Below are 124280 nucleotides of genomic sequence, written 5' to 3' on the forward strand. Positions count from 1 at the left end.
AAAACGGGTTCACAAATTCCTGACTTTGTTAAAAATTTTATGTTGGAATTGGATGGGCTGAAAGCGTCAGTACCTGTTGAACGTCTCTGTGTGGGTGGTTGGGTTGCTCCGATCGGAATGAGGCTGAAAATTAATTTTGACGCTGCTTTCAACAAACATAAGAAGGAATCGTGCTCTGGTTTAGTTATCCGGAATAATAAAGCGCAGATTATTGTTTCTAAAATAGTTATGAACTCGAACATACCATCAGCCTTTGCTGCTAAAGCAGTGGCGCGTCTTCAGGCGCTGCAACTTTGTTTATATCTTGGCTTGAGGGAGGTGGATGTGTTTTCCTTTTTACAAACAGGGATGTTAACAAAGTTGCGCATTTCATTGCATCAGAAGGAATAAGAAGGAGAGAGTCAACTTATCTGGTAAATCAGGTATTTTCTGTCGCGGCGGAAATGGTGGCTGAGGATCAACGGAAGACAGAGAGCATGAGAGAACTGAGGAGTCGGAGGGTAGGAGATGAAGAAGAAAATGTTTGTTTGAATCTATCTGTGGAAGATCTTTCAGGAAGGAGGGTGTAATCAATGAAGTTGTTGGTTTTTGAAACGGTCAGTGGGTAATTAATTATTGGCATTTAATTTCTGACCCTGCTTCTCACGCGTTTTGATGTTTTTTCAAGAGGGGTTTCTTTTGGTTGGTTTCCAGCTGGAGTAGAAGGCTTTAAAGCTCCATTTTGTCGGTTTTACTGGTTATATGTTTTGGGCTAATTTTTCTTTTATTTTTGAACCTGCTGCTTTGTTCTTTCGTGGGTTTTTCTTTCTTATTTTGTTATCATGTTTTTGCTTGGTGTTGAGCTGGGTTTGGAGTCTCTTGGGCTTTTCCTGATTTTGGTATGAGTGGTTTTTTTGGTTGTTTGGTCTTGTTCTGTTTTGTTTTTTTTTATGTATTAGCCTTTGTTCAATATAACCAGTGAGTATTTATTTAAAAAAATAATCTTAAGATTTTGAGTTTTGTTTGTGGAAATTATGTGTAACTAAATTAATTTAAATTGAATTAATTATTCAATTAAGTATTTATAAGATTGAGCATTTAACTCGATTTAATACCTATAATAATTTATTCCAATGTTACATTCTAATATGATTGTAATTTATAACTTAAAAAATATTTTACTAAAATTAGACGCACATGTAACTGAAGTTGCAATGATGTCCAAACAACCCATCTCAAAATCAAATGTTCTTATCCAATCCGCGACAGCCACCACTATTACTTAACAGTAACACCATCAGGCCTCCAAGTCTTCGTGTCTTGTCCGAGTTACTTCACATCGCACTCTCTTTGGACTTAATATATACTAGAGCGAAGCGCGGCAGTGTCACCTGCGGTTGCACCAACCCAAAAGATGATACCAGTCGACGAAGCTCTTCAGATTGTGCTCAGCGTTGCCCAGAAACTGCCACCTGCCACCGTCCCACTTCACCAAGCTCTTGGAAAAGTTTTGGCTCAAGATATCGTTGCTCCGGACCCTTTGCCTCCTTATCCAGCCTCAATCAAGGTTCGCTCCAAATCCCAGTTTTCTTTTTCTACAAAATGAACCAGTTTTGAGATGTTGAGATGGGTACTTTTATCATGCTATAATTGACTTTTTTTTCCAGTAGTATAGATTGAATAGGCCCTTGGGTATTGGTTAGTTTTTGGTTTTTAACTTTGAAGTTCAAAAGGTCGCCTTTTTCAATCTCATTCTAATATGCGATTGGGATCTTTGATTTTATTTTATTTTTATGTAGAAGTTGATCATATTCAATTTCTTTGTTTCATATATAAATGGCTTTTCAATTTGTTTTTTCATTTTGCTTCAGCATGAAAATTCCCTTTTTCAGGGAATTAGGAATAGTGGATGAGGCTATATTTCTATTATAAACTATCTTCCCCGGTGTTCAAGATTGACATTTATATCATAGTTGGGTAAATTTGTGGTGTGTATTATCTGAATATACTGAGACTTCTTCCAGGATGGTTATGCTGTGATTGCTTCGGATGGTCCTGGTGAGTATCCTGTAATAGTTGAATCAAGAGCTGGAAATGATGGCCTTGGTGTTACAGTGACTCCTGGAACTGTTGCATATGTCACAACTGGAGGTTAGTCTATTCTTTCTGTTATCATGTGGACAGTAACAGGTCCTGTTATCTTCTGCATTTTTGCTGACTTTTGCCATCTTTGAATAACTTAGCTGCATAATTGCTTTGCTTTGGACGTGTGTTTATCCAAAGTGGTGGAATTTGTGAATGTTCTGGAAGTAACTTTCTTTGAAATTGAAACCAATTACTGGTCTGCTAAAGGGTGCCAAAGTAGGCTAATGAAAAGAAGCTTGCCCATGAGTTGCTTGTTGATAACTTATTTTTGTCCATTCATCTTTAATTATTATTCGTAAAAATAGATAATCTTTCTAAACATAACATTGCTTCTTGAGTGGCCAATTGAGTATTGTTGCCTTTTGCTAAATGATCAAGATCTTTAAAAAATTATCTCAAGTGTGATCATACTTTTCCAAAAAATGGGATTGATAATAATTTAAGTTAAAACAGGGCTTCTTCTTCTAATTTTAGGGCATAATATGGTGACATTTGAGCTTCTAATATGTCTAAATCTTAATCTTTAAGACTTTAACTAGTTTCACCTTATTGTTTTGCACTTAACTTTTTCTCAAGATTTTGTCCATTTTGCACCTTTGTTTTGCCCGTCAGGACCAATACCCGATGGTGCTGATGCAGTTGTCCAAGTTGAGGACACTGAACAGGTTAAAGCTTCTTCTGAAGCAAAGCATGTAAAGATATTGGTGCAAACTAGTAAAGGTGTTGATATTCGTCAAGTGGTATGGCATCATTAACTCTTCTCACTTCACCTACTTCAGTCTTCTCTTCACTGTCTCATCCTTCCTTGTCCTTTTTCTGCTACAAACCATCCTTGTCTCTATGATAAATTTTTTTTGCCTTGCTACTTCCTCAAAGCCTTTGTTAGTTGTTATAACAACTGAATCAATGATTCAGAAGATTGAAGTAATATGTTCACGGTCAATAATTAGTTATTTATGCCCTTCTGGAAGTATTAATAGGTACATTGGAAATTTGGTTCTATTGCCAAACAGCTGACGGTCTCAATTGGAAAAGTGTACGTTACTCGAGCACCCTGAATGTGTGCATACAGGTCTATCGCTTGTTGGAGAATAGGAATGAAGTTAAACTTCCATGGCTTCTCACCTTCTGTATAAGTTGACCTGACTTTGTTTATCTATGGTGAAAAAGAAAAATAGAGAAGAAGCAGAACACAATGAACTTACTGTGTTGTCCAATTGTGTGTAGCTTCTAATATTTTTCTTTTGGAATGAATGTACTTTATATGAAACAATTTCACATTTCCATACTTTCTGTCATGTCAAAAGCTCAAACAAGCATCTGTTTGCAGGGATGCGACATTCAGAAAGAAGCAGTAGTTCTAAACTCTGGAGAAAGAATAGGTGCTTCAGAAGTGGGACTGCTTGCTACAGTTGGTGTTACTATGGTGAAGGTACTACATTGCCTACTGTTTTCATTTTAATGACTTCGCATAATCTGATGATATGGCTGATTTTCAGGTGCAGCCTACACCAACGATTGCTGTACTTTCTACTGGAGATGAACTTGTAGAGCCCACAGTAGGGTCCCTAAGTCGTGGCAAGGTATTGTTGGAGTATCTGAGTTAAATGTTCCAAAATGTAGATTGTTCAGCTTCCTAAAACAAAATTTGTGTAAGGTTAAATTCTCTAATTAGGCTTGAAGGTTCTTCCTGAAGCACCTCCCTTCCGAAAAGGGGAAAGAAAAAGAAAACTGAATCTGAAAGAAGGCTGGTATTATTGATTTATTATATACAATTTATTCTTGGTGCAATTGGAAAGTTTGAGGATCATGAAATATTGCAACCATGGTGATAGTGAGATCACAGGTAATTGCACATGGGATGCTAGCAAGGGAAGTTAGAAATAAGTTTTTGAAGCCTGATATGCTAGTTGTCACACCTAATCTGCAGCTATGTTATCGCTGGTCTTTATTCAATAAAAATGACATATATTTACAGAATCTAGGAGAATAATGAGCATTCTCTTTCTTTGTTACTCTCTAATTTCTTCCTGTTCCACCTTTTCTTTTTGGATTTCCCCCAGCGCATATTTTGATGGATGAGCTCCTTTGTTTTGTGAATTTCCATCAAGACATCATTTAGGCTGGTTGATGAATTATGCAGATTAGGGATTCCAACCGTGCAATGTTATTGGCAGCTGCAGCACAGGAACAATGCACAGTGCGTGACCTTGGTCTTGTTGGAGATGACAAAGAAGAACTTGAGAGGGTCTTGGACGGTGCTTTTTCTTCAGGGATTAATATTCTTCTGACTTCTGGGGGCGTTTCCATGGGAGATAAGGATTTTGTGAAGCCACTGCTTGAAAAGAAGGGGAAAGTGCACTTCAACAAGGTCATTTTCCGTGTATATTTCTTCATGAGAAAATTACTTTTGTATAATCGGGCAAAAACTGTTCTATTCTTTGTTCCTAATTGCCTTGGAGCTTTAGATTTTTATATGGTATCCAGAACATCATTGATTAGACATCTATTGTAACTTTGTTTGGATTGATTTCCTTGACAGGTTTGCATGAAACCAGGGAAACCATTGACATTTGCAGAGATATGTTTAAACCGGGCGGAGAATGCATCAGTGAACAAAGTTCTTGCATTTGGTTTACCAGGGAATCCAGTTAGCTGTCTAGTTTGTTTCCAACTCTTTGTGGTCCCTACTGTACGTCTCCTAGCAGGATGGGAAAATCCACATCTTTTGAGGTTGCTGAAACTTCCCATAAATTGTTCTATTTCTGTTCCTGTTAGTCTATTTGTTAAAATTAAACATAGCATAAAACAGATATGATTTCTGACACTGTCCTGTTTTCCTTCTGTTTGTTATATAGAGTGGAAGCTCGACTTCAACAACCATTAAAGGCAGATCCAGTTCGGCCAGAATTTTATCGTGCTACTATCAGATGGGAGGCTAATGATGGATCGGGGAGTGCCGGGTAAATTTAGAGTTATAGTTTCCTTGATCATAGGTCTCCTCACTTTTTCGATTTGTTTGTTCAGTTAGATCCTTCTTGGACCTAATTTATCTGTAAGTGTCATGGTTTTTGCTATTTTATTCTACTTTGTAATGCTATTATAATTGTGTTAAGAGGCAATTTGTTTCTTTCGGACTTTAGATTTGTCGCTGAGAGCACTGGCCACCAAATGAGTAGTCGGCTTCTGAGTATGAAGTCAGCTAATGCTTTGCTCGAGTTGCCAGCTTCAGGGAGAGTTATTCCTGCTGGAAGTTCTGTCTCAACCATTGTTATTTCTGATTTAAGTGGTACCCCATTGAGCAAGGCTGCATCATCATATGATTCAAGTTCAAGTAGTACGCCACATAAAAGTGTTCCAAATGAAATAATGGGAGATAGATCTCAGGATGTGCAGTTCAAAGTAGCTGTTCTTACAGTGAGTGATACTGTTGCATCAGGTGCTGGCCCTGATCGAAGGTATGTTTTTGCTTATGGCTTCTTCAAATATTGAATCATTTCCTAGGTTAAGGTTCTGGGTTTTCTATGAAGTGTAATGTCTCAAGAGAGTCTTATTATTTTCCAATTAAAAACCAGATTCCAAAGGCTAGAACCATTGATATAGAAAGCTTGAGCTACGATAATTTTCACTTGCTTTTCTTTGGGATATTTGATTATGGATCTATTGCTAGTTGGAATTTGTTGTTCACTTAAATCCCATCTATTTCAAATCTAAATGTGCAAGGGCTATGACTGCTTGCATTTCAGATTTGCGAATATGATTCTATATTATATATTATGAGGGTCATGTGACTCATGTCACTTCTAACTACGATTCATCCAAGGATTTCTTCAACACCTAATCATTCTAACCCTGCAACCCAAATGCTGAAAAGTGAGATTACAAAGATTTATTGTTCAACCAAAAGCATCCCGATACACCACTTTGTTCCAGTTTGTCAAAATGGTCACTTTATGGATGCTAAAGTGATAAAGCAGAGTTGATGTTCCACTTTATTCTAGTTAGATATGAAATGGGTGAAAGCTCTGCTACAATATTGAGCCAAAATGTTTGTCTGGTGTCAGATCATTTATGTCACTGGCTAAGTTTATCTTTTCTTACAATGGCCTTTAAAAAGGACTGACTGCATTCATTGAGCTCCCAGTTTCCATGCATCTAGATACACCTTTAAATAATTTTTTCATAAAGGTCACATATTCGATGCTAAAGCAAACAAGCAAAGTTGATATTGTCCCATGACGAAGTCAGACATGGGATTACTGAATACTTTGCTACAACATACGGAAACAGCAATAGTACATTTTGCATGAAGACTTTTTGCCTTCCGGCTCTTAGTATTTTAGGTACCGTCTGTTTTTCTTTTTTATTTCTTTTTATCATTTCTTGGGTGCATTCACAAATTTGACTTTATGGTAACCATCTAAACGTTGGCACTTTTCACGCTTCCCATTAATGTTTTATCTATTAATCTCAGACCCGAAACCACCTTCAAGATGCACCAATGGCAAGTTGTTTACATTTGGCAACATGACCTATGTATAATTAATTGATACTCAACAACTATGCGAGTTACTTAGTTGAAGTGAATAGGTAGTAGCTCCCACTGTTGACTTTCATCTTTTTATGCTCTATCATAAAGCCAGATTTCTAAACCATGCATATGTTTTCTGAAATGTTCTAGAAGGCTTTTCTTCCTTAACCCATAACCTTTATTGTGATGGTAATCTTGCATAATTATGTCATGATTCTATCACTACAATCATGTCAGATTACTATCACAACAACCTTCATATTTGCTTATACCTAAAATTGTATGATTATGAAATTGCAGTGGGCCAAGGGCAGTATCTGTTGTGAATTCCTCATCGGAAAAGTTAGGAGGTGCAAAGGTAGTTGCTACAGGTGTGGTTTCAGATGATGTGGGAAAGATCAAGGAAGTTTTGCAGAGATGGAGTGATATTGATAAGCTGGATCTTATCCTTACACTTGGTAAGATTCTTGTTCTCAGCAGCCTCTCCTTTTTCATTGTTGGATATAGAGATTTCCCTTTCGGTTCTATTTATGATTTCCCTTTTGATTCTATTTATTCTCACTCCTTTTCTTAAAATTGTATTATCATTATTAAGGTGGCACCGGATTCACTCCAAGAGATGTGACCCCTGAAGCAACTAAAGAGGTGATTGAAAAAGAAACACCTGGTCTTTTGTATGTCATGATGCAAGAGAGTTTAAAGGTAATAAACTGAATTATGCCGTAAATTAACTTAAGAACCCTTTTTTATCTGTTTCTTCCTAGGCCTAGCTTAGCTTAAAAGTGATGTTATCAATTCAGTCAAGCTAAACCTGCTCATATAGACCTATCAGCAAATCTTCATGAGATTATGTGATAGATCTTGCTGAAAGATTGAAATTGCCATACCCATTTCAGTCCAGAAAATGCATACACATCGGACCAAGCCAATCTAAATCTAATTAAACAAAATAAAAAATTCCAAACATTCGTGGTAAGAGATGAAGGCTAAGTGGAATAAGAACTTCCCTGGTATGTGTCTAAGCCAGCGCAACCAAGCTTTGCATGCATAAGCAGATATGCCAGGCCTGCACTTCCCTTGTATGACTGTTTTCTGCGCAATTGATTTTCAATTCCATATGTGATTTGTTGTTTGTTAAGCATCCTAATGAGTTGGCTCCAGTTTATGTCTTAGAGGCTCCATGAAAGGCATAATATGCAAGACATGTTTATTTTTTCTATGTGTCATGTAATGACATACTGCAGATTGTCCTTGCAATTATCTGCTTCTTGTCAAATCTTCGGTATCTAGGGAATGTTTTAAGAGATTAACCATAAAAATCCATTATGTGTGCTGAGATGCAATTTCTTTTTCCAAACTTATGCAGAAAATGGTCGATTTAATATCATATTGAAGAAGCACATAATTGCAAATATCTAAGATTTTTTTCCCTTCATACATACGTTGCATATGATGTCATGCCACATTTGTGTATTCTTCAGATAATATCACCTATGAACTGACCTCTTTTATCGGTAATGGAAATAGGTAACACCATTTGCTATGCTCTCACGCTCAGCAGCAGGCATAAGAGGGTCAACATTGGTAAGATTGAGTTGTTATTTATACTTTTGGTTGATTATATATGAGTTAATTCACTTATGATATGGTTAGTTCTCTACTGGAATTTTGCTCTTCTATTGCGGTGTGCTTAGGGATTAATCAAAAAATCAAACCATATCATGTGAAACTAGGAATTGCTGTTCATACTGTTCTTTTACAGAACATGTTTCTCATGCTATCAGAACATGTTTCTCATGCTATCAGTATATCAAGATCATGAACATGTGCTTTTAAAAGTACATGTTTCTAATTCTAATCATGTATCCAGATCATCAACATGCCCGGGAATCCAAATGCAGTCGCAGAATGCATGGAGGCATTGTTGCCTGCCCTTAAGCATGCACTAAAGCAGGTAAAGGGTGACAAAAGAGAGAAACATCCCCGGCACATCCCTCATGAACATGCTACACCAGTGGATACCTGGGAGCGCAGCCATAAGTTGGCCTCTGCTGGTAGTGTCAAACCCAGTTGTCCTTGTTCCCATTAATATGCTCTTTTTGTTTAGAGGATAAGAAAGCAAGATACAATCTTTAGCGATCTTTTGAGAGCCATAACTTTTTTGTTATTATCTGACATCAAAATGTGAATAAAGATGTCAAAACTTGAGAACTTGAACAAGCATTGGGGTCGTGCAGATGATGATCAATTCATTATCAATAATTGGATAGAAATGAGAAAGAAATTATAGGTTTTACCAGTAAGGAAATCTATGAATTAAACAAAGTTTATAGATGATAATGCAGAATTTGTGTTCTAACGTGCATCATTGGTATAGTGTCATATACCTGAATTATTTGATTAAAATTTTTAGAAAATCACTCATCTAGTCATCTTCAGCTCTTGTCTGCAACACTGGTGCAAGAGTGCTGAATGATAATGGGTTGAGCCTTCGGCACGAAATGGTTGATAGCTTGAAACTGAATATCTCGCGTCTCACTGTTATTGATGTCAGACCTTCATATTCAACCACGTGTACCTCAACTTGTTTCCATCAAGATGTATTATAAGACAAAGGCAGTGAGAAAAACTGTAAATTCTTCTCTTGTAAATGAAAGCCCAAATTGCTAATATTTCTTATTTTACCTCATCGTTGTTGGACCATGGACATCGAGCAGACTTGATGGGGAGCTTGAGGTTGTAAACTTCCATTCCTGGTTGAGGTAACTGGGACAACTGCAATATATTAACATAAAAAAATAAAGTCAAAAATAATAAGTTTTGTAATTTTAGATACTTCATATTCTTACTCAGACTGAATAAGATGAAGTTAGGCCGACCAGGATATCCAAAAATTGAATATGAGTGTTGGACAAAGCTGCATTTGACACTTAAACCCAAGTTTTGAGTAAACATAGGACGATCTAGCATTTGGCGAAAGAAATCTACACCCTTGACTAAATTAGTAGTGCTCGATCTCAATATGGTACTTGTTCCCTGGAAGATTTCAGCATTCTAAAAGAGTTTTGCAGTGTAGCATTAACTTAAAAGATATACCATTTTCACATAAATGCACAATATTGGCAAACAACAAAAGGAATTAAACCGTCAATGGAAAGAAATCATAAAACATTTTATCAAAAGTAATCTACTAAACTGCTCGGAACAGTGACCTTTTCCTTGCTTTTTGCTCTTTGTGACCAATGTAAACCAAGGTATTTTACCGATCATTCCATTCATCGACGAAATCCCATCACAAAACGTTGGATACCAGCAAAATCAGATACTATGTTCATATCACGAAAGCTGCCTGGCTTCTCATTCTCAATGTATTCCACAAGAAACTTGCACTGCTGTTCTCCATTTGTCTGTTACAAGAGAATCACAAAGAAGTCAAGTCAGTTACAACCTGGTCCCGCAAGAACAAAACTTATTAAAGCACAACTAAAACAAAGACTCATAAGAAGACACGGTTACTTTGAATGACCAAGATTCGATTGTATGCTATAAGATAAGCAAATGAACGAATTATTAAATCTGTCTTTGTTACAATTTGTCTTACCGGATCAAGTTAGAAAATGTCCTAAGAAATCTGGAGCAGAAACATGGTTAATGTGGTAAAAGGTAGTGGCCAGATCTATCCAGACATAAGATTTCGATTAAAATTCCTTATCCTTATTCATGGATATACATAACATGAGATAATAATCATATAAATAAAATGTATTTCTCTACCAATCCCTTATCAACGACAATTTTACAGAAACCAAATTTTCAACCTGAAATGGTGAATAAGTGCATAAACTAATTGCTAAAAGAATCTAAGAAAATAACAAAATTATATACCTCGAAAGCGAAAAAACCTCCAGGTTTCAACATGGAGGCAACTCCATCAATGAGATGAAGAAGATCATTGGTTCCACTAATACCACCATCTAATGCAAGTATTGGTTCATGTTGACCAACTTCAGCTTGTAGGCCAGATATGTCACCACTTGGTATGTACGGTGGGTTACTCAAAACACCAGCAAGTTTACCTTGAACATCTTTCAATGGTTCAAACCAAGATCCTTTCCTCACCTCAACCACATCCTAATTCATAAACCAAAAGCACGTTTCTCAATATGATTTGAGATACGAAAGGCACAAACACAAGATGATGGCAGTATAATTTGTTTATTTGGGCATACAACAAAATTATGTTTTCTTCGATAAGTTGTTGTTTTTAAGTCATATAGTCTTGCATAAATCATTCAAATCTATCTTGACCAATCACTACAAGTGCTCATCCTATATCTTGTTCTGCAACAAAGAATTAGAGACTTCTATGCACAAAGTCTTTTATCCAAACTGCCATGGCGATTGATCAGGCACCATAATAGGCATTGATTCTTTCATTTTAACCTTCTTTCCTTATATCAACCTATTGATCTTGCTTTATGCATAATACAAATTTTGGAAGTATTTGAATTTTCACTAGGCAGTCCATACTAAAACAATGAAATGAGTTACCTGTAGACCATATCTTTGCACATTAGAAGTGGCCACAGCAACTGCCACCGGACTTAAATCAGTAGCAATGACTCTGCCACAAGCATCGCCGCGAGCATGAGTTGCTAAGGCCCTTGCAGTTGCAATAGCAATAGCACCACTGCCCGTCCCCAAATCGGCCCAAAAACTTTGTGCCAATTCTGGGGCATTGTTCAAAGCCACACCTTCAACCAAATCAATTATCACTTCAGTTTCAGGCCGAGGAATAAGAACCCCTTCTTGCACACTCAACACCAAATCCCTCCAATGCTCACACCCTACCACATACTGAAAAGGTCTCCTCTTTTCAATCCTCTGCCTCCAAACACAATACATCTCCTCCAATGGCGCTCTTAACGCAACGCTTACATCTGGATTCTCATTGTTACCCGATTCCAATCGAGACAATATTACTAAACGGTGTTGGAGTTCAATCAAGTCTTGTAGAAGCCAGTTGAGCTCTCTGCGGAGGAGAGTGGAATCGGGGCCATTGTCTAAGTTAATAAAAGAGGAGCCAACTGAGGAAGCCAGATTTTTAGCCCATTTATGCCATTTGGTCAGCTCTGAAAGAGAGGCAGAGAAGGAAGGTGGCCTTAGATAGAGTGGAACCTTGGGTTTTACATCAATGGAGGATGTTGTTTTTGAATTCATGTAACAACGTGGAATGGTTATTCGGAAATTCGCACAAACTCCACAACTCAGACCAGACGACCTTAGCTTCAACATATCTATAAACAAATCTTCCTAAGATGTTGAAACCTCTTAGATAATACAACCTTTGAAAAGAATAAGATTTAAGAGACAAACCTAGAAAAGGGTTTCCGAAGTGATTAATAGCTTTTTAACTAAAATTAGACGGGTGACTTCCACTTAATTGCTTGCTCACACCATCCGTCTAAGATATATCGAGAAAATAAAAATGGGGAGGAGAATCTATTATGAACAGATGATTTTTTTTATATGTATTTATAATCGACTCACATATGCAGACCTTTAGATTTTGAGCTGAACACTCACCGCTGTTTTGGATTTTCATTTGTTTTTTACAGCTTGATTCATTTTAATGAAAAAAATGAAATTAAAAATCTGAAGATTTATAAATTCGCAAGAAAAATATATTTTTTAAAAATTTAATTATAAAATTATATAAATATTAATACAATCTTTAATTTTCTTCTACTATTTTAGTAATGAAACGATTATAGAGTTTATTCGAGTCTGATCTTACCTGAGCCTAAAAAAAATAAATAAAAATTCAAATGCAACTTGATTCGCATTTACACCAAACCTAGAAATCTCATTAGGAAATCAAAGAACCCAGCGAAGATCCCTACAGGTGTTTGTTCAGAAATAATGTCTTACATGTGATTGTACATGCAATAAATATGAGATATAATTTTCTTAATATATATGAAAATTTCAAAAAAAAAAAATATTTGCAAGTCCAACTTAAATTTATATTCTTGAATTAATTTTTTTTTTCCAATTTCCAGTAACCCTTCGGAATGGTATGAGATTTTATTTAATTAAACAAACAGCTGCTCCCACACAAAATAACACAAATTTAAATAAGAAAAATAAGAAAAAGAAAAATAGACACAATATAACACATTTTATGAAAATCATGGGGTGGAAGGAGGGAGAGTCCCTTGAAGGAAAGAAGAGATGAAGGTTAGTGCACGTTGCGGCTGGTTGCTGGGGACCAAATGGCCAGCCCCTCTCACTGTAACCAATGCCAATCCTCCTTCACCACATATCCTCCTACCTCTTTCTCACTATACCATGCATGCCAACCCTTCTTCACGCCAAGCTTTAACACGTTCAACGAATACCTGGTCGCAGCAACCGGCACGCGCCCATCCTTGTCCCCACTGTAATTATTTGGATATCACCATATCAATTATCAGGTGTCGTTGAACTGCTACTTTATATATTTTCAGTTACTTATATGCCAAAATTTTCACTTAAAAAATAATTCAATTAAAAACTTGCCTGTATATCCAGACACTCACTCCACTTTGAATGATATTTTTTAGAATAGGTAGAATAGTAGGTGGCCGCTCTGTCCATGCATAATCTCTGCAATGTCACTACATTTATGGTTTTAGTTTAGGTACGTAAGATAATTTAACTTCAACAACAATTTCAACGTAATATGATTACACGAATAAAAAATATATTTAAAATTCAATAAAACAGAAAAAAATGAATACATATATCAGAATTTATATTAATTAATTTTCAAAATTTCTATAAATATATAACATTTTCATTAGTACCTGCAATGGGTCCATTCAGTCTGATTTGCGTGGAGGGCGTTTTGTACCTCTGGAATATTTAGATAATTTGTTGGGAAGAAACCGAACAACCGAAACAAAGCGAAAGCACAACCGTGTTCTTTCTCTCCTTATAACTCCTGTCAAAAATTATGGCAAGCACAATAACACAAGATATGTTCTCTAGCAACCTTAATCAACCACAAATCAACTAATGCAACCACAACAAAAATAAATAGAGACACCGATATTTTTACGTGGAAAACCCTCTAAATCAAGGGTAAAACCACGGGACTTTAGAGTCCGATCAAGAGTTCCACTACCATCAAATGTTCAACTACAAGATCACAATATCAAGCCTACAACAAACATTCAACTCCAACAAGGCTAACAATATATAATCTTTAGCAAAAGAGAGAAAATGAGAGAATATCACCAAAACCGCAATTTCTTTGAAAAATGGGTATTTTGATGCTACAAGACTCGGATGTAAAATCCGACCGCATAAAGTCAAGAACACCTTATCGCCTATCTGCTGTCCAAAAACCAGCTCAATCGAACCACGGATGTACCTTCGATCAAGAGTTGATCACTTCTGCACCAAGCTTGAAAACTGAAATTTTCTTCTCTTTTCTCTCTGCTTTTACTTTGAGATTTTTTTTTGTTTTAGCTCTACAAAAATTCTGCCCACATCACCCGTTAAAGCCCCCAAAATGGCTTTTGACAAAACCAAAAGAGACAATAAAATATGGCGAATTATGGGTTTCCCACATAGTGGGACCCACACCTAACAAATCTCCCCCTCCAACTATGTGGGGAATGCCTCCATGCCGGAGGTCAAACAACATGCTTCAAACTTTCCTCTTGGTAAGGCCTTCACAACATATCGCACCATTATCATTAGTGTGTATCTTCTCAAGCTCTAACACTTAGCTTCAAGAACATCTCAGATCCAATGGTACCTCACATCAATATGCTTAGATCTAGTATGAAAAGTTGAGTTCTTACCAAGATGAATAGCACTCTGGCTATCACAAGACAGACATACTTCTCCGAGTAAAACCAAGCTCATGCACAAACTTCTTCATCCAAAGCATCTCCTTACACGCCTTGCTTCTTTGCAATGAACTCGATTCGGTGGTGGACAATGCAACACACTTTTGCGCCTCGATTGCCATGCCACAGCTCCCCGCATAAGTGATTAAGTAACTCAAGTAAATTTCCTCGAGTCAATGTCTCCGGCCATGTCTGAATCTGTATACCCAACAAGAACAGGTTTCTCATTGCCAAAACAAAGTTTCATGTTGGAAGTGCCACGAAGATATCTCATAATCCACTTCACTGCATTCCAATGCTCTCTGCCTGGATTAGAAAGAAACCGACTAACTGTACCAACGGCATAAGCCAAGTCTGGTCTCGTGCAAACCATTGCGTACATCAAACTACCCACGACTGAAGAGTAAGGAATTTTCTGCATCTCTTCCTTCTCCTTTTCTATGGAAGGACTATGCTTAACACTCAATCTAAAGTGCATAGCAAAGGGAGTATTCACCGCTTTAGCTTTGTCCATACTAAACCTTTGAAGTACTTTCTTAATGTACCTCTCTTGTGATAACCATAATTTCTTGGCCTTTTTATCACGTGTCAGTCTTATGCCAAGAATTTGCTTTGCTGGCCCCAAATCTTTCATTGCAAAGGATTTACTCAACTCTTGTTTCAACTTCTCAATTCTAGAAGCATTCTGACCAACAATAAGCATATCATCAACATAGAGCAAAAGAATAATAAAATCATCACCAGAGAATCTCTTAACAAACACACAATGATCGAAGTAGTCTTCTTGTAGCCTTGCTCCCCATAATGACTCAAACTTCTTGTACCATTGCCTTGGAGCTTGCTTCAAACCATACAAGCTCTTCTTCAATCTACACACATAGTCCTCTTTCCCTTGTGCAACAAAACCCTCTGGTCTGCTCCATGTAAAGCTCTTCTTCCAAGTCACCATGAAGAAAAGCGGTTTCACATCCATTTGTTCAACCTCTAGGTCATAACAAGTCGCCAAACTCAAGATAGTTCGATAGAGGACATCTTCACAACCGGAGAAAATATTTCTTCAAAATCAACCCCCTTTTTCTGAGTATAACCCTTGACGACCAATCTAGCTTTGTATCGTGGAGATGAAGACTTCTCTTCTTGCTTCAACCTGTAAACCCACCGATTATTCAAATCTCTTTTGCCCTTAGGCAGTTTCACCAATTCAAAAGTATGGTTCTCATGCAAGGATTGAAGTTCGTCTTTCATCGCTTCAACCCATCGATCTTTGCATTCACTCTCCATAGCCTCTTCATAACATTCGTGTTCTCCCCGTCACAAAGAACATATTCATCGGAGAATACCGATGAAGATCGTCGATCTTTGGAAGACCTTCGAAGTGGAACTGCTGGTGGAGCTATAGGTGCTTGTTGTTGATCATTCACAACATCATTCATGGGAGTATCAAAGTCACCTGTAGTCTGATGGTCACCACTAACATCACCATGCACATCATCCCGGATAGGATCCGGTGAAGAGTCTAGGGAACCGGATTCACATCGATCAAGTCACCACTACCTTGTGAATCCACTTTCTCCGCCTTATCAATGTCATCAATGGTCGATCCTCAATGAAGACAACATCTCTGCTTCTCACGAGTTTCTTCTGAACTGGATCATAGAGTCTATAACCAAACTCACCATCTAGACCATAACCAATAAAAATGCATTGTCGAGCTTTGGCATCCAACTTGGATCTTTCATCCTTTGGAACATGAACAAATGCTTTACAACCGAACACACGTAGGTGATCATATGACACGTCTTTACCAAACCAAACTCTATCTGGCACATCACCTTTCAAAGGAACACTAGGAGACAGATTTATCACATGTGTCACTGTATTCAAAGCTTCAGCCCAAAACGATCTTGGTAACTTTGCATCTGACAACAAACATCTGACTCTCTCAATCAATGTTCGGTTTATTCTTTCAGCTAACCCATTTAACTGTGGAGTCTTTGGTGGTGTTCTCTGATGTCTGATTCCCTGTCGCAGACAATACTCATGAAACGACCCTATGTACTCGCCACCATTATCAGTACGAATGCACTTCAACTTCTTCCCAGTTTCCCTTTCAACTGATGCTTGAAACTGTTTAAACACCTAAAGACTTGATTTTTAGACTTCAAAGTGTAAACCCATAGCTTTCTTGAACAATCATCAATGAAAGTCACAAAGTAAAGTGCACCACCATGTGATCTTACTTTTATCGGACCACAAACATCTGAATGGACCAACTCTAGCAACTCTGATTTCCTATGAGGAGGATGGCTTCTAAATGAAACTCTTCTCTCGCTTTCTCGCTAGACAATGAGTACAATTCTTCATGTAGCATTCTTTAAACCCGAAAGTTGATTCTTCTTCGCTAAACAAATGAGCCCTTCTCACTCATGTGGTCGAGCCGTTTATGCCACAACTCGCTTGAGTCATCATTCGGTGTCACATTCACCATCTCTCGAAAAGTCAAAGCTTGCATCAAGTACAAATTTGAGCTCTTCTTTCCTCGAGCCACAACCAAGGAGCCTTTAGTCACTTCCACCGCCTTCTTCATCAAGGTGTTACAGAATCCTCATCATCAAGCTTTCTGCGAAATCAAATTCAAACGGACATCCGGTGCATGTCTGACATCCTTGAGAGTTAACTTTGTTCCATTGTTACTCACCAAGCTAACATCTCCCATACCAATAACCGAAACCAAACCATCATTACCCATCTTCAATACCCCAAAATCACCAGGAGTATAAGATGTGAAGAATTCCTTCCTCGACGTGACATGAAGTGATACACCAGTATCAATCACCCAACTAGTCTCGTCGCATGCTAGGTTGACCAAATTCTCATCACAAATAACTAACAGATCTTCACGAGTAACAGTAGCAACACGCTCGGATTTTTCATCGTCATTCCGATCGTGTTTATCACCACCACATTTGTTCTCTTTCTTCCACTTGAAGCAATATTTCTTGATATGACCTTTCTTACCACAATGATGACACTCAAGATTCTTGTATCTCGATCTTGACTTGCTTCGGCTTTTATCTCTACCCTTTCCATCTTTGTCTCTGTTTCTCCCCCTGTTCTCGATAACCAACACCTCGGACTGTGATGTAGAACCCTGAGATCTTCTTCTAACCTCTTCATTCAACACACCACTCTTAGCCAAATCCAAAGTAATAATACCCTGTGGGGCAGAATTAATGAGTGAGACTCGAAAGGTCTCCCAAGAGTCTGGTAGAGTAGCAAGCAACCAAAGTCCTAAAATCTCGTCATCAAATTTGACACCCATACCAAGCAACTGATTCATCACACTCTGAAATTCACTAACATGGTCAGCTATAGACATTCCTTCTTTATATTTCAGTGCCATCATTTTCTTCAGCAAAAACAACTTGTTATTGCCCGACCTCAAAGCATACAAGCTTTCAAGCTTCTCCCACAATGTTCGAGCATGTGTCTCCTGATCAATGTGGTTGTAAACATTTTCTTCAACAAATTGCCGAATAAAGCCACACACTTGTTGATGCTCAAATTCCCATTCTTCATCACTTTTCGAATCGGGTTTTTGAGTAGTAAAGACCGGAAGATACAAAGCCTTCACAAACAACAAGTCCTTCATTTTATTCCGCCAAAGTTGATAATTTGTGCCATTCAACATAATCATCTTGCTCGTATTAATTTCCATAATTATCTGACACAATAACCAAGCTCGTACCGTTTGTTGGGAAGAAACCGAACAATCAAACAAAGCGAAAGCACAACCGTGTTCTTTCTCTCCTTATAACTCCTGTCAAAAATTATGGCAAGCACAATAACACAAGATATGTTCTCTAGCAACCTTAATCAACCACAAATCAACTAATGCAACCACAACAAAAATAAATAGAGACACCGATATTTTTACGTGGAAAACCCCTCTAAATCAAGGGTAAAAACCACGGGACTTTAGAGTCCGATCAAGAGTTCCACTATCATCAAATGTTCAACTACAAGATCACAATATCAAGCCTACAACAAACATTCAACTCCAACAAGGCTAACAATATATAATCTTTAGCAAAAGAGAGAAAAATGAGAGAATATCACCAAAACCGCAATTTTGAAAAATGGGTATTTTCGATGCTACAAGACTCGGATGAAAAATCCGACCGTACAAAGTCAAGAACACCTTATCGCCTAGCTGCTGTCCAAAAAACCAACTCAATCGAACCACGGATGTACCTTCGATCGAAGAGTTGATCACTGCTGCACCAAGTTTGAAAAACTGAAATTTTCTTCTCTCTTTCTCTCTGTTTTAATTTGAGATTTTTTTTTTGTTTTAGCTCTACAAAAATTTCTGCCCACATTACCCGTTAAAAGCCCCCCAAAAATGGCTTTTGACAAAACCAAAAAGAGACAATAAAATGTGGCAGAAATTATGGGTTTCCCACATAGTGGGACCCACACCTAACATAATTCTCTATAAAATAATCCGTGCAAGGATCAAAGTCGTGCACCTAATTAATAAAATTACACATCTTACCATTTTTATTTTTATTTTAACAATAAAAAACAGAATTATTACTACAAAATTCTCTTATATACTTTGATTAAAAAAAATTTTCTTGAGTTCTCTCAGTTTGTAGATAAAAAACAAAAAATATATCGCAAATATTGAGATTAGAAAATAAAACTTATCTTCTTATAGTTGCATGAATCAACTGCTTAATTAATTAATTCTAAATCTAAAGACTTACACTACCGTGGGAGCCATTTTTCAGAGAAGAGTCGAGGCAAATGGGAGCATAAATGTTATAAATGTCGATGTCTCCTATCTCATCATCGGCCTGACCAGTGAAATCAAAGCATTTTTCTGAAACAGTATCATTGGCAAAGTCACAGTATTTGTGGATTCCTTTGTAGGTTTCGTCTGAGTTCAAAGCATGTGTCCAGAATTTATCATATATCCCCCGTAAAGTTATGGCCTCATCCAGCAACCCATTTCCCACCTGAAAACCAAGGCATTAACATGAACTACTAATATTTTCAAACTGAAATCAGCATATGTTTATTGAACTTACAGCAATGCCTTTGAGGTTGATAACAGTTTGATTTGTGTTTTCATTGTTGTAGAGAATAGTGGAAGCTAGCTGAGGGACGTAGTGACCGGCATAGCTCTCACCCGCGATGAAAAAAGCCCTGCTTTTATACTGAGTGAACCTCTCCAACCAGTTGACCAGAAAAGTGTAGGTGTCGATTGCGGTGGTGGTATCCCCGGCATTGTCGTAGTCGGAGGATGTATTAGAATAAGAAAAGCCCACACCAGCAGGGGATTCAAGGAAGAATACGTTTGCCACTGCATATTATATGCCATCATTTGTTTGAGATTAATTATATAGTAGTTTCAAGGTGATTAGGTTAGGCCAACTCACCATTGTTCCATGCAAAGTCATTCCTGAAGAGCGTTTGGCCATCACTGTTTACTCTAAATGGTCCTAACTCACTCATAGCCCCATACCCCAGTGACGAACATCCTGGCCCTGTGATGTGATCCCAACATTTAAAAACTTGTCAAAATTAGGCCGAGCTTGGTTCGGCAAAGATTTTTGTAATTCAACTCACTCCATTAATTCATCCAACCAACTTAATAATACATATTAAAATACCTCCATTGAGCGACAAAATCAAGGGATTATTAGACGAAGAATTGGGAGGCGACTCGACCAAGTAATAGAACAAAGCTCGACCAGCCTTTTGATCAACAGTCACATATCCTGCGTATTGATCAAAATCAACGCCGTCTGGTTGTCCCGGCAATGCATCAATCTCGTCGGCTTAGAAATTTTCCCATCTTGCGGCTCAATGCAAACAGGCGAGTACGTCGACGGATTGGAGCCATGCAAGCCAGCTGCCCATGAACGTGAAGAAGATATACGAGATTTTTCAGACCTCCCCGACGTCAGCAACTTGTGAAGGATTTCACCTTGTCGATCGGCAGCTTCACAGAAGCTTAGAAAACTGAGTAGCCAAAATGAAAAGAGTAGACATGAATACAGAACTGGCTTCATTATTGTTGCTGTCAACTCCATCTCGGCTTTGACAAGCCAAGCTGGTTTACAAAAGGGTATATAATTAGCAAAAATGAACGGGAAGATTAAGGTGGTCCGTCTGGATTTTAGACTTTGGAGGGATCGAAGATGATCTAATTTATGGTAGTTAAAAACAAGAAATGAAAATCCAAAACTGCGACCATTAACTGAATTTCTCTGAGAATTGTTTCATTTTATCTAATTAGAACTGTTTTTCTAAATCATCCCTGGTCACATATGTATAATTTTTATACTATTTAATTTGAGTTAATAAAATAACTTTAAATTTCAAAATTATTTATAAATGTCACTATCCGAATTACTAAATGAAAATGGATTTAGATACAAAACTCTAAAATTATTATTAAAAATAAAACGATATCTCAACTTGTTATCTAAAAAATAAAAACAATTTCTAATTAATAAAATAAAATTTTGATGATTAATATCGCATTTACTCTGAATTTACTGAATATAAGAATTAGAAAATAGAAAATTAGAATCTATAAAAATCAATTTTAATTTTAATTCTGATTTGTTATTTTGACCTAGAGGTATTAAATTATAGTGGTGTACTTCAGGGTTCTTTTTTTTTCATTTAAAAGAAAATTCACGAATTGTTTCTTAAAATAAAAACAAACGACAAGAAAAGAAATAACAAAGCCAAGCGCAATTAAATATAGTGATGTGTTTTTAACTTTAATTTCGCCCAATAAAATGACAATAAATGTCTTGGTTTTGTCAAAATATTCAATCATTAAATATATATAAAAATTTCAATAAATATAATAAAATATTGATTCCATTTAAAACTTTACATTTTACAATAAGTGCAATTATATATATAACCACCACTTTGTTAAATAACCAATCTATGTATAAAAAAAAACAAAACAAAACAATCGTAAACGAAATTGAAAAAAATGTAAAATAAACAATTTTACACAGTACAAAATGCTCTCCTTCATGATGATAAATATATAATTTAAAAAAAGAAGAAGAAGAAGAACTAAAATTCCCTTGTTTTTTTTTTTTTTTGTTCAAAAACCAAAATCAATAAAACAAGATTTTGATTTTAAACAAGGGAGGGAAAGAAAAAGAAAAAGAAAACAGATACAGATTTGGGGAAAAAAAAGAATGAAAGGGTTACAACATAATATTAGAGAATATTATGTTGAATTATTAATGATGAAGATCAAGGTTATTTGATTTTGGATGGGTAAAAAATGAGGAAAAAAAAAAGGAAAAAGAAAACATATTTAGAGGAAAACGCAGTCACGAACCCTGTCTCTCTTTCGACGCTTTGCTTTGCGTTTCTTTTTCTCCAACTTTGGACTGCTGGGCTTGTGACTATGCAACTCTCTCCATCTGTCAAATTATTTGCGAATTAGTTATTTTGTATGATCTCTTAGTAGTTTTAGATAATAATAATAGTAGTAATAATAACAACAATATTAATAATTTATTTTTAATCGTAAAAATAAACAATCAACTCTGTTAATCCAGAACAATTTAAAAATAAAATGATAAAAAAATTTATATAATCAATACCATATCAATATTACCATACGGTAAACCACCTATTTTTATTTTGAATTGACACAATCAATCACAAAGTACTATTTTGATGTGGAGATCGATTTGTATTATATCAGTACAAGATTTATTTTAAGTTTCACGGTTCTTTTGATATTATCACTTTCTGTTTCAAATACTTCCTTTAATTATTTGCATTTTTTTTCTTTTAATAATTTCATCTAAAAGAAACTGCATTTCCATGTGCAAAATATTGGAGTTTGAAATTTTGAATATAAAAACTTATAATATTTGAAATTTACATTTTAATATAAAAAAACATGAATGTTTGTGATGGGAGCAAATAGATAAAATTTTTAATAAATATTGATAAAACCTCACCAACTTAATAATAACGACTTTGGCTTATACCCTCTCGTATCACTAATGCCAACTTGGCAACCAGGGTATGATTACCTTTTCCGATTTATTTGGCGAGAAATATTGGGTACTATGGCGAATCAAATGCCACCTGAACATTAAAGGTGGAAGCATTGGATGAAAGTAGGATGGCTTAGAAAAGAGGTCATTATTAGTTGAGATTCGAAACTACCCCCTCAATAGGCAATAGCCAATACCCGATGGCCTTTTATCAAGGATGAAAAAAATGAGAAAGAAGAAAAATAAATTACTCCAATTATTAACTTTTATAACCATTTTCTAATTTTGGAACAATTTTTTCATTTCCTTAACAAGTGAAACCCTAAGACTAATTACTCTTCATATTAACAACTTTCTAACTAAAAATCTATTTTGGCCCCTCTTGATAGTTTTCTATCCCCCCCTCCCCCAAACATAAAAGTTTTCACTATTGCTTTTTAATTTTTATCCTATCAAAAAAGAAAATTTGGAACCAACACTGGTTAAAACAAACAGCCTTACCACCCAAGTCTCAAGCATTGGAGATGAATCCAAACTTAGATTAGATTCAAAAAAATTAACAATGTTCACAATCACGTTAGAACCCTATTAGGCAATTAGGCGGAAACAGAATAAAAGAATTGTGAGCTCAACCCTCTTTTTATGACATGATAAACATCACCAAAGCCCGTATGTGCAAATCAACAAACATTGAAAATAACATACTGAGATTTTGACATGGTAAAAATTACTCAACAATAAGCAAAACATAGAATCTTTCCAAATTGTTTTAGGTTTCATGGCAGCAAGAATAGAAAGAAAACACCAAATTGAGAAAGATAAATAAGACACTAACAACCCAGACTAATGAACAAAAAACAGAGCAAACAGGTAGATATTAGGGTCTAGTCCACGAAATAATGCATACAAAGAAACAGTCAACAATCCAACAAAAGGTAGTAACATAAAAACATAGATGCCCTATTGATATAAATAGAGATCTTAGCAAACTTATCTGCCCTGTTCCCCTTTTTACCCATTTTTTATCCTTACTTGGCCATCATGACTTTGACGAACTCCTCATAGTTGATCTGCCCATCACCATCAACATCAGCTTCACGGATCATCTCATCAACTTCCTCATCTGTAAGCTTCTCACCGAGATTTGTCATGACATGGCGAAGCTCAGCAGCAGATATGAAACCATTCTGGTCCTTGTCAAACACCCTGAAAGCCTCTTTAAGTTCTTCCTCGGAATCAGTATCCTTCATCTTCCTTGCCATTAGGTTAAGGAATTCAGGAAAATCAATGGTCCCATTTCCATCAGCATCAACTTCATTGATCATATCTTGGAGTTCTGCCTCAGTAGGGTTCTGACCAAGTGACCGCATCACAGTCCCCAGCTCCTTGGTAGTAATGCAACCTGCAGCAAGGAATTGAATAAATGCAACAAATAAGAGTACTATTGGTTTCAAAAACAATCAGCGCTGACAAGTAAATTTGGCCAGAAAAACAGGAAAACAGTAACTGTAATATCTAAGGAAAAAAGAATACAAGATTATAATTTAAGATAAAAGATAGCTGATGATTTTTGAACTTTTGTAATGCCAAAATGCCTGCCAAAATATTTCAAAAAGCCAAATACATGGTCAAACAAGAACTGATTAGGATAATGAGATCTTTTCAAATGTGCAAAAACAAAGACACAAATAGCCGGGCAGCAATGCATTAGTCAAACTTGTTGAGAGACAACAAGCTACAGGCTGATGCATTTCAGAATGCACAGACATCTAGGATCAGAAGTTTGATAAATCATGGATCATGTGATAATAGCAAACATGTACTTGCACACAAAAAGTACAAAACTCTACACCTATTCAGTATTCTTCAAGCAATAAGCACCAGACATAATATTTCATGTTTACAGATCACAAAATTAACCAACTGAATCAGCCACAGCAAGTGTGGAATTCTCGTGACAAATCAATGACATGAACATTTCAATTCTAGATTCATAACTTTCAGGCATACATAATACAAACATAAAAGCTTATTTCCACTTGAAACAATTAGCCAATGATTTTATGACCAATAGGCATATCCAAATACTACTAATGGGCCTATATCTCAAGATGGGTAGGAAATGCAGGTTCAATCAAAGGGAATTACATCTTAAAAAAAAAAAAAAAAGATGAAGCTTCGCTAGTCATAATTTCAGACAAAGAAAACGCAAAAACTAAATCTAATCGGCTAAACACGATCTTAATCTTAGACATAAACTATGCAACAAATCGCCGAAAACATTGAAGAGCTAGGCAGGTCATGTTTGCATCTAAAAATATCCAACTCTAAGAGCTCAAATAATTGAAATCAATGAGCCGACCAAGAAAGGTCAACGAATAAAGAAGATGAGGAAAAAAACGAAAGAAACATTTAAAGCGATAAAAATCATGAGCCAAAACAATCAATGAAATGACATGAATTTAAAAAAAAAAGATAAAGCAGTTTCGTAAATTCATAAACCGGAACCCTAGATCCGTCACATCATTCAAAATCACAAGAGAAAACGATCGCAAAACTAAAAACAGAACACACACACAAAAATAGTATCGTAAACTAAACCGAAGCTTAGATTTGCGAATTAGAGTTGAAACGAGCAAAGTCATTAAAGCAAAGCGAAAACTGAAAAGCATGAAAGAATAAACTTCAGAGAGAGATGAGAGAAAGGACCATCGCCATCCTTGTCAAAGAGGCTGAAAGCCTCCTTGAACTCAGAGATCTGATCGTCCGTAAGTTGATCGGCCATGGTCTTCTCTCTTGAGCTTTTTTTTTTCTCGGAAAGAAGGTGTTTGGGAAGACTGACGGTCCCGGAGGAAAATGATGAGAGCGTGCGAGCTGCGAGGTTGAAATCTTTTTAAATGTAGAAAATAAAAAAGGGGGATGGAAGGGCAATATAAAGGGCCCAACACAAATTAAGGCATCTGATTCTCTCTCATCCGCACGCATTTTCTCGCTTTCCTCTCATTAAAATAAAAGAATTCTTTTTTCCATTTTTGAATTACTATATTTATTAAACACAGTAAGATATTAGATATTTTTCCTTTCAAAACAACGGACATTTTATAAGAGCGGAGAGGTGTCTAGAAATTTTTGAAGTTCCTTTGTCATGTTCGATATTGATTGGATTTGGATAGGTTCTTGATAAACCTAAATTATCATTTTAAAATTACTTTATATATGTATTTTCATAAATAAATTTAAATAAATATATATTTATTATCAATTACTAATTTATTAGTTTAAATTATAAATTATTTTGCCTAAGATTTGGCCTGGAGTTGTCTAAAGATAAAATTACAAAGATGTTGGACCGTGGACAAAGTTTGTAGTAATTCGAGCATAAAAATATTTTTATTTAAAATAATTATAATATGAATTTTGTGGTCTGGTTGAGATTAATTAAAAACTTTTTGTGATAAGGTTGGAAATTGTGTGTTAAAATTGTTTAAATTGATGGGTGGACCCAACTGTATAATTTCTTTTCATTTAACTAGGGAATAAAAGATATCAAATTAAAATATTAATTTTAACAAGGGTTAAGAAAGATGTTATAGTATTTAACTAAACGGATAAGGCATTGCATGCTTGGTGGTGTATATCTCTCATTATATATAAATCTTAATATAAAAATAATATAACATCCCATACCCGATCTAGCTACCGAGTCAATATATCAAAATGTCACATTCGTTGCCAAAGTAACTATTGAAAATTTCAAATCAATGTATCATATTATTTAATTAATAAAGATCATTAACTCATTTAAATAATAATTGAATTTACAATAGAACTAATTATGAGTTAAAGGAGCTCATTAAAATATCCACAATTGATCAAAGGCTAAATTGTATAGTTCAAAAAAAGTTTTGAACTGCCATCGCGACGTTGGGGTTTCCACGTCATGACATGACAACTTATCATTGTGACGTCATCTCCATTTTCCTACAAGCTTCACGCTTTATTTTTATTTATTTATTTTTTTATATCATTACTTGAACCATATTCAGATATCATAACCGCCACTTCATTTTACATATCTTCCACTTACATTTATTTCTAATCTCAAGTCCTCGTAAAAACATAATATTCAATCAAAGATAACAAAGTTTATAAAATTAATACAATTATTAAAGTTTTACAAATAAGACCATTGGAGGATTTGCACTTTCAAAGTAGTTTACCCACTTTATGTATATTTCATATTTATTTCTAATTTATGCCATCAATTTAATTCTTCATGAAATTTTAAAATAATTCAATATTACATCCATTAATAATTATTTACTTATTTTATCAATTCGTTTAAACATATTCACATGTATTAATCATTTCATCACTTACAACCATTTCAAAACATTTGATTCATCTACTATATATATATATATATATATATATATATATATATATATATTTTCTTTCTTCTTCTCTCCATTTCACATCCTTTATGTATATATTTATTAGAATCTTTAGCTTTTTGTATATAACATGCTTATATGTAACATTGTCTATAATTCCACTATTTACTTATATGTTCATATCAAAGTTGTTCACTTGAGTCATAGTCACTAAATAATTTATATATTGACAAACAGAATTCAAAATTAAGATCCGCTTGATGTTTTTGAAACTGGACTTAAATATATTTTTACCGTCAAAATTTTAGAATTTAGAATTTAGCTAATCAGTACAATAAATTATTCAAATTTGTCTCTGTTCTGTTGTTTGACAACTTTAACATTTCTTTACTAAAAATTAATTATCTCTTAGTGCGGAATTTGGATGATTTTTTTTTATTTCTATTGAAAATAGACTCATTAATAATTTAAACATATAAATTTAAACTCATGAACAATTTTTTTCAATTTTTTATGATTTTCCAAATTCAAAATAGGGAACCTGAATCCACTCCGACCTTGTTTCATGAAAATTAATATATCTCAAACTATAAAATCCCGTTTCTTTCACTATTTTTTCCATATGAAACTAGACCCAATGAGCTTTAATTCTATATTTAATTCATTCTCTAACTAAATTTCTATAATTTTAGGTGAATTTTCAAATTAAGTCACTGCTGCTGTCCAAACTGTTTTAATGAAAATATTTTCTTTTTCAAGTTTCTTTACACTATCTTTTATTCAATCACACATAATTGTCATACTTTTGATTACTATACAATTTAGTCACTTATGTTTATGTGTAGATTTTTTAATTTTAGTATTTTTCACCATACAAATCACATTCTCTCTTACCAATTTAGTGTTTTAAGTATCTATTCTTCATCAAATACTTTCTATTTCTAGTATTTAGATTAAATACATGTTTCATACATCTCACTGAAAACATATTTAACTCAATCTATTGAAATACAAGTAGGTTTAGTATGAAACTTATCTCATCTGTCAAGAATTTCTTCATTTCTTCTTCATTTCCATACATTTCTCATCTTCACCACTTTCCTTCATTTTTCTTCTCATTTTCTTCACTTTCATCTACTATTTTCTTGCTTCTAAATTGATAAATATATTCTCTAGAATCTCTACTTTATCTTCTATCTTTAATATTTAAAAAAATTTCAAAAATTTTAGGTTAAAATGTAGGTTTTCATGGCAAAGAACTAAGTTGTAAAGAAAATAAAACTTCCTTTCTCACCCTTTCACTCACGTTGGAAAGGTGATAAACTTCCTTCATCATTTCTTTCTTTTATACTACCATCTTTAAATAAAATAATAATAAATATCTAAGTAAAATATTAATAAAATAATATTTAACTAATTAATTAAAAAAATCACCGAAATATCATCAACATTATCATTTCATTTTAGAAATCTCATTCTAACTAATTGACCATTTTACCCTTCATGATCTTTCAAAATTCCATCATTGAACCATCACTTAATTTGGTAAAATTGTTATCTAATCCCTCACAATTATTCACCTGTTCAATTTGGTCACTTTATGCCAATTCCATATCTTAGTAAATTAGATTATTTTCAGTTTTGGTCCTTTAACTTTCTTATTTTTACACTTTGATCCCTTAAAATTTGAATATTTACATTTGAGCTAAAAAATTTTCACATATTTACGATTTAGTCTCTCCCTTAATACATCATGTCATGCTTCTTGATTTAACTCTCTTTTGATATATTGCAACTTTTATTTTCTTTGATCTTATACCTTATTTCGATAAGATTTTATCTTATATTATTTAAGATTAAGGGAGTTTTGAGGATGTTACAAATAATTTATTTAAATAATACATATTTATCTAAATTATTTTAAATTACAATAAAAGAACTCTAAATACAGTTCGTGTTTAATTAACCCGTAGGCCATAATCACTTTTAACTTAATTTGAATGACTTGAATAAATCTCTTCGATGAAAAATCTCTAATGATTCGAAATTTAAGTTTGCAAATTGAGAATATATATGTGTTTGTGGAATAAAAGAGAATTCCGAATTCTCCTTTTTGAATTTCATACGTGGAACTTGGAAGTAGTATTTTTACTTGAATTGAATTTGGTTGTGTTTTTTGTGATGTATTGAGGTCAATTAATACAATTGGGGAGTAATAGTCAAAACGGAACGGTGGCTAGACTATTTCTAAGCAGAGAAGTTGTACTGGAAGCTCTAAACGGGGCCTGACAATGACAGTCTGAAAAGATTTGGCATTAGAAATAACGTTATTCAAAGAGTTATAATGAAAGGATTTTATCAAACAAAAATATTATTTATTTTAATAGTTTAATATAATATCGGTAATTTTATTTTAAATTTTAAAATTTGAATTTGAATTTAAATTTTAAAAGATAAAAATATTTAAACTTAGGATAAAAAATTGATGGTATTAATCTATCGAAAAAGAGAAATAGATAATGTGATGTTACTATTTCATACATTTCAATATTGAGCCAATTGTTGATGATTTGGTAAAACTTTAAATTACGGGGTATACTAATGAAAAGTAATTCTAATGTTTTTCTAAAATATTCACTTATTTCAAAATATTACAAAATAAAAAATTATTTTAGTTATTTATTTAATGTTTTACTTTTTTAGCGTTTGAATTTATATTATTTATTAAATCATTGAAAATGAATGAAAAAGATTAATGTTTACTAACATAACGGCACATATGTGAATTATTGTGTATATAGTAATTAATTATTTTAAAAAATTTAAAATATTTTTTCATAACTTTTATACTTCTCAAATAATTTTAATTTTCTCTAAATCTCGAAAACTAACTAGAATCAAATTACCAAATCTTCAACATGGTGGTACAAGAAGACCGTCTTTATCCAGGATGAATATCAAAGGAGGATAGAGGTCTACTGACCCAATTAAGAAAGCTCATCCACTTCTTAAACTGTATTGCTACCCAATCTACAGCTCTGTTTGCCTCCCTGTAGTCATCTTTGCAGATTTCATAAAAAGCCGAATTTGGAATCAATTTCAAGTATCATTTTTCCAAAATTATTTCGAATTGTACACTCCAATCCTGAAGATGAAAAGGCCTCTAGCCCTAAACAATTTCTATAAAGGATAAAAACAATTGCTAAATGTCAAAGTGAACAAAATGCGTAGTAATCGAATCAGCTCTAGGCTTGTATGCAAAGTGTTACTTTAGATTGTTTGATTTGAAATTAGAATAATTATATTTTTAAATTTTGATTTGAAACAAAATTTGAATTGCTAAAATTTCAATCAATTAGATGGATTTAGTTTGATTCAAAATGTCTAAAATCAGCTCACTTGATAGCAAAAGTTTAATTAAAAAACAAATTCAAACAACTTACTAGCATCTTTATTGTACTGGAAGTTGGAACAATGTTTAGCATTATTGTTCTTTTGCTTTTGGCATATTAAAGGAATGACAAATTCAAAGGGTGAAACCAATCGAGAAATTACATTCTGTATTAGCGTCCCGCAAAGCTTACTTCTAGTAGTTCCCAAGAGACATGATCGCATTTCTAAGATAAACTGCAAGCACCACGACCAATAAAACAGCCAAAACCATGTTCATAACTTTTCTTGGATCCTTCACCCCCTTGGCCAAACCCTCAACAACTTGTTTATAAACGATCCCTCTTTGAGCAGCACGTAGGGCAGAATCAACAGGCTTTTCACTGGCTGAGCTACTCTTCTCCATAAGTCTGTGATCAGCTCCATTAGATGCATGCCTTTGATCTTCCATTTCTTCTTGTTTGTCTGGTGTTTTCTCTGAAACTTTGCCAGCCTCCTTGGCTACCCCATCTGTATTTGAATCATCACCTGTTTGTTTTTCCAGGGTGGTCTTGGGATGACCTTCTTGAACTGCATTGTTTTGTTTCTCCGGCACATCTGCAGGCTTATGATCAGGCTTCGGGTTCGGAACTTCGGCCACCGCTTTTACTTTTTCCGGCTTCTCATCGGCTGGAACAATCTGTTTCGGGAACTTAACCTGAAGCATACTACCCCTGTAATTTGCTCTGATATTGTTCAGGTCACAATTTGATGGGATGGAGAATTCCTTGGAGAAACGGCTGAATATGTTGTCACCAATTGGTTTTTCTCCAGATATCCTCAAGTTTCCTCCACTGGTCAGTTGAACTTTAAGCTGCTCCTTCCTAAACCCTGTTCCATGAATCATACATATATATACACATATTCGAATCCATTAATGCATGGATAAACTGAACCCATGGCTATAATCTAAAATATCAAAATCATGAGTTTCTGGATCAAGAACAAACCATGAAGATATGCAATTAAAGTGTCCTCTGCAGTTTCATGAACCCATTCAGTGTAAACCTCCAAATTTTCATAAGCAGGCTGGGGATTCAAAGCCATGACTTTTGATTAATTCTTTTGATGAATATTATTGGACTTCAGGTTGAACTGTGAGAATTGCTGCTAAATTTGTTGGTTTTATATATACAAAACAGAAGCATTCCAGAAGCAAAAACTCATAACATTTATTTTCTTCTTTTTCGGTGTTTTCTTTGAATCGAAATATTCTTTGTTCTCTTGATTTTGTTTTCTGGTTAAGGGTTTTAATATGCTTTGGCATCGAATAGTTGGTCTCCTCATGCAAAAGGCAAAGTCCCAGGTTCTTTGGTGCTTCACAAAGCTGAAAGCTCTGTCTTTTCCCTTCTTTTTTTTTTTTTTGAAAACAAAAAATATATATATATATTTGTATGAAATATAATTTTGTATTTAGAGATGTGAGTTGTAGGTCATTTTGAGGGATTAAACAATAGAAAGGAAGATAAGAGGAATATTTGATAGACTAATAGCTTTATTAGCCATATGTTTCTTCAATGGCAAGGAAAGAAGATACATTAACAAAGAAAGCACAAAGAAAGAAACAGAAGACTTTTTGAATAGGTTGCTTTGGACAACATTCAAGCTATGGCGGTACTGGTACCCGAACTTATTTCACCAACATGACAGGGCCAAGTAATGATAAATTTATTGAACCTATTGAATTTGTTGATTGAAACCCTTACAAATTCAATCTCTATTTTGGTTTCAGAACATTGCAAAGCATTTTAACAGTTAATAAAAAGCTCATGTAATTTTATTTGAAATTCAGGAGGATTATGAGTATTTTTGGAATTAGTTTATAAGGTATCTATCTATTATATATTTATTGGACAGCAATTTTTTTACTAACATTACTTAAAACCCAAAGTGTAAAGTGAAAAGTATATACTTGTAATTTTTTCAGTGTTTAACTATTTTTAATTAAAAATTAAAAATACTCATATTTGTTAACCAGCCATGTTTTGTTTTATTTTTTTTAAAAAGGCTAAGCCTCAAAACATAAAAACCTTGGGCAAAACAAAATCTGCCTTTAATCATCAATAACTTCTTACCTTTAGATTGCTTTTAATATATTTTTAATCATCAATAACTTCTTATTTTTATATTGCTTTTGATTAATATATTTTAAAAACAGTTTCGCAGGTGTGCTGATTCTAGTTATTATAAAATTTAAAATGTTCTCTACATCAACTTAACTTTGAAAAATTTATTATTACATTATTGATGAAATTTTCAAATTTTATAAATAGAGTCGAGTGATGATAAGTGTCCTATAAATTTAATAAAATATATTAAAAATATATATAAATAAATTGAGACACATGACAATTTTAACGCTATTTACAGAGTTAAAAGAATATATTGTTGGTGAACCAAATACTAAACATTTACTTTTATTTTTTTTCAAAAAATTAATTTATGTAAAATTTGAGATTTTTTATGAATTAAAATTTCAATATGAACTTTAAAAAAAATCACATATATGACGGGCCTAAATGCAAATTGGAGTGGACAAATGGGCTCCCGTTTAGATCCAAATCAAAACGATAATAGCCCTAAATATTAGGCTTAGTTTTTCAGCCCAGGCCGAGTAACAGGGAATTTGTAGTTTTCATGCAAAGCGTATATTACGTGGCTTCCATTTATTGGTTGAACCTGGAAAAGCAGCAACTACGGTGCCGTATTTCCTAAATTTCGGGGTTTTGCCTTGCGAAATGTATATCCCGCGACCTGGACTGCAAAGTAAATTCAGTCTTCAAAAAAAAAAAAAAAAAAGAAAGAAGGAAAGTAGAGGGAATTGGCCGTTGGGGAAGTAGCTCTAACTCAGTGAGTCAGTGCTCAACAGATGATTTAGAAATTGAGCAATGGCGGTGGAGGCGAATTTCGCATCGTTGTTTGAGAAGCTGAAAGTGGAAGATCCATGGCTCCCTCCTCGAACCTGGGAATCCATTCCTTCTCAAAGCGGCCCCCTTCCTCCTCTTCCAAACTCTCAACCTCCCATTTCCTCCTCTTCATCAGTCTCCGTAAGTATTATCATCTCTCTCTCTAGTCGATCGATAATTTTTATGTACCAATTTTAAGATGTACCTTTGATTGTATATTTCAACAGCCTACGAACTACGACATTGCCTGGGTAAGCTCTGATGTTTGGTTTTTATTCTAGAATTCTTTTAGTTTTAGTGAAATTTAGTTTTTAAATTCTGCTTCTTTTTAAAAAAAAATTAAATTAAACGTGTTTGTTAACTGATCTGATGGTGTTATTAAGAAATTAAAAATTAAAATATTAGTAACATTTAAAATTTGCATGAATTTTGTTTTAAATGAAGAAAATGTTTGACTGCATTCCCATTTTTAATTGTTATAATATAGTTTTGATTTTTACTCACTATCAGGAAGCAAAAAAAACTACTGGCTAAAGGCCAGTAGCAAAAGAATGACCAACTGCTTCTTTGTTTTGGATTAAGATTCTACTTTACTGATCTCTTTTATGATTTGAGTAAGCGGCTGCTTGGAAGCTGGATCTCTAATTAAGCATACTGCATCAAATTGCTTTGCTGAAATAATTATTTGTGTGAGATATAGAGAAATAAGAAAATAGAAATTTAACTGAATTGAACTCTGTTGCAACTTGAGGTAATCTATGAAGCGGACACTTCTAGTAAGGGAGTGTCCAAGAGTTAGACACGGCAGACTACACGCTGGGCATGTGAGTTCATGTCAAAAAAAAAAAAAAAATATCTTGACACAGTCAAAACATAGTCAAGACACAGCTTAGCACGTCTGAGCACAGCTGAACACACCATTATGGTTCCCCCAAAAAAAAAAAATGAAATCAACAAGGAGCAATGTGGTTCTAATGTATTTTTAAAGGTTCATGTTTCTAAAATCAATAGCAAATTTTTAAAATTGAAAAGCTATTTGCATGTTAAATATTTATTTGAAAAGTATTGCTTTTACATTTTATTGTATGCTATAATATAAAATGTCTTAATTTTTTAAAATTTATTATGTCGCGTGCCGATGTCATGCGATACCTGTATTACATGTCAATGTACATGCTTCCTAGGTGGTTATGAATTGTGTGAAGCTATGAATTTTTATCAGCAAATTCAAGTTTTAGAAGGTCCATTTTGAGTAACCTGAAGAATGTGTACTCTTTGGGACTATAATGATAGATGCTGGTTTGTGGTGATTCTACTTAAAAATATGATCAAACCATAAACATTATTTTTAAGCTGCAGTCATCTATTTTATTTCTTTATAACAATCGAGATGACATTGTCATACAGGAGGCAACTTTGGTGAGGTTGGCACTAAATGCACTGCAAGGCGTAGAATCATCTCTTTGTAGCATAGAAAAACTTTCTGCTGCCTTTTTTTCCGATCCTGCGGATAGGACTTTCCACCAAACACCTAGTCTTTGGTACCGGTCTTCAAGCACTCATGCTTTGGGGAAGATTCTCAAATCAATAGGCCGTTCAGGTTTCTTAGTTTTCCTTCTCCATAAGTTTGTAGAATATTTTACAAATTTGAATCTCAATGGAAATTCATTTTCACTACGGAAGGGCTGGGAAAATTCTCAAGCAACAGACAATCAAAATCATGGTGGCCACAAAGTGCAAGAGGAAGAGGGCCCTAAATATAGCCTTGTTAATCAAGCATTCTCTGTAGCTGTAGGAAAGGTTTTGGAAGGGTACATTTGTGCGTTGGACACATTATATGCATCAGTAAATGTAAGGCATTCAAAGAGTACTGAAGTCTCTACAGGTGTATCTTCAGGCTGTCTCACAAGTGTGGTTTACTCTGGAATTACGCTATTGGAGGTATACCTGCACACAAAGGAATTGAGGACCCAGATTGAAGCTCTTGGGAATATATGCAATCTTCATGATTTAGCTCTTTGCTTCTTGGAATCTTCTTTTGAAGAACTAAGTTATAAGGCAACCATGGGATTTCATAAATTCTTTAGGGGAGGTGACCTGCTTAGTTACTTGTATACACAGCTAAAGGTTAGTTTAATTGATTGTTGTATTGTTGATATCTTTCCTTAAATTTTCATTTCAGTCAAATTTAACTCTCTAGTCTTTATGTTGGCCAAGCTTCATATTACTGTTGGATGCACTGGAAATTTTCAGCTATGACCTCTAGAGTCATTATATATGGTGCTTGATTGATTGAACAACCGGGCGTTAGAAGTTCTTTGCTTCAACTTATTTCCCCTAAAAGATAGGAAGTTTATTAAGAACCAAACATCCTATTGCTGAGAAATGTTTTTTAACCCCTATGGTTTTGCTAGTTAACATTCTTTTACCCATTTCTTCTTGTAGGTTGCGGACCCTGCTCACCATGCTTTATTCAAGTTTCTTTTTCTTCGGTCATGTGAACCTTATTGTGAGTTTATAAGGTCCTGGATTTTTAAAGCTGAGATTAATGATCCTTATAAGGAGTTTGTTGTAGAGTACATTGATACATTACAACATCGTTCTGCTGGTAAAGATGGAATCCCTATTGACTTTCCGGTTGCAAATATTACGGTAATAAGTTTTGAGTGGTTTAATTATGTTTAAATATTTCACTTATTTTAGTTCTCTGTCAATTGTGATCCTCTTAAAAGTGACAATTTGTATCAGGAGCGGGATGGAGTTGTTGTTCCATGTTTCCTGAAGGATCTTTTGACTCCACTTATTAGGGCTGGTCAGCAGCTTCAAGTTCTAATGAAATTGCTTGAATTGCGTGAACATGTTGATACTGGAGACCATACTTATTTAGATTTTCTTCCCTGCTGGAGTGGTTTTGCTGGCAGTAATCCGTTTTATGCTTCTTCAATCACTTTTGGCAAAGAAAATATAGAAGCCTTGGTTCTCATGCGTAATAGTTACTATGAGAGGATGGAGGAGAAACTTGAAAATTTACTGACAGGGTTGGAATTCAATTGTCAACAGGTATCACAATTTTTCTTGTAGATATGTTGCCTTCTTATCGTGTGCTATGTAAAGGATGATATGAAAAATCTGCAACTATTACTTGGTTTCAATTAGTGTGCTCTTGTGTTTCTCTGTTGGTTTTACCATGGTTCATCTACTTTTATTTCCAGTTGTAACCGTCTATACTACCTTGCTGGCTGTCTGGGCCTTTGTGTATTATGTGACATACTGAAATTTGATTAATAACCTGTTGTATCACTAAATACCAGCAGACATACTATCTTGATAATTCATATTTCAGGTTGACTTAACCGATATGTTATCCCAACTAGAAATAAACAAATAGTAATTTGTACTGTGCTTTCTCATTTAGCAACTTCTTAGGCTGTAATAACATGCACCAATTATTACTTAGGACATGGTTCTATGTTCAGCACAATACATCACTAATCTATTTATTTGAAACAAATTAGTCTTTTTGCTGTTGTTCCTTGCAAAACTTTTTTCTTTTTTACTCCTGTTAGATGCTTTGTATGCTAAGAACTTAAAACGATTCTGCTTATTCAGCATGGAGATTCCCAAGTTTTATTTTGTTCTTCCGGCCCCCATTCTGGACCTAGGAGTCTGTAAATTTTTTTTAGAATTGGTAGATTATGATAGGGTAGACAATGTAAATAATCATTTGTATCTAGGAATTTTTTTTCTTTTTTCCTGTACCTGGCTTTACACTCAATGGTATGCCCAAGTTGTGACATGTTGGAGGTTTCATTCACTGACCACGGGCAATTGTTATGCATCTTAATGCTGTTTTACCCAGTTCTGTGCCTTACCCAAATATTCACTGTCTTCCAGGTATTTTCGCATAGGGCTGAACCTCATTTATTTGGTACTAGTGGAGACACTCCAAATATTGTAGCTTCACTCACAGTGGACGACAAATTGGTTATTAATTCAACAATGAAACGAAGTTTCTCTAATGTGTAATCTTTCTCTCGCTGCCTCTCTCTGTGCATGTGTAAAATTGTCCTTTTAAAATTTTTTTTACTTTAGTTTGTTTCTGATTTCTGGGTTAAATAATTGAAGGAACTCTCTTCCAATGAAACTCTTTCCTAAAGACTTGATAAGACCAATGGTGCAAGAAAGCATGTAGGCAAAGGGTTCAATAACTCCTATATAATTTATTATCTAGGTGGAAAACTTTTTCTTATTCTAAAGGACTGATTAGGTGAGAGAGCATTTAGTCATTGATTGCATAAAATTAATTTCAATTTGCCAAAATAAAATTTATAATTTTGGATTGAAAAGGTTTGATCTTTATGATGATCGAGTGGCTCAAATTCAAAGGTTTCCTCTCTTGATTTTCAGGAATTGAGTGTTTGGAACCTACTATTTCTGGCAAGTTTGGACTATAAGGTCTGAAAACAATAAGAAAAGTTAGGGCCCAAAAAATGGCTTAATGGTATAGCTATGACCTTAAGTTGGAAAACTTGGTTTGGAAGTTTTATTGTCCTGGTATTATGGGTATTGCAAAAGCTATCCGTATTGTCTACTTGATTTTAGGTCAAAGTTTGCAACTGGCTTGTTTGTATGTTCTTAAGGGAAAAATTGTAAGACCAGTTGCAGGTTTCAAGTGCATTTGAAAGCATTTGGAAGAAATGATTAAAGACCTTGGTTCTATCTAGGGCCTAGAGATGCTTCTCCTCGGTGCAAATTCAAAAGAGCACCACTAGAACAAGAAAACTTTCATTAGTCTCTTTCTATGAAAAAATTGACGTCCAATTAGGGAAACTGCCTAAAGTTTGTTTCAAGCATCTCCAAGTTGAAAACATAGGCCCAATAACATGAAGCCGGTATACGACTCACTGTCAAATATGACAGCCTAATAATGCCTATCTTGCAGCCAAAAAATATTCTAAAAGTGGCTATAACTCCTAAAGTCCAAGAGCACCTGAATTAAATAACATTTTTGATTGGAAACAAATGAAGGAAAAAATAATAATTTTCTGCACCTAATAAGGTATGTAAACAACTTCCTATGGGAGTAACATTTCTGTTAGTCCATGATAATTCCTCACTTTTGATCCTTATTTTTGTTCGTAATTTAAGTGAACTTGTTGAATATCCAACCTAAAACTAATTGGTAATAGATGAAGGGGATCCACTTTTAATATAAGTCCATGATAAACCAGTACTTAATAAGATGTCAGTCAGCACCACTTAATATTCCCCTCCCATGTAGCTCACAGGATCTTGTTACAACATACAACTATTTAATAACTATGCAAGCAAGCTATATATGATTTGAATAGTCTCAAAGAAGTAGGCAATATATTCAGATATGTTAAGATTAGGGGAGAGTGAGGTTAACTCCTGGCATTGTTCACTATGATTGTTATATACCCTCTTACATGCCTTGTCTCCGAATCTTTTCTCATTATCAACATTTGACTTGCATATTCTTTTGTTGTCTGATCGATACCTGATTTCTTTGAATTTCAGGTCGCTTGACAATAATGATTTTGATGACTCTAGTACAAAAGATGGATCCTCTCATGAAGCTGACATCTTTGAACCATTTGAGTCTTCATCTATGAGTAGTTTTGAAGAACATACTGAGTCTGAGCAGTTGATTGAACACTCTAATAATTTAGTTTGGCCTAAACAAAATTATTTCTCTGCCCTAAGCTTTTCTGTTAGTACCCCATTTGGAAACTCATTGCAGCTAGCTTTGCAGAATGGACAGTCTGACCGTATGGAAAGCAGTTTGCAGGCTGGAACTGGTGGGCATGGCAATTTTATAGGTTGTGAACCTAATGGGATAAATGATCACTTGTCTCCGCACCTTGAGTCAAACTGGTTGTGTGCAGAGGTTGAATCTGCAAATATTCTCACTTCCAAAGGTTGGCCAGTTAACAGTGCAAGGAATAATGCCTTCTGTATTGATGGTGATGACAGAGATGACAAAAGATCACATCTATGTGATTCTGACATAAAGATGAGAAAATGTAACACGCAATTCTTTGATAAATTTGTGCAACATTTTAATGAATCAATTGCTATCAACAATACTTCAGCAGTGGACACCTCAAATGAGGTTCAACATGAAAAGGACTCTACTTCAGGGTTATTCCAATTGCAACAGTTCAAGCTTACTTACAATGGTAGCCTTCTGAGCAAAAATCCAATGTTGACAAACAATAGTTTTTTCCGTATGATGAGCAAAACTGGTGTTGCAAGCCGGATAGACCACCAACAAACTTTACCTTATTTTGATTTTTCTTCAGTTGATGACCCTTGTATGGTTTATGTCGAAAGGCTATCATCTGGGTTTACACATGAATTTCCTGAGAATACCAGTTCTGTGACAAATGGTAGGGGTAATCAGGATGACAAACAAGGTTATGGAGATGTTCTCTTGGTTGACAATTCAAAAAGTTCTTATGCTGTTCCACCTTTGGAGTTAAGGAATCAAACCCAGGATGTCATTTCAACGACTGTTTCTGGCAGCAGCTATTGGGAGAGTTTGCTTGGTAGTTTTAGCAACCCTAATAGCAGTGGGACTATAGATATGAAGCTGAATACATCTTCCACATTTGAGATACCCCTTGACTTCGTAATTGACAAATGCCTGCTGCAGGAAATCTTGCTTCAGTATCCTTACTCATGTCCTACTAGATGGGGAGGAAAGATAACCATATTGTCCAATTATTCATTCTTTATGTTGGTTTATTAGTGCTTGGCATCAGGCCCAAACCTTAATTTCATTTATATAGAATGATTTATTTGCTGCATTTATGATTTTCTTTGCTATTGGATTTGAGATGATTATGGATTTTCTTGCTGTGATATGTGCTAGCATAAGTTGGCTGTCTGTTTAATATCCAAAGAACAGACAGATGATGATACACTTTAGTGGTTATTGCAAATATATGCAATTTAAGATTTTGGGTATATGCATTTATCATGGAAAAAAAAGCCTTTCTTCCTTCTCCAACCCTCCTCTTCCACCCAACCAATAAAAGGAAAAATAAATAATCGAGCTTTACCTTGTGTCAAAGCCCTATATTTAGCTGCCAAGTTTAGATCATTCTAATTATCCTATTCATATTTCTATCTGTTCAAAAAGTTTATGTCGGACTGTGCTTTTTCTTAATTATTTAAGATATAACTATGTCAGCAAATTAACCATCAAGATACTTGAAGAAGGTTTTGATTTGCAAGAACATTTGTTAGCACTGCGGCGATATCATTTTATGGAATTGGCAGACTGGGCAGATTTGTTCATCATGTCCCTTTCGCATCATGTATGACTGTCTGTCTAATAAGTCACTTAATGCTTTATTATTTAAATATTGTGTGCTTTTTCAGCAAGGAAAAAAATGAATATTTATTACTTACAATCATTTCCTTTTTACATGGAATGAACAGAAATGGTGTGTTACAGAGGTGGACCGGAGACACTCTGAAATTCAAGGACTTCTTGAGTTGTCCGTGCAGAGGTCATCTTGTGAAAGAGACCCTCATAAAGATAGGTTATTTATTTATGCAAAAGGGCATGGGTTGTTGCCTCTTTCAACTTCTACAATTGGTACAATTATCATTAATTCATTATTCCAATTTAACCTCCTGTTTCTCAAACATATACATGCTCGGATCCTATTTCTTTCATCTGCTCCCATTTCAACCTCCATGTTAGAGGAACCCATTCGGTTTATTTATCATCTTAAAAGTTTATGGCTGTTAACATGGCAGGTGTTCATTCCTTCGACTTTTTAGGTCTGGGCTATCGAGTGGATTGGCCTATCAGCATTATTTTGACTCCTGCTGCATTGAAAATATATGCTGATATATTCAACTTTCTGATACAACTGAAGCTTGCTGTTTTTTCACTGACTGATGTATGGTGCTCATTAAAGGTGCAAGAGACATGAATTACAGAGATAACAGCTGTTTACACTTGCATATGCATGCATGGTCACAATTTCTTTACCATTGAAAGTCAAACCAAGCGGGTGCATAATTTTTAAGCTAAAACTAGTTTTCTTCATCCTTCATGGGTTAAATATGTATTTTGCTAATTGTTAGTACCCTGTTGAAACTTCTCTTGATTCAAGTGTTGGTAAATTACCAATGTTCATCTATCTGCATATAGTTCAATCAAAATTATGGTATACTCGATATTTTCTCATCTAATCCACACTGTTCTCAGAACATTGTATTTGCTTTCACAATCTTTGTGTTGCACTTTCTAAGAATTAGCATTTGCAACATGAAATACTTGGATTTTGGCACTCATGGAAATTTCAAATGAATTCACCTCTTGATAATATTTAAATATTTGTTACAGGATATAGTGCACTTGATCTGTCAAAAACGCCATCCTACACTACATGAACGTGAAGTGGGCCATTTTAACAAGTTAATGAAGTTGAGGTATGGTTAATACTTTTGCAATTTATGAATAATAATTATCATTATCAACTCAAAGCGAGAAAAACACTAAACACTTCACACTTATGGCCTCTCCGCTTGTGCAATTGTTTGGAACACCATTCGATGCAAAATTTTGGTAACATTGCTGGTTTGGAAGTTTACAAATATGTAAAGCATCCTAAAGTTCTGAGTTTCAAAGATTTCATTTGGTGTTGACAGTTATTTGGCTAATTTTAGAAGCAATTAGCATCTTTCGCTCAGAATTTAGCATTCACCGACTGTGCAGCTACAATTTTATTCCATCTTCTAACCTTGACTACAGACAAGCACAAGTGGGTGGGGAGGATTGTCTGGTAGCTTTTATTTAAGAAAATGTGAATTTCTAAATGGTAATCCGATCTTCAGATACTTGTTAAAAAGAAATATGTGAAGGTTCTTTAGGTGCAAATGACCTTTTCGTTTTTCCCTTTTTTCCTTAAAATTTTGGTGCTAAAGTCAAAATCTACATTCTAGTATTTTAAGAAATTCAGACCCTTTCTTCATGTGTCGATTACCAGGATGGACGGTAAGATATCTAATGATTCTGTAGGAAATAGAGAATTTGCTAAAAGAGGGAGAATGAATTAAAATTTCTGCTTTTTGATGGTTATATCTGATAGTGTACTTTGTGGTATCTTACTGTCAAACTCGTCATGTGTGACATTGGGGCGAAAAATCCTAATGTAATAAAGGTATCTAGCTTTGATGTTTCCTTTTTTAGATAGTTTTAGCATTTAGGTTTACTAAGAATTAACTTTTTTTCTTTTCTTTCTATGCCAGGCATCAGGTTAATCATTTTGTATCTACACTACAGCAATATGTACAGTCACAACTATCACATGTATCATGGTGCAAGTTTCTTCACTCATTTAAGCACAAGGTTTTTAGAAAATTCTTACACATCGTGTGTTTATCTCTTATGCCGATTGTGGTTCAGTTTACCTGAACTGGTTTTTGTGCATTGCCGGTCTGAAGCCAAGTCATTCTTTTCTTTTTTTGAGTTGCAATTTTTCCGAGGACGTTTTCTTTTCTGATTTTGCTGAGATTATGGTTTTAAATACAGCATAGAAAAAAAAAATGCAATCATTATAGCTGTACCCTTGCAATGGGAAAAAGCATGGGTTGTTTTTATTGTTTGGTAAGCAACTAATTTTATTCCAACCCTGCGGAAGAATAAATGTTTGCGCTAACTGTTTAACATCTTTCTCAATTGAAGAAATATTTAGTAAAAGGAGAAACAGAACACCATGCTAGATTGATGTGTATCCATGTACCAACAAAGCTATGTTTTGATTTCCTAACATTTGCCTTATCATCTAAAGCTTATTATTTTGTTTTAAAATATCATAATAATTACAATATTTGAATCTATTATACAGCATGTATTTATGCTCTTTATTTGGTTTTACTTTTTATGCCTCTTATTAGTCTATTTTCAAATTGACTTCTACTTATTCAAATGCAAAGGGAGAAATTCTCTAGGTTGTTATGTTATTGACGCTGGTTCATGGTTCTACAGGTCAAAGATATGATGGATCTTGAGTCGGTGCATATGTCATATCTAACTGATTCACTACATATGTAAGTCCTGCTTTGCTTTCGTTTAAAGTTTGAGTTAGCCAACTTTTTTTCCTCTTTTTTTTTTTTTGGGGGAGACTTGTTATATTAATAATTGGGTTCTTACTGCCTTAATTCCCTTTGGACCAAGTTTTAACCTCGAAACATATATGGAACTTGGAACATATCTATTGTGGCTACTCCAGCTACCTGCCCCTCAACATCCTTGATATGCTTGTTTCTATATTGATAATGCAATTGATTAAGCATCCGATCTAAAATCAATTGGTAATAGGTAAAAGGGTTCAACTTGAATATAAGATCACCAAAAACTCTAGGACTTCATAGATGTAGGATAACCCCGCTTAACTCTGCCTTACATGTAACTTGACAAGGGCCTACATATGGACAATCTCAGATCCGGTGGGCAACCAACCTCACAGGGGGTGCAACAGAACAAAAATTTGGCTCTAATACCATATCAAGCTTCCAATCTAAAAGCAATTGAGAATAAGTGGAAGGGACCAACTTGAATATAAGACCACAAGAAAGACATAATAGATATGAGATACCACCACTTTAACGCTCTCAAATGTGGATACCTTTTCCTCATATTACTCCAGCCCTTCACTTTTCTTGAAGTATCGAGGTCCAGCACATCCGAGCATTGGTACGGGGATATGACCATCTAAGAACCCTTCAGAAAACGTGAGAAAATTGAACATGCTTGTTTCACACATATCCGTATTTGACACTCACACCCAAGTCCAAGTAACATGGCCTTTTCCTTTATGATCAATGCCAAAGCCAAAGAAATCTTTTACTTGCATTGACTCCGATATTCAAACTGCATCTGTTTTGTTGCCACAGAATAATTCTTGTAGCATGTTCAGTTTCACACTAATGATGATTCTTCATTAACAATACATGTATACTTTTCAGATGTTTTCTTTCTGATGAAACAAAACCAATAGCCAGTACCATAGAGAATATTTTGCAGTGTGCCCTAGACTTCCGGTCTTGTCTTACTGGGGATATATGGAATGTGGGACTTGCTGAAGGTGATTTACAGGATAAACTTTCTAAGATCAACATATCTCAGGTAATCATCAAATTATGATCCATACTCCCTTCTGCAATAGATTTGCGTGATGTTTAAGTAAGCTTCAAAATCCTGACTTTTAGTTTCTTATTGCAAGCAAGTATTGCACTATGGTGAAATTCAGTATTCTGGCGATGAACTCCATCAGGCATAAATGCATAACTGTTTTCTATAAGAAGTAGTTATTTAATCATTCTTTGTTTCTGAACTTTTAATTATAGCAACTGTATTTTGAGGAAGATACATACATTTTAAATTGCAAACAGATGTTACATAACTGAATTCATCATGCATCTTTATTCCGTTAAGTTGTGCTCAGTGATGGTTAATATGAATCGTTTTGCATTATATGGAATTTACTGCCATTTCTGTGCTTGAAATAGGTTGATACATTTTCTGTCTCTAGCTTGTTTGCAATGCATTGGTAACTAGGAGCTGAACACAAAACAAAGTCTTTTCTTGTTTTAAAATGTTAGAGCAGACACATGTGACTAGATTTTTTTAGAAAATATGTCAGTGCTCGAGTTGAGATGGATGAAGTCAAACTTAACGTGTAATAGTAATGGTGATTCCAAGGAGATAGAAAGACTGATAAATGCTATAGAGATTATTATCATCGGAAGGTATTACAAGCCAAAAAGATCCAACTAGAACAAATAGCAATTCATTGAACGATTAGAGAAGTCTTTGCAGCAAGTAGAATTATTTCAATTTCTTAGACTTCTAAGTTAACATTTTAGATGAGAGACAGAGAGAAAACCTAATTAATAAACTAATTATATATATTTCCTGCAGGTTCTTGGCATAAAAGAAACGTTCGACAAAAATCTTAAAGAACTGCATCTACTCTACCTCAAATCACCTAAACATGGAGAATCTGGGCTTTCGTGTTTCTGGGGATATCTCAACTATAATGACTATTACGTTAATGAAAATGAAATGAGCTATTATGCTTTCTCAATCTGAAGTCCTTTCCATGAAGATCGAAAGTAGGTAGCGATATGCATTCTTGTGTGCCACTAAGTTCATCGAAACAAGCTCAAAGTAGAAGTCCTAAACTGCATCGTGGTTTGGACTCAATACTCTTAGCAGCAGCCAACCTGCACCATATCATCTTTGCACTCCTGCTGTCGATTTTCATGCAAGGTAAGGCATCAATCCTTTATTTAGCTGGCTATGGTGAAGAAGTAACATGCTAATTGAGATTTGTTGTGTTTGTTGTCTCTTAATTTAGGGTATAGTCTTTAACATTTTCCCCCCTTCTTAATGAATTTTGTTTCCAAAGGGTAAAGTTTGAATGTGCTTTTGAGTTCCACTATTTTTCAAACAAGGGCCTGTAAATGTTTAATATTGAAATGTTCTTATTTATTTCTATTTCTTACTATTTCATTGGAGTAAAAAGTAGGCAATGGTAAATGGCACGTTTCGTTGGGTTTGGTTTTGAAAAAAGAAAATGTTGTTGTGCAATATTTGTCTTTTGAAAAGTTGATTTTTTTTTTTATATAATGTTTAGAATTATTTATAACCCCTTTTAATCTTAAATAGAAAGATAAATGTACTTTAGAATGTTCAAACTTATATCTTCCTACACTGGTAATTGTACCGATGCTATTCAAACTAAAACTCAAACGGATCATAACTAAAATTCCATCAGTTTGGCTAATTGCTTTCTTCTTAATTAAAAAGATTGTGCACTTGAAGCCATTTAATCTAAGTTACTCTACCAACTCTTACCCTAAAAAATTATTATAACAACAAGAATGTTAACTAAACTCGTAGGGGTGATTCTCGTCAACTAAATTAGTAGGGGTGAGTTTAGTTTAATTTGATTGGATCTTTTTAGATTTTTTTCATAATTTGGTGAGATCTATGGTTTAGTTTTAGATGTGTAGATTTTATTTTGGTAAAATGAGATTTGTTTTATAATTTTGAATATTATTTGATAAATTCATATATAAAAATAATTAATAATTCTTATGTAATACTTTTAAAAATAATCTATGTATTATCTTAATGTTATTTTATCATTTTAAATAAAAGTATTTTTTACATCTTGAAATAAATTTAATTATAAATTGATTTGGATAATTGCAAACTCCTAAACAAAACTGTACTTACAAACATAAACTCAGTTAGCAGCTATACGTGCACCATTTTTTAAACGTACACTTACATCCTTGATTACATGGTAAAAAGCAAAATAGAAAACGCATTTACTACTGAGATATGCATATGCTACATATCTATGACAATGACAGCTGAACTCAACAGTAGTAACTAAGATAACAATAATTAATAAAACAAAGAGAGTAAAGGAAATGTACCTTTTTGATATAGAAAATTAAATAGATACGTTAATTATGTTGAACAGATTACCCACGCTAATCAATAATTGTAAATCGGAAAATATATTTAACTCGTTTTTCTAATGGTCAATTAAATTATAATTTAATTGTTAAATATTATAATTTTATTCTATACCCGTTTCTTATTCTTTAAAGGATAAATATTTCATGGATGAACAATTTGGGTCCTCATACAATTTAATTATTTATAAAACAAATTTCAAAATCCTAAAACTTCTTGAAATTATTAATTGTTTTTATAATAAATTCCCACGAATAATTGATAGTGTAAAAGAAATTATGAAATGAGAGGTTAAGAATAGGAGTAGTTGTTTTCAAGAAATTGAGCAACGATCCAAACAGCTGAAAATTAATGTACATTTTGACTTTTTGTATTTGGTTTGTTTTGTATGTTTTATTTTATTTTGATCTGTTAGTTAATAGTTAGTAAAAGATTTAAGTAAAGCCTTTAAATTATATAATTCTTTTTAAATTAAATATGATTGAATTAAATACCTAAATTATAAATTCATAATTATTATGAATTTAATTATTAAAATATATGTAAATATATCGAATTAAGAATATTAAATATACATTAATTATTTATTATATTACAAGTGTAGATATAAAATTTTGAGTATTATCAATTCATTATCAATAAATGATTCCACAATATATTTTGCATGTACAATTCAACTCAACACTTAATTATTGTTGAAGCATCCTAAAAGTAAATATCATAAATAAGTTTGGATTTATATGGACAAAATATTACAAAATATAATGTTAGAGTTAAAAAAAAAAAGCTTACTTCAATATATCACAAAATATTATAGAATATAATACACTGATTATCTCTATAATAATTTTATATCTAAAATTTTATGTTTATAAAAAGTAATATACTTATAACATGTTGTTATAAATATATAATTGTAGTAAACTTATAATATAATTTTGAATTTTCACCAAACGAAGAAAGTGAAAATTAAATCAACAAAATTAAAAAAAAGTGTAAAACATATGCATGCATTATTGTTTATGTATATTTTATTTTATATGCTTTTATATGGTTAATTATAAATTTTATAAATGTAACAAATTTAATTAATCAGTATGAGTTACCAAAATAAATTAATTAGTGAATAATATTTTAATTAATATCATTTTATTTAATCAACTATAATCAATCGATTTGCTTATATGAAATAATTATATCTTTACTTAAAATTTTAGATAATATATTGTTATAAAAATATAATTTAACAAAGAAAGTACTTCACAAATCACAACTATGACTGTTGTTATTATAAGTAAAAACTATTATGAATAATTAAAATAAAACATAAAAATTTGACAATTAATCTAAAATGTTATTATAATAAGTGGTTCTTATAAAGAAGACAAATTATATTACAATCAAAAGAGCTTAGTAAATTTAAGCATATTACAAAATATAAATTGTAAATGATAAATGGTGGATGACTGCAATTAAAATGTACTGGTCTTTGAGTGCCATGCATGCCTTTTAGTTCAAGTAGTTAATTCATAGTTAGATTGTTCTAATTCGTAATTTTTAAGATAATAGTTTGATTCTTATTATAATTTTTAATCTATTTATATTGTGATAACTTAAAGTTTCATTAAGTAATTATTTAGACATGTATTTATAATTTATATAAATAATAAATTGTTAATGCTTTATTTTTCATAAATAAATAAAATAATTCTTTTTGGATGATGGGCTCTAACTCTTAACACGAAGAAACGACAAATTCCAACATTTCACGATGAAGTGACAACGACTGCCAACGAAAGCGCCTCCGACTTTACCTTTTAAAGGAGTGGATATATATTCAGTTGATTTTGATTATGACATCATTTTTTCTTGGGCAAGTTTTATTTATTTGACCTTTTTTTTTTTTTTTAAATCTGGGCAAATCCCACCGCTGGTTATCAGTCAGTAGTAGTTTCAGCAGTGGCTCTCAGAAAATGGGTCAGCAAACCCAAACTACACCAACAAAAAAACCACACCAAACGTTAGTTTTTGCTGTTAATGGAGAGCTATTTGAGCTCTCTGAACTTGACCCTTCCACTACTTTGCTTGAGTTCTTGCGTTCTCAGACTTCTTTCAAGAGTGTCAAGCTTGGTTGTGGTGAAGGTCTCTCTTTCTCCTTTGATTCCTTTATGGAAGTAATCTTTTTTCCTATCCTTTTTTTGTGGAATGTTTATAGATTCTGGAATGTAGGATTGATTTTGATTAATTCTCTCAAGTATCAAGTGAATTTACTTTATTATGGATGGATGGATGGATCTGAAGTTCTCAAACATGTTATTGCCTATAGACTCGTGTGTATTTCAATACGATAGTTGTACTTCGGTGACTTTTTCTTTGATGGGTACTAGGATTTTCTTCTTCCGAATGTAAAAGTTTGTTTCTTTTGCAGGTATTCGGATTCTATGCATAAATTGTGTATGTGAAGTTTGATTTTTTATTTTATTTTTGCATTCAGTATATGTTGTTTGACAGTTCTATTAAATTCGAAATATCTGCCGAACAGTAGTTCCTATGTAAATTCAATAATTATTGTAAGTACTAAATTTTCTGCTTTATCAAGCAAAGCCTATTGTCAACAGAAGCAAGTTACACGTCTTTTTTTGTATTGGTTGTCTGTTCATTTAGTCTAATCATATATGTGTTTGTATTTGAACCACACACAATAGCTTATTAGAAAAATCTTAAAAGTATTTCAGATAATTAAACTTTTTAATAGGTGGCATAATGTATTTCACTTGTCAATGTATAGATTGTACACCAAAAGTGAATCAAATATGAATCCATGTTTTAGTTAATTAATTTATTTCTATTTTACAAGGCAGAGGAACTACAAGTAATTGCTGTTTTGAATCATACATTGCTGTTTTAATTAATTAATTAATTTTTCTGTGTGTGTGGGAATTGAATTTGCTTATGAATCAAAATAGTATGGTTTATGTATTTTTAAAGTTTTTGGTATGACAGGAGGCTGTGGCGCCTGTCTTGTCCTTCTCTCCAAGTATGACCCTGTGCAGGACAAGGTTGATGATTTTACTGTGAGTTCATGCCTTACACTACTTTGCAGTGTAAATGGGTGTTCGATTACAACAGCAGAGGGAGTCGGAAATAGCAAGGATGGGTTCCACCCTATTCAGGAAAGGTTTTCCGGTTTCCATGCTTCTCAATGTGGTTATTGTACTCCTGGAATGTGTGTGTCTCTATATTCAGCACTCATTAATGCTGATAAAACCGATAGAACAGGATTACGTCCTGGATTCTCCAAGCTAACAGTTCCAGAAGCAGAAAAGTCTATTGCTGGAAATCTTTGTCGCTGTACTGGTTACCGACCCCTTGTAGATGCCTGTAAAAGTTTTGCTGCTGATGTGGATATGGAGGATTTGGGATTTAACTCCTTTTGGAAAAAAGGAGAAAGTGAAGACATAAAGCTGAGTAGATTACCTCCATACAATTGTAACAACGCAACTCGTGTGTTTCCGGAGTTTCTGAAGACGGTGATTAAGGCAGGTTTCAATCTGGAATCTGAAGGGTGTTGTTGGTATAGTCCTGGAAGTCTTGTGCAGCTCCAAAGCTTGTTGCAAACTGATGAGGTGAATGATGGAACCTCAATGAAGATCGTTGTTGGTAACACAGGAATGGGTTATTATAAGGAACTAGGACATCATAACAAGTACATTGATTTGAGATATATTCCAGAGCTTTCAATCATTAGTAAAGACCAGACAGGAATTAAAATTGGAGCATCTGTGACAATTTCCAAAGCTATTGAAGCTTTGAAGGATGAAAATGACAGTGGAATTAATCATGAAGGTAAGCTGGTTTTCGAAAAGCTTGCTGACCATATGGAACGAGTTGCAACAGGGTTCGTAAGGAATTCAGCTAGTATGGGAGGAAACCTGATAATGGCTCAGAGGAAACATTTTCCATCAGATATTTCTACAATACTGCTTTCTGTGGATACAATGGTTGATATATTGACTGGTCACAGACATGAAACTATAACACTGGAGGAGTTCCTTGGGAGGCCTCCATTAGTTTCCAACAGTGTTCTTTTAGGCATTAAAATTCCATGCTGGAAGTCAAGGAGGGATATTTCTTCTAAAACATACACCAAATTGCTATATGAGACATATCGAGCTGCACCACGCCCTATTGGAAATGCACTTCCCTATTTAAATGCTGCTTTCTTGGCTGAGGTTTCTCTTTGTAAAAAGTCTGCTGGGATTGTGCTAAATAACTGCCGGTTGGCTTTTGGTGCTTATGGAACAAAACATTCAATTAGAGCAAGGAATGTCGAGGAATTTCTATCTGCTAAGTTGCTAAATTTTGGCGTTATATACGAGGCTATTAAACTACTTGAAAGTACCATAATACCTGAAGAAGGCACCAGCAGTCCAGCTTACAGGACCAGCTTGGCTGTTGGCTTTCTCTTTGAGTTCCTAAGCCCCTTAATGAACAGCTACACAGATATTTCTAAATTGTGGTTTGATGAATATAATAGTGATTTGCTGTCCAATGGTTCCAAAATAAAACAGAACTGTGACCAGTTCAATCAAATAAAATCCCCAGCTTTGTTATCATCTGCAAAGCAGGTGATTCAGTTAAATAAAGATTATCATCCGGTTGGAGAGCCACTTACAAAAGTTGGAGCTGTCATCCAAGCTTCTGGTTTGTCATTACTCATTTCTTATTATTTGATCCAGCTGCCATAAGTTCACTATTACCTACATTTTAGGCTCCCTTTGTTTTTTTTTTTTTTCTTTTACTTGCTCCATTGCTTTATTTTTATTCAACATGGTTATAAAACAAAATAAAATAGCCAAATAAAAATATATATGATAAAAACTGGTTAAAAAAATTGCTCAAATGGCTAATTCTGCATAGAAGCAAAATCATGCATTTTACTGCCACTGAAGTTAAATTTTTACTTTTTAATTCTTGAAAGATATTTTCACTTTGCTTCCAAAAGTAAGAATCAAGTTACAAAAATAATAACCAGCCTCTACTAATATGATTGATGCTTTCCTGCTATTCCCTAGTAGCTTGACTCCTGGAGGTAATTAATTAGTTGGAAAATTCTAGTGCTAGTGCGTATACACTTTTGCTTCTACTATTGCCAGCTGAAACTTCAAATTTGTAGAGCTTAATTGTGGTAATGCCTTATAAATTAAAAATGTTAAACATAAATGCTTATTTGGATAAAGTTGACTTCTCATTTTCTTGGATCAAAAGTACTGTTGATTAGATGTCTTTGACGTTTTCCCTGTGAAAGGCACTAATGTATTAGCTTTCATATACAAAGTTTCATTTACCTTCTGAATGCATTTTGCAACTTTTCTATGTTGCTTTATCTACTGTATTTTGTAGGTGAGGCTGTTTATGTGGATGACATTCCATCTCCGAGAAACTGCCTGCATGGATCATTTATTTATAGCACAGAGCCTTTGGCACGGGTGCAGGGCATAAAATTTAAGCCTGGATCATCACCCCATGGAGTCTCCACGGTTATCTCTTTCAAAGATATTCCTGGGGAGAATATAGGGGCTCAGACCATATTTGGTTCTGAATCTTTATATGCAGATGAGCTTACTCAATGTGCTGGTCAGCGCATTGCATTGGTGGTAATTCCATGGTTTCCTTTTTGTTGGTTGGCCACTTATGGCCTCTGTTTTTGTTTTTTGTCTAATATTCACTAATATCGAGCACAATGGAATGGTAATAACATTCCCTACAAGGCTTTTTGTGTCTAATATCTTAAACAAAATGACATTCTTAAAATTGAACATATAAATGACTACTATTTCAGGTTGCAGATACACAGAAAAATGCAGACATGGCAGCCAACCTTGCAGTGGTTGATTATGACAAGAAGAATTTGGAACCAATATTATCTGTAGAAGAGGCTTTTGAGAAATGTAGCTTTTACGAGGTCCCTCATTTACTTAACCCCGAACCAGTTGGTGCTTTTTCAAAAGGAATGGCCGAATCTGACCATCAAATTCTATCTGCTGAGGTGATTATCATACTTCACTGTTGCTTATCTCTTACGTTAACTGGATTCAGGTGTGAGTTTCAGATATGGGTATGTGTCTGATACGGGTATTGCTAGATTTTTCCAAGTTTTTCTATATATTTGAAGGATCTTTGGAGGTCATATTCCCATATCCATGTGTCAGACACTCATACTTCAATAAAAATAAAGGGTCAGTGTAACATAGCTTCTTTCTGTCTCTCTTTCTCTCCAATTCATTCTTCAGTTCCTCGACCTCCCTGTTCTTTCTCTGTGTCTGAATATTTTACTGTATGACCCATTTTTCACTTTTTTCCCCTTTGAAACATAACCATGACAATTCGTTTAGGGTCATTTCTTTTAGTCCCTGTTGTTAACTTGGATCAAGAGAAGTTGCCAAACTACTTATTTTATTTTATTTTTTATGTCTAGCTCAAACTTGGGTCACAATACTATTTCTATATGGAGACGCAAGCCGCTCTTGCTGTGCCAGATGAGGACAACTGCATTGTAGTATACAGTTCTTGTCAATGCCCTGAGTTTGTGCATGATACGATAGCTAAATGCCTGGGTGTACCTAGTCACAATGTTCGTGTGATTACAAGAAGAGTTGGAGGAGGATTTGGTGGAAAGGCTATAAAAGCAATCCCTGTGAGTTTCGTTCTTCCTCAAAATGATTATTTTAAAAATGTGGACAAGAATAACAGTCTCAAATGAATATTACTATTTACTAATATCATATTATTTTTGGCCTAGAGATTTGTTTAGTATAACCAAATGATTATAATCCATGTGGTTGATTTTGCTTCCATCTTTATCTTATACTTGTTTAGTGTAGTAGTACAAAATTATATAAATTGAAGGAAACAACATTGCGTAGGATGTGAAAGGTAGAATAAGCATATAGTTGAGGTTTATCAACTTTTTAGACTATCTTTGCGATGCATATTGAAGTGATTCTTGATCCTCTCCCATGCCTAACATTCCTCTTAGTCAAAAACTTAAAAAGTAATCTGCTCTTGCTTGTGCTTTTTTATTGCTTAAATTAATTATAGACCTTTTACATTGCTACCGACTGCTTACAATGTGATGTTATAGGTTGCTACGGCATGTGCACTTGCTGCTTACAAACTAAACTGTCCAGTCAGGATGTATGTAAACCGCAAGACTGATATGATAATGGCAGGAGGAAGGCATCCAATGAAAATAACTTACAGTGTAGGATTCAAATCTAATGGGAAGATTACGGCCCTAAAACTCGATATATTAGTTGATGCAGGGATGTCAGCCGACATAAGTCCAGTTATGCCACATAACATAATTGGTTCACTTAAAAAATACGACTGGGGTGCCTTAGCTTTTGATATAAAGGTATGCAAAACAAACCTTCCAAGTAGATCAGCAATGAGGGCCCCTGGGGAGGTACAAGCATCATTTATTGCTGAAGCTATAATAGAACATGTGGCATCCTCCCTTGCCCTGGAAGTTGATTCTGTCCGAAATATTAATCTCCACAAGTTTGAAACGCTTAAATTATTTTTCAAGACCTGTGCTGGTGAACCATTGGAATATACTTTACCTTCTATATGGGATAAGTTAGCCATTTCTTCAAACTTTTACCATAGGACTGAAATGTTAAAAGAGTTTAATAGGTGTAATAAATGGCGGAAAAGGGGAATTTCTCGAATACCTATTGTGCATCCAGTAATCTTAAGAGCAACCCCAGGGAAAGTAAGCATTCTACGTGATGGATCTATTGTTGTTGAAGTTGGAGGAATTGAGCTCGGTCAGGGTCTTTGGACAAAGGTAAAACAGATGACTGCATATGCTCTCAGCTTGATCCAATGTGCTGGAAATGAAGAACTTTTAGAGAAGGTGAGGGTCATACAAGCTGATACCTTGAGTTTAATTCAAGGCGGTTTTACTTCTGGCAGCACGACATCTGAATCAAGCTGTGAAGCTGTTAGACTTTGCTGCAATATCTTGGTTGAGAGACTTACTGCTCTAAAGGAGAAGTTGGAGGAGCAAATGGGACCTGTAAAATGGGAGACACTGATTCTTCAGGTAGCGATCTTCTTTTGCATGTACTAGATCACCTCATAATAATGGGATTGACATTTATATGGCCCATCTTTTTTGTTCTACCTTTTAAGTACCTGATCTTACATAATTATCTGTTTATGACAGTAGATTGCTCAATATAAAATTATATTCTTGATGAGATATAGATGAGCAATGCAGTTTCACACTTTTAATCTACCACATGCAGGCATATATGATTTCCGTGAACTTGTCTGCAAATTCATTATATGTACCGGACTTTTCTTCCATGCAATACCTAAACTATGGTGCTGCAGTGAGTGAGGCAAGTAAATCAGTGGGCTCTATTCAGCTCAGCTGTCTTGCATTGCGGTCTTTGTTGAAGTGAATCTTCAATTAAATACAATAGCTGTTTTCGAAAACTAACATTATAGTTGCTAATACTGTGGCATTACAGGTAGAGATAAACCTTTTAACTGGTCAAACCACAATATTGCAGACAGATATCATATATGATTGTGGCCAAAGCTTAAACCCCGCCGTGGATTTAGGACAGGTTGGCCCAAATCTAATCCTTTTTCATTACTTAAATTTAAAATATTTGTTCTTTAACCTTTACTAATTTGCAATGTTTTCTAAACTGGACCAGTGGTCGAACTGGTCAGGCCATCAGTTGACTGGTCTGACTGGTCCAATTTAAAAACCCAGTTTGACCGCCGATTCAACTAGTTTTTAGCTAGTTCTACCGGTTCCCAGTCTAACTGGTTCAAAAGCACCTTCCGCACCGGTACTCCGGCCAGTTCCCATTCCAACCGGTCCAACTGGCCGGTCCGGTTCAAATAACATTGCTAATTTGTCCTCATTTTTAAGTTTTTACATTTCTAGCATGCTTAAATTCATTGCTCTACAGTAGTCATTGGTTATCTAAGTATTTTCTGTCTTGATATTCAGCAGTTGAGATAGGGAATGGGATCTAAGATGATACTAAATTCAAGTTAACGATTTTCTCTTATTCAGATTGAAGGGGCTTTTGTTCAAGGAATAGGGTTCTTTATGCTTGAAGAATACCCCACAAACTCGAAAGGATTAGTGGTTGCAGAAGGCACTTGGTCATATAAGATCCCCACGGTGGATACTGTACCTAAAAAGTTTAATGTTGAAATCCTGAACAGTGGACATCATAAAGACCGTGTACTTTCATCAAAAGGCAAGTTCAGATCCTTATTGAACCTAGTTTTTTTGTTTCTGCATGAATGCTAATCTCATCATCATTCATTTTTTGTGCACTCACACATTCGTCGATTAGGGCATTTCTCTTTATTTCATACAAATTTGAATCAAAAACTATTAACAAAGTTGAGAAGCTAAACCATTGCAGTCTAAGCATAGACACTCGACTTTTAGTACGAGGAACATTGATCTGAAATTTGAATTCCTAGAACTCCTTATATTTGATTATGGAAGAAATGCATACCTTGAAGAAACTGCTTCGTAGTCAGCAAATACTAGTTGAAAGTGCAGGCCATTGACAAAAAGGCTAACATAGGGTGGTTGTTGTCACGGACTAGATAATTCTCCGCTTTGTTGTTCTCCATCTATATTCTGTAGTAGGTAGTACCGTAGTCGGTACTTGAGGTGATCAAGCTACTGCCTTTTAGTGTTTTAGTTCATGCACTGGACACGGAATAAGATCACGAAGTTATGTGACTGGTAAACGTGAATACTTATCATTGACTTCTACCATCTGTGCCTTTGCAGCTTCCGGAGAGCCGCCACTAAAACTAGCGGCTTCCGTTCACTGTGCTATAAGAGCAGCCATAAAAGAAGCCAGGCATCAACTTCATTCATGGGGTGGCCTGGATGAGTCTTATTCGACGTTTCAATTGCAGGTACCTGCCACCATGCCGGTGGTGAAGGAGCTCTGCGGGCTTGAAAATGTCCAGAGGTTCTTACAGTGGACAATAGGCAGCAAGCAACTGCATTCCGCAGGCGGAACAGTTTAGGTTCTACTTCAGTTTCTTCACACGAAACTACAGCAAGTAAGTTAGACATAAACTTCCATTTCTAGAAGGCATTTCATCCGTATTAGGAAACATGTAATCGCTGTTAATTAAAAGATCGAGATGTAATTCAAAATAAAATCATAGTTTCACATGTACAATAGCATTAAACTGAAGTTCGCCTATTACATTGTAATTTTAAGATTTATTCTTAAATTTTAATAACAAAATTCAGGTAAAATTTAACCAGTTTTCTTTTTCTTTTTTTTTTTCTTGCAATATTGATGATGCCTGCAAAAGCGTTGTCTAAGATAATGACATGGATGGTTTAATTCTTTGGGGGAAGAAGAAAGGGATGAAGTAAAGCTGAGTAGAAAGTGAGTCACGAGTTTAACTATTTTTGGTTTATGAAACTCTCAATAAGTTTTGGATTCGAATTTTAGCTTTAGCATTTATATTTCTGTTTCAAGTTCAATATATATAGAAAAAAACAAAGTGTTTGGTTCAGACGGAGATGCCACGGGACAACCAAATCTCAGTAGTTTAGCTTTGGTAATGGTCCAGAGGAAACATCATACTACCTTAACTATCATTGTGGACATAACGACTAGATTATCGCTTATTCGGAGCAGGTAAATAAATTTTAATTTAATATTATAAAACAATGAAATTACAGTTTTTTAAATTATAATCAATATTATTGTTACATTTTATTTAAATAAAGATAAAACAATTAAAATTATAAATCAAATAATTGAATAGGTGTTTAATAACATTAAAATATAAAATTGTTATTATTTCACCGACAATTATTATTAAATAATTTTTAAAATACTTTAAGAGATTTTTTTCACCCACACGTGACAAAATTTAGTTTTAATTATATTCTTTATATTTTTCGATTTATTTCTTTTCTATCTGTTTATTTTATTTTGGTTGTTACCAACTTAAGGATACCGTAAAGGTTTTTTTTTTTCATAGGATATCATGAACTGAGGAGGTGATAGTCAATTAAAAAATTCAATTGTTAGTGTAAAATATCCATTTTCACAAAATCAAAATGTAAAAAATTTATTATACCGAATATTTCAAAACTTAAATTAAATTAATAGAATTATATGTATCAATAGAAATATAAACTACCACGTACAACATTTTCCTTTTTATAGAAAGTTTCAGTTATTTTTTAAATATTAATTTCATCATTGGTTTTATTATATATTTTTATACAATATCTAAAATTATCCACAACTTCCCCCAACCCTTAAATAAGAAGATAATGTGTTTTAACGCACTCGCACCAACAACCTCCTAGGTAATAATGTCAATATCAATCGATAAAATTGTAGTAAATTATCTATAATAATTTAAGGTAATAAAAATAATCACATTATTAAAATTTATTTTTTATATACTTATATTTAAAAGAGAAAATAATATAATTATAAATTTAATAAGTTTTTATATAAAGAGAAATAAATTAAATCAATTAATATTTAAAAGATTTAATTTATTAAATTAAATGCAAAAACTTAATCATATCAAATCACATTAAAATTTATGACAATAGATGTAATATCTTATTACCGCAATTAAGAAAAGATAAGTTAATTAATTAAAAAGATAAGTCAAATGGAAAATATAAAAGGAAATAAATTTATAATAAGAAATATTTCTTCATTTAAATCAAATCAATTAATATTTAGAGAAATTTAGATTATTAAAATAAATGCAAAATATTTAATTATAATAAAATCATATTAAAAAATCATGAGAATAAAATTAATATCTTATTAACTCAAAGATGACTCAAATTAAAAATATAAAAGGAAATAAATTTATTATAAATATCTATTTTCAAGAATATAAAGTATTCGGGATATTTTCCTTTTCTAGGTTAGCTTTGGAAAGTAATTATTATCATAAATGGAAAACAAAAATCGAGAAAAAAAAACCATTGTAATAAAAGTTGTATCGAGAAGAAAAACTGAGGAAACAAAAATCCAGAAAATTAAAATCCTAATTCCTTCTTAAACCAGATTTTTTTAAAAATTTATTTTCCTTTCAAACCTTTAACAAAAATTGCTGTAAGAAAAAGAAGATGAATCCGCAGAATCAAAATAACAATAACCTCACAAATGAGTGGAGTCCTCTCGAGAATAAGCTCTTTGAGCATGCCTTCCTTGTCTTTCCGGAAGAAACCTCTGATCGGTGGCAGAAGATCGCTGACCGTATTTCTGGAAAGTCAGCCAAAGAAGTGGAAGAGCATTTTGATATGCTTTTGCATGACGTTTACGAAATTGAGGCAGGTCGAATTGAAATTCCAAGATATGCTGACGATTCGTCTATGTTATCGTCAACTTGGAATTCCAACAATCAAATATATTTCACTTCGAAATCTAAACATCAACTAGACAATGAGAGAAAGGAAGGAAGTCCTTGGACAGAAGAGGAGCACAAGTATGTTAACTCTTTCTTTTTAACTTATTTAGAGTTGAATTCTTTTTTTAATCGATTCTAAAATCTGGAAAATAATTTTGTCATCGATTGTTTGAATAGGTAAATATTATATGTTTCTTTTAAGTGCATTATATTGAATTTAGTCAGTTTTGAGATTGTCAAAAAAAAATTTTATCTAAATTATGTTGTTAAAGGATTTAATTAATTTCATACTAAACAATGAAAAAAATATATATATATATTTTATGCTACTTGTTTTTCTTTGTTGAACTGAAAGAATGATTACTTTGTTAAGCTCATTTTCACTGATATGGCAAACAGGTTAAATCTTCAAAAATATTTTCTTAAACAGAGTTCGAGAAAAAAAATGAGCATCCATCCATAACAATAAAATAGTTGATAGTACGGTGGACGCACCCATCAAGCAACATTGGGTTAACGTGTCAAGTCCACGAGCATCTCCACTACAAGAATTCTCTCCTCTGAACCAATTACCTTCGGGTGAAGGAATCTTAAAGTATCAAAATATATACAAAATATATAGAACTGTGGAGACTCAACTTTGATTATGGTATGATGTAAATAATGTTATAAATAAAATTATCATCATAATATAATTAAATTATATGATTGTCTGATTTATTCTACTAATCAATTTGCATCATTCATACACCATTATTGCATTTAAATTTCATTTAATAAAGTTTGGCAGCCGTTTAAAAGAAGGCATAATGATTAAGTCCTTAACATTTTCAATTGTTTCTTTTTCAATTAAATTTGAATCTTAACTTTTTTAAATAGTTAAATTTTATTATCAACTTTTCAAAATAAATTGAATTGTTTTAATAAAATATAGACTAAAACGTTGTATTTTAAACAAGAAACTCATATGATTATCTATATGTATTTTATGTTAATTTTTTAAATTTAAACTTTTAGTTTTTTGAATATTTTATAATTTTTAAATTATTTATTGTCATAGCATGCCATATAAGATAAATGATATCATGTCAATATGAAGTACACATAAATAGTTATGTGGGTAACCAAACCTATATCTATAAAAAAATTTAATTTTTAGTTAGTATTTTTGTTTTAGAAAAAAATTAACTCTTTAAAATATTAATGATAAAATTTAATTTTTAAAATAAAGGCTCAATTGATAATAGATGTAATCAATGATGTTTCAATCTAACTGAACTAGTCGGTCAAGCCAATTGGATCCAGAATTGGTTAGTACATCAATCTAGAGAACTCTAAAAACCCATTTGAACCCTAAATTGGTAAAAGACCGTGAACCAGCAACCAGAAAAACTGATAAAAAATCAATTGAACTGGTATTAATATTTTTGGGCTAGATTAGCTTGGGCCAAACCCGAAACAAGCCCACTGTTTATTTTATCCGGCCTAATTTTTTTCAACCCAAAAGAAAAAAATGAAGAAAAATATATTTTTTTAAAAAACCCAGCCTAACCTAACTCTATAACCTACCCAAAACCAAAAAATTCCCTCTCTCAGTCAAGCCTCACTCAGTCATTCACCCAAAAAGAAATAAAATGAAAAAAACAATAACAAAAACAACCCCCACTCAGGTATACCCTACACAAAGTCAAAAAATGAAAGAAGAAAAAGACCATAACGAGTTTTTTAATAAAAATAAAAGAAAATTAATTAATTATGAAAATACGTCATTATCTTCAATAAAGTTGAGTGTCACTTTGACTAGATGGGAGCACCATTATTTTCTTCCCCAATCATCATTCAAGTTTTAAAAAAATTACTTTTTATTAGTGTAGTTTGATACATTGAGAACACTAAATTAAAATGTTCAAAGGTTTAATATGAAAATTTTCCTTTTAGATTGGCTACTGTAAAAAAAACTTAAGAGGGTGTTGCTTGAGGTTGTAGCGACACCAAATATATTTTACGAGACAACTACTTCATAAACACTTCTTTGTTTATAATTTTCTTTTTAAGGTACTTCCTCTATCTTTCTCCCATATATCTTTTTTTTCCCATTCTCCATCCCATTTAAGAAGACAATAGCCACCTATAAAACAAGTATCCGTCATAGACTTTCCCTTTTTTTTTTGTTTTCTTTTTTTTTCTATTTCAATGGTTTTCTTTTCATTTTTTTCTTCTATTTCGCTTTTCTTTTTTGAAAATTCTTACTGGTGCTATTTGATGCATTGACAGCACTAAAATTTATTTTTTAATTTACTGATTGTTGTCGTCTGATAGATTAGTGACAATTATTAAAAAGTATTTTTTCTCTCTTAAATACATTTATTTTTAACAGATATTTTAAAAAAAGGCTACACTCAAAAAATTATTTAAAAAAAAAGAAAACCTGATGATTGGGTCAGTGCAAAGGGATATCAATAAACACTATAAAAAACAGGTATATTTTCATAAATAAATAATTGTTTTATGTCAATTTGGGTAAAAAGAGCTACCGTCCAAAGAGTAGGGAGAAGATAGAATGCTTTTAGCGTATCTGGTAGAACTTTTTTTTCTCTTTCATTATTTTGTTGCCAACTTTGCCTTGTGTATGTTTGTTGTAATGCTCAACTCCCCCTATCCCCATTTTTTTTACCATTTTTCTCTTAAAAAAGTATTCTCTCAAGACAATGGATGCTAGGCTATTTTTTTCCCTTCATCTATTCTTGATTTTTTCAGAATTTTAATTAATTTAATATTTAGATTGAATCTTAAATTAATAATCTATCAATTTGATTATTTATTTAATTTTGAAAATAATAGGAGAACGGAATTTATCATTATTTCTTTAAAAATTTTAAAATAAAATTCAAATGCTTTAAATGCTTTATTGAAACTATTAAAGGAGTGGCCAAAATAAATTTCAACTAAAATTATATATTGTGAGATTGATTTCAAATGAAATGTCAAAGTTCACTTAATGTGTGTTTTTTATTAAGCAAAAGTCTTATTTTATAAATTAACTTGGAAAAAAATCAAATGATACCATCAGATACTAAAATTAGATAATAAAATTTGACTTAAAAATAACTAAAATACAACAATAACATGCGAATGTCTCAATTTTTTTAATATAGATTGTTAATATGAAATTTTATTTGATATACCATCATGGTTGAAGTTTTTTAGATTCTACAAATGGATTGAGGGTTGAATAAGTGTATAATAAGATATAATAATAAATTAATTATATAAATAAATTTAACATTTATCATAACTTCAATCCTCTTGTGAAATATAAAACCTTCATTGACTGTGTATAAAATAATCATCCTTATTAATATATCGAATTTTAAAAAATATAAAATATTTAAAATTTTAAAAAATATAAAATATTTTAAACATTATAAAATTAAAAATAGGCAAATACAACAAATATACATATTACCGAATATAAATATGTGAAATTATGGTTTTGCCCCAAACATGTTTTAGTAAACCTTTCTTGAATCCTCGCAACACTAAGGCCCCATCCGGCTCTACTTGTCTGATGGGCTTTTGCCAAAAAAGTACTTTTTTGTTAAAAGCATTAAAGAACAATCCTCATTTTTGCCACTCTTTCAACTTAAAATAAGCATTTTTTTTATAGATGAAAAAGCAACAATTTTGCCACTTTTTCTCCTCCAAAAGTGCTTTTGGCCTTATATTACTTTTTTAATCCTCTTTTTTCTTCTTTCCAAATAGACAGCAGACCCCTTTTTTTTTTCTTTTCCCTTTTGTTTACTTTTCCTCTGGTTATATACGTTCCTCTTCAAACAGGTGAGTCTCTCTTTTCTTCTTCTTCTTTTTTTTTTTTTGTGAAATACTTCTTCTTCTCTTTAGTTATTTTCTGATTGTTTAATTTTATGAAATAATTATGAAATAAAAAAATTTCTTTCAAGGCAGATTTTATGGAATACGAAGATATTAACAGGGCATATGAGAATATTATTGATTCAGAAAATGCGTATAGTCGAGAAAGTGATAATGATGATGACGACGATGATGATGGTGATGATGACGGTGAATTAAACAATTCAAGTGTTTTGAAATGGAATTAACAAGAGATGCTATAGCTTCTAGTTTAATGGATTCACTTTAAATTGTAAATACTATTGTAAAATTTTTAGTATTTATATTTGGTATATAAATATTATCCCTTTTTGGAACTTTAATCTAAATATATGTAACATACCTAATATGAGTTATATATTCAAATTACATTTTAAAATAAAATAATACAAATGTGTGAAAATTATTTTTAAAATAATACTGTAATACCTCATACCCGTACTTGAGACCGGGATAGGATACGAGGCATTACCGAGATTTTCAGAATAATTTCAATTAATTTATATTATTTAGTATTCATTTTCATGTTTCATGTAACATCCTTTTCATATATTCAATTCAAAATATCATATAAAATACTATACAATACTTAAATTGTCATATTTACATGCTCATTCAAGATATACGAATCTACCTGACTAAATTGCAGAAATACCAAGATTTAGGGGCATATTGGTAATTTATCATTTTCTCAAATTTCACCCAATCTTAAATTGATAATTTCATTCAATTTATTAATTCAGATAATAAAACAATTCATTCCCTTCAATTTAGTCATTTTCGATATTTTTACAAAATTACCCCTAAAGTTTTACTTTTATTCAATTTAGTCCATGAGCTTAAAACATGCAAATTAGCCATGCTAACTGAATATTCATATATATTTTTCCTCCTCCTCTCCATTCCACATTCTTAATGTATATAACACACTTATAAGTAACATTATCTATAATTTTTATTATTTACTTTTATGGATATTCAAGCTGTCCTTCTGTGTCATAGTCACTAAATTATTTATATTTGGAATTATAAAACTCCAAATTAAGATCCACTAATTTTTCCTGAAACTAGACTCATATATCTTCTTACCATAAAATTTTTAGAATTTTTTCGTTTAGCCAATAAGTACAGTTTATTCTTTAAAGTTATCTCTGTTCTGCTGCCTTAAAATTAATTATCTCACAGTACAAAACTCGGATTGTAACACCCCTAACCCGTATCCGCTGCCAGAACAGGGTTTCAGAGCATTACTACCATTTGCAGATCACTTAAAAAAATTTAAAATACTTACCGATTCAATGCATCATATAAAATAAATATATTATCATTCAATCAACAGTTTGGCATTTGTATAAGCATCAAACAACAACATTGTTAGTATACTTGCACATATCCCATATAAATTCAACATTGATATATCTATTTTCTCGACATGTCGCACTTGAGTTTAATAATAGTCTCAACTTACATAATTTCCTTGTATCAACATATCAAAGATAATCATATATGTACATGTCAGGAAACATATCATGCTCTTACCGTTTCTTCACAAGCATATATCATTCATTTCATTATATCAATATTTTATGCTCCATCATTTCCATATGTTTTATGTATATTTATTCTGGTAATAGCTTATATCAAACTTAACATAAATTATATTCCATGTACTTATACTTATTTCGTTTATCCATTTTCATAATTATTTCATACAACGCTTTTGTACATATATTTCCATATGACCAGTTCTTGTAAACATTTCACACAACCATTTCATATAACTATTCGTCATCTGATACATTTTACCTGAATATCAATTGTTCAACAGATGTTATAGCGTCTTCCATCCATGGTCTTATTTATCTTTGACGTGATGCCATAGTGTCTTTCAACTATGGTCTTACTCATTTTCTGTCATGTTGCCATGGTATCTTTCAACCATGGTCTTATTCTTTTCATGTCATGTTTCCATGGTATCTTTCAACCATGGTCTTACACATCTCATATCAGGTTGCCATGGTATCTTTCAACCATGGTCTTACACATTTCATATCAGGTTGCCATGGTATCTTTCAACCATGGTCTTACACATTTCATATCAAAGGGCACACTCCCTCGAACCTCATCCTTACGGTGGGATTACCGGTCGAAGCTAAATCACTGTAATATAAACTCATAGAGTATTGTCGGATTACCGGTCCAGGCTAAATTCAGACCCTAATTCGGATTACCCGTCCGGGCTAAATCTGTTTTACACGTATTCTTCGGGAGGGCTATATCAGGATAGGATCATCCGTCCAGGCTAGATCTTTTTTACCTTCAATTCCTTTTTAAAGATCCATCGAATTTTCCTTTCATTCAACTAGGATTTTTCCTATTTTATCAAATATATCAATATTTCATTAATTTTCATACAATGAACATTCAAATCATATTCACATCAATAACATACAATCTCAAGCATTTAAGAATATAATTCAAGTTACACGAACTTACCTCATTGCTTGTTTGTGTTTATAATTTCATTAATCTGATATATTTTCTTTTCCATGATCAAGTCTCATATTTGAGTCGTCCGGATCTTTATAAATAAATTTTATCATCATTTTCATTCATTTCATATTCTAATGCATTTAATTAATGCTCTAGATAAAATTACCGTTTTGCCTCTAAACTTTTAATTAATGATGATTTCATCCTTAGGGTCAGGAAAATAAAATTCTTGCAATTTAATCCTTATTTCCAGCTATTATTCTCATGTATATTGATAACAATCCATGAATTCTATAAAATATCAGAATTTTTCATAATTTCAACACTTCTCAAGTTAATCCCTAAAACATGTTTTCCTCCGATCTTGAACTAAATTAATAATTTCATTCAATTTTGTAATTTAAATAATAAAATAATCCATTTCATGCAATTTGGTCATTTCTGACATGTTTACAAAGTTGCCCATAAAGTTTTACTTTTATTCAATTTAGTCCTTGAGCCTAAAATATGCAAACTAGCCATGCTAGATGAATATTCATACATATTTTCCTCCTCCTCCTCTCCATTCCACATCCTTACTGTAGATAACACACTTGTAAGTAACATTATCCATAATTTTTATTATTTACTTTTATGAATATTCAAGTTGTCTATCTGCATCGTAGTCACTAAATTATTTATATCTGGATCTATAGAACTCCAAATTAATATCCAATAATTTTCCCTGAATCTAGACTCATATATATTCTTACCATAAAAATTTCATAATTTTTGGTTTAGCCAATAAGTACAATTTATTCTTTAAAGTTACCCCTGTTCTGCTGTCTGACAGTTCTGACCCTTATTCACCAAAAAATAATTATCTCCTCATACAGGATTTAAATGATGTTCTTGTTTGTTTTTATTAAAAATATACTCATTCAGGATTTTATACATATAAATTTAAGCCCATAATTATTTTTCTTCAATTTTTTATGATTTTTCAAAGTCAGAACAGGGGAACCCGAATTCATTCTGACCTTGTCTCACAAAATTCATTATATCTCAAAATTTACAAATCCATTGCTTACACTATTTCTTCTATGAGAAATTATACTCAATAAGCTTTAATTCAATATGTATTTCATCTTCTAATTCGATTTATAAAATTTATGGTGATTTTTCAAAGTTAGTCTACTGCTGCTGTCCAAACTGTTTTTGTGCAAGCTATTAATTACCATGTTATAACACCCTTATTTTTTTTTTCTACACCATTTCTCATCACTTTCTCTTATTTTCTCTTCACTAACATATCAAAAACATAGGACCTTATGTAAGAAAACTCGACTATAACATTATTTCCATGCTTTGTCAATAATAACAAACTTAAAAACATATTGAAATCTTGATATACTTACCTTGTTCTATTGATACTAATCTTTAACTTGATTTTCTCTCTCCTCCAGCTTCTATTTCTTGAATCCAATTTGATATTCTAACTCCCCATGCTCTCCTTAACATTTTTGTCTCTTGGTAGCTATGGAAATTCATTTGATTTTTGGGTGAAAATGGTGAATTTTTGGTAAAAGGACCAAATTGTAAAGAAAGCAAAACTTTCTTTCTTCCTCTCTTTCTCTCACGTTAGTGCATTGGAAAATATGGATGAGAAATTCTCATCTTTCTTTCTTTATATACTAATAAAATAATAATAAAATATCTTATTAAAATATTAATAAAATAATATTTATCTAATTAAATAATTATAAAATATCAAAATATCTCTAGCATCATTATTCTTTCTAGATTTATCTCTCTTCCAATTGACCATTTTGCCCTTCATTATCTTTTAAAATTCCATCATTGAGTCATCATTTAATTTGGTAAAATTGCAATTTAGTCCCTCATAGTTCTTCATCTATTCAATTTGGTCCTAATTCATCCATTTTCCTTAGTTTCTAGATCATTCCACTCTTAAATTATTTACACTATTGGTCCTTCAATTTTTTTATATTTACACTTTAACCCCTCAAATTATGAATATTTACTCTTGTGCAACAAAACTTTTCTCACTTTTACAATTTAGTCCTTTCTTGAATTAATATATCATAATATACTTCTCAATATTGACATAACTCAAAATTTCCCTTTTTGTCACTTTATTTCCTTATTTTACTATATCAAGGATAATATCTTACTGTAAAAATTTTCAGGGTATTACACGGATAATATTCCCGTTGATTTTTCCTGAAAATAGACTCATTAGGGATTCTAAAAATATAACTTTAGGCCTCTAATTATTTTTCTCCAATTTTTGGTGATTTTCCAAAGTCAGAACAGAGGAACCCGAATTCATTCTGACCTTGTCTCACAAAATTCATTATATCTCATAATTTACAATTCAATTGCTTATATAGTTTCTTTTATAAGAAAGTAGACTCAATAAGCTTTAATTCCATATTTTATTCATCCTCTAATTCAATTTCTAAAATTTTTGGTGATTTTTCAAACTTAGACTACTGCTGCTGTCCAAAATAATCTCAGTGCAAAATGTTGATTTTCTACTTTTAATTTCAATTTAATCCTAACTAAATTCACTTACTTTTCTATCTTAATTTATATTTTACTTCTACTCAATTTTAACCAAACTTACACATAATTATCTATTTTTCATCATAAAACCATAATTTCAAAATTCTTTCAATTTAGTCCTTAAAGCATAAAACTTATGAATCACTTTACAATTCAATCCTTATTTCATTTCTAACTTGAATTTCTATCAATTTAGCCCTTAATTCATCTTTTTGTTCAATAAGAACAATGTCTTATAATCAACTATCTTACAATAAATCAACTTAACTTCATCAAAACCTTGTTCTAAAGTTTCTAAAACATCAAAATTAAGTAAAAAGGGCTAAATTGACATACCTATTTAAATCTCAAGCTTCAAACCTTGAATTTTCCCTTTCTTCTTTCTTTTCTCCTTTCTTTCTTTCTTTCCCTGCTTTTCGTTTTGCCTATTCTGTTTCTATTTCTATTCTTTTTTTTTTCTTTATTTCCTTTTATATATATACACACATTTATTTATTATTTAAATAATAAGTATTATTTATTTATTCATGTATATATTATTAATACATTTGTATTCATTTATAACCATACATTTGTCATTATCTAATATATTTATCATATAAAATATTATAATATAATTATTTAATTAATAAATATCTTTTATAATTAATAAATATCTTTTAATACTTAAATACAAGCATTACAAGTGTATGTATTTTTTTATTAATACACTTGTACCCAATCATTACCACACATTTGTCTTACTTTTATTTATTTATCATATAATATTAATTTAATAATAATAAATACACTAATATTTACTTAAATAATAAACAAATACATACATGTATTACAAATGTGTGTATTATATTTATTACACTTGTATTTTATTTTTGCCATGTACTTAACATTCTTTTGGCTTATTTATTTATTTAGTCCTTTCAATTTTCTTTATTCTATAATTAAACTTTCACACTTCATTCAATTTAATCATTTTATCCAATTATCCTTAATTTAAGCTAGTTCACTTAATTAAACTCTAATTAACCACTCGATTAACTTTGTAAATATTTTTAATAAATATTTACTAATCTATTTTTCAGAAACGGAGACCAAAATACACTTTTTCATAGAACGTAAAATTCGGTCATTACAAATACAATTGTGTCAATATCTAATTACAAATAATTAATGATAATATTTAAATATTTAAATATAGTTTATATATTCTAATTAAATTTAATAAATAATTAATATTAATTTTAGAATTATTTAAAATTAATATTATATATTAAAATATTAACAATAAGTTATAATAATTTATTTTTATATTATTATTAAAATATCATAATATTAACTAATTTAAACATTATTTAAATGCATATTTGTTACTTTATAATATCATGACTAAAATGGACATTTTATTTCTCAAAAATATTTTTGACAAAGAATACCAAATACTGAATTTTAAACCAAACTTTTCAAAAGCACTTCTCAAACGTATTTTTCCACAGCACTTTATCAAAAGTATTGCCAAACTAGCCCTAACTTGTTCTCGTTGTTACATTAAAGAAATCTTCATAAGATTAGTTAAAAAAATCATTAAAACCTAATTAAGAATTGTTCTTAATTGGGTGGTAATCAACAATTAATAGTCAACAAAACTGATGATGTGGCATATGAGTATCGCTTTTAATTAAAGACTTGATTGATTTTTAAATATTTAACAACATATCTTTATCATCTAAAAATTCTATAAAGTTTATAAAAAATTTATACACAAAAATACTTTTTAAAATTATAAAAAAATCTAAATAAATATGCCAAAAGATTCTAACTTTTTTAAAAAATAAAAATAAAATTCAATTTTAAAAGATAAATTAAGAAATTTAATCACATTTATCTAAATCTTTTATACAACAAACCAATCATTAAATATTACATAAAAGTTAAAAAATCATAACACAAATATATGAATATCTCACCACATTGATTTATTTAATTGTTGCTTTAGAGAAATAATTCACTGTCGTTTAAGTGCACAAATAAACACATATAGAGTACCTAAAAATATCATCATTTGCAGATATACAAATCAATGAAACAACTCAATTACTTGAACTATTTTTGTTTCCTCTTGTCACTATACTTATATTTAAAATGATATAATTTTACATTTTAAAAATTAATAATTTTGTTCTTATTAAATGCACTACATTTATTTCCTATCAATTTTCCACTCAACAAAAGGCAATCGTATATTTTAATTGATCTTTCTCAAATCTCATTGGTATTTGGTGAGGTGGGGCACATCTTTTTTTATTTATTAATAAATAAAATGCATTGGAATTATCTATAATCATATATTGATAAGAAGGAAAAAAACAAACATCCTTATTTAAAAGGTAAAACATATCATCGTCATCATTCCAACCCTGATTGATAAAAGATTTGGCTATGAAACTTCAAAGGTTTATATCCGATTTCTTTTTAAATTGTTTTAGATTTACATCATTATATGTGCATATCATGGTCAGACAGTGAAATGGAATCAAGTTAAAAGATTTCGATGAGTATGAGATTTCGCAAAATATTGGAAAAAAAATATTACTAAAATATTAATAAATTTATGTTCCAGTCACTTAATTTTATAAAGTTACAAAATAGTTATTTAACTATTCGAAAATTTTTATTTAAATTATTAAATTATTCAAAAGTTTTTATCTAAGCCACTGAGTTGTTAAATTTTTTTATATAAAAAAGGGTTCGGTTAACGAGCTTTAAGCAACGATTCGATAATTGATGCTGTAGATCAATACCTATCAACAAATAAAAAAATATATCTTAAATCTAAGTCAATCTGATGGTTAGTGCTAAAAGTTGGAGAAGAAAAATGTTTGAATTTTGGTTTATTGATTCGTGGCTTTTAAAGTTGTTTTATGAAAAAAAAATGAACTATAAAAGAGAAGGGGGGAAAGCTTTCAATTGATCTAGACGGGTCAAATAGAGAAGGCTATACAATAGCAATTTTAATAGCATAGTGATTTAAATAAAAACTTTCAAATTATTCAATAATCATTTTGTAACTTTTTAAAATTAAATGACCAAAATATAAATTTACTAATAATTTAATAACATTAACTATAATTTACCCTACAATTTTAGGAGGAAGATAATTAACTTCAGTTAATGGCATAAAAATCTCTTTTTGGGAAGGAGTAGTTTATGGATGAACCCAAAATGCAATGTCAACAACGATTTTATTTTAATGATAGTAATTTGCCATTACATCACCTGTTGGGTCAGCCAATAACAATATTATTAATATAACATTATATATGTTTATATATTATATATATAAATAATTATTTTATCTAACATTAAAAAAATTTATTTATTTATTTTTAAATATTTTAATTGAGTCAAAATAAAATTCAATTAATATAATTAAATCATAATAAAAATCTATAAATTACATTCATATTAAATATAAACAAATTATATATTGAATCACAATTTAAAATGATCTTTTTCACTTTTGAAAGATCTATTTTCATAAAATATAAATACTACAGGATAACGATATAATTCATTCTATAACAAAAAGAGATAGTTTATTCAAAATAATTATAACAATTAATTAAAAGATCTGTTCATCAGTTTTTTACAATAATGTTAGGGAAAGAACTGCTTCCAAAAGTTATAATTAAAAATATTGTACAAATGAATCTCGTGTGTTGGTATGAAAATTAGAGTATTTATGGTTTCAGGTGTGATTTAAATTTGAGTCGTGCTAATTGTGTTGTTATTAGGGTTTTGCCCTCCTCTTATAATTCACTAAAAATATAGTACAAATTTGTTAAAAAAAAAGATTTGATATTGAGGTTAACTAAAACATAATAAAATATATATATATTTGAAGTAATATTTTAGAGTCATGAGTATAATAGAACTATAATTCTTATTTAAAAACTTGAGAAAAATTATTGAGGGATATATTTAGGTAATTTAAATAAGAATTTTAAGTTTATTGTTTTAAAAAATTTAAAAGAGTTTATTTTGTTATTTTATATTTTTAAGGGTTATTTAATTTTAATTTTAATTTTAAAAGGACAAACCTAATCTACAAATAAACCAAAAAATAAACCAAAAGTTTAAAACATTTGATTGGGAGCCACTAACATCAGCAGAACCTTTTTTTTATTCAATCTAAAAAGGTAATTTCTTCATCAGGTCCCTAAACATTTTATATAATTACACTTAGTTTGATATTGTCAATAGCAACAACGATACCCAAAAGTTTTAATTTTTTTTTAAAACTAGCCAGTGATTGGCCCATTATGAAAGGTGGTGCCACCAATGACAATGATAATATCAAGGTTTATTGTTCAAAATAAGTCATTTTCGTACATAATTTTTAAATATCAATACTCAAATATCCAAAGCTTCAGCCTTTATCAATAACACTAAATTTTCAAATATTGTTATATGTAATTTTTATATTTTCCACATTCCAAGTGGAACAAATTTTACCTTTTTAGCGAAGTTTAAAGATTAATATCAAATAAATTTTCTTCTTTTACTTAATAGGTTCCAACATTATAATTTTGAAGTTTTTTTTACCTAAATAATACAAAAAATAAAATTAATAACTAAAACGGCATGCCCATTAGTTTATTTACCATAATGGTATGGTTTTATTGGTGCCGCCTGTCAAATTGATGGCATTAGATTGAAATGTAATGATCTAAAGTATTCAAGGACCTGATAGCAAATTTTCTATTTTTAGTGGCCGTTAAAAAAGGTAAAAGGGTGCCGCCTGTCGCCTCACCAAACCTTAAATATGACTAATTGCTTTGTATGTAACACCCCCTAACCCCAAACCGTCGCCGGAATGAGGTTATGAGGCATTACCGGACATATCAGATAACTTACGAATAATTTACAATTAATATAACTTTCATAGTGTAATATAATAATTAAGTCCCTAACTTGGACTCTCGAAGTTCAAACACGTATTAAAAGTAGAACGGGACTTGTTCGAGTATTCCAAATTTTTTTATTTTTTTATTTTTATTTTTTTATAAAAAATTTCGACAGCATTTCTACTCATTTTTATCTAAACCTCCTGCAAATTCAAACCAAAATCACCAACAGCAATGTTTCACATTCATATAACTAATATTTATATCATTAACATAATTTTAACTTAATAACTATCATAGCATCATTCAAAATTGATTATAAACTTCATTCATTTAACAACTTAATGTTCGTGTATCAAAATATCATGTACTTTCCTTACCATTACATTTAACCATCTAAATCTTATAATTCATCATTCACTACTCAAAGTAATATACATATTCAAGTGACTAAACAACACCTATGTACATGCCACCTTTACCCAAAAGAAAAATATCCATCACCAAGTTTGTGTTGGAGTCGGGATTGTTCTGGATGCTGAGCCGGGACACTTGATTTCTACTAACTCATGACGGAAACAACCATACCCTGAGTATGGATATACTCGATGGTATTACTATAAATCAAGACTATTTAACATTAATAAATTACAAACATCAACCATAAATTTTATAATTAGTTAAACTACTTTTATATATAATTATTTTACTTCATAAATCTTAAATTCATAATTCATTTTTCTCATACTAACTCAATTCATAATTTAGTTCATACATTCTTTTTCATACTTTTCAATAGTGCTAAAACAAATAATCTCATTTTCAAAATTTCATTTCAATTATTTACCCTATTAACAAAGCTCGGACTATGACAAATACGCGAATTTCCACCCAAACACACCAGAATGTCCAACCCAAACACACCCAGAATATTTTAAATCCTCCATAACACACCAGTAAGGCATTAAGTGCCTCTTCGGATAAATCGAAGTATATAATAACAGAAATATCTTCTCGGCCGAACTATAATCTCCTCATCACATCACAAATCCAATGGCATGCCATTTGTATCAAATCTAGTCCGGCAAGTTAATAGGGTATTATTTTACTTTTTCTAATTTCAATTTAATTTACACAAAAATTTTCAATACTCATTCAATTCAAATATCTATTATCTTAATTCATACACAAATTAATTTTCACACAAGTGTATACCATCAACACCATACAATTGTCACCATTTATTTATTTTTCAATCAATACACTTTTCAAATAATCACATACTTACCTCAAGTCTTACTTACCATACATAACAATTAAAATTTTAGCAATCAATAATAATTAAAATTTGAATTATAGTAATACACACCGTAATTCTCCCGTTTTAGTCCTCGATGACTTTCTCATTTCCTTTCGATGCTGACGTTTTAGGTTCTTTGTTGGCCACGAAAATAATAGTAATTTATATTATTATTTACAGCATTAATTATAATAAATAATTAAATTTCTAAACAATTCCTACCTTATTCCCAATTTAATCCTAACTAAACTTAATTATTTTCTTAATCCAATTCACTCTCTTTTTCTATTCAAATTTTGTCTAAACTTATATTTAACTATAAAATTTCCAGCATATTTCCTAATTTCGAAATTTCTTCAATTTAGTCCCTTCAACTTAAAACTTATAGCCTAGTTTACAATTTAATCCCTTAATCAATTCTAACTTAGAATTCATTCAATTAAATCCCTAATTCCATAATTTATCCAACATGAACCATATTTGGAAACATATAAACTCTTGAATTATCAACTTAATTTCATCAAAACTTATTTTAAAGCTTCTAAAATATCAAAATTAAGAGAAAAAGACTTAATTAAGCTTACCAATTAAACTTGAAGCTTTAAAATCCCAATTTTCCTTTTTATTTTCTTTCCCTTTTTCTTCCCCTGTTTTGGTTTTGTTCCCTGCTTCGTTTCTGTTTCTTTTGTTTTGTTTCTTTGTTTCCTTAATTCTTTTTATGCAATATTATTTTATTAACATAATATAATATTAATATCATATATTAAAATATCTTTTACTTTAATATTAAGTAAATTAATAATTATATAACAAGTGTACATATTTATATTATTACAAATGTCATTATCTAATTTGCTTATCAAATAAAAATCTCATGATTTAATTAATACAATTAATAATTATAAAATATCTTTATACTTAAATTATAAGTAATTAAATATTTAAATTACAATTGTACCAATACAATTCTTACACATGTATATTTTATTACCATAAAATTGTCTTCTATTTAATTTATTTAATAAAATGCTAATAATAATAATCTAATATAAAACCATAATGTTAATTAATAATTATAATAATTTAATATAAAATCATAATAATAATCATTATAATATATAAAACCTAAAAAATCTCTGATTTTATTTCACCAATATGTCGCCTCATTTGTAGTCAATGGCTTAATTGCCATTTTAATCCTTTTTATTTTCTATTGCTTTATAATTAAACTTTTACCCTTTATTCAATTTAATCCTTTTTATTACTTACTCTAAATTAAACTAAATTCACCTAATTAGATCCTAATTAGACACACCACTAGGCTCATAAATATTTTTAATAATTATTTTCGAACTTATTTCACTAAGACGGAGGCCCTATAACTCACTTTTCCGGTGCCCGTGAATTTCGGGTTATTACATTGTAAGCCCCCCTTATTTATTATTTTATTTTTATTCCCCTTCAACGCACTATATTGTCTTTAAACAAGCCCTTAACTTATTTTTGTAGTTAAATAAGCCCTTAACTTATGATATTTACTCATAAAAGCCCTTTATTTTAATATTAAAGTAAATATATTTTGAGTTTCAAGCTCTTATTTTAATTTTTGTTGATGCAATAAAAATTATATACACTTTAACATCAATATAAAATCTAGAAAAGTAATAAAAAACTTCAAAAGAGTAGTTAAGAATATCACGTATATAAGCACTCTCAATAAATTTTAAAATTTTATTTTTTATTTAATAAACTATTCTCATAAATTCACATCAACATAAAATGCTAATTAATTTATATTTTTAAATAGCTTTACTTTAGATAAAATATATTTATTTTAATATTAAAATAAAAAATTATTTGATATTAATCTTTAAACTTCGCTAAAAGGTAAAATTCGTTTCACTTGGAATGTGGAAAATATAAAATTACATATAACAATATTTGAAAATTTAGTGTTATTGATAAATGTTGAAGCTTTGGATATTTGAGTATTGATATTTAAAAATTATGTACGAAAATGATTTATTTTGAAAATAAACTTCTATATCATCATTGTCATTGGTGGCACCATCTTTCATAATGGACTAATCATTAGCTGATTTTAAAAAATATTAAATTTTTTGGGTGTTGTTGTTGCTATTGACAACATCAAACTGAAGTGTAATTATATAAAATGTTTAGGGACTTGATGAAGAAATTACCCTTTTGGATTTTATGAGTAAAAATCATAAGTTAAAGGCTTATTTAACTACAAAAATAGGTTAAGGGTTTGTTTAAATACAATATAGTAAATTGAAGGGAAATAAAAAGTAATAAATAAGGAGAGCTTACAACACAATTAGCCACATTTAATGTTTGGTGCAACAGACACACCCTTTCACTTTTCTTTTAGCAGCCATTAAAAATGAAAAAATTCATATTAATTTCTTAAATACTTTAGATCATTACATTTCAATTCAGTACTGTCAATTTGATAGGTGGCACCAATAAAATCATACCATTTTAGAAAATAATCTTATGGTATACCATTCCAGTTATTAATTTTATTTTTTTATATTATTTATGTGAAAAAACTAATTTTGATTACAAAAATCAAAATTCTTAAAGGCTACATCATTTACGATAAAATGCTCCATTTTATCTTAACAATTGTGCCCGAGAAAATGTTAAAAGAGAGGCCTAAGAAAGACCGGGGACGTGAATCCAAAAAGCCTGCTTCGTTATTAATCTTTGACTATTTTCAACCATATCATGTAATAAAAAGCCATTACGTCACTACCGTCAGAAGTTGATTTTCACGTATAAATGGTTATTAAATATTAATACTAGAAAAGTAATAGAGTATATCGTGGGTCAAATTAAAAGAAAAGAAAAGATATCAATTTATATGATATTTAGATAAATAAATTGATTTTGAAGAGAAAAAAAAAAAAAGTCCTCCAGGGCGTGTCACAGAACAAGTTTTTTAATATATTATTATTTTTGGTTGGATGATTTTTTTTAAAACACATTTGTATTTTTATTTTATGTTGTTCAATTTTTTATTTTTATTTTAAATTAATACTTTTATTTAATAAATATATTGTTTTCAAGTTTTTATTTTTAATTCATCTTTTAATTAATAAATTTTATTTAAAAAATTAAATATTATTGCAAATTATATAATAAAAATATTTTTTTGATAAAATTGATATTTATCAATATGTTAAATATATTTTATTTTTTACCTTCAACTAATTTTTTTGATATATAATATTTATATGTCAAATATTTATTTTCTATACTTATATTGTGGGTATAGTGATTTCTAATATTATAAAATCAAATAATTGTTTCAAATATCATTATTATTTTATATGTAAAATATGTTAAATATAATTATTTTTCATCTACGTTGTGGCTATAATATTTTAAATATTTTTATGTGTGAAATATTTCAAATAGACATACAACAAAATATATAATACTAAAATTTACAACAATCATGATATGGATAGAAAAATAAATATTACATATATAAAAATTATATTTACTAAAAATAATGATATTTGACATTTTTATTTTATTTTATAAATAAAATTGTTATTAATTAAAATATTAATTAAAAAAGCTTGAAACAATATGAAATAAAAAAATACATATGTGCTTAGAAGATGAATCAAACTTGGGACTCAATGATAAAAATACTATTATTTAACCATCTAATCAAAAGCTAATGCGTTACAAACAATAACTAAAAATAAAAGTAAAGCTCAAAACAACATTAAATATAAATACAAATGTAAATAGGAGAGAATTAAATCACTAAATTTAACCATGTAACGAAATGAAATAATATGCTAAAAAAGTCAGAAAGCAATATATTTTCCTTAAATATTAAAAAATTATATTTCCTACATATTTTTTAAAATCAGCATTTTCTTCAAATTTCCTCGTATATCTTGATCTCATAATACATTATTTAAAATTAAAGAAATTATTATTTTATAATAAAATTCCATCTATCAATAAATTTATAATAATTAATGATTTTTATTAAAAATTAATTTCCTTTATTTTACCCAATAGATGACATTGCTACCGAGGCTTTTATTATTATAATAATTTTTTTTCAGGATGATTTGCCTTTATAGTTGTTAGTTTCTGGCCAAGATTTATACGAGTAGTCTTTTCAAGGGAGAAATGGGCGAGGTCGCCGGCGGAGAAACAAAACAATCGAGCTTGGTTTTCGCTGTTAATGGAAAGAGGTTTGAGTTATTTGATTCTGATATACATCCTTCCACAACTTTGCTCGAGTTCTTGCGTTCCCACACTCACTTCAAGAGTGTCAAGCTCGGCTGCGGTGAAGGTATTTATTTTTTTCTATTGCCTGCTATGGGATTTTTCTTTTTTTTTTTTGAGTGAAATCTTCTAACTAGATGAAAAAGATTTAAAAAAAAATTACATATATTCATATAATAAGGAATAAGGATATGCTTGAGTTTTTCATGCTGAACTTGTTTTTGCTTGATTGAATATGATTAAAATCTTACCCAACTATAATTAGTTTTGAATGAAACCAATGAACTAAATTGAAACTACAAGAACTTGAGAACTTTATCATAAGAATCGATAACCGAAATCTTGACCCGAATCTTTATACTCGCCAAGTTTCATGTATCAATGATTACTATGAAATATTATTTTATCCACGTTTGAATACATAGTTTGGGCTAAATAAGTACTATTTTGAAATTTATTTAGTTCTTTAGGCTGGTTTTAAAATTGTTTAAAAAAAATTCGTTGAGTTAAGCGAGCTTTTTGAAAAGAATATTTAGCTAGATAAGCTTTCCATACAAGAAAGTTCGTCTACACATTTTTTCTTTTAAGTTGTAATTTTTGACTTTTTTAATATAATTAATTTCTTTGGTTGAATGATTAAATATTTGTAGTTTTTTTTCTTGAGTCTTAAGTTTGATTTCTCTCCGACTCATTTTATATTTTTTATTTCATGTTGTTTTAATTTTTTTTAATGAATGTTTTTAACATATTAGTTAAATAATAATGATTTCATCATCGAGACGCAGCTTAATCTCTCTTTCTAAACAAATTTGTAATTTTTATTTCATCTTGTTTCAAGTTTTTTTTATTTTTAATTAATAAATATATTGTTTCAATTTTTTATTTTAATTCATTTTTAATTAATAACTCTTTTATTCATAAAATCAAATAATTATTACAAATATGATTATTTTAGTAAATTAGTAGATATTTTTGTATGTGTATTTAAAATATTTCGCATATAAACATAATGATATTTCAAATAATTAATTGAAATAGTTCACATATAAAATATTTGAAATATCACTCATAATGTAGATGAAAAATAATGATATTTGAAATATTTTACATATAAAATAATTATTTTATTTTATAATTTTAAAATCACCATACCCATAATATACGTGGAGAAAATAAATATTTGAAATATAAATATTATATATAAAAAATATATCAAAAAATTAGTTGATATTTATATTATATATAAAGGAGTTTTAATTTTAAATATTTTTAACATAATGATATATGTAAAGTATATATTTTTACTATATAATTACATATTTATTATTTGGTTTTATGAATAAAAGAATTATTAATTAAAACAATGAATTAAAATATATAAATTGAAAACAATGTATTTATTAATTAAAAGTAAAAAAATTGAAATAGTAAGAAATAAAAATTATAAATGTGTTTAGAAAAGGAATTTAAATTGGGTCTCAATGATGCAATAATTATTATTTAATCATTTAACTAAGATTTAACTAAGGAAGCTAAAAAGAAGAAGCTTAAAACAACATGAAATAAAAAATATAAATATAAGTGGAAAAGGAATCAAACTTGAGACTTAAGTCAAAACCACTAGCATTTAACCATCTGACCAAAGAAATTAATTAAATTAAAAAAGTCAAAAACTGCAAACGTCCAGCAAAGCAAGCTTTCTTGACACGTGTATGAAAAGTTCGCCCAACTAGACGCGCTTTCCAGAAAGTTTGTCTAACTGGATGAACTTTCTCTCAAAATTGACCTATTTCCTTAAATAAATTTAAAACTGACCTAAAGACCTAAATAAATTTCTTAATTGGCCTATAGGCCTTATTTAACCCAAAGATTGTATTGCGAATAATCACAAGCTAAGCCTACCATAGGTAGGGGTTTGTCACTTAAAATAGCTAATTTGTAAACAATACTAAAATTTCATTTTGGTTTTTAAAATGTATATAATGATAAATTTAGTTGTTAATGTTTATTTCTTTTATTAATTTGATCTTTATTTTTCTAATTAAATTTAGTTTTTAACATTTAAAAAAATTAAATGTTATCTTTTGACAAAATATAAACTAAAATATAATATGAATAGTAAAATGAAACACATAATCAATAAGTCGAATATTAGAACTACTGAACTTTTTAACATGTTAACAATACATTTACACAATCTCCAATACTTCTAGACATGCCGAGCTCCACGTATTTTCATAGGGATTGATTCCGTAAATTAGAAATCATCGAAACACAATCTTTGTGGGATTGTAAATATTGTACCAAAAAGATTTTTAGAGTATACTGAATTAGTATACTTATATTTCTCAGCAACACAATTTCAAGTAAGACATGAAGTGTTAGATAATTTCTTATTTGTTGATGTATAATCATGTATCATGCAACAGAAAATTCTTCAAATATAATATAGGGGTGCTATTATTGATTTGGGTCTAAATTTGAAAGATCAAATAATTTATGATTCTAATGAGTTGATATATAATAATTGTATGTAATAATTTATAAATTGATACAATGAAAATATATTAAACATAATTACTTAAATTAAATATACATAAAATACAAATATTTTACGAAAGATTAACATTCCTGATAAATTTGACTATCCTTGCAAGTTGCGACTGTAATGTGAAGAAATTTCTTTGTTTAGTAAATGGATACTCTCCCCTACATATATTATTTTTGTCATGGGTTGTCATCTTTATTGTTTTTATGGTCAGAAGAAAATTAAAAAATCAATAATTAATATAACCTGAAATTCAAACTTCTAGTTGAAAGTAAAAATTTAACTTTTCAAAATTTTATATTATCCAACCTTATATTTATTAAAATATTAATATTTAGTATTTATATTCAACATATATCTTAATATACATATGAGAATATAGATTTTCAAATATATCAAAATTTAAATATATACATATTAACAGTCATCCTAACGGTATAAACTTCCATATTGTTTTATCAGCTCTCCCTTTAACGGTTAATATCACCTCCTCAACCAAAAGAAGAAAAAAGCACTCTTTATCTGTCAAAAAAAAGTACTCTTTAGCATGATTTAAAAAAATATGTTTGAGATTTGAGTTATTAGTCTAAATTTGAAGATCGATGTGATGGTTGAAAGATTTTAAATAAAAATATTAAATTAAAAAATGATATTAAACAAAAAAAATTAATAAATACGAATAAAGTTTGAAATCCAAATCCATACTTTGAGTTTGTATTAATCATTTATAATTCTAAGCAAACTTGAGCAAAGTTTAAGTATAAATTATATTAAATACCATACAATGGCATGCCTGTAGCTAACCTAACCCGACGGATGAACTGCTGTTAACCCAACTCGAAAAGATTCTCGATTATTCATGTTTAATACACTAAATAATAATGTATATCTTAAATTTTGCATTAAACTATGTTTGTTATTAGTAAGGGCTCATATTCTGAACATTTTAAGATGGAATAGAGTTGGAACCAAGAAAAAAGAGTAGAAAATAGACTGGTTTCTTTTTTTGGGTACAAATTACAATGGTGCTTCAAAATATTAATGTCTGATGTTCCAAATCTATATACTTAAAATCAGTTCTGGAAGGTTTTAAAGTTATAGTGATCAAGTTTTTATTATGTGAGTTCAGCACTGCAAGTACTAATTAGCCTCAGTTCAGAATTCTTAGTTTTATAAAACAGCATAGCAAAAGAAGCCTGTTTGGCATATGATATCATGTTGCCATTTGTTAGTTTAATGTCCCGAAAGAGTTCAATGCATGCTTCATATCTGGGGATACTATTTTACAGTTTTCTGTTGTAACAGTTGCTCATGCTTTAACAGTTTTGTCTTAAGAAATTTGGATTCATCATTGCTGGTGTTTTTTCCCTGTGTAACAGGAGGCTGCGGGGCCTGTGTTGTCCTACTGTCCAAGTATGATCCGGTGCTCGATCAGGTTGAGGATTCAACTGTGAGCTCATGCCTCACACTGCTTTGTAGTTTAAATGGATGTTCAATTACAACAGCTGAGGGAGTTGGGAATAGCAAGGATGGTTTCCATCCTATTCAAGAAAGGTTCGTCGGATTTCATGCTTCTCAATGTGGCTTTTGTACTCCTGGAATGTGTGTTTCTCTCTATTCAGCTCTTGTCAATGCTGATAAGACTAATAGGCCCAAACCCCGTCCCGGATTCTCCAAGCTGACAGTTACTGAAGCAGAAAAGGCCATTGCGGGAAATCTTTGTCGCTGTACCGGTTATCGACCAATTGCTGATGCTTGTAAAAGTTTTTCTGCTGATGTTGATATGGAAGACTTGGGATATAATTCCTTTTGGAAAAAGGGAGAAAATGATGAAGTAAAGATGAGTAGATTACCTGCATACAATCATAATCATGCAAGTTCTAAGTTTCCCGAGTTTCTCAAGAAGGAAATCAAGGCAGGTGCCAATCTGTGTTCTAAACTATATCACTGGTATAGTCCTACTAGTATTGAGCAACTTCAAAGTTTTCTGCAAAAGAATGAGGCCGAGGATGGAACCTCAATGAAGATTGTTGTTGGTAATACCGGAATGGGATATTACAAGGAACAAGAACACTATGACAAATATATTGATTTAAAGCATATTCCCGAGCTCTCAATCATCGTGCAAGACCAGACAGGTATAGAAATCGGAGCAGCTGTGACTATTTCAAAGGCTATTGAAGCGCTGAAGCAAAATAAGATAGGTGATTTTCCCCTAGATAGTAAAACTGTGTTTAAGAAAATTTCTGACCATATGGAGAAGATAGCATCAGGGTTCGTAAGGAATTCAGGTAGTGTGGGAGGAAACTTGATGATGGCCCAAAGGAAACAGTTTCCATCTGACATTGCTGCCATATTACTTCCTGTGGAAGCAATAGTGAATATAATGATAGGCCAGAAACTTGAAAAGTTTACACTGGAAGAGTTCCTTGGAAGGCCTCCTTTGGATTCCAAAGCCATTCTTTTAAGCATTAAAATTCCGAGCTGGGAGTCGACAAAGGATATTTCATCTGAAACTGATACTAAGTTGCTATTTGAAACTTATCGTGCTGCACCGCGTCCTCTTGGAAATGCACTGCCCTATTTAAATGCTGCTTTCTTAGCTGAGGTTTCCTTTTCCAGAAATTCTACAGGAGCTACTCTAAATAACTGTCGATTAGCTTTTGGCGCTTATGCTGCCAAACATCCCATTAGAGCAAGGACAGTTGAGAAGTTTCTGATTGGAAAGGTTCTAAGTGTCAGTGTCCTGTATGAGGCTATTAAATTACTTGGAACCACTATAATACCAGAAGATGGCATCTGTAGTCCCGCTTACAAGTCGAGTTTGGCTGTTGGTTTTCTCTACGAGTTCCTGAGCCCCTTAGTTCGCACCCCTGATGAAATCCCCGGTGATCAGTTCAATGGATATAATAGTGCTTTGTTACATGTGGACTACAATAATGAACTGAAAGAGAACTGTGATGAGTTAAATGGAACCAAAATTTCAACATTGCTGTCATCTTCAAAGCAGATCATTCAGTCAAGTAACGAGTATCATCCAGTTGGACAGCCAGTTACAAAAGCTGGAGCTGCCATTCAAGCTTCCGGTATGTCATATTCGATGCTAAATTCTTTTAATCTCAGTTTGCTCTATAAAACCAGACTGCGTTTCTGACTCAGCTAACCATGTAGGTGAGGCTGTTTTTGTGGATGACATTCCAGCTCCGAGTAATTGCCTGTATGGAGCATTTATTTACAGCACAGAGCCTCTAGCACGGGTGAAGAGCATATCATTTAAATCTGGATCACCACCAGTTGGAGTCACTGCAGTTATTTCTGCCAAAGACATTCCTGGGAAAAATTTAGGTTGTAGATCAGTATTTGGTGATGAACCTCTATATGCAGATGAGCTCGTACAATGTGCAGGAGATCGGATTGCCTTAGTGGTAATTCATTGATTTCATCATTATTGAAAGCTAATTATGCTTGCTGTATAAGATTTTAATGCTTAGTTTCATTAACTGAACGGAATTTTCACTTTCAAGAACTTGATCATTGAAATGATTCTTTCAGGTTGCAGATACACAGAGACATGCAGACTTGGCAGCAAACCTTGCAGTGATTGATTACGACAAGGAGAATCTAAATCCTCCAATTCTATCCGTCGAAGAGGCTGTCAAGAGAGGTAGCTTTCTTGAGATCCCTCCTTTCCTTTACCCTGAACAGGTAGGTGATTTTTCGAAAGGAATGGCTGAAGCAGACCGCCAAATTCTCTCTGCCGAGGTAACTTCCACAGTCTGTTACTACTTACTACTATTATTCTGCATTGTTTTTTTTTTTTTAATATCTGATGCTGCTACCGATCGCACAGACTGATTGCTTTGTAGAGCCATTAACTTCGATCATGGATTCAAATACTTGTTTTTGAATTGTTACACGTAGATCAAACTTGGGTCACAGTACTATTTCTATATGGAGACACAAACTACTCTAGCTGTGCCTGATGAAGATGACAGTATGGTGGTGTACAGCTCTACTCAATGCCCTCAAATTGCACATGAAACATTAGCTCAATGTCTTGGTCTTCCCGCAAACAACATTCGTGTTATTACAAGAAGGATTGGAGGAGGTTTTGGTGGAAAGACCATAAGAGCAGTCTCTGTGAGTATCATTATCTTTTTTAATTTATTATACCTCTTATTTCACTGTAAAAGCTAAATATTTGAGTTTATGGACATTATTTAGTTACAAAGAAGAAAGAGTAATCAGAGCCATTCATGTTTGCTTTGATGAAGTACTTTGCATGAAATTAACTGCAGTTAAATGCATAGCATCATGCTAACCAGTCTCTGATCTCTGGTCTATTATACGTATCACTGAAATTTATTTCCTCCATCTAGGTTGCTGCAGCCTGCGCTGTTGCAGCTTACAAATTACAGCGACCAGTTCGGACATATCTGAATCGCAAGACTGATATGATAATGGCAGGAGGAAGGCATCCGATGAAAGTAACATACACTGTAGGATTCAAAGATAGTGGGAAGATTACAGCCCTAAAACTTGAGATATTAATCGATGCAGGTGTATTCCAAGATATCAGTATAATGATGGCACATACTGTAGTCGAGACACTTAAAAGATACGATTGGGGTGCTTTGAATTTTGATGTAAAAATATGCAAAACAAACCTGCCTAGCAGATCTGCAATGAGAGCCCCTGGGGAGGTTCAGGCATCTTTCATTGCCGAAACCATAATCGAACATGTAGCATCAAGTCTTTCCATTGAGGTGGACACCGTCCGAAGTATCAATCTCCACACATACGGCAGCCTCGGCTTGTTTTACAAGAGCTCTGCAGGTGAACCATTACAGTATACTTTGCCTGCAATATGGGATAAGTTGGCCGTTTCTTCAAGCTTTCACCAGAGGACTGAAATGATAAAAGAATTCAACAGATTTAATAAATGGAGGAAACGAGGGATTTCGCGTGTGCCGATCGTGCAAGAAGTGATTGTGAAGCCAACTCGTGCGACAGTAAGCATCTTAAATGATGGATCCGTTGTTGTTGAAGTTGGAGGGATTGAGATGGGCCAGGGTCTATGGACCAAAGCCAAACAAACGGCTGCATATGGTCTTAGTTTGATAAAATGTGATGGCAGTGAAGAGCTTTTGGATAAAGTAAGAGTTATTCAAGCTGATACATTGAGTTTGATTCAAGGGGGTTTCACTGGTGGCAGCACGACATCAGAATCGAGCTGTGAAGCAGTTAGGCTTTGCTGCAATGTCTTGGTTGAGAGACTTACAGCTCTTAAGGAAAAGTTGGTGGAACAAATGGGATCTCTTCGATGGGAGACACTGATTCTTCAGGTATGAACTAGGAATTTATTTAGCTTTTCCACTTAGAAACTAGAGGCATTGAAGAAGTTATCCTCATCTTTATAATTTACAATTATTCTAAACCCTTTTGTTAGTTTTACATATTGTTAAAGTTCTAATGCAATATGAGTTCTTAATTTGTTCTTGAGCACCTATAGTTAGCGATTAAAAATCAGATGTCAGTCGAATCAGTTGGTTCAGAAATATGTCAGGTCTAGTAAGTTATATAGAACCAGATTTTAGCAAATAACTATCTACTGGTTCAATCTCCAGTCCAATTTCAAAAATATTATCTATAGTCACTTCTTTCAAACTAACATAAAATGCAGGCATATGTCGCTTCTGTGGACTTATCGGCAAGTACACTTTTTTTACCGGATTCTACTTCCAGTCAATACCTAAACTATGGTGCAGCAGTGAGTGAGGCAAGTTTCTCTATAGCCCCTCTAGTGATTTCAAACACATAAACAGCTTGGAAAATTATTGACATGATTTTGTTGAACATAGATCCATATCTCGCACCTGAACTCTTCCGTAGAACATATAGCACACTCGTTGCTCTAATAACCTTCATGTATCTTCGCCATTCGTCATTTGCATAACAAATCGTATTGCCTTCTTGACTTTCCATTTTACTAATTCTGAAGCTATGGCTCATTGCAGGTGCAAGTGAACCTTTTAACTGGGGAAACCACAACTTTGCGCACAGATATTATTTATGACAGTGGCCAAAGCTTGAATCCTGCTGTGGATTTAGGACAGGTTAACCTCTTTACAATCAAGACTTTTCACTTTTCTTAAATATTTTGTCTTCTACATTTGCTCTTAACACATATTCGAACATGGTTATGACAAATATATATTGAGCATACCCTTGAAGACATATCTTGGACTCATCTGAGTCGGGTTAACAAAGGAAACAAATGCGTTTTGCAGATTGAAGGAGCTTATGTTCAAGGAATTGGATTCTTTATGCTTGAAGAATACCCCACAAACTCGGATGGATTAGTGACAGCAAATGGAACATGGAGTTATAAGATCCCTACAATGGACACCATTCCTAAACAATTCAATGTCGAAATCCTCAACAGTGGACATCATCAAAAACGTGTGCTTTCTTCAAAAGGCAAGCTCTAAGATTCCCATCAATATTCATGCCATCTTGCTTTGTGAAATGAATATGGCAAACCAACAGCATTCATTCTTGTTTTGCAGCATCTGGTGAGCCGCCATTAACGCTAGCGGTTTCAGTTCACTGTGCTACAAGGGCGGCCATAGTTGAAGCCAGGCGGCAACTTGCTTCATGGAGTGGCTTCGACAAGTCTAACTCGGAGATATTCCAGTTGGAGGTTCCGGCCACCATGCCAGTTGTGAAAGAGCGGAGCGGGCTTGACAGCGTTGAGAAGTTCTTGCGATGGACAATGGGCACAAAGTGAGGCCATCCTACGTGCTGCATGTATAAATTTTAGCTTCCCACTGTTTAAATTTATACAAGTTTGTGTTCAAGACAAGACGTACAACTACTCTATAAACGCGAAAATAATTACAAAAATATGACAGATCAAAGGTAATTAGGATACAAATATAACTTGGGAGGTTTGTACATGTTGTCTTGCTTCAAAGATCCAACCCATATATGTAAATTGACCAAAAGATAAGAACTTTTTGATGGGGTTACGAGGTGGGAGAAAGGAAACTACATATGGCTGAGGAATAAGACGGATAAAGTTGATAAACGAAGCGTATTGAAGGCCAACTATCGGAAGGAAAATGAGATGCAAACCATCAACAGGAAGTCTTCGTACTCTTAGATATGAAAAGCATGCATGTTGCAGTCAGATCGGATTAATTGATAATTCAGTTGAGTAAAAGAAAAAATCAATTGAGCAACAAATTATGAATTATGGTTAAATTGCAAATCAAATGAACCAGTAAAAAATAGGGCCAAAATTTCCCAGCTCAAACTTAAAATATCAACTCTTTTTCTAGCCCAAATCCCTTAAAAACTGGTCCAAACCCTTCAAATTTACTAAATCCAACCCTACCCCCAAAAATAAAACAAAGGCAGCCCTTGGTGTGTCGGAGTGTACCCCTGAACCAAAACAAAATGCAATAGCTTTCTAATTTCTTTTAAACCTTTGAACTGTCTAAATTTATTGAATTTTGAGATTTGTTTTTATCATTGTCTTTGTTCACTCTTTATTCGTTGCACCTTCAACCCTTTGAATACAACAAGATAAAACTAGAGAGTGTTCGGAAACTTTGAGTTTGAAGATTAAAGAAAACATTAAGATTCAAGATTAGAGAAAAAAGAACAGAAAAAAAGAAATTACCATAAAAAAAAAAAACAAGGCTTGATTGGTTGTCATCAAGATTGTTGTATAGCCCAAATTATGCCCGGCCCAAAACCAAATAAAACAATTACAAAACCCAAACAGCAGGCTCAACTTCCACATCAAATGACCCAAACAATAAAAAACCTAAAGCCCACCTAGCCCAACAAATTAAACATTTTCAACAGCCAAAAAACCCTAGTCACCAAGTTTTCAGCCGCCACTCCCCTTAGCCTTGGCCATCACGCGCGCCACCACCACCGTTCGGGGCACCAACCACCGGCCTTCCATGCGCCTGACACTCATCTGTCACCTGCAAAGAAAGATTCGCACGCAAGCAGTAAAAACGAGAAAGAAAAACGACAAAAAATAGGAGTAAATAATCTTGTAAATGGCTTTAAAAGCCACAATCTCATATTTGAACAGGGGGTTTTTTTGTTTTATTTTTGGTAGACAAAAAAGAAATCTGAAATACAAAGAAAAAAAGGGTTGCAGAATATTAATAAAAAATTTTCAAAGCAAAGAGAGGTTAGATTCTTGATTGCAAGTCTGAACGGAGTTAGAATCCGAATGGACCACCTTCCGTCGGCCATCGTTTGCGGTGGCTACATGGCGGCTTGGGTTTGTCTTCTTTGGGTTTGAATGGATGAAAGCGGCTAGGGTTAATATCAAAAAGGGCAAGGGTTGATTGATCTGTTAAAGAGGGTTTTATATGCTTGAGGATTGGGGGGTATTTTCCTAATTAACCCTCCATTTCCTTTGCATATTTCATTTCAACCCTTTTATTTTTTTTAATTCGATTTAAATTTCAATTAGCCTTTTATTTTATTTTATTTTAATTCATTGGTTCATTCATTTATTTATTTGTTTGTATATGTTATTCGTTTATATATTTATGTTAATTCTTATACTCAATTGTTAATTGTTCCTCCATTCTTTTATTTCATTATTATCGCCTTATTACTTGTCACTTTTTATAATCATTCATTTATTCATCACATTTTCATATATTTTATATTATCGTCAACTTTTAATATTTTACATATGTTATTTCTTTTAAATTTTTATACGTATTATTCATTTTAAAATTTTTATATACATCTTTGTATTTTAAGTTATTATGTATATATACGTATATATTATTTATCTCAATATTCTATCATATTATCTAGTAGTATCGTTTTATATGATAATTATGTTAAATTCTCTTTATTATTTGTTATAAACTTTTTACTATTATTAATTTTAAAATTTCATATGTTATTTATATTAAACTTTTGTATATATCTTTTATATGTTAATAATTTTAAATTCTTTTATTGTTATTTGTTTTGAACTTTCTATATATTACTTATTTTAAATTTTTATCTTAAAATTTTACTTTGTATTATATTTATATATAAATTTTCATTTAAACTCTTTTATACATTTTATTTTATTATATGTATATATATTATTTATATTAAACTATTTTTTATTATCACTGCTATTATTCTTATTTTTATACTATTATTTTATTGATAACATTATTATTGTTATATTTAGTATTATTATTGCTTTTATCATAGCTACTACTACTATTATTATAGTTTTTTTTTCTCTCACATTTACGTATTTCTTTTTATATATAATACATTGATTCCATTTCATCATTTTATTATTTATTCGTTTATACATTTATATAATTTCAAACTTTGAATTCTTTGTTACTTTATATCATTATTTTGTTTCATACAATACTTATTTATATTTTTACTATTATTGTTATTTTATCATTTTTATTTAAATTACAAATTTGTGTGCATATTTTACATAATACTTATTTGTATTATTTTATTATCATCATTATTATCATTATTATTTTAAAAATATAAAAAATAAATTCACTTGATGCTTCTTTATTCATATGTTTATTTGCTTATTCTCAATTTAAAAGTTAAGTTTTCACTAAAATTTTCTTTATTATTTCATGTATCATTGTATTTATTTTTATTTTGTTTTATTCTCATCTTACTATATATCTATTCATTTATTCATATATGTCTCTATATACCTGCAAGTTTATGTTATTCATTAATATTATTGTATTTATATCATCTTCGTTATTATTTTATTACGTACATCGATCTCGCAATTTGTTTTTCATTTTACCATAAAATCATAATTACATTAATTTTTTTACCCGACACATAAAATTGTGCTTTCTAAAGTAAAGCAATATTTTGTATTTGGAAATTCGGGAAATCGTGCTCTAATTTACTGGGTTTCGATTTTTTCTCGTTTAATCTAAATAACAGCATGTTCTTTTAAATCATAATACGAGTTTTAAATAAAATGCTTACTCTCTGAGATTTGAGGTGTTGTGTCCTAACTCACTGGATATAATATCTTATTACCTCGAGATAAGATTTTTTGCAAATAAGTTAATATTTCGTGTTTAAAAATTTCGAGAAATCGTGCCCTACGTGTTGGGTTTCGATTTATCATTTGACCAAATAAACGAATATCCTTTTTAAAATTTCAATGCATGAGTTTTGAAAATCATGAGATGATTTTGGGTATCGATGGTTGGAAATGTCGTGTCCTACGTGTTGGATGTGATATTTTACTCCTTCGAAATAAGAGAACCTTAATATCCACTTCAAGTTAGCTAAACATTCATAAAAATAGATCGTATTTTAAAATTTATTTTAAATCTTTTTCAATTTTCAATATTAAGACATTAATTAATCAATTGGTACCAATTTTGGGTGTTACGAGGGTGCTAATCCTTCCTCGTACGTAATCGACTCCCGAACCCGTTGTCTCAAATTTCGTAGACCAAAATGTCGTTTTAATAAATTAAAATGTTTTATTAAAATAAGGGTGACCCGATCACACCCAATACAGATCGGTGACGAGTCCCGTTTTAATTTTCACTTTCAAAACCAAAGTCGATTCCCAATTTTTTTTAAAAAAATGGTTTCCACAATTGTGATTTAGAGGTGTAAAAGTATACAAGAAAGTTTGAAGATAAGAAACGGTTCCAAACAGAAAATAAAGAAGACTCACCAAAAAAAAGTAAAAGGAAGATAAAACTTGAAAGGAGATGGATGGGTTTTTTACCCAATTGGGTTAAAAAAAATTTTAAAATACCAAAATAGGGTGTCAGATACATTATTTACGGAAATGGGTTGTTTTTTTGGGTCGAGCCTACCTGACAGGCGCGACCCATTTTTTTAATAATATAATTTTATTTTTTTAAAATATTATTATTTTATTATATTTTAATAATTTTTAAATTTTTAAAATTCAGTCGGGTCAAAACCGGGTCGAGCCAAACCCGGAGGCGCGACCATTCGCTCCTGCTGCAGAGGCGCGACTTCCCTACAACCTGCCACGTGTCCCTGCCCCCCCCCCACCCCCCCATCCCACCTGTAGAGACAAAGAGAAAAAAATTAAATTTTGTAATGGGGGACCATATAAGCACCGGTCCCCCAATTTTGTGAATGCAGCAGCAAAGAGAGAAAAGAAGAAGAAGAAGAAGAAAAAGAAGAAGAAGAAGAAGAAGAAGGAGGAGGAGAAAGAAGAAAAAAATGTTAGTAGTTTAGTGTTATGTGATAATTTTTAGTGTTTGTAATTATTTTAAAATTTAAAAAAAGTACATTTTAAAAAAAGTAAAATATTAGTAATTTAAGAGTGTTATGTAATTATTGTACTTGAATATAGTTTATTAGTTGCTAATTTTGTTTTTGTTTTAATACTACTTGTCAAGTCTTGTTTTATTTGTTTTTTAATTTAAACTTTTTTTTCTTGAATTTTCATGTCCATGATTTTTGTTTTACTTTTATCTAACATCCTATTTTGGTGTTTTAATTTTTTTTAACCTAGTTGGGTAAAAAACCCCATTATTTTGCCATTGATGCTCGATTTTGATAGCTTGATGGCAGCCTCCCTTTAAATAAATATATAAAAAATCAATATTTTGCCGTTATTGTCCATTTCGGATTTACTTGGAATCAATATTTTTGTATTTTATTTAAAAAAACTTTACTAGCATTCACTTCATTGTTAACAAAAAGTGAGAAATATAGTGACTAATACATTCTAAAAATAAAATAAAATTTATACCTATATAAAATGTATAAACTTGAGAGTTAATCTTTTCAAATATTCTTAAATTATAATTTAATTTAATTTCAAACTTTTAAAATTAATTAAATTTACCTATGTAAAGTCTTAAAAATAATTCTTTTAAATTTTATAAAATTTAATCAAAACTTAAGGAAAAATAAAATATTTTTAAGAGTAAAATAGTGTTAGAATTAAGTGACCCAAATTCTTATTTAAATAAAATACGATGGAAAATAAAATAAAATTAAAATCCATATAGAACTAGACTTCTTTTATTTTATTTTAGAATAAGGTTTTTAAACCTTATTAAACTCCATCTATTTTATATTGATTAGGATAAGGTGTTTCAATCCTACTAGAATATGGCTTTACAAGCCTATAAATAGACATAGTCTATTCCTCTTGTATTGATTGAAATTTTCGACATAGTGAATTTTCTTTTCCTCTGCCCGCGGTTTTTTTCCCGAAAGGGTTTCCACGTAAAATTTGTGTATTCTTTATTTTATTTATTTTATTTTATTTTATTTTTCACAAATTGGTATCCGAGCTTCCGGGTTATTCATCTCAATCACGGTAATGGCGTCTTTGAAGTATGAAATTCTGCTGTTGGATCGCAACACCAGATTTGCGTTGTGGCAAATTAAGATGCAAGCAGTTCTTGCACAGATGGATCTGGAGGATGCCCTGCTAGGGATAGATAAGATGCCTTCGACATTAACAGATGAAGAGAAGAAGCGTAAGGATCGAAAGGCATTAACACAATTACATCGCATTTGTCCAACGAAATTTTGCGGGATGTGATGAAAGAGAAAACTGCCATTGCATTATGGAAGAGGCTAGAACAAATATGTATGTCGAAAACTCTAACAAGCAAGTTGCATATGAAGCAGCGTCTTTATGCTCATTGTTTTGGAGGAAGGTGCGTCTGTACACGAACACTTAACAGTGTTTAAAGAAATTTTCTCAAACTTGGAGGCCATGGAGGTTCAAGATGATAAGGAAGATCTAGGGTTGATTCTACTTTGTCCGTTGCCCCCGTCTTATTCAACCTTTAGAGACACGATTTTATATAGCCGCGAGTCTCTCACAGTTGATGAGGTTTATGATTCTTTAACCTCGTATGATAAGATGAAGCATCTTGTGGTTAAACCCGACTCTCAGGGAGAGGGTCTCATTGTTCGTGGGAGACAAGATCGAAATGCTGATGATGATCGTGGTAGGACACAGGAACGGAATCCTCGTGGTAAATCTAAGGGTAGATCGAAGTCTTCAAACAGAGGTAAAACTTGCAACTTCTGTAAGAAGAAAGGGCACATTAAATCTGAGTGCTATAAGCTACAAAATAATATTAAAATGGAGGCTGCGAATCAAAAGGGAAAACAACTAGAAAATTTCGGTGAAGCTGATGTTGTAGAAGACTACATCGATGGTGAACTTCTAGTCGCTTCATCAATGATTCTAAAGTGGCGAGGAGTGGATACTTGATTCAGTGCACCTTCCACATGAGTCCCAATCGGGATTGGTTTACAACTTATGAAACGATGTCTGAAGGTGTTGTTTTGATGGGAAATAATGCTTCATGTAAAATCGCAGTGTTGGAACAATTAAAGTTAAGATGTTTGATGGAGTTGATAGAACACTTAGTGATGTGCGGCATGTTCCGAATTGAAAAGAAATTTAATTTCGTTGAGTACTCTTGATTCAAAAGGGCAGATACACACCGAAAGTGGAGTTTTAAAGATTTCCAAAGGGTCCCTTGTTGTGATGAAAGGGCTGAGAAAAATTGCCAAGTTATATGTTTTGCAGGGTTCTACTGTTTCTGGTGATGCAGCTGTCGCTTCCTCTTCCTTATCAAATGATGATATTACTAAACTTTGGCATATGCGCCTAGGGCATATGAGTGAGAATGGCATGGTGAATTAAGCAAAGAGGACTTCTTGATGGGCAAGGAATTTGCAAACCGAATTTCTGTGAGCACCGTGTTTTTGGGAAGAAAAAGAGAGTTCAATTCACTAGAGGAATCCATAACACGAAGGAAACGTTGGAGTATATTCATTCTGATCTCTGGGGGCCATCCAGAGTGCCTTCGAGAGGTGGAGCTAATTATATGCTAACCTTTATTGATGATTTTTCCGAAAAGTTTGGGCGTTCTTCACGAAGTAGAAAAGCGATCGTTTTCGCATTTAAGTCTTGGAAAATTATAATTGAAAATAGACGGAAAGCAGATAAAATACCTCATGCGGACAATAGCTTAGAGTTCTATTCGATGAGTTTAATAGATTGTGCAAGTCGGAAGGATCATGAGACACTTGACGATTCGTCATACTCCACAACAAAAGCGGCGTTGTAGAACGAATGAACAGAGCGATCATGGAGAAGGTTCGATGTATGTTGTCAAATGCCAACTTATCGAAGTCATTTTGGGCAGAAGCAGCCTCTACTGCATGTTTTTTTATCAACCGATCTCCATCCGTTGCCATTGAGAAAAAGACTCCACAAGAGGTATGGTCTGGTAATCCGCTAATTATTCTGATTTAAAGATTTTGGGAGTCCTGTGTATGCTCATGTTGATAATGGAAAATTGGAACCGAGATCCATTAAATGCGTTTTCTTGGTTATAAAGTGGTGTAAAAGGCTATAAGTTATGGTGTCCTAAAAATAGAAAAGTTGTGATTAACAGAGATGTTGTTTTTGATGAAACGCTATGCTACCTAACTTATCTCTTAAAGACTCTTCCAATAAAGAAAACCAAAAGCGGTGGAGCATCGATTAATCTGAATCAACTCCTCAAGCCAAGACAAAATTGAGAATAGAGTTGCTTCTTCACCGCAATACTCTATCGCCAAAAATAGAACAAGAAGAGAAATTAAACCTCCAAAAAAGTATGCCGAGGTGATCTAGTTGCTTATGCTTTAAATGTGGTGAAGATATAGATGCGAATCAAGAGCCATTTAATTATTTTGAGGCGATTAGTGTGAAGACTCGAGAAAAGTGGATGTTTGCAATGCAAGAGGAGATGGAATCACTCCACAAAAAGCAGAACATGGGATCTTGTAAAACTTCCTAAAGGTAAAAAGGCATTCGTTGTAAATGAGTGTTTAAAAAGAAAGAAGGGACTCCAAGAGTTGAAGAACCCAGATATAAAGCAAGGCTTGTTGCAAAGGGTTCTGATCAAATTCGAGAGTGGACTTCACAGATGTGTTCTCCCAGGTTGTTAAGCATAGTTCGATTCGAGCTTTGCTTGGTATTGTAACCATGCATGATTTGGAGCTTGAGCGGTTAGATGTAAAAGCGCATTTACGCATGGAGAACTTGAGGAGGATATTTACATGCAACAACCGAGGGTTTCTGATCTCGAAAAAGAGGACTATGTTTGCTTGCTGAAAAAGTCTCTTTACTGATTTGAAACAGATCACCAAGACAAGTGGTACAAGAGGTTTGATTCCTTTATGACTTCTCATGATTTCAAAAGAAGTAGTTTTGACAGTTGTGTCTACTTTAAGAAAAACAGTGATGGTTCTTTTGTGTATCTACTTCTTTATGTTGATGACATGTTGATAGCAACAAAAGATAAAGTAGAGATAAGAAAGGTCAAAGCCCAACTAAGTGAAGAATTTGAGATGAAAGATTTAGGACTAGTAAAGAAGATACTTGGTATGGAGATCCTTAGAGATAGAAAAGCAAGTAAATTGTACCTAAGTCAGAAGGGGTACATTGAGAAAGTTCTTTACGTTCAATATGCAGAGTGCTAAGCCTGTTAGTACTCCTTTAGCAGCTCATTTCAGACTTTCATCAGCTTTGTCTCCACAATCAGATGATGAGATTGAGTACATGTCACATGTTCCATACTCTAGAGCAGTAGGATCTCTCATGTATGCTATGGTTTGTTCACGTCCAGATTTATCATATGCAGTCAGTGCAGTTAGCAAATACATGGCGAATCCTGGTAAAGAACACTGGAAAGCGATTCGATGGATTTTAAGATACTTACGAGGTACTACGATGTTTGCTTACAGTTTGGAAGAACTAGAGATGGAGTCATTGGGTATGTTGATGCTGATTTTGCTGGAGACCTTGATAGAAGAAGATCTCTCACGAGTTATGTCTTTACAATCGGAGGTTGTGCAATCGGTTGAAAGCCACTTTGCAAACTACGATCGCTTTGTCTACCACTGAAGTTTGAGTACATGGCGATTCTTGATGCTTGTAAAGAAACTGTTTGGTTGAAGGGACTCTTTCTTGAACTTAATGAAGACCTTCAAATCGATCAAGATTTTGTGACAATCAGTGCCATCTTTCTTACAAAAGATCAAATGTTTCATGAGAGAACAAAACATATTGATGTTCAAGATCATTTTGTTCGTGATATTATTGCTCATGGTGATATTGTTGTGAGCAAAATTAGTACTCATGAAAATCCTGCAGATATGATGACTAAGTCACTTCCTATAACCAAGTTTGAGCATTGCTTAGACTTGGTTGGTGTTCATTGTTGAAGTTAAACCCTTAAGGGTTTTATGGAAGAGGTGGAGAACTTATTTATTGAAAGTTCGCGATGAAGAACTTGTTCATTGAGAATTTGTGTCAAGGTGGAGATTGTTAGAATTAAGTGACCCAAATTCTTATTTAAATAAAATACGATGGAAAATAAAATAAAAGTAAAATCCATATAGAACTAGACTTCTTTTATTTTATTTTAGAATAAGGTTTTTTAAACCTTATTAAACTCCATCTATTTTATATTGATTAGGATAAGGTGTTTCAATCCTACTAGAATATGACTTTACAAGCCTATAAATAGACATAGTCTATTCCTCTTGTATTGATTCAAATTTTCGACATAGTAAATTTTCTTTTCCTCTGCCCGTAGTTTTTTTCCCGAAAGGGTTTCCACGTAAAATTTGTGTGTTCTTTATTTTATTTATTTTATTTTATTTTATTTTTCACAAATAGACTATTAATAAATTATGCTTATATTTTAACTTGTATAAAACACATAACAAGAGAAATAATATATATTAAAGAATTAAACACATTAATATAAATGATATGTTAAAATGCATTTGGCTTTATGATTGGAAGTAATGTAGTACTTTGCGGTTGAATAGATGCATAATTGACTAGTTGAAAGTGAGTATATGAGAAATAAGTTACTTTGAATATGGAAAGATGTTGAATAAACGATCTAAAGAGAGTAAGAAATAAAATTAAATAATTCAAGAGAGTAAGAAATTTTAATGTAATTTTGATATAATGTAAATTTATAATTTTTATTTATTTGATAATTTTAATTGCAGATTTGCAGCAAATGAGTTCGTTGATTGATAATGAAAATAAGGGTCACATATCGAGTAACATTAATGAAATGGTAATGAAAATTTTATTTGATAGTCACATTATTTGTTGAATGAAATTATATTGTATTAACCATTTCGTAAATATAATAATGTCAGGTCGAGTACCGCGTATTGAGGGTTCGTATTTATAATGTAGGGTTTCAGCCGGATGAACGTGTAATACCGTTCTTAGAGTTAGCAGGGTTCGGATCAGCAGCATTGATCCGGACTTTTGATCTGCGATATGACTTAATTTCTGCTTTAGTCGAGCGATGGCGTCCGGAGACGTACACATTTCATTTGCCGTGCGGAGAGTGCACCATAACTTTAGAGGACGTTGTAGTACAGCTGGGGCTCCCCATCGACGGGAACGTGGTCACGGGCGTAAGTTCGATCTCGAGGCCGGCTCACCTTTGCTACGAGTTACTTGGACGCTCCCCAAGTGAGGGGAAATTTGCCACATTGCGGGCCGGGGGGTAGGGGGGCAGGGACACGTGGCGGGCTGCAGGGAAGTCTCGCCTCTGTAGCAGGAGCGAATGGTAGCGCCTCCGGGTTTGGCTCGACCCAATTTTGACCCGACTGAATTTTAAAAATTTAAAAATTATTAAAATATAATAAATTAATAATATTTAAAAAAATAAAATTATATTATTAAAAAAATGGGTCGCGCTTGTCAGGTAGGCTCGACCCAAAAAAACAACCCATTTCCGTAAATAATGTATCTGACACCCTATTTTGGTATTTTAAAATTTTTTTTAACCCAATTGAGTAAAAAACCCGAGATGGATACATTTATATTATCTCGTAATTTTTATATTGACAATCTCATCATTAAATTTGTTAATATTTAATTTAAATGAATCTCTCTTCAATTTTAAAGATTAAAATATGAAAAAGAATTTAAAGGAAATTATTTTTAAAAATAATAATATAAATTTTGAAATTTAGGTGGTCTATTTATTATGCCACCTTGAATTGTGAGAAGCATATCGTGGAAGATAACTGTCAAGGGTCAATTATCTTTTTTTGTTTAAAGAATATCTAATTTATTTTAAATAGTACTATAATGAGTTTTTTTTTTTGTGGGTCAATTGGACTGTCGGTCGAAGTGACAAAAAATATAAAGGGCTAATTTCATTATTTTGCCTTTTTTTCTCTCTAAAATCACCCAGATTTATAATAAAAATTATTCACTATACAATTTTTGAATAAATCTCACTATACAAAATTAAAATCTGGGGACACTACTTTGAATATATTTTATTTAGATTAAATTTTATATATAAATAAAATTTCCAAAACAAACATGTATGTTATTAATTTGAAGTTAAAATAAAATATGTTTTATTAGAAATCAAACACTAACTGTAATTCTGAGAATTTGGTTTGCTGTTAATACATAATTTTAACATATCAAAAGAAATCTAAACAAACAAATTGATACATAATTTTACTACATCAGAATAAATCTAAACAAACTATCCTAAAGAGTTTAGATAAAAGTTAAAACTTCTAAAATTAGAAATATTCCATGAATTACACTCATCATATTTCTCTTATAAATTTACCAACTCTTAAACATACTACACACAAATTTTCTAGCAACCTATTGACTAAGGTTTATTTTTCTCTTCATTTTCCCGTTTGCTTCTACTATTTTATATTTTTTTATTCTTTTAGTTTAGAAATGAAACTTAATTCATTCAAGTATTCATTAACTTTTCTTTTCCCCTTGTACTTTGGCTTTGATTTTGCAGGGATCGATTTGATCAACAAAAACATGGGAAAAACATCAGTCCTTTTAGTGGGATTTCTTTTCAGTTTCTTGGTCGTCACGGTACAAGCAGGAGATAAGTACAAGAAATACAATGACCCCAGTCTACCGATCAACAAGCGGATTCGGGACCTGATGCGACGGATGAGTCTCGATGAAAAGATTGGTCAGATGGTGCAAATTGATCGTAAAGTAGCCACTCCGGAGGTCATGAGGGACTACAAAATAGGCAGCATTTTAAGTGGAGGAGGAAGCGTACCGCATCTTCAAGCCACCCCACAGGAATGGCTCAACATGGTTAATGGTTTCCAAAATGGTTCACTCTCAACCAGGCTTGGGATTCCAATGATTTATGGCATTGATGCTGTCCATGGACATAACAATGTCTATAAGGCCACTATATTTCCTCATAACATTGGCCTTGGTGCTACAAGGTAAGACCGTTTTTTTTTCAGTTTCTTCCACTGCTAGTTAAGCTTTCTTCAAAGTTTTGAAAGAAAATTACAGTATTTTGTGACTATGTGATTAAATCTCCGATGTTATAGGGATCCTGAGCTTGTAAAGAGGATTGGGTCTGCAACAGCTCGTGAAGTTAGAGCTACTGGCATAAACTACGTTTTCGCACCCTGCATTGCGGTAATGAAGTATTCGATCATCAGTCCGATTTAATTGTTTTTATAGAGAAATGTATTCCAATAACTTCAATGTCTACAAAATTGAAGGTTTGCCGAGACCCGAGATGGGGTCGATGTTTTGAGAGCTACAGCGAAGATCCTGACATCGTCAAGGAAATGACAGAAATCATTAATGGATTGCAAGGGGAAATTCCAAAGGATTCGCGTAAGGGTGTTCCTTATGTTAGTGGAAAGTAAGTTAGTTAACTGCCAATACACAAATATGGTTTTATTTATCAGTTTCAACGAACTGAAACCAGTTTTGGGTTTTTGTTGTATGGAAAAAGGGATAAGGTGGTAGCATGTGCCAAGCACTTCGTTGGAGATGGTGGGACAACAAGGGGCATCAATGAAAACAACACAGTGATCGATAAGCATGGATTGCTTAGCATTCACATGCCAGGTTATAACGCAGCCATCATTAAGGGAGTTGGGACAGTTATGGTTTCTTACTCTAGTTGGAATGGAGTGAAAATGCATGCTAATCATGATCTTGTCACCAATTTCCTCAAGGGCGCCCTTAGGTTCAGGGTAAATTTGACTGCAACTCTTTAAATTAAAAAGAAACCTGCAAGAGAAATATATAAACATTGTTTATGACCTTTGCATTTAAATATGTTCAAATTTGCAGGGATTTGTCATCTCTGATTGGCAGGCAATTGATAGGATGACATATCCTGTGCATGCCAACTATACATATTCAGTTCTTACTGGTGTTCAAGCAGGTCTTGACATGGTGAGTGGTTTTGACGATTTAGAGTCCAACCAACCTCGACTTTGGATTAATTGTCATCTAATTTGAAACTTGTCTTCCACTTGTTTTGCAGATTATGGTTCCTTACAATTATACTGAGTTTATTGATACTTTGACTGGACTTGTGAAGAACAAATTCATCCCCATGAATCGTATTGATGATGCTGTTAGAAGAATTTTAAGAGTCAAATTCCAACTTGGTTTATTCGAAAACCCCTTATCTGATGAAAGCTTTATTGATCAGCTAGGACATCAGGTTATTGACCATATATTCTTTTAACATTTAAGACAAGCTTCCAAGTATGCCAAGATTTACCTGTTTGGTTTCTGTTACAGGCTCACAGAGATTTGGCAAGGGAAGCTGTAAGAAAGTCGCTTGTTTTGTTGAAAAATGGAGAAAATGCTGATGAGCCAATGCTACCTCTTCCCAAGAAGTCATCCAAGATCCTGGTTGCCGGCAGCCATGCTGATGACTTGGGCAATCAATGCGGCGGTTGGACCATCAACTGGCAAGGCGGTAGCGGAAACAATTTAACTTCTGGTAATAAACCATTGTTGTCTCTTAAAACATAGCTTTTAACAAAGTTACAGTCATCAGACTACACTTATTAACGCCTTTCAAATCAACAGGAACCACCATCCTGAAAGGAATAGCAGAAGCCGTTGATCCAAGCACAGAGATTGTGTATGAAGAAAACCCAGAATTTGATTATGTCAAATCCAACAACTTCTCCTACGGTATTGTCGTTGTTGGTGAGCCTCCATATGCTGAAACAAACGGTGATAATTTGAACTTGACGATCCCATTACAAGGTCAATATACTCTTTACAATGTCTGCGCCAATATCAAGTGTGTGGTGGTTTTAATCTCTGGAAGACCACTTGTTATAATGCCTCATTTAGAACAAGTTGATGCACTGGTTGCTGCATGGCTGCCGGGCACAGAAGGCAAAGGTGTGGCTGATGTTCTATTTGGAGACTATGGTTTTAGTGGGAAACTGCCTCGGACTTGGTTCAAGACGGCTGAGCAGCTGCCAATGAATGTTGGGGATTTGAACTACGACCCTTTGTATCCCTTTGGTTATGGGCTCACTACTCAACCTCTCAACACCACAAGTTAGTTTCAGAGAGTCGAGTTGTCTTTTTGTCTTAATGCTAAGTAGTTTTTTTGGTTCTTTTTGAAGATTTAGCTGTCTTTTTATGGAATTATTAGCAAAATAATGGTAGCAGTAATCTTGTGTTAGAGTTTCGTAAATAGGATCCAAACTTCTTGAGCTGCCTATTTGGTGTAATTTTGTTTGTTGAAAATAAAAATGTGGTGCTTTTGAAGAAAAAGAATTTAGTTTCTGATTAATGGGGTTTATAAGATATTGAAGTGAAATTAAATTTTGTAGGATAACATGGATTGAGGTAACATTGTTTATTATTTATTTTAATTTTATGTTGATCATGAAATTACAATAATTCAATTTACACATAAATTAGAATTGACATAAATTTATCCGGTTCAAGCTTTAAACTTTTGAATAGCCTTTAAATTTATAAATGATTATTTTAAATTATTTAGTTATTACAAATTAGTTTTTAGAAAAGTAAAAAATAAAAATAAGTTTACAAATTTACAAGTGAAATGATTTAATTTCTTAAAAGCATGTGTCATCTTATAAATTTGTGAAATCTACTAATTTAGCTGCCATAATCATATATTTTTAAAACGTTTACAGTAATGACAAATGATCATTGGAAAATAGATGCAAAGCAAGTCCACAATCATCTATATAAATTCTACATATATTAAAGAAATTGAAAATATAATACTAAAAAATCAGGACATAAAAATTTAGAAGATTTTTAGAAATTGCCAAGATACAAAAATCAGTATAGAATTTATAATTGAGTTTTAATTTAATTGACATTAACATTGTTATCGGTATAGAAATATAAAAGCATTTATCCTCTAATTGAAAGATTGAAGAAGGATTATGAATAGTTTTAAGAACTTAAATGGACGTAACTATTTTCACATATTGAAGTTTACTTGAAATATATATGAAAAATATTTTGAAATCCTACGGACCTAACCCAGCCTACAAATTAATTTATTTAAAAACATAACATAAACATATACTTTTTATGCATCTTTGAAAAAAAATTAAAGACACATTTTTGAAGTTCAAAATAAAGAATAAGGTAAATTATCAATAAAAAACATTATCGATAAAAAACAATCATATAAAATTATAATAAATCTTTAATAGTAATATAATAAGTCTCTAATAGTAAACACATAAAGGAAAGGAGGAAAATTCTTTCCGTTCTTTTTGTTTATTTCTTTTGTCTCTATGTTATCCTTTCTTTATCGTTTGAAGGATACTTGTTGAATACATAAGTAGGCGCATTTACAGTACTTGCCATGCATCTTGATTTTATAGGTGTCCCGTAAGAAATGAAGTCCTTCTTAAATAAATCGTTTTTGACTAATGTCTGTCAGTAAATATTACAATATTTTTAATCAAAATATGGTCCATAATTTTTATAGACAATATTTTTTGCAAACCCATATTTTAGACTTAAAAATTTTGTCCAACTTAATAGGATATGCCTCCAAGCCCTTAAAGACTCCTAAAAGCCAGAAACACGCTGGTAAAAATTGAACTCCTCATTTGAATAAGCATTCATTTGACTTCCTCCTAGTTTTGATTTGGAATGTGTGGCTTTAAGAAACGAATACAACAAGAGGAAGTATCAGAAATGAGAAAGGTAAGAACTTCTAAAACGAAGTGGATTGTTGTGGAAGCAAGGAAAAAGGAGATCTGCACTAAATGGACACACCACCGCTAACAGTGGTCAACTTTTATGCCAGTTTCGACGCTATCAATAAGAGAGAAGGGGCCGGTACAATCATCAGAGATGTTGAAGGATTTGTTACGAAAAAATCAACAGAACAGCGAATCCGAAATTACCACAGGCGTGGACATCCGTTTCAGCTTTCGAAACTGCAGTCTAAAAATAGGGCAACCGAAAATCATCCTTGAAGGAGATGATACGGGAGTCATAAAGATTAAAGAGATTCAAGAACCCTGGGATTGGGATTGAACTTGCTGGTCATGAACTTGCTAAATTTGTTTGGATTGAGGAATTCACGCCTTACATCCATCAAGCTATATCATTTCTCGATGTTTCTCTTGTCAAATTCATCTCAGATGTTATTACGTTATAAAATCCAAAAAGTTTGGGCATGCCACCCTCCAATTTTCCAATGACTTCTAATTTTAAGGTGAAAGAAAATCGAAAATTTTACTACCAAAAAGAGCCCCTAAATATTTATATTTGTCTAACAGGTCAAAAATCAGAAATTATTGCCACAAGTCCACAGCCCGGAGCCATAAATTAAAGAGCAGCCTCTGTAATTTTCCGAAGATAAAAAATGAAAACTAGGGTAGTTTCCAATTTTGATCTTCATTTAACACTGACCGCTAGGGTGTTTTCATAGCCACCAAGATTAGTACCTAAGGCTCGATGTATCATCAATCACATATGTAAGCTACCAGCAAATAAGGGTAAAACAACTTAATTAAGATTTTTTTTAGCACAGTATAGCCCTATAGTTTCACAGGAATACCTACTATTATGTGAATCCAGACATCAGTCTGGAAAATACATGAAACGACATCACTCATGTCCACTCTGTATAGCACCTACTCTTTACACGGCAACTGAGAAGTAAACATTGCACAACATCTGAACAGCTTCTGTTCTTTTCTTGGGGTTTTTCTGTACATGCCAACAATCAATGTAGAGTTAAAACCATAAAGGAGAAGAAAGAAAGCTAAAGGGGTATTAAACAAAGCAAACTTGAGTAAACAAATAAATAACAAGTTCCGACCTTATTCAGCATTGTGAGACTGATCGTGCTCAATAAAATCTAACGCATCTTCCTTGGAGACAACATTAACACGGCTCACCCTGTTTTTATGTGTCACACCATATATATGATCAGCAACTTTGACAAGCTCTGGCCGAAATGTGGTGGTTATGAATTGTGTATTTGCCATGTCTGCCAGTCGACGAATCATATCTAGAAAATAAGTAATTAAGGATCCACCAACAATGTCCACTTAAGACACAGAAAATGAAGAGCGGGGAAAAGAGCATAATTGTTTCAGATAGAGATGAAATTAATACTGGAACCATCAATAAAAAATTAATCGTCAGCAGAGCTGAATATATGAGACATAGGATACTTCCAACTGCAGTCCGGTACTGAGGATCCAGAGCTGCATCTATCTCATCAAAAAGATAAAATGGAGCCGGATCACATCGTTGAATCGCGAAAATTAATGAAAGGGCTACAACAGTTTTCTGTCCTCCTGATAATTGCTTCATTGATTGTGTCTCACCTTGCCCGGTAAAGGAAACCTACCATGAAACAAAGCTTAGAAACATTACACTGGAAAATTGAGGAGTTGGGAGCTGTATGCCTATCTTCAAGCTTAACTTCCAGGTTAAAACTTCCAACACCTTTCCAGATACAGACTGCATAAAAATTGGCAAAGAACTAAACCAATGATATTTCTGCTTGTGTTAGTCTGACTTTTCATTTCCCCAAAGAACTATGAGTCTGACATCAGTTTCCGGGACAGATATGAATATGATGGTAGGATCTTCTAGATATATGAAAAAAACTTCAAAAAAGAAAGAAAAACATTGAGCATGCCCATATCAGACATTCAACCCAAGTAACTTAGATTTCTATTGAGTTATATGATTCAACTAGTGCACCATCATAACCAGCAAGGTCAGGCAAATAACAAAGTTCAATCGCTTTTATAAAAGAAAATAAATGATACAGTATAAAATAGGCATACCTTCACTTTCACACCAATGTATTTCTCAACTCTTCCCTCCAAATCTGCCTCTCGAGGTCCATCATCCTCATCATCATCATCACCATCCTGTAGGGAGAAAAATGCAGCACAATTATAATGAAAATGCTATGAGCCGAATGAACAGCTAATTCTCAACGTATGATAATATGAATAGACTAATTGAGAAAAGCACGCAGCTAAGCACACAATTATAACTCTGCCAATAAAGCAACAATGCCCATGCACTATTTATGAGCTTTCATTTCATTTTTTTAATACCCAATATGCTACACAACATAGAAGTGACAAACAAGGGTCAAACACAGAATGTTTGTTGAAATCCTATTATGATTGATCAAGATTTTTTATTCCAAGATTAATGTAAGTCAAACATGTATATTTATATATATATATATAAAACCATTCACTAGAAGAAATTATACCTTGGCACACAATCGAATGAAGTTAACAACTGGATCTTTGGAGAGATAAGGGTGTAGACAAGAACAAATTGAGAACTTGAAATGAATGAAAAGGTTAGAGCTAAATCCTCTCATAACTACTCCCATAAACATAAGACATAAGTTAGACTAAAGCAAAATGGCTAAAAGGACCTATTGAACATGAGGTTTGGTCTCAATGTTTCACCCAGCTGCCTTAGGGGGTAGTACTTCCCCCAAAGGCAGGGGTCAGCATATACACTGAACCAGGAAAAGAATTGCACCTAACATATTGTCTAAATAAAATTCATCAAAAAGGGGCTATTGATGCTCTAGAAGGCATAGGCAAGGTGGTGAATGTACTGCGAAGAGAAAAAATTGATGCTCCAAAACCATAAATCAGAAATGACAACTCACTAGTCTAGAGAACTATGAATTGGACAGAAACAAATCAAACACAAGTAGACAACAAAAATGAGAAGCCCAAACAAACCTTTTTCTTCATCATCACCAAATGACCATGACCACCTTGTACAAGTTCTGAGAATACTTCTCTAAAGTGCCGGGCAACACCTTTGAAAGTTCGTTCTATTGACTCATCCTTGCGCTGATCTAGAACTTCTATAAGTTCTTTAATTTTCTGTAAAAGAATATATATATATATATATATAATTAAGTATACAAAAAGGTTAAGCTTAGCAAAATTCAATTTGACTGTCCCATTTACAAGTAAGTTAAGGTTTGTATTTACCTCATCACCTGAATCCAGCTCTGCCTGCCTTTTCTGCAGTTCTTCTCTTTGCTCAGTGAAATTTACATACTGGTCAAGTGCTTTCTTGTTTACATGGCTGAACTGTTGCAGCTGCTCATTGCACCTATGAAGCATTTTCTGCAACTCTTTTATCTGCTTTCGCTTGTACCTATCATTTTCAACATGGAAAAGAATTAAAAATTTTAAAATAACAAAATATGAATTTGGATGCAATGCAGAATATCACCAAGATAAGCAGATACTATCACAACTAACCAACTTTCATTACACATCATATCAAATAAAACAAAGAAATAAATAATGCACATTGATTAAAATACTCAAAACACAAACCAAAGGACATAAGAAACCCTCAAAATAAATATGTTCACTGAGACAAAGTATCTGACAACTTTTATGAAGCCCAGATACCACTGCTGAGAGGTGAAACAAAGGATAAAAACTAGAATCTCATGTAGAAATTATACGTTTCAAAAGCGTCTGATGACAAAGGGCCCAACTCCCTTATTTTCTTGGAATACTCCTCCTGCTTAGCAAGAAGATTACTCCTTTTACTTAGCAATTGCTCCAACTCTTTTGCTTCATCCTGAAGTGTCCTCTCATAGGCATCTTCCAATCCCTGCACCAGCACATGATGTTCTTAGCAGTAACAATACGCACCAAGGATTTGTGCTGGATGTTATCAGAAAATTAGTTACCTTCAGATTGTTCTTTTCATCCTTGATTCCCCTAAGTTGCTTTGTTAGCTCATCAATTCTATCAGAAACTCCTGCAGGGTAAAACCAACAACAATAGTGAACATTAGATCTTAAATCCATAGTTCGGTAACTATTCAAGGCTCTTACTTTTAAGTTGCTGTGTAGCATCTTCAACCAACAATTTAGCATCCATTAATTCCTGCCTCTTTGATTCAGCTTCATCAAGCAATGCATCAGCCTCTGCTGCAGATATTATTGCTTCCAACTCTTGCTTCCGCCTCTTAAGGTTTGTTGTGAGATTCGTCTCAAGTTCTGCTTTTCTTGATTCAGTCTGACAATCCAATTTGTACACGGGGAAAACATGTAAATGCAGGCATGTCACAGCAAAAGAAATCAAAAAAGGCTCAGTGCGTCAACCTCAATACGATCACTCCTGCAATTGATAAGTTGCTCTTTAAGATCTGTTATCTCAGGATTCAATCTCGACAAAAGGTCCTTCTCTTCTGGTGTTAAGTGATCAATAAGCTCTGTGCCCATTTCAGCACGTTTCATTGCCATACTAGCTCTAAGCTGATCAATTTGCATCTGCACATCTGCAAGTGATTTTCTCTATCAACAAATAACAAAAGTCAGTGCAGATTGAACTAGATAAAACAATTACAAATAGCTAAAAAGGAATAATCCCCATAAGGCACAGGAAGACAATTAAAAGTTTATTAAATACCTTATTTTCAAGAGCTTTAGATGTATACTGTTTTTGCTTATTAGCATTAGCAATGTCCTGCTTATGCTGCTCCAGCACTGATTTGTCAAGAACCCGCTTAGCATCAAGTTGCTGCTGTTCAGTGACAAAAGCTGTGATTTTCTGCTCTAACTGTAATCTAAATTAAGTTCAAAACAAAGCAGGGAAGGCTTGATTGAAAACAATTCAGGATTACAAAGAATGCAGACATCATATGACTTGCTCGGTAATTTAGTTGTCAGATTTTTATTTTATCAATCCTACAAAATTGATGGCTTTGGTTTTAGAAGATGTTTCAAAGGAAAAGCTCATTTAAAAAACCCAGGAGTTAAACGAAACAGTTAACCAACCATCAGCCAAGAAATCAGAAAAGACCATCTAACCACGGTTGGCATGAAGATACAAAAGCCTTGACTTTATAGGCAGAGAAAGTATAGATAAATGAATTAACCAATCCCTTTCAGGTTTCCTTATATTTGAACTTCACAGCCGGAGAAATGACAGAATAAAATCTCCATCAATAATTAAGGAAAAAATACTACCAACATAAAGGAAGCTACAGAGAAAACATACTTGCTTCCCACCTTATTTATACATAGGGGTCTGGAAATAGGAGCTGACAAATATTCTACCAGAATCCACAGACAGAGACCTATATTAGTATCTGACTACTCTTAGTTGGATGTGATGATCAGTACAACAGTGTGAATTACTTGACTTCAGTTCATTTAAGATGAGATGAAGGGCAAAGTAGGCTCAAATCATTATGAAAAGAGCCTACCATGCTATTCATTGACAAAAGTGGATTATGCAGGTGGATGGAAAACTAATGCATAACAGCACAGAGAACTCTGAAAAATCCACATTCACATTCAACTTCAACCTCTTTAACTAGCCATAGCAGATCCAAAAAAAAAAAAATAGTATAGTCATAAGCAGATGATTGATGTAAATAAAATTAAGCTAATTTATCCATGAACACGTACAAAATTCACAATAACCCCCAGTTAAAAAAATTTTAAAAGAGCGCAAAGCTAAATGTCTACAATTTTCCTTTTCCCGACTCCCACAGAAACTTACTACTGTTAAGAAAACAAACCAAATCCCAAACTCAAACAAAGAAGTTCGCGCATTGGTGCATGTAAAACTGAGAAAATGCAGCAAAAAGTGAAGTGTTAAAACTTTAAACTGCAGAAAAAGGATATTTTGAAGCTCTAAGCCGATTCTTTTCAGTTCTTCTTCCTTCTTATTAATAGACATCGTGTTTTGCATGATTATATTCATGAACTTTAATTTTGAGCGCCTATAATCATAAAATCCCCCAGTCATACCACCCTTCTTGCTAACTTGATCACCTGTTATCAAATGAACAGGAAGTTGTTATAGCATTAAAGATGCCAGCCCAAGCCAAACCAAAAAATCAAAGAAACCCATTCCCAACCTTCCAAAGTTATGCAATCCAGACCATCAGTTCGAGCAACTCTTGTAGCCACATCTATATCTCGGCAGATTACTGTTCTACCAAACACCTGACAAGAAATAGAATACAGGAAGATGAAGAGAATGATGAGAAAACATTCGCACAATTTAACAGTTAGATAAAATTATAACCTCCACTTAGACTTCGTATTCTTTTCCCAACAAATTATGAACCCAACTCCCAACCAGGATTTCATTTTCTCTAAGGCAAACTTCACATCTTATTAGTTCATCTCCAACTTCCATTGGTTTTTAATATTAGAAAGCAAGTTTTTTAAACAAATAAAACAGCAATCCCCAAACTCCCCCATCCACTTTCTGAACTAAAGCAGTAAGGCCAAATTTTGTACCTATATAAGAACATGGTGAAAACAAAAATCATATTAAACCTATTTACCCAGGTGCAATAGCAAAGACAATTTTATCGCTGAGCAAATATTATATAAATCATTGTCTCTAACAAGAAAAATCTTCCACTTTCACAGTTGGATAAAGAGATTCAAAGTTTTTCATATTGAAAAAATAAACTATGCTTCATTTAACCAGTGCCAATGGTCAAATCAAATCCTCTTTCTGAATCACTCTGGATGTAAAACATGAAGGCAAAACATTTCGATCAAGGTCAGAATGATTAAAGATGCAAAAGCAAAATACAACAGTTTACGACAAAATTAGCAAAACAGCCATTAATTTACTCATTGAGTAGAATCCAGAACCAAATATGCAGATACTGGGAGAGAAAAGAAAATCCTAAAGCTAAAATTAAATTTATGCAAATTTCATCTGGGTTCTATCAGGCATTAATGCTCATGCCCATTCATCAAGGCACGGATTCAGGAAGAACTAACCTGTGCAAATGCTGGAGCATATTTGGAAGAAAAGTTCAATTTCTTTAACAGAGGTATCACGTCAGAACTTTGTGGATATGTGACATGTGGAGCCTTCACACGGTTTAGTGGTATAAAAGTAACACGTCCTCCTTTCAGTGAATTAAGATGTCGAATTATCTGGGTTGATATCTCATCCTTTTCAACAACCACGTGAAACAAACTGTCAACAGAAAAAACATGTTATCCTTTTCAGTAACAAGTCCAGCATGCGCAAAAGGAAATCAACTGCAGTTGCTTCAGGAAGATTATACCTGTTTCCAGCAGTTACTTCAACTGCAGTAAAAAACTTCTCATCACAATTAAGCAGCTCAATAATTGGACCAAACACTCCACCTATATTATATTCTCTGCATATCTTCCTAATAGAATTCAGCCCTCTTCTTACATCCTGATGACAAATGAAGAGGCAAAGAAGAAGAAACAGTTAAGGTCATAAACATCAAACTGCCATCCAAAAACCAAGCAAAGACTAGTCTGCTACACAAACCGCCAGGGAGTAGAGGGGAATAGACTTCAACAAAGAATGACATCCTTAAAGTTTCAACAAAATTTGTTTCTCTAAACAAGCACAGACATGAAGAAACTGATAAGAGACTGGAAGAGAGTTCAACAAGCTCATCTAGATGAATAGATGGATTTACCCTTAAGATGCTGCAATTCTTGGGAGGCTTTGGGTTATTTTCTTTAATTTTTACTTCATTGCTTATGGTTTTTGTCTGACTTTGGGATAGGCAATTCCACGGAAAAAGTTGAAAAGGATCAACATGTAATCATTCTGAATTTGGAAGGGTCAGTTCCTGAAAATTAGATTATTGAGAAGAATGGGCTAGTATATCTTTGAAGAATAGTATTCTGTTGGTTGTTGATTAGGCATTGGGTAAACCATCCTGCTAAAGGCAGGAAGAGTAGATTCTTTTTTCCAAGAAGAGCCTCCAGCATTGCAGCATATCTATTATCTGGTAGAAAGATGGCGTAACTAGCCTGCTTGACTTTGTTAATGGAGTTTTAGAATCTATTGAGTAATATTGGTGTATCAAAAGTGAAGAGATAAAGGAGAAAGAGACTAAAGAATACGAAAGATAAAAATAAAATAAAAGTGGGATATAAAAATATGTAGTAGGTAAAGTCCCCAATTATGACATTCAAGCCACCACAGCCGAAGTAATATCAGAAAGTCATAAAAATCACACAAGCAAGCACAAGAGAGAGAGAGAGAAGCAAAGGGAAACCAATCACTTACTCCAGGAGTTGCATGATCAAGGCTCTTTTCTGCTTTCTCAACTTCTGATTTCAGCTTATCAATTTCAGCAGAAAGTTTACTTTCTTTTTCCCATAAGGACCTAATCAGAGAAAAAGGAAACTGAATCATTTAAGTACTTGAAAATTTGAATATCAGCTAGACAAATTACTAAAAGGTTTGACGGACATACTTCCTTTCATCCTGCAGCTTATCTCTTTCAGTTTTCTGAGAATTAAACCGGGACTTGGCAATTGAAGATTCCAACTCTTTGATTTCAGTTTTGCGTCTTACAATGGATTCATCCAATCGCTCCAATTCCTCATTAAGCCCAAAAATTTCCTCCTGGAGTTTTTGCTCCTGAAAATACAAAAGCAGTCAATTGCTATCACACACAAAAAAAAAAAAAAAAGAAAGGAAGTTATAAAGCACAATACCATATTTTTTTGCCCAATAAAAGAATAAGCAACTCATGCACAAAGTGTACAAGGAAAAGCAAGAAAGAAAGGATGTGGTCAAATGAACAGTATATAGATTTAATTCCTCCAAAAGCTGGAAGCATAAACTTGACAAAAAGGTATATCAAAGTGGAATGAAGCTGTTAAACATGTGCTGATAAAAAATTCACATCGTTTAAACCTGTTATTCCAGTAATAATTGTTTACAACCCATAACCAAGTCAAACATGTGTCTTTCCACTAAGCGAGTAATAGAATCTAGGAAGCCCTACTGTATTTGCATAAAGAGCATCTGTTCTGTTTATGAAATGCCTTTCCTTGTAAGATATTGCCGTATTGAATCGGATAATAGAAGTGAAATATGCTATCCATTAATCAGGTTGCATAATCAAGCCAATTAAGTATTACCAAACCATTTATTATTGCAGCATGCATTATTTAGGCTATATACCATTGCATGTGACAGAACACTATTAATAGAAATGGCATCATTATATAGAATACTTGGAACTATAAAAAAAAGTCACTAAATTCAGATGGAGATAAAAGTATTTCATATATTTTTAAATGGTCATTTTATTCAAGTCTTTGGTCATTCGCTCTAATGTTTCTTCTCCATTTAGTTGTATCTGTCCAATTACATTGACAAGGTAATCTGTCCACACACTATACAAAAGAGAATTTCCTAAAAGCAACCAATATAAGATCTCAAAACCAATGTTGAAACAACCTGCGATGAATTTGAATAAAGCACTTGTTCCAAATCATCAATTTCCTTTTGAAGCCATTTATCTCGAGCAGCTTTACTGGAAAACTGAGTAGCACGACCTTGTTTCTGATAAAGAATGCTAAGTTGCTTTTCACGCTCCATAATCCTATAATTATCAGAAACAGTAACAAAAAAGGAAGAACGTCATCCATAAAGAATAATGTTTGGAGGTCAGAGCCATTCCATTATTTTACATGCAAAAACAATTCCAATAAACAACAAAAGGAACTGCATAAAATCACTGCTAAAAATGAGCTACACAGACGAAGTTCAACAAAAGAAAGCTAATATATTTTATACTTAAAACCAGATGATTGCTTATGGAGCAAAGTCTAAAGTGTAAACTAGGCTGATCCTCACACAGTTGTGAATAAGAAAAGCATTCAGCTTAACATAAAGCGCTAATCTTAAGTTTCATGCCAACAAAACCAACTTCAAAACATAGAAGAACACATGTGCACTCGGCATCTGGAGATCTTAGACATGTTAATAAATGATAGCCCACCAATGTTAGCAACAATCATTAAATTTTGCACAGACATACCCTTTTGTTATATTCTCCTCCTTTTTTAATTGGTTGTCATAGAGTGGTTTAATCCTGTTAAGCTCCTCTGTTGACTCCTTTATCTCCTTCTGCAGCATTCGAAGCTGTTTGACTGCATCCTCCTGAAAGTCAACATAACATACCAAAAACATTTAACATTTTCCCTTTGCAAAAACTGAACTAATGAGGAATTCTTTAAGATAATAATACTTTAGCTTGCATGTTCCCAGACATCCTCTCTTCTAAATCTTTTACATCAAGCTCTAGCGCAGTCTGCTTCTTTATAGCTTCCGCTTGTTTAGTTTCTAAGGCTTCTTTATCTTTGTTTAAACCTTGAAGCTCCTTCGTTAGATCTTTAGACTTCTTGTCTAAGTCCTTGAACCTTTCATGGGAATCCAGCACAGCATTATACATCTCAGATGATTTTTCAGAAACCTTGGTTCGAGCTTCTTCTACCTAAATGAAAACAGAGGTCAGAGAAACTGAAAAAAAAAAAAAAAAAAAAGAGGTAAGCATATTGAATAAATCACTGTTCACTAAAAATTTAGTGGGTATGATTGCACAAAAATCTGTGCAAACAAATCTGAAAAGATAAGCTTCATGTTTTCAAGCACAAGATGCTCTTACAAGGACCTGAGAAGGAGACTAAGATAAGAAAAAAGGGGCACTTAAGTTAATCTCACTCTCACATATGCACAATAAGATTATTCAAATTGTTTAAATTATAACAAATAAGTTCTGTCTGCCTTCTAAATAACCTAAAACACGCATTTCTCTGCATTTATGAATGGCAACTGCACTAAATCTCTATATATCATGGCAGCACCTTCAACTATCCCAAAATTAGTAAAGCAAAGCCTTATGCAACAGCTCATAAGCCTCATTAACCTAAATATCTATGACAAACAACTTTTCAAATTTGAAGAGACTAATAACAAGTAGGTATAGATACACAACAAAATGTTCAATGGGAAACACATGGTGTTTTGAGTGTATCCTAACAGCATAGTTAAATAGCATATTTTTCTTCTTTAGCTCTTTTTCGACTAAGGAGATGGCACAATCAGAAAAGCAATACAAATGCTGCAAATCCTGACATTGTCCCATATACTGTTTTATTTTCATCATGTTATAACATCAACTGACTGCTCCAAATGCATAAACTATTTTAACACTACATGCAATTGTATTGAACCGTAGAGAGGCTAGTCAGATCCATCTAGTACCATGTCAGTGTTAGGATAAAAATGCTATAAACTATAATAAGGGTTAGATAGTTACTACATGTAATAAATCTATAAATAAAAAAAACGTATCTGTCATAATATAATGTCCTCTTTCTGCATTAAGAGTGAGCGACCAAGACAAAGGAAAAACTGACACATCAGTATGTGCTTGCACACAAAAAGATTAGAATATACTACAGGTGGGAAAAGAGACAGGGACAGAGAGGAAAGGTAACAAAAGTTGAAGGAACATTAAAGAAAGGAATCTATAAGAGTATACTGAAAAAGCATGCATCTATGGCTCTGTATGTTCTTAAAAGTTTAGAACAAAAATAAGTAAAAACTCAGACTTCCTAGTTTCCAAGTCTAATAAAATCTTATAGTTAAGATCAGCACATTTTGAATTGGCAATGATACTAAAATTATTTATGGATCATGCTGAGTTACAATAGAATCTAAAAATAAATAAATAAAGCATCTACTCTCATAAACAATTCAAAGCATCTATGCTAGCATTAAGTAAATATTACATACAGAGAAAACTAGGTTTTTTAATGGTTAACTAAGATGAAAATAGACATGCGTCGCTCCAGCAAAGTGCCTCCAGGTATATGTAAGATAACTCATCACTATAAAGAAAAGAAAACTTTAGGATGCTTAAAATTTCATCAGAAAACAAACTAATCATTATCATGGTGATTTCTTCCAACAGTAACAGCTAGATATGATTATGCATCTGTTTAACAGAAGTTCGCACAGAAGTATTCACGCACATCAGTTCTTAAACAGTACATCTTCCACCAAAAATGTGCAATAGTTACCACTCTAAATAGCAGTAACTTTGTCCAAGCACCTAATGCTAAACTAACCTCTTCCAATTTACGCCGAGCATCTTGAAGTTCTTTATCATAAATGGTGTATTCTAGAGACTTTCTCTGCTTGTCAAGCTGCTGATATTTTCTAAGCTCTTCTTTCTCTTCATCCAGTTCTTTTAGTCTCTCATCTAAGTACTGAACAACTTGTATTATTTGCTTCCTTTTATTGCCTGCTTAACAGAAAAAATAATAATGTAGCGAAAAAAGGAGCAAAGGCAGATACTGGGATGAATAAGTAATCAGAGACAAAAAGTGATAGCAAAGAGAGAATTCAACAGCAACTTGCCAGTTTCCTGCATGATTTTCAAGCTTTCACGGCGTCTCTCTTCATAAACTCGAGTACCACCAATTTCTTTCAGCAAGTCCAGCCTCTCAGAATCTTTCATCAACGTTAATGATGCTATCTATAGATCAAACAACAATTACTTTACAAACTAACCTAGAAAATGAAGTAGCAGACATGAGATTAAATAGCAGAGGCCCCGTACCTTGCCTTGTTGCACAACATAATAAGGATTAGAACGAGAGAACCCAGCGCTTTCCAGTAAATTCATAACTTCAGTTTTCCTGCACATTAACTTTTAGTTTTATTCAACAAAGATCAACAGTGGTAAAGGTCATAGGGCACATTCAAAATATAGAGCACCAACTACTTTTAACCACTAGAAGAAGAAGCTCACGTAATATGCTTTCCATCCAAGAAATACTCATCCTTCTTCAACCCAATTGTTCGACGTAGGCGTACCTCCTCCTTGTCAACCTGCTCAAAAGAGAAAAAGCATGCTAAACATTTTAGTACAATACCTAACAATTTATTATCTAGTCATAACCAATTTGTATTATTGTACCACTATGATTTAAGATAAATCATCAAAGAAGAAAAAGAACCAATTCCAACAAGGATAACCATATCACAGCCCTTGTTCTTGGTCTCAACAAGTGTGCTCAGATATGATTCATATAAAATCAAACAATCACATCCCATGTCTAGTTTCTGTGACATGATACAGAAATCTTTTTTTTTTTAATTACTATACCAAAACAGTCTACAATCTTCATGGTGCTACCAAGCTAAAGAACAATCATAAACTAGCTACGGTAGCAAAGTCAAGGAGAACCCCCCAGCTAAACCAGAATCTAACAGCAGAATGGAAAGAAACTAAATTCTGAGAAAAATAACAAGATTCAAATTGAGTTTGTTAATGGAAAAAGGCTTGATGGTTTTAGAGAAAGTCAACCGTGGTAATCATCTAACCACTTCTCCGACATTAAAATAATAGTGGTTTTGATAGGAAGAATGTTGAAATTGCTAACTTGTAGTGAAATGAAGCATTTAGGGAATGTCAACCTTATCTCCATGTCCAAATAACAGATCATTCTTATTCGAATGAATGATGGCAAAAAATAAATAAAATGGTCACATCATTTAGAGAAAAGCAAAAGAACATTCATATCAGAATGATTCAACTTCGCCGAACTTTTTTATAAGATACCAAAAAGAAAATTAATCAATAAATTTTCTAACAACCAAAATAAACATTTAACAACATTTTAAATAAAAAAAGGAAAAAAGAAAAGAAAACCACAAATATAAAAAGGCAAAAAACCTGGTTCCAAACAACTTCCGCCTGCCAACGAAAAGAAAAGTGACAAAGTGGGAAGTAAGAATTACCGGGATACGATTGTCAGAATTATCAAAAACAATCTCCACAAATGCAGACAAAACCTGGTGTCCTGCACCTTCCTGTTTGATAGACATGTGATCAAATTAAAAAGCAAATCAAAACAAGTTCAAACTGAAGAAATTAATTGTGAAACATACATGTAGTAGTGCATGCCTATCTTCACTGCGCAGATTCTGGAAGAGGTCGCTCAAAACAAAACGAATTGCTACAAGAAGTAAAGAAGTTCAAACTTGATACAAGAAACGCCAGTCAACAAATAGAAGTGAAATAATATAATCAAAGTACAGTTACCATGGAAAAAATTTGTTTTGCCAGAACCATTAGCACCAACTGCAGAAGCCATCATTGAAATAAATACGAAATGTTAGATGTTAAATTACCTAATTTCAGTAGTCACAGTCAAAAGAGATGCAGATTATATAACTCAGAATTCAAGTTAGACTAAAAGATTTTACTAAGTACAAAAATACACGCGCAAAAGAAAATAAATATCTACATGTTCGTAAAAGCAAAGTGCAACCATATATTTACTTCATAGTGTAATATGCCACCTTAAAAACCATATGGGTAACCTTGGTGACAGATAAAGATATATAAGTTCTCCGTGATTGTCATGCTAAAATTGTAATATTAGAATTCACTTTCTTTGATAATGGGAAATTGCCATACACATGATAAACTGAGGGTATTCTTCCAACTGAAAGTGGGAGAACAGTGATGTGCATGCAGGTTCTAAACCAAAATACCCCATCTATATAAAATTCAGGTAATTATCCGATTAGTTAATATCTTTCAGGGTCCACAAAAAGTACTTGCAAAAAAAATATTGTCCACTTCTCCATAAATCAGCATACTTCTAAAATCACAAAAAGATTAAATGAGTATGAAATTGCAACAAAAGAAAGGAAATTCGTGCAATGTCCCTATAGTTGCATTCAACAAGCAAAGGGAAAAAAATCAACTGGTAATTTTTAAGCAAATTTAACATTACCAACACAATTAACTTTTGGGCTGAAAGGCTCGGTAGCAATCTGCTCCCTGTAGCTTTTGAACCCTTCGATAATGATCTAAATTCGTATAGAAGATGATGGGAAAAAATCATCAAAAAAGTGAACTGGATGCAGAAATTCCAAACTAATAAGCCAACAATACCACAAAAATCTAATGGTCACCTGTTTTATAAACATGATGAACTACCAAACCAGCAAGCGTCTGTAAGGGAATTAAGAAGAAATGATATTCAGTAGCAATTGGAAGAAATGATAGATAGTGATACATTACCTAAAATTTGAGAGTATGTTCCCAAGTAAGAGAAAGAAATAAAGACTGTACGCATCTCAAGCAGCAATTCCACATGCTAAACACTATGCCTACACAATTAACAACTTTTAAAGTGGCATTTGGTTATAACCTAAAAAATAAGTGTGTTTTGACACAAAACTAAAGTACAGGACTCGGCAATTTGGGGTGCAGTACCGTGTCAACACATCCGACACTGATTCTGACAGGGTATACAGGTCAGATCCGGCAAAAACCAGCAGAAACGGTTGTCGGTGAGAACTGAGATGAGAAGAGAAGAAAAAGAACAAATAAAACTGATTTGCGGAGACAAGAGAGTGAGAAGAGATGGACGATGGTAGGAGGAAGATGGTGATAGAAGAAAGAAAAAAGACCTTTCAAATACATCAACAAAAAATTAGGGTGTAACAAATGATGTATTATTTTGAAATTTTAAATTTAATCAATGTACTTTAATTTTTAATTTTCATTTTAATTTCAAAACTCGTACAATTTATAAATTCCTTAGTAAAAAAAAATAAAAACACTGAAGCCTCGGTAGCGTGTTAAAAAACGAGAAAGCTCCTAAAAGAAAAGATTTACGAGCATGAAAAATGGCATTGAAATCCATAAGCAGAAGCTAGGGTTTCGAGCGCATTAAAATATCCAAATCAAGCAAGAAAACAAAACCCTAGCTAAACAAAAAATAACCTGCGAATTGAGCGAAAATAATACATACTATCTACTGAAATTTTACTCCAGGATTCAAAATAACACCTTCAATCGTTTAAAAATCGGCCGTTAAAAATTTTAAGAAATTGGAGTATAAATTAATGTATAAGAGAGAACTTACCAGTAAGAGTAGCTAATACGAGCTCATCTGTTTCAAAGAAGACAATCGAGAAAGGAATTTGACTTGAAGTAAATCGAAGAGGAAGACTAAAAATAGGCAGTCGTGATTCGTTTAGAATTTTTCCCGTTGTTTTTGTTGCTCCGATTTTAAAGTAGCTTTATAGTGCGTAGGTTAAGGGGTGTGTGCACACCGTGATGTTTAGTGAGAGAGGCAAAAAATGCAAAAATATGAGCGGCAAAAACTGAATTGTTTTCGGGTTTGGCTACGGTGCGCCTTTAAATGGATTGTGCACGATTGTTTAGCCGTTTGTTTATGAGGTTTTGTGATCACCGGAAAGAATTAAGGGCATGGCCAAATGTAAAATCCGTTAAAAAGAGTTCCACAATTTCTTTAAGAAGTTAGTCTTTTATTGTAAGCGCATTTAATTAAGCTATTAAACAGATTGTGTCAACTACTCCCAAAAAATAAACTATATCAACTAATATTTCTCCGTTAACTAATATTTATTTATCCATTTTACTCACTAATTTCTTATGCTACGTACTGTATGATTTAATATACTTAAGTCTTATAATTTACTAAATAAAATAATTTTATTCTAAATAAATTTCAATATTTTTATGTGTTATGATGTAAATTTATTTAATAAAAGTGTTTTAACATAATTATAATTTTTTATAAGTATAATATATTTTTCTTATCATAAAAATCAGTTAACCAAATATTTTAATAAACTCGTAGCTTTTTATAGTAATGAAATTTTTATTTAAATTTATAAAATTAGTGATATAATTAATAGTATTATTTAGTTCAAATGTTTCACTAAACTTATGCATTTATATACCAATTTATGACACGTTAAATTTTTATGGAATAAATATATTTATAAAAATATGATACTAAAAATAAATAAGAATTTGGCTATCGTGTTTTAAGTTCGTATTATATATATGTATATATATATTAGGTAGAACCATAAATTTTATATATATAAAATAAAATAACCCTCGTGCTAATAGTCCTTACTTTGTAAAAATGAGTTTTTAAGTTACTAGCTGAGTTTGGACTTGGCTTATAGCCAACACTAATTCCATCATGATTTTGATAATAGTATAAATTTGGTAAAACTATCAAAGAAGTCCCTGCATTTAGGGAAGTAATGCATTTTGGCCTTTATATAAAAAAAATTGGTAAATTAACCCTTATACATTTCAAAACTTGCAAATTAGTGTATCTCATTAAATGATGACGTGAAACATTAATTTAAATGGTTAATTACTAATTTTGTTCCTAAATTATAGCTAAAATATCATTTTTTTCTTGACAACAAAAAATTATTAATGTTAAAAAAAATCAACTAAATATTTTGATTACTCACTTTCAAATTTCTCATGTTTTCGTTATTGTTCAATTTCATCTTTATCGTTCATGTTTCCAACTAAAATGTACATAAAAATATATTTAATGTTTACTTTCTTCTACTTCAGTGAATACTTGTTTTCACATTTTCTATGTTTTTGTATCTATTGTTGGTATATAATCATCGTTATAAAATTTGATTTACTCATTTTCATATTTTCTATTTTTTATATAAAATTATGGATTTTGGAGCTTTAAGTTTTGGCTTTAATATATTTGAGCTTGATTTTATTTTACCATAATTTTAATATTTTAAATATATTTTTAATCATTTATATATTTTTAACATTTTTAAAAATTAGAAATTTGTTAAGAAAAAGTTTTTAAAAATAAATAATATATTTTAGTTATAATTTAAGGACTAAATTAATAATTAATCATTTAAATTAACATTCTATGTCATTATTTAACAGATAAAATTTAATGAATGGCTAATTTACTCATTCTTTTTATAGAGGACCAAAATGCAAATTACCTCTAAGTATAGGGATTTCCTTGATACTTTTACCTATAAATTTTATATGTAATTAACGTTATTGATATTTTATTTACCACCTTAGGAAAAAGGTAAAGTTTTTAGAATGATATAATTTTTAATTCTAAAAATAAATAAAATGATAAAAGATAGAGTAAACTACATCACATACCATCCAACAATATTTAACTATAAAATGTTATAAAATGATTATCCAACAGATAGTATTTGTCTTTTTTTTGTCCAATTTTGTGGAGTATCATTAACTTTGTGATGGAAGACCAACAAGTATTGGATAAAATAGTAAGTCTTGTTACACCCTAAAGGGAGAGTTCTGGTTCAAGTTATGAAGACGACATTGTTATAAAGTGTAATTATAAAACTTGAAATGATTAGTCTCCATAAATCATAAAACAAACACGGGGGATATCTTAGTTTACATAGATGTTTTAAAAATGATATAATAATAAATTTAGCCATTTACACTTATACGTTACGATAAACTTATCTTGATTTTAAAAAATTAACACAAAACTAAACAAAATTTCTATCAATTTTCGTATAAAGACGTACATTTGAGGCTAAAACATGCAATGGCAACAAATATATGGTACTATTTTTACTATAAAAGTACTTTAATGACCAATTTGAAAATCATAAGTATTTCAAGGACCAATGTAGTAACAATGGCTAATATGCTACGGAATTTTAAATCATTCTTTATTTATTTAAATTAATTCATTGGTAATTTGTTTTTAAAAAATAAACAAATTAAATTCATTAACATAAACTTCATAATATTTTAACTTTTCTCTATTTAACAAATTAATCCATCAACTGAATATTTTGATAAAATTAAATTGTTTAGTTATAAAATTCAATAACATTTATTAATGTTATAAAAATAATTATTTAATTTTAAATAATAATAATAATATGTCATAATCGAATAATTACGTGTAAATGTCAAAAAAAGAAATGGAAAATTCTACAAAAAGCCTCCTTCAATGAGATTACCATCAATTAAAAAATCACTAAACAAAAAATAACATTGTTGATACCAAATATTAACAAGAAACGAGAGTTAGTTGGATTGAGGTAATTCCAACCATATAGGGCAAAAAGCTATCAAGAAATAATGCTAAGGTGAAGAGGAGGAGAAAGGCGAGGAGTGAAGGTTAATGGCTCAACCCCCTTCTCTCTTGTGCTACTGTGCTTATACGGTGGTTCCATTGTTTGATACTATTACATGATGAGTCATATCGATAAGTTGGAGGTTAAACATTGAGTAGGCATTGTTAATGTAGGTTGATTGTTGTTACGATACATTTTGTTTGGTCTTACATGTGTCCCAAGTTGTTTTATTGTAATATCATCATTTTTTTATTGTGCTAGTTAATGAGCGGTGCTATTTATTGCATAAATTGTTAAATTAGAGATTTCTAATAAAATATTTTTAGTTGATAAGTTGATTCATGATAAATGGTCATTGCGAGAGTTTTCTAGGAATTAATATAATGACTCTAAATATCTAAGCCGTTGAGAGTGTAAAAAAAAGTGTGTGTTTAAAATATTAAGTAATCAAGTTAATTTGTTGTATATGAAAACACCACTACTAATCTAAAATTGTTACTTAAAACGTTTTCATGTTTTTTAATAAATAAAGTAATTGGTAAAATACGAAAACATTACTTGAAAATTGTTTTAGGAAATAAAGTATTTCGTAATAAAAAACTTAAAATATAAAAAAATTCTTAGTATTTCGTAATTCATAAAAGGTGAAAAAATTCAAAGAAATTAACTTGAAATTAATAACATAAAATATAAAAAGATTCAAAAGATAATGTAATTCATAAAACATGGAAGAATCAATTAACAGAC

General features: G+C 32.2%; 10 protein-coding genes, 1 long non-coding RNA gene and 1 pseudogene across 18 annotated transcripts; 6 read left to right on the plus strand and 6 right to left on the minus strand.

Moving 5' to 3' along the window:
* The first annotated feature begins 1158 nt into the window (after nt 1-1158).
* LOC108453085 (molybdopterin biosynthesis protein CNX1) lies at nt 1159-8963 on the plus strand. Its single transcript, XM_017750991.2, has 13 exons — nt 1159-1546; nt 2004-2130; nt 2737-2864; nt 3455-3556; nt 3624-3707; nt 4268-4495; nt 4667-4857; nt 4983-5087; nt 5268-5582; nt 6956-7113; nt 7251-7357; nt 8183-8239; nt 8526-8963. Exons 1-13 carry the CDS (start codon nt 1394-1396, stop codon nt 8742-8744), a joined length of 1974 nt encoding a protein of 657 aa, XP_017606480.1. The 5' UTR covers nt 1159-1393; the 3' UTR covers nt 8745-8963.
* Nucleotides 8964-9707: 744 nt separating this feature from the next.
* LOC108453086 (uncharacterized) lies at nt 9708-12307 on the minus strand. The gene is made up of 3 exons (XM_017750995.2): nt 11207-12307; nt 10541-10786; nt 9708-10062 (listed from the first exon to the last, which is right to left on the minus strand). Exons 1-3 carry the CDS (start codon nt 11948-11950, stop codon nt 9931-9933), a joined length of 1122 nt encoding a protein of 373 aa, XP_017606484.1. The 5' UTR covers nt 11951-12307; the 3' UTR covers nt 9708-9930.
* Nucleotides 12308-12561: 254 nt separating this feature from the next.
* On the minus strand, nt 12562-20636 carry LOC108451019 (serine carboxypeptidase 1-like; annotated as a pseudogene).
* Nucleotides 20637-23323: 2687 nt separating this feature from the next.
* Nucleotides 23324-25587, minus strand: LOC108453303 (calmodulin-7). The gene is made up of 2 exons (XM_017751329.2): nt 25323-25587; nt 23324-24015 (listed from the first exon to the last, which is right to left on the minus strand). The coding sequence occupies exons 1-2, from the start codon at nt 25396-25398 to the stop codon at nt 23642-23644; spliced, it is 450 nt and encodes a 149-aa protein (XP_017606818.1). The 5' UTR covers nt 25399-25587; the 3' UTR covers nt 23324-23641.
* A 4849-nt stretch (nt 25588-30436) lies between these two features.
* On the minus strand, nt 30437-31675 carry LOC108452414 (protein RESTRICTED TEV MOVEMENT 2-like). Its single transcript, XM_017750200.2, has 2 exons — nt 31387-31675; nt 30437-31267 (listed from the first exon to the last, which is right to left on the minus strand). Exons 1-2 carry the CDS (start codon nt 31481-31483, stop codon nt 30594-30596), a joined length of 771 nt encoding a protein of 256 aa, XP_017605689.1. The 5' UTR covers nt 31484-31675; the 3' UTR covers nt 30437-30593.
* A 1446-nt stretch (nt 31676-33121) lies between these two features.
* On the plus strand, nt 33122-45916 carry LOC108453229 (uncharacterized). Of its 3 annotated transcripts, XM_053028068.1 has the most exons (15): nt 33122-33483; nt 34750-34942; nt 35228-35469; nt 35788-35994; nt 36091-36402; nt 37237-37364; nt 38884-40035; nt 40547-40688; nt 40813-40972; nt 41137-41300; nt 41732-41817; nt 42637-42736; nt 43376-43437; nt 44356-44515; nt 45311-45916. In XM_053028068.1, the coding sequence occupies exons 1-15, from the start codon at nt 33325-33327 to the stop codon at nt 45479-45481; spliced, it is 3438 nt and encodes a 1145-aa protein (XP_052884028.1). In that variant the 5' UTR covers nt 33122-33324; the 3' UTR covers nt 45482-45916. The 3 variants fall into 3 exon arrangements, with proteins under 3 accessions (XP_052884028.1, XP_017606708.1, XP_052884029.1); XM_017751219.2 differs by having other exon boundaries at nt 34750-35469; XM_053028069.1 differs by lacking the exons at nt 42637-42736; nt 45311-45916 and having other exon boundaries at nt 34750-35469; nt 44356-44493.
* Nucleotides 45917-48608: 2692 nt separating this feature from the next.
* LOC108453636 (abscisic-aldehyde oxidase-like) lies at nt 48609-57214 on the plus strand. Of its 4 annotated transcripts, none has more exons than XM_053028416.1 (10): nt 48609-49024; nt 49886-51586; nt 52286-52539; nt 52725-52931; nt 53361-53579; nt 54027-54992; nt 55198-55297; nt 55430-55524; nt 55986-56175; nt 56727-57214. In XM_053028416.1, exons 1-10 carry the CDS (start codon nt 48856-48858, stop codon nt 56969-56971), a joined length of 4146 nt encoding a protein of 1381 aa, XP_052884376.1. In that variant the 5' UTR covers nt 48609-48855; the 3' UTR covers nt 56972-57214. The 4 variants fall into 4 exon arrangements, with proteins under 4 accessions (XP_052884376.1, XP_017607354.1, XP_052884377.1 ...); XM_017751865.2 differs by having other exon boundaries at nt 55198-55293; nt 55426-55524; XM_053028417.1 differs by having other exon boundaries at nt 55198-55293; nt 55426-55524; nt 56858-57214.
* A 1652-nt stretch (nt 57215-58866) lies between these two features.
* On the plus strand, nt 58867-60066 carry LOC108451020 (protein RADIALIS-like 4). 2 transcript variants are annotated; one of them, XM_017748758.2, is made up of 2 exons: nt 58867-59428; nt 59750-60066. In XM_017748758.2, exons 1-2 carry the CDS (start codon nt 59070-59072, stop codon nt 59811-59813), a joined length of 423 nt encoding a protein of 140 aa, XP_017604247.1. In that variant the 5' UTR covers nt 58867-59069; the 3' UTR covers nt 59814-60066. The 2 variants fall into 2 exon arrangements, with proteins under 2 accessions (XP_017604247.1, XP_052884758.1); XM_053028798.1 differs by having other exon boundaries at nt 59781-60066.
* An 18546-nt stretch (nt 60067-78612) lies between these two features.
* Nucleotides 78613-88259, plus strand: LOC108450245 (indole-3-acetaldehyde oxidase-like). Its single transcript, XM_017747779.2, has 10 exons — nt 78613-78872; nt 82733-84439; nt 84525-84778; nt 84906-85115; nt 85275-85493; nt 85733-86698; nt 87037-87132; nt 87371-87469; nt 87644-87833; nt 87923-88259. The coding sequence occupies exons 1-10, from the start codon at nt 78707-78709 to the stop codon at nt 88141-88143; spliced, it is 4128 nt and encodes a 1375-aa protein (XP_017603268.2). The 5' UTR covers nt 78613-78706; the 3' UTR covers nt 88144-88259.
* A 748-nt stretch (nt 88260-89007) lies between these two features.
* On the minus strand, nt 89008-89788 carry LOC108450246 (uncharacterized). The gene is made up of 2 exons (XR_001866213.2): nt 89620-89788; nt 89008-89353 (listed from the first exon to the last, which is right to left on the minus strand). It is a non-coding gene; the product is annotated as an uncharacterized LOC108450246 (long non-coding RNA).
* A 10176-nt stretch (nt 89789-99964) lies between these two features.
* LOC108450464 (uncharacterized) lies at nt 99965-103029 on the plus strand. The gene is made up of 9 exons (XM_017748104.2): nt 99965-100107; nt 100247-100697; nt 100809-100899; nt 100986-101131; nt 101225-101468; nt 101569-101673; nt 101765-101947; nt 102028-102232; nt 102322-103029. The coding sequence occupies exons 2-9, from the start codon at nt 100270-100272 to the stop codon at nt 102810-102812; spliced, it is 1893 nt and encodes a 630-aa protein (XP_017603593.1). The 5' UTR covers nt 99965-100107; nt 100247-100269; the 3' UTR covers nt 102813-103029.
* Nucleotides 103030-104986: 1957 nt separating this feature from the next.
* On the minus strand, nt 104987-120905 carry LOC108452723 (structural maintenance of chromosomes protein 3). Of its 2 annotated transcripts, XM_053028371.1 has the most exons (31): nt 120506-120905; nt 119851-119934; nt 119547-119586; nt 119366-119441; nt 118666-118704; nt 118512-118579; nt 118362-118433; nt 117370-117449; nt 117178-117256; nt 116976-117093; nt 116684-116859; nt 114799-115044; nt 114589-114710; nt 114006-114150; nt 113011-113177; nt 112821-112920; nt 111832-111968; nt 111539-111740; nt 110653-110740; nt 110416-110566; nt 109194-109344; nt 108887-109078; nt 108617-108800; nt 108470-108540; nt 108239-108390; nt 107751-107919; nt 107493-107639; nt 106560-106646; nt 105936-106110; nt 105578-105769; nt 104987-105465 (listed from the first exon to the last, which is right to left on the minus strand). In XM_053028371.1, the coding sequence occupies exons 3-30, from the start codon at nt 119559-119561 to the stop codon at nt 105579-105581; spliced, it is 3600 nt and encodes a 1199-aa protein (XP_052884331.1). In that variant the 5' UTR covers nt 119562-119586; nt 119851-119934; nt 120506-120905; the 3' UTR covers nt 104987-105465; nt 105578. The 2 variants fall into 2 exon arrangements, with proteins under 2 accessions (XP_052884331.1, XP_052884330.1); XM_053028370.1 differs by lacking the exon at nt 119851-119934 and having other exon boundaries at nt 120506-120904.
* Nucleotides 120906-124280: the final 3375 nt, after the last annotated feature.

Source organism: Gossypium arboreum, chromosome 5, assembly GCF_025698485.1.
Source record: "Gossypium arboreum isolate Shixiya-1 chromosome 5, ASM2569848v2, whole genome shotgun sequence".
NCBI lineage: Eukaryota > Viridiplantae > Streptophyta > Magnoliopsida > Malvales > Malvaceae > Gossypium > Gossypium arboreum.

Coding starts and splice junctions, on each gene's coding strand:
- LOC108451020 (XM_017748758.2), top strand. CDS start 59,070: ATGAATCCGCAGAATCAAAATAACAATAACCTCACAAATGAGTGGAGT. Junction 59,429..59,749: donor TGGACAGAAGAGGAGCACAA/GTATGTTAACTC, acceptor TATGGCAAACAG/GTTAAATCTTCAAAAATATT.
- LOC108452723 (XM_053028371.1), bottom strand. Junction 118,434..118,511: donor ATAGGCATGCACTACTACAT/GTATGTTTCACA, acceptor TCTATCAAACAG/GAAGGTGCAGGACACCAGGT. Junction 114,711..114,798: donor CTGGGAACATGCAAGCTAAA/GTATTATTATCT, acceptor GTTGACTTTCAG/GAGGATGCAGTCAAACAGCT.
- LOC108453229 (XM_017751219.2), top strand. CDS start 33,325: ATGGCGGTGGAGGCGAATTTCGCATCGTTGTTTGAGAAGCTGAAAGTG. Junction 36,403..37,236: donor TGGAATTCAATTGTCAACAG/GTATCACAATTT, acceptor ACTGTCTTCCAG/GTATTTTCGCATAGGGCTGA. Junction 41,301..41,731: donor ATGTATGGTGCTCATTAAAG/GTGCAAGAGACA, acceptor TATTTGTTACAG/GATATAGTGCACTTGATCTG.
- LOC108452414 (XM_017750200.2), bottom strand. CDS start 31,483: ATGGCTTTGAATCCCCAGCCTGCTTATGAAAATTTGGAGGTTTACACT. Junction 31,268..31,386: donor TTTAATTGCATATCTTCATG/GTTTGTTCTTGA, acceptor TTCATGGAACAG/GGTTTAGGAAGGAGCAGCTT.
- LOC108453636 (XM_053028416.1), top strand. CDS start 48,856: ATGGGTCAGCAAACCCAAACTACACCAACAAAAAAACCACACCAAACG. Junction 53,580..54,026: donor AGGCTATAAAAGCAATCCCT/GTGAGTTTCGTT, acceptor GTGATGTTATAG/GTTGCTACGGCATGTGCACT. Junction 55,298..55,429: donor TGCTGCAGTGAGTGAGGCAA/GTAAATCAGTGG, acceptor CATTACAGGTAG/AGATAAACCTTTTAACTGGT.
- LOC108450464 (XM_017748104.2), top strand. CDS start 100,270: ATGGGAAAAACATCAGTCCTTTTAGTGGGATTTCTTTTCAGTTTCTTG. Junction 101,469..101,568: donor AGGGCGCCCTTAGGTTCAGG/GTAAATTTGACT, acceptor TCAAATTTGCAG/GGATTTGTCATCTCTGATTG. Junction 101,948..102,027: donor TTGATCAGCTAGGACATCAG/GTTATTGACCAT, acceptor TTTCTGTTACAG/GCTCACAGAGATTTGGCAAG.
- LOC108453085 (XM_017750991.2), top strand. CDS start 1,394: ATGATACCAGTCGACGAAGCTCTTCAGATTGTGCTCAGCGTTGCCCAG. Junction 3,708..4,267: donor GGTCCCTAAGTCGTGGCAAG/GTATTGTTGGAG, acceptor TGAATTATGCAG/ATTAGGGATTCCAACCGTGC. Junction 7,114..7,250: donor GGATCTTATCCTTACACTTG/GTAAGATTCTTG, acceptor ATCATTATTAAG/GTGGCACCGGATTCACTCCA.
- LOC108453086 (XM_017750995.2), bottom strand. CDS start 11,950: ATGTTGAAGCTAAGGTCGTCTGGTCTGAGTTGTGGAGTTTGTGCGAAT. Junction 10,787..11,206: donor TGCAAAGATATGGTCTACAG/GTAACTCATTTC, acceptor TTTATGAATTAG/GATGTGGTTGAGGTGAGGAA. Junction 10,063..10,540: donor GAGGTTTTTTCGCTTTCGAG/GTATATAATTTT, acceptor CTCTTGTAACAG/ACAAATGGAGAACAGCAGTG.
- LOC108450245 (XM_017747779.2), top strand. CDS start 78,707: ATGGGCGAGGTCGCCGGCGGAGAAACAAAACAATCGAGCTTGGTTTTC. Junction 84,440..84,524: donor AGCTGCCATTCAAGCTTCCG/GTATGTCATATT, acceptor CTAACCATGTAG/GTGAGGCTGTTTTTGTGGAT. Junction 87,834..87,922: donor ACGTGTGCTTTCTTCAAAAG/GCAAGCTCTAAG, acceptor CTTGTTTTGCAG/CATCTGGTGAGCCGCCATTA.
- LOC108453303 (XM_017751329.2), bottom strand. CDS start 25,398: ATGGCCGATCAACTTACGGACGATCAGATCTCTGAGTTCAAGGAGGCT. Junction 24,016..25,322: donor CTTTGACAAGGATGGCGATG/GTCCTTTCTCTC, acceptor TCCTTGCTGCAG/GTTGCATTACTACCAAGGAG.